We start from the raw sequence: 134,089 nt of genomic DNA, 5'->3' as shown, positions 1-134,089 counted from the left end.
CTGCCTGCTTAATTTCTTAACAGATCACATTCATGTGAAAATGAAGAAGCATCTCTTGTTAAGTCACTGAAAAAAATAAAAGCTGATCTACACTGGTCCCCTTTGCCTCCAAACATACTGAGATAAAGGCTGAAAATCCACTATGGCTCATGCCCAGATGTCTGGGGTGAAATGAATTCTGATTTACTGCCTCAGAGTGGCACAAATCACTCCCCTCTAATCTGTAGGATTGCACCATGGTGAAGCCTGAGCAATGAATCACAGTCTTGGTTTGTATTGCAAAGCAGTGTAGATGAGAACTATGGGAGCTCTACAGAATAACTGGAATAATGAGGCTCTGTGTGAGGTCTCGGAGTGCCTATCTGCTAAGAGAGGATACATTGCATTCTCATCCACCCACTATCCAAATCTGACACCCTTCTTTCCTGATGCTCTCCATTCTGAAGAATCATGCTGAGCGTTCAACAGTTTTCACATTCAAAGCTCTTGACTAATGTTAATTAATTATTTAATCATCACCTCTCCTCATTGCTCTGTGAGGGAAACCAAACTCCCTCCGACACATTTTGGCTGCGAGCTCCAAGCTGTCAATTGCCTTAACTCTGTCCTGGAGATGATTCAATGCTGATATGAGTTCATCTGTGCTATGCGGAAGATGCAGCATCACCAGTACACTGTGTAGTGAGAAATGGGGTACAAGGGCTATCAGGCCTCGATCTCCTCCTTGGACTTCAGTTTTGGCCAGGAGAACAGCAGTGAATCGGTGAGACAGATTGCTCAGGTCTGAGCACTGCACAAATATGGAGGGGATTCCCAGCTTCTCATCTGAGCAGAGGGCAGCCAAGCAAAGCAGCAGTGCTCGGATGCTTATAGTTGAGTGTGTGTGTGTGTTAAGGTCTTCTAAGTCTTGCTGTTGGAGACCTACTCCTTCCTTACAGCATAACACGTGTCCATAGACATCAAGTTGGAAGTTTGGTGACTGGCTGCTTTGTCCTGGCACAAAAACAGCATCATGCTGTGTGTGTGCGCACGCGTGAGGCCAGGCAGCTCAGTGGCATGAGGAAGTGGCCACTGGGGCTACCAGTAACCAATTGGGCCATTTGTTCTCTCCATCTGAGGCATCTTCAGGATTGCACAGCGGGACTGTGGTCAGTGGGGCTGGGATCAAACTGTGGGGTTGGATGTAGAGAACAGCCTCTCATTTTATGGCAGCTTTCCCATTTGCTGCTAGAATAGTCAATGTTTGCATTGGCTGCTGTTCCAAGTCTCTCCCTGACCCTCAGATGAAGTCTTGGTTCCTGACTTCGCTCCTGATGGTTTGTTGCTCTTTTTTCTCTACCTAAATCTTTAGTTTTTTCCCTCTTCCCAAACCATACCCACCCACCAGGCTGAACTGCTTTCATCCTGTCATCTTGCGTGGCATCCCGCTTCAGCAGAAATCCTTTGTAAAGTCATGAAATGTGAGCTTTGTAGCAGAAGAATCGCTCAAATCGAGCCTCATTTCCTGGAAGAACAAACACAGAAGTGACCAAAGCTTGGACCTTGCAAACCTCTGCATCTGAGCTGCTCAGGGTGAAGGCAGAGCTTCAGGCAGGGATTCCATCACTTGGCTGTTGACTGTCTCCCACTTGCACATACCTGGATCAGATGAAAAGACAATACTAGCAGATCTGGAACAGCCTGCTGGAAACCCTTCAACAGCAAACTCCTGCAGTTATTGTTGTCAATTATCCGAGGAATTAGCAGCTCAGGCTTCAGACCATCTGAATTCCTGATTAAAAAGACAAATTCTCTGCGACGAGGAAGTGTCATTAACTTTCTTCTGGAATGAAAGCCTGAGGCAGGTGGCTGAAATTTCCCACTTATGTACCACTTGAAGCTGCAGCCTTCAAAGCTAACTGCAGAAGCTGCAGGTGCTGAAGTCAAAGCCACTTAACTAAGGAGGCTTATTTGTATCTTCTGTCCATCAGGTCCTGTAATGCACACTTATCAGCAGGTCACCAGGTTGGGTTTATCAGGAAATCTAGAGGCTGTCACTTCTTCCATCTCCATCTGTGTGGAACAGGCTGGTGCCTGTGGTCAGGCTCACGTACATTCTGTTACTGTGTGGGCTTCTCTCATCTCCCCTGCCCCCATCCTCTCACCCAAGGTCTGGTTTCTGAGCAGGGCTCAGTACACACACACACACACACCCCTCAGCCTCGTGTTCTGAGTGGTTGAAGGACCAGGGCTGTAGCACATGCAACGCATCACTCTCCAGGTGATTTCCAAACCACTTGTTCTCCAAATCCAGGCCAAGATCAGCGCTTAGGAAAGCAGAGCTACAAAGGCTGCTATGTTCCTCCTTGCAGGGTCAGCCCCTGGCACCGCTGTACACTGTTGGCACATGGAGATGTGGTGGGTGCACAGCTCTTCGTTGGGATAGATACTGGGAGAGGTGGATCCCCACTCCCTCCTTTCCAGCATGAGGTCAGGTCCTTTTAGAGATTGACTTAAAGATAATAGTACTGAAAAAAAATAAAATAAAATCCCAAGCTGTAGTAGCTTGGCATTGAGTGCCGGTATTGTAGACTGCAGTGAAGCAATCCTAGGAGATTACCATCTGTTTACAGAGCACCAGGGCTTTGCAGAAACCTGCCTTTGCTGGATGAGTTGTTTTCCTTTGAGAAAAATCTTCTGCCTTCTCATGGCTCTTTTAAGAGATGAAAGCGACACTTTCTTGGCTGAGCGTGCAACCCCTCGTAGTGCAAACCGCAGAGGAGGGAAGTGGGTGGGGGGTATCCCTTGCCCACCACGGAGCTACAAAGATGAATTTCCAGCTGTCTCTCTGCAGCCAGGGAGGAATTTGAGCAGCCACTGTAGTCAGCATTACTGCCCATGGCCATAAGTCCATTGCATGACCAAGGCCTGCTCCATCCATGTCCCTGCTGCCCAGGCAGGAAGGTCCCTGTCGCTGCTGTGCTGACCAGCACAGCACAGGAGAGGAATGAGCTGCTGACCACAGCCGTGGCCCAACTTCACCTAGAGGTGATGGTAGCCCTTGTGCTAAGAGATAGCACTGAAGAAATATCTAATTGGCTAATTAGTCTCACATTCGGAGCCTGGCAGTGGTTCACTGGAGGCCTTCGTGAGCCTCATGGCAGTGTCTGCATCTACTTCCCCACCACCAGCATCCCCATCCCCACAGCAGCTCCCCTTACCTTCTCAATCAGGGTCACAAACTGGTTGTTGAGCAGCTTGATGTCCTCCTTCTCCTGCTCCCGCACAGCATGAAAGTCGGTGTCGATGTCAAGATGCACGGGAGGCAGGAGCCTGCCATCAATGGAGAGGTAAGAGGAACTCTGGTACCCACCATCTCCATGAAGGGCCCCACAGCTGGGGCTGCTCACACTGCTGGGACTGCAGCGGCCCAGGCTCTCCGGGGACGTGCTGCCTGCTCTGCCTTGGCTCATTCCCCCTGATGCCTCCCAGGAGCAGAGGGAGCCACTGCTGAAGGCTTTGCAGGGGTTAGTCATGCTCAGCTCCTGGCTCTGCAGCTGAAGGGGAGGAGAAAGGAGGTAGAGAAAGAAAAAAAAAAAAAAGAAAAAAAAAAAAAGAGGTGAAGTTTTCTTGCTGTTACTGCCTCAAAGGGAAGGAGAGCAGTGGCACGCTGAGCAGCTTGGGCAGCTAATTCCTGTCTCCTCAGCTCGTGGGTTGGCTAATAAATTACAAGCACCTGTTCTCCTATGTTCATTAAACGGAGGAGGGTGTAACCGTTGATGTAATCCAGATCAACCTGTTGGCTTCTTTTTTTTTTTTTTTTTTCTTCTTCCCTCTCTCTCTGTACCCTCCTTTCTTCAGGAGCTTGTTTGTGTGGTGAAGGCATAGGCATTCACAGCAAAAACAAATCACTCCCAGGTAATTCGCTGGGCCCTGAGCAGCTGCTTTCCTCGTCCTTAAATGGTGAAGAAAGCAAGCAAAGGAGCTGGGCTGTAGCAGGCAGGGAGTGCAGTGCTGAGTAGGGCTGCAAGCATGCACCTGGGTCATGGAGCCTGGGCTCAGCCCTCTTGGGTTTCCAGCCAAAGGAATTGTGGCTTTTTTTTTTTTTTTTTTGCTAATAGAATGAAAGAGCTGAGGAAATCATAAAGGAAGGCTCTGAGTTTGCTAAGGTGGGTGTTTGGAGAATGCTTTTTGAGCTCGTTGGGTTAGAGGTGTTGGTGGTTGACCGCAGAGAAACTCCTGATGCTCTGAGTGTTTGCATACGGTGGGTCTGCTTTTGGGACCCCTTAGTGAGTTGTGAGTTGAGGTTATTTAGTCCAACAGAAATGTAGGCGTTCAAAATAGATGCCAAATTGGATCCCAGAAGTGTCCATTCCTCTCTGACACCTGCGTGTCCCAAAAGCCCTTTAAAAGCAAACTCTGGAGACACCAAAAACCACTCTCTTTTAATAAATTCTAGCCTGCCAAGGTGGCACGCCCTGAACTACTTGTTTGGACCTAGGAATAAACCAGCATTGGACACTGCTCTCTTGAAAGTGTTGGAAGTGTTTTTCAGCTTTAACGCAGTTTCTCGTGTGAAAAACGAGGACAGAACACCTACTTCTGCTTCCTTTGCTTTATTAACATTGCGATGCTTTCAGAAAAGGGGATGGTCTTCTCTGGCCGAAAGGTGGAATTTCCATTCTGTGGGAAAGCTGCTGCTTTACAGGCTGGTTGGAAGGTGAGCTGGGAATTTCCCCACCGAGTGAAGTGGGAGAAAGCTTGGGTCTGTCGCAGACTTGCTCCAACAAGAACTGTGTCTGATGGGGGTGTAGTTTCGGTCTTGTAGAAGACTTCATAAAGAAGCTGACCCATTCCAGTAGGATTTAACCTTTCTTCAAGCACAGTTTTGGTGTTTGGCCAAGGACAGCGTCCTCTGCCCAGCGGCGCGTCCGTCTGACGCTTCCTTGGGTGATCCATTTGAATATCGAGTCCCTCACTTGGTGGATCCTTGTCAAAACTTCCCAGCTTAATCTTGAGGATTTTAAGGATTAGAAGGATGTTTATGGCTGGGAGGTGACAAAGCTCGTGGCTCTTGCAAGGTGAGGTGAGATATCTGCCTCATCACAGACTGCTTGTGGCTTTGCGGTTGCAGGCACATCGATGTTCCTGATTAGCATCAGGCCACAGGGTCACCTGGCAGGTTCTTTGCTTCATCTGCTACTGAGCACCATTGTGATGGCTCCTAGGAATGATCACTCCAAGGGAAGGAGATAGTTCCATTGCTGGTTCCATCTAATAGCGGCTAGGAGCTGGGCTGGATGCTAGCATGCTTCTGTTTTGCAATATCCCGGGAAGGACTGCTGCAGGGAAAGCACTGCTGCTCATTGCATCAGCAGCCACATCTCCCTGAGCATCAGTTCCTACTGCTTTCTGCTCCATGTATCAATTCTTTCTTTCCCCCATTATCTTTTCCTTGAAATGACATTTGTAAATCCGGATCCAGCCTAAGAGTGTATCTACTTTGGCTGAAATGGCTTCACCCAGTGCAGAATGGAAGGGTTAGAAATACAAACAAAACACTGTGACCAGATTTAACTGTAATACATTGTTTAGTGCCCTCTGAGTCCTGCTTTCTGCATAGGGTTACGTACTGTATCCCTTATCCCCTCTGTCAGGTGTTGCTCAAGTGCTGAAGGATGCTGAAGGAAGATGGTTTAGGATTAAAGCTGACTTTACTGCTTGGAAAAGGTGAGGTGGAAAGCTATCTTCCAGTGGCAGCAATGGGGCCTCTCCATTCTGAAATGAGCATTAAAGCTCTGCCTCCTTCCAGAAGGATGGGTAGAGTTTGCCATAACCTTCTACAGCAAATGTTTGCTTTCTGACCTCTCTTTTCTAGGTGCCAAGCTCCTGTTGTCCCACCCATTAGGCAGTGGAGTGAGATGGAGACCCAAGCTTGCACCTTTATGGGGAGGCAGTGCTGGGTCCCAGGGAGCCTTAATTTCAGTCTAATGAAGGCAATGCTCAGCAGCCTGTCCCGATTCTCAGATGCTGCTGCTTGCTTTTTGGTATTTTGGGTGCTCTTAATGCAGAAACCTGCTACCCTCTGTTGTCCTTCCAAGGATGGAGAATGGAGATATGCTTTGCATGGTGGCAGCCGAAGCCTTGCTGCATGTTTCTCCCCCTTGCTGTCCTCCCTGCCCTATGGGAGAGGCAGTGCTGAGTCAGGCTGTTTCTCCCCTTCCTGCTGATGTTCTTGATGCTCCTCCTTGGCCAGGTATTTGGTTCAGTTTGGAGCGGGCTTGCTCTCCAAAATCTAGCTTTGAGATTAGGCGCCAGCCTTCTTGTCTGCATGGCAAAACAAGCTGAAAAAGGGTGGGAGAAGAGAGGAGAGTGGAGAAAGCTCTGGAGGATGTGATGAAAGTTTCGGCCACCTCCAGGCAAACTGCTGTGTCCTCCTGCTCCCATGGTAGTATTCCTGGTCCCGCTCATCTCCTGATCCATTGGCACTCAGGAGTCACCATTCAAAGATGCTGAGCAGTCTGAGGATCTCCCGTTGTGGGGACATCTAGAGCAAGGCAATGAATTCCTGGAGTTTGCAATGTGGTTGTTTGGTAGGTTGAGGTTTGGGAGTGGAATGGGGTGACTTAAACCACAGAAGAGTCACTTGGGGATGCTTAAACCTCTGTGCAGACAAACCTGGAGTTCCCTTGGTGCATGGAGATTTATCCCAGCTGCTTGGAAAAGCACCTTGTAGGGTTACTGGCTCAATAAGTATATGCACAGAAGAATAATTCATTTATCAAAGCTCCCTAAGTAATTGCTGTTCATTAAGCATGGCTAATGTATGAAGATTAAGCAGCGAATCAGCGCTTGCCTTGAGGAATCAGAGTGATTAGGGTTAAGCAAGGCAGGGACAGGGCTTTGGGGCTGAGGAGGTAATGAGTGGGTCAGCAGGACGCGTTTGGGCCACGCCAGGCACGCGAGGAGCGTCTGCAGTGGGAGCTGTGTGTGTTCAGCCCAGTGACACATTGCAGGGGAATGGCTGATACTGCGGCCATGGGGCAGAGGAGCTGCAGTTCCTGGTTGCAGAGCTGGGGTTGGTCCACCAAGATAGAGAAAAAAAAAAAAAAAAAAAAAAAAGCAAATGAAGAAAAAGAAGAGAGACCCTAATTGCCTGTGTTACATTTGGCTGCTGGGTCCCATCTGAGCTGCTTGGAGGCTGCAATAGACTCTCGAGGTAGATGTGGGGCTGCAGCAGGCTCTTAGGTTAAATGTGGGGCTGCAGCAGGCTCTGGAGGTAGATGTTGGGCTGCAGGAGGCACTGGGGGTACATGTGGGACTGCAGGAGGCTCTGGATGTGGGACTGCAGGCCAACAGTGAAGCTGGTTCGGTGGTGGGGGTTTTTGATCTCCCTGGGAGATGAAACTGAGGAGAAGTGCTGCGTCTGTGTCACACACATTGGGATGAGGCGCTGAGGCTGGGGAGAGAATTACACCCCATAATGGGGCTTGGTAGTGGCTGGAGCTACTCTTCAGCCTTACCCAGCTCCTTTCCTTCCCCCTCTATCCACCTGTCCAGTGTTACATTTCCATTCTCACCATCTCTTTTCACTCCTTTCTGTGCCTGCCCAGAGCTGTCCACATCCCCTTCTTCCTTCCAGCCCGCTGCCCCTTTCATCTCCTCTCTGATTTCTGACTTCATTGCAGGAGCAGAAGCTCTTGATGCCATCTAAATCGCTTCCCCCAGAAGAGACGTCACCTGCAAAGAATTTACAGAAGGGTTTGGAAGGCAGGATGGGACGTGCCCCAGTTTGCTTTGCGCTCAGGAAGGTTTCCAGCCCATCTGCTGCTCACGTAGCTTCCAGGAAATTTCAGGTATTGAGAGAGAAAAAAAAAAAAAAAAAAAAAAAAAAAAAAAAAAACGGACTAATTAAGAGGTGGTGACATCATTCATTTCTGCTCCAGTGCTGCAGCCTCTTCCCTTCCCACAGCGGTTGGGTGATAGTGTCTGTGCCCGGGGCTTTCCCCCAAGCAGCTGCATCCTATCATTTCCAGCATAAAGGGGTTTGGTTTAATCTTAGAAACCGCTGCTTTTGCTATCAGGTGAAGTCTGTGAACCTGCTTGTCTCCTTGGCTGTGCACCCAGCCTTGTCCCAGTGTCTTTCAGCCCACTCATAAGCTGCGCTGGGAGCCAGAAGGTTGCCTGGCTCTATGTTACCCCGTCCTGTTATTTGCCAAATGGTTTCTCTTTTCTTTGTCCCTGCTTGTAAAAAGAATGTGAATGAGACACACAGTGCAAGGATTTACTGCTTAGTGTTTCTCAATCCACACTTGGGCAAGTGAGTTTGTTCCTTTTAAGCAGCACCCAGCATCCACCATTCTGATTACGATCTGGCTCTGTGCTCTTGTGTCACTTTTAATTAGGCATTTTGTTTTTGCATTGTGTGTCATTCTCACATGGTTCGCAGCATGAATGATGATGTATTGTGTTTCGGTTGGTACTGCGAGCCTTCAGCAGGTAATGAGGTTGTGAGGATATTTACGAGGCCCTGTACCTGTTTTGCAGCATTTAGGTTCTGAGGCTAAAATACACAGAGGTCTTTATTGGGAGACAGAAAGCACCTAAGGCATCAGGGTAATAGCTGGTAGGTGGGCATCTGCACTGGGAATTGCAGAAATCTGCTGTTTTGCCCAAAAATGGGGATCAGTGGCTGTGATCAGAACAATCTCAGCCTGCTGCAGCTTCTCCCTTAAAATCAGCATTGCAGAAGTGAGCTGAGAAATTCAAAGCAAGCCAAAATAACCCGATGGCACTGAGGCAGGATGGCTTTGGGGATGCCTTGTCTCTATGCAAGGGCTGTGGCTCTTGCTCCTTGTGTTCTCAGGTGGGAGCCTCAAGCTGGGATCAGAGCATGGCAGAAGAAGAGGACGGTGTCATGGCTGTTAGCACAGTGAGGGGCCACTCAGCTGTCAGGTCCCCAAAAGATCACAGTGGGAGCTGCTTATATTCCCTCCCCACTGCCTCTTTGCCCCCTCACTTGCAGCTACTTTGTGCTTTGGCAGAGGCCCCGTGCCCAATCCCTCAGGAAAAAGGCCCCTTTTTGCTTTTTACCAGCCAAACTCAGTCTCTCACTTCCCACCTCATGCCACCAACACCTTTCTGGAAGCAATGCACAGCAGGTGTTCAGCCTCACTGCAACTTTCCTCGAGGCGCTTTGTCCTGCTGCACACTCCTTGCATGATGCAACCCTGCGCTGCACGAGAGCTGCACAGCACAGCATGCTCAGCTGCAGCTCAGTGCTGCATTGCTGCAAGGGGCAGTTGCTGCAGGCATGGCTTTGGTGCTGGGTTACCTCTTGGGCTTTCCTCTTAGCCCTTCATCATGCTGTCAGGGGCTGCCCGCTATCCTCATGCGTGCTGCACAGACCCAAGTGAGCACGGCCTCATCTTCAGGAGGACACATTCTTTAGGATGCACGTGCAGCAGCCCCGTGTGTCTGCACGTGTTTGCATTTGTCAGGACTGGGCTGGTGCTAAGCCCAGCAGGAAGCCTGTAATCCTGGCAAAATCTGGTACCCGATCTGATTCACCCCGAGTTTAATTCCTGAGGTTAAATTCTACCCGGCTGATTCATGCCTGGTGAACGCAGGAAGCTGGGAGCCTGGCTCTGCCTTGCACGACCCCTAAGGTGTCTTTATAATGGCTGAAATTCTGCTCAACCCCTTTGCTGCAGCTGAGGGGCCATGCAGCCCATGCGTCTGCAGGAGCAACGCATCTTCAGCATCACGGGGAGCAATCTCACTCCTAGCACACGCAGAATAGTTCTTCCTTTTGCCCCATTTCTGCTCAGCTGCTCTCCTCTCTCGTGGCAATCATGTGCTGATGGTTGAGGCTGGTTTGGGGTTTGCCAGGGGGTGTAGGGAGGAGGCCAAGTGGGTTTGGGTCTGGAGGAGCTCATTCTGAGCAGCAGCTCTGGATCTGTACAGCGCTGCTGGTCCTGATCTTCCCTCCCCTCCTACAGACCTCGTGTGAGACAGCGTGGGCATGGGGAGTTAATTCTGATCCTAATTACTATTGTCACCGCCGAATGCATCGATCATGGCGCTGCGCAACGCCCTGCCCCACCCTCTGCTGCCATCAGCACCAGGGCTGGGCTCTGTTGGGTCCAAGGCTGCTAGTCCTGCACTTTGCTCTCACTGGAAAACATGAGACCCGGCCACCAGCTGCAAAAGAACCAGAGGAAGGGAGGGAGAAGGGGTGCACCTTCCTTTTGGAGTTCACTGGGAAGCTGCCACTTGGGAGTTGTGGGTTAAAAGTGGAGGCTGGAGTATCATTATGCAGGGGTTTTGCTGTCTGGGGGATAAACAGCAGGATAAATATATAAAATGCCTCCCCAGCATGGCAGGTGGAAAGCACTGAGCCTAAATCCTAGGAATTTCTGTGTGTGCAATACTAGGAAAAAGCACTTACATCTCTCTGAGAGCTGAACTGGCCCCTCTGTAGGCAAAGGTTATCGTCTCATCTCTGCGATTACAGCCGTAATAAAACACTCATAACCAATTAATCATTTGAATGTTATTTACCTTTGTCTTTCAGCTGTGACTCATCCGTGGGGAGATCCTACCCCTCCCTTTCACCCAACCCCCTCCCCACCTTTGCCGACTGCTTCTCTGCCTGCCTTTCACAAAACTGCTCTCATGTTCCAAAAATTGGGCTGAAAGCTCCTGCTATGCGCAGTGCTGCAGCTCGATGTGGGAGATGTCCCCAGAGCTCCTCCAGGAGCAGCTCCCTCCGGAAACCCAACTGCTGCAAACTGCCCACTGCAGCAGCACAGTTGGCTCCAGATCTGATGGGGTTTTTGCAGTCCTATGTCCCAAAGATTTAAGCAAGTGCTGATGTGATACGCGATGTGCTTAGGGAACAGAGGGAGGTGGTGCAGTTCTGCCTCTCCCACGGACTTCCTGCCTGCAGGACGGCTTATCTGGAAAATACTGCACGCAGATTTGTGTTGCTCTTCATTATTTTTCTTCCTTAGGAGAGTTCGTTAGGCAACAGGTCTGTTTGGACAGCTTTGATTTTGCAAAAGGTTTCGGAATTCGTAACTGGGGCCAGAGGCTGCCGAGCCGCTTTGTTCCGTGCAGCCACAGGGGTGCAGATGGTTGTTTGTCTTGCGGCAGCTATTAAGACACCCAGTCGTTGTTCTTAATTACGTTGTGCCAACGGCTGTACAAACAAGGGTGCATGGGGATGGCTGTCATGTTGGGCGCTCGGTGCTTTGGGAGTCCTTAATCTCTCCTGAACCCGGAGGTGGAAGCTGGTGTCAGCTGGCGTTGTGCCACTGGCTCTGCCCAAGCTGTGTCTGAAGCACAATTTTGATAAGGGCATTTCTTCTTGATGACTGTGCACAATCATTCCTCTCCATCCCCGCTCCATTCACTTGGCTTCAGTTACGATGGCATTATCCTTTAACCTAGACATGAATCAGGCCCACAGTTCCCGTAGTAATGCAGAGTGCCATTGCACTGCGTTGCCTGCTGTGAATGGCGTGCTTTGCTTTGCAATTGAGTCAATTAAAAGAGGAAGACAGGGAGATCTCACACTGCGAGCAATCTCATTGCCACAGGCTGTGGAGCAGGAATGGGTTGACCCAAGGAATGGACCAGCAGTGGGGAGAGAGGTCATAAGCAGCAGATCAATGTGCTGGGCAAGATGCAATTCGGGAAGGGCTAAGCGCTGATGGCTATAGGAGTATGGCTGGGAGGATGGCTGTAATTGTCCTGGGTTTGTGTGCTGCCCAGCGTGTGTTACTGGCTGAGATAGATGACTCTGATCTGCCCCAGCCCCCCTCTGTGCTGTGGGTTTATGCACAGAGCTCAGCTCAGCTCTACCACCGGGAAATGGAACAGACCCAGAGATGCAATGGGCCGGGCTCGTAGCTCACATGTGATTTTCTTGGGTCAAAATGTGGGTTTTCCATTCTCTCCTGAGGTGTGCCATCTCCAGAAAAGCTGAGCCTGGCACTGCCAGGATGGAGAGCTGCAGTGGTTTTGTTTGTTTGTTTTCCTTCAGGCTTCAGCTGCGGGAGCAGCTCTCAACTTTCATGTAAAAAAATTATCCGTGTAATTATGATTATACATAATTATAGCTATATTTATACTTATTCCTTCATGATTTCTTGTAATCATAAGATCTCGTAATTTGGGGGAGAGGGGAAAAAAACAGCTTTAAGTGCATGTTAAGGAGGCTGGAGAGAGAAGAAAGTCCATAGCTCAAATGCTTGCATCGTGCGTCAGGCGTGGGGAGCCGGAGCTGCAGTGCACTGTGTCCCCAGGACGGATCCCATGGGCTGGGTTTGCTTGTTTGTCCTGGAGCTCATGGCAACGCAGCTCCCTTAGCAGCAGCTGCAATGCTCCAGGTGCAATTGCGGCAGGAGGTACACAGGGCTGCACCGTGTGGAGCTGTGTCACTGTGCTGAGTGGATGGGAAATATCTGGGGGGAAGGACTGCAGGGGCAGCAGCTGTTTATGGTGGTCTGAGGTGATCCTGGAGATGGCAGTGGGTGGGTTTGTGCTGTTATCACACTGAGACTCCAGCATGGGAAAGATGGAGCTGTTGGAGTGGAGCCAGGGGAGGACATGAGGGATGCTTAGAGGCTACAGTGCCTCTGCTGTGGGGACAGGCTGAGAGCTGGGGGTGACCCAGCCCTTGGGCTGCTTAAGGCCATGGGAGAGACCCTGGGTAGCTGATGGAGGGGTGGGACCAGCCCAGGGCATGAGGTGGAGCTGGAGGATCTTTGACATCCCTCTTGCCCCAACCATGCTGTGATTCTGTGCTTCTTTGATCTTGGAGGACCCTTCCAACCCAACCATCCTATGTTTCTCTGATCTTGAAGGACCCTTCCAACCCAACCATCCTCTGGCTCTCTGTTCTTGAAGGACTCTTCCATCCCAACTATCCTGTGGTTCTCTGATCTTTATGGACTCTTCCAACACAAGCATCTCATCATTCTGTGATCTAAAAGCTTCTGGCTTTGAGCCACTGTGTTTCAGATAAAAGGAGGAATGGGGAAGTGCAGCTCCTGCACTGAAGGCAACAGCTTTTGGAAGCTGTGCTGTTAATGTGATGTCAGCTCTGCTCTGTGGCAGCTGGCTGTCACGCTGGGCAAGCAGGTGATCTTTCTGTTCCTGCTGGTATTAAGATGACCCTGTCAACACTAAGTCTGCTCAGCTTTGTTTCAAGAAGGAGAGGTGTAGCTGGGAGATGCAGTGTAGCAAAGGTGAGCCTCATTGTAGCAGCTTCCAGTGCTGTGGAGACATAAAGCTGTTAGAGCCACTGGCTGTAAGAGTGGTGAGCAAAATTTCCATGTGTAAAACTGCAGGAGTTCGTAGTGCAAATTGCATGAGCATGTGGCCTCTGCACCTCACCATGAGAATTGGAACAGAGAGGCCACAGCAGGAATTCGAGGTTTCCAAAAAAGCCTCTGGATTCTGAGAGGTGTGAGGGTTCCGTTTATCAACATAAGAGCAAATGAGTGTGAGTTAACGTTAACAGGAAGATCGTACGAGGCTCAAGGGAACCGCTTCAATTCTTCAGAAATGGGCAGTGGCAGAATATTAAAGACATGAATTAAACAGCCTCCAGGTAGGCGTGGGGCCCTGATTTACAGCAGGAGAGTGCTGAGCTGTACCGAGGTACCAACCTCTGGAACACTGAATCCTTTGAACCAGCAGCCTTCTGGAAAAGCTGCTTTCCTGTCATTGAGATTCTGTGCTGCTGATCTGTCATTGCTTTGAGCTTTATTGCCCCAGTGACACAGGAAGTACAACTGAATCATCCTTCATGTGAATTAACCACTTTGTCTTGACGTGGCTTATGTCTGTGTGTTCAGACATCACTCTGTAGATGTTCTCTTACTGCCCCCAAACCACAGGTGCTGCACAGGTTTCCTTTGGAGGTCTCTCAGTATTCATAGCAATAGCTGAGGAGCTGCAAATGTTTATTGCAGGAGCTCCTCTAGGAGCCGGATTTTGGGAGGAGAATGAGCAGTGTTCGCAGCATGGAGGTATCACCACCAGCAAGGCAGCTCTATGGCTGCAAGCACCAGCATTGGCATTGGTATAACGAATAACAGCCTGACAGTGTCGTTCTCTGATGGTCCCATGAGTGCTGTGTTGTGCTCTTGCATGATTACCCCCACTTATCAGACCACCAAAACACTGCTTGTCGTCAGGATGCAAGCTCACTTATAAATGACTCACTGCTGAAGCACTTTGGAGCAGTAATCGCAAACTGGGACTGTGCTGTGCAAACACAAAACCTAAGGGCACTCCCAGCTCCAGAAAGCTTTCAAAGCAAACACTGCAGTCTAAACACACAGCAAGAGATAGCCCACGGATACCAACTGAGCGCGAGGAAACAATGGACCCACGTTCTTAAAGTGGTTTTGCTCATCTGCAAAGATTTCTTCCTCTTCCGTCAGGATGTGGCCATATTTGATGGGGTTCTCCTGTGCTTTCAGGGCTGGAATTGAAAACTTGGTGTATTTGATGTAGGATTTATGGAGGGGTTTATCACCTGTGGCTCTTGTTGGTTCTGTGAGCATCGGTGCATAAGAGTGAGTTGGTTGGAGTGGGAAGGGTTGGCAAGTTGTGACCCTGAGCAGAATGGTCACAGTGTCCAAGCACTCAGTTCCCTAAAGGGTGCTTAACCACTCCATACGGTGTCTTCTGTATCACCAGACCCCAATCCCATGGGGGTTGTTGCATGGGTTGGAAATGATACAGAACAGTGTGTGGAAACTTGGGAAGGCCACCTCAACAGACTCATCTTCACCTACAATCAGTCGTGTTGCATGGTGGTAATTAATTACAATTAGAAAAATGGCTTTTTGTGGGTCTGGCCCTCAATAGTACAAAGCAGGGTGAAGTTCAGCTCTCTGGTTGCCTACCAGTTGTTTCCTCGGAGGTTGCTGGGAACAAGTTTGCCTTTATGACAGTTTATCTGGCAGAGGAGTTGTATTTTACTTGTTGTCTGGATTGCTTTCTGGTTTGTGTGCTGCCTTGTGCAAGAATCCCATCTGCTGATGCAGGGCAACTGAGGCTGGAAAGCAACCTGATAAAATGCACAATCAGAGCTTGCTTTGTTGCAGGTTATTCCTGCCAAAGCAGGGCTCTTAAGCGGCACTTTGAGCTCCAATTCCCTTCCTTTTAAAACAACCCAGAGGAGTTGCAGGAAAGTGGCCTCTCCGTGTGCTTGCAAGGACCTGAAGCCACATAACACAGCTGGAGACTTCTGCCTTGCAGGTGGCTGCATACAGATGCAACAAACGCTATCCTGTCTGCGTCAGCCATCAGGTCAAGGCAGAGCTGGTGTGTGGAACATAGAAGTTTGCTTTGCACTCAGTGAATCTTATTTTTTGCTGCTGAAAGCTGAAGCAGCTCTCGTGGCGCAGGGAGTGATCTCACCTCATCTGTCTCTGTCAGGCTCCATTTCTCATTTTGAAAAGAGTATTTCCTTTTGGTAGCTGGGATATGCAGCCAGCTTGCATTCTCCCCATGAAGAAGGAAGCGCATACTTGGAGAAGGCTGTGGCCAGAAATGGAGCCAGCACTATCTCAGCACCCGGATGAGGGGAAGATCTGAGGGTGACACATTCTGGCCCGACTGGAGGATTTATGACCTGGCAGTAAAGATGTGTATCCCTTTAAGGCGATTAAAAAATGCAGAAAGCCTGTAAAACCATTTCTTGTGTCTCTACCACTTCTGTGTGGGAGCCCTGGAGTTTAAGCAGGAATCTGTCCTGTTTCCTCCAGTCAGGCCGGACCAGGCTCTGAGCAGCCTGATGCTTCTCTGTTCATTGCAGGGAAGTTGGAATAGATGGCCTTTAAGGATCCCTTTCAAACAATTCTATGATTCCTTTTCAGTCTGCACTGACATGTTGAGTATTTAAACCTGCAAGGATCAACCCAGTAAAAAACACCTTTGTTTCAGAGTTAACAGGGGAAGGATGGCAAAAATGCTGTGTCCAGGGGCAGCTCTGGCATCTCATGTTCTTCTGCACAGATCAGGCTGGCTGGGCAGTGTATGGTGTGAGCTGGCTTTGCTTCTTATCAAACTTGGCTGTGCCTGAAACTGAGTCGAGGCCCCTTATCTCCTCTCTGCTGCTGCACAGGGGGCTGCCTGCAATGCAGTGTGTTCGAAATCAATGCATATCCCCCCTCTTCTCAATTCAGCATCCCCTCATACAAGCAGGGAGGAACAGAAGCTTCGAGGAAATGGGACCAGCCCTGTCCTGCTGCACCTCTGCTCTGCTCGGAGGAACCCAGTGCTTCACATCCCTCAGCTGTGCTGGTGGCAGGGACATGGGGAGCTGCGGAACAAAAGCTTTGAGCGCAGCACCGGGCGCCAGGTGTGTCTTGTCCCCCTTCCCCGGCCCTTCCCTTCGGGTTCAGCAGGTTGATGGAGGGTGGGAGGGCTGCCAGGCACACCCAGATCTGCAGGCAGTAAAACGATCCCTCTTTTGCCCTCGAGCCAAGCCCAGCTCTCCTAACGGATAAAAGGGGGAAGCGAGGCAGGAGAGCTCACTTGCTCCCTGCCCTGGTCTCCCAGCACAGCTACCCTCAGGTTTAAGGACAGGGGATTCCGCCGGACCCGCAGCAGCCATGTCCCGCTCCATCAGCTTCAGCTCTCGCTCTGTGGCCGTCCCAGGGGTCAGCCAGGTACGGGTCAGCTCCGTCTCCTCTGTCCGTGGAGGCAGTGGCCTTGGCAAGGCAGGGGGCTTTGGCAGCTCCAGCCTCTACAATCTGGGCTCTGCCAACAAGCGGATCTCCCTCGGAGGCAGCAGCTCCTACAGCGTTCGCTCTGGATATGGCTATGGAGGCTATGGAGGCATGGGGTTCGGTGGGGCCATCGTCCCCGGGGCCGGCATCCAGGAGGTCACTGTCAACCAGAGCCTCCTGACCCCCCTCAACCTGGAGATCGACCCCAACATCCAGCGGGTGCGCAAGGAGGAGAAGGAGCAGATCAAGACCCTCAACAACCGCTTTGCTTCCTTCATTGACAAGGTGAGGCCGGCTGCGCTGGGCTTGAATGCAGCCCTGACCCAAAACTCACTTAATGGGGTGGGGGTTCATGAATGGGGTTGGGGTTTCACCAACCTGATGTGATTTTCCTGCAGTCTAATAACTGTTATTAAATCTCTGCTGTCAGCAGAAGTTTTTGCTCTGTTTAGGCCAGCTTTGCACCCCCTTTACTTAGCTAGCATTGCAAAGCCCCACATGCACCAGCAAATCAGAGGGAGGAGGGTCTTTGGAAAGGGGCTGACCTGGTAGAACAGACCTTTGATGTAAGTCAGGGCTTGCTGTGTTTGTTTGCGCTGCCCTGTACCTCTGCAGCTCTGTTATCTCCCACCAATGGACTGGGGACCCTGTATTGTAAACCAGCTCTGGCATCCTCAAAATGTTAGGAATCCAGCTGTGGAGTTGAGTTTAATTGGCTGACACTGTGATCTCTGAATGGTTTCTCTTATGCGTCAGGCAAGCAGAATCTCCTTATCTTTTAATTCAAACAAAGCCTCAAAACTGCAAGGCAAACCCCAGAGCAGCCATGCTCCCTCTGGACATTATCACCCTTTAGAATGTAGGTGCTTTTCATAGACACAGTGAATCCTTCAGATACTATCCACAGCACACGCATCCCCCAGCATCCCAGCTCTGCAGTGTCAGATCCCCCCCTTCCCCATCCTTTCACAAATGACCTTGGTTTCTCGGCAGGTCCGGTTCCTGGAGCAACAAAACAAAATGCTGGAGACCAAATGGAGTCTGCTCCAGGACCAGAAGACCACCCGGAGTAACATCGTCCCCATGTTTGAGGCGTACATCACCAACCTGAGGAGGCAGCTGGATGGGTTGTTAAATGACAAAGGGCGTTTGGAGGGTGAACTGAGGAACATGCAGGATCTTGTTGAGGATTTCAAGGCCAAGTAATGTATAATCCAACCATCTAACGGTATAGCTGAACAGTTAGATTGGTAGAGATGTCCCCAGCTTTTCTGCTAAGGAGGGTGATTTGTTTTTTCGCTAGGTGTCTGTCCAAGGAAGACGCCTGGGTTATGTGGTGCTCCTGGCACCTTGCTCCCACGTGCTCCATCCCCGTGGCTTTGCTTTGTGGCCTCCTCAGGGATTGATTCCTATTTTGGGCTGGACTGTCTGGGTCTGTAGGAGCCCCATAGGAGCTGTGCAGGTTGCAGGCAGTGGGTAAACTGCTGCTTGTTCCATGGGGAGGCAATGGAGCAGATGACTTGCATTATTTTTTAGCAGTTTTTCTATCCAAATCACGTTGCGTGTGAGGACTGCTATCGAGAAAGTAGCCTTTGTGCCCAGTGCAGCCCTACAGGGAAATGCCTGAAAGGAAAGAAAAGAGGGAGCTGGCAAACTGGATCAAGCAGGAACTGAAAGCAAACATCTGATAATCCCCGGGGTGTGTGTAGGGAAAGTCAATAGCCAGCACTTCCCAAGGAGGAGCATGGGAATGGTGTTCTCCCAGCCCTGCTCAGTTACTCCGTGCTCATCCACAGTTGCACCGTGTTTCTCTGCACGGCAGCAGCAGGGAACTGGTTTGCACCCAGAGGAGCTGTAGCCCTAATTTCAGCTGCGTATCATGTGAACGCAAGGGGCACAGGTGCTTATTTATTCCTCCCACCCAGGGGTCCGTGCTGGGGAGCAAAACCTTGTATGGGGAGGGAAGCAGGAATTAGGAGCCTGAGGTGCTGGATTTGGTAACTGGAATTCAGAACCTGTTTCTCCTCATTTGTATGAAGAAAATCTCATCTCCTGAGTCAAATACCTAAAACATGAGTAGCCCCTTATGTGCCTGTTGCCTCATTTTCATACACAGCTGTTCCCCACCGATATCTCAGGTAGGGGAGGAGGTTGATAGGGATGCAATTCGGTCCCTTATTTGGTCACTGCCTTGACTCAGGGTGTGGTTCAAAGTAAGCAAGGGTAGGAATGCTCTGGGTAGTGCTGCCCACGTGGCTCTGTGTGGGCTGTGCTGGGCTTTTCGTGGGAGTTATGGAGAGCACTGAATGATTTGTTGCAAATAGAGCTCAACAAACCGTTCTGTAAAAAATGCAATTGGTGCTGGGTTTTATTTTATTTTATTTGTACACCTCTGTGATTACCTCTGCTAGAGGCCAAGCTCTGATTCCTTTCTACTATGCATGTGCAGTGTCCGTGTTGTGCAGTGCTCTGCAATAGCAACGGATGCAGTTCACTGACCTCCAAAAGGACAACACCTGCTTATACCAGCATGGATGGGCAAGCGTCCAGTGCAAAGCACTAGGAGTATTACGGGAAGGCTTAAAACTGAACTAGCTCAAACTTTGGAAGGCAAATTGCAGTGCTAGCCATAGACTGTGTCAATAGAACAGAGTCTAACTTTGTCAGCAGCCATTCCAAAGCAGCTGGTTAAAATGCTTCCTGCTCTATTTTTTAGATGACTTGCAGGATCTGCACAGCAGGTTCTTGCTGTTTAGGGTCAGCAGGTTGGCTGTACACAGCTCTGAAAAGCAGGCTCTGCGAGCCAGGCTTGCAGGTGGTAGAAAATCTGTGAGGCCAGTCCATAAAGCCAATGCAGCATGATTTATGTCTGCTGAGAACTGAAGTCATTGCACCTCAAGTCAGACACTTAGAGAAGGGATGTGGCCAATATTACAAGTCTGTGGGGCTTTAGAGCAGAGCCACTCTGTGCAGAATAATTGCACTCAACTCTTAGGTGCGACTGGCACCTGCACAGTGTGCTCAGATGCCTGGAGTAAGGAAGTACAGAGTAAGCAGAGCTTTTAACAGCCCCTTGATCAGTGCAGATGAATGTGCTGAATGTTTGCATCTCTTCTGCATTTTTATTTTTTTGTTCTCTCAGTGGCTGAGGGAAGGAGCTGAGAACCTCAGGACACAGAGCACAGCAGGCCAGCACTGGGCTGTGCATGAGTGGGGATAAGGAGCAGAGAACTCCCTATGTGCAATGGGAAAAAAAGGGAAGTACTTCCCAGCTCAGTGGTGGTGGCAGTGTGGACCAGAGCAGCTTTCAGGCATCAGTTTGTCCAAACAATAGCTTTCAAACGTGGCACCTTCAGTGCAAACAATGCACATTCCTCAGTGATGCAGCAAACCTCTGCCTGTGACTGGCTTGTTTGGGTAATCACAGGCTGGCAAAGTGCTTTAGAAAGGGAGAAATGGGGAGAGAAAGGGTGGAATTGGGTAACTTTTCACTGAGACATTGCCTCCTTTTACCCAGGCTCTAACTGCTCCCTTCTCTCCTGGCAGATATGAAGATGAGATCAACAAGCGCACGACAGCAGAGAATGAGTTTGTGGTGCTCAAGAAGGTGCGAGTCTTGAATATGGGTCTGATCAAACCTGGGTGCAGACCTTCTCCCCCCTTCTGCTTCTCCAATCCCTTTGCTGCTGTTTTGCCTGGATACCCAACTTCTGCTCTCATTTCTGCTTCTATCTGGGCACCAGGATCACTGTAGGAACAAGGAAGGAGGAGCAGCCCCTGTGCATCTCACACATTATGGCTGTATATTTCTCTAGGTTATCTTTTTCTGCCTTGACTCTTAAAACCTAAAAAGTCAGAGAGACCATAAGGCCCAGTTTGTATGGTTTGTGTGGTCCAAACTGTCACTGTGCAAACATAGGTGCAGGCACAGTCCTGGGATCACTGAGTTGAAATGGATGATCCTTATGGATCCTTCCAACTCGAGGTATTCTATGAACCCTGCAGAACGTACAGGGACCAGCAGTTCAGTGCACCAGTGGATAACTTTTAGGGGGTTGAGGGATGGCGAGCAGGTGATGTGGGGAACTTGCTGGGTGCACAGCTGCTTTTGAAGCCAAAGTCTGGGTGGGCTTGGTCACCAAAACTCCATCAACCTCACTGGATTGTTACTCTTTTAGGATGTGGATGCTGCCTACATGAACAAAGTGGAGTTGGAGGCCAAGGTGGATGCGCTGACGGATGAGATTAACTTCCTGAGATCTCTCTACGAAGCGGTAAGGCCCTTCTGCTTCCTGTGTGTGCTGCAATGCAGTACCACTGTTGAGTGATGCCTGAGAGCATCACTATGCTGTTGTCAGAGATAAGAAAGGCAGTGGAGAGATCAAGTAAGCAAAACGGAGCTGCACGTGAAGTCCAGGTTCTGTGAGCTCTCACAGTAGTTTTTCCTTGTCTGGGATGTGAGTAGGTTTTGTTGCAAACACACCTAGGGCATGGTTTAGTTATTTATACAGTTAGTGTGAAAGCAAGAAAAGCAATGCATTATACTCAGTGCTGAAGCACTGATGTGTGTGTTTCTGTGCTGTCTGAGAAACAGAGAAAGGAAAGCTCCTTGCCCCAGACTCATTTATCTTTGGCAGCGTTTACAAGATAAGAGACTGATGCAAGCAGGCACATTGTACCCTTGTGCAAGATGGTGGAATTTGGACCTCTGCTGAGGAGCTGATGCTCAGGCTTCTTAGGCCTGCACTTCATGCTGAGGTCTTATCTCAGGAGAGGAGTCAGCTAACCTTGCTCTTAACCTGGGAGTGATAACAAGTGGCTCCCTTTCTGCTGCTGCACTCTGCACGGTTAATGTGACTCAGTTGGTTTCCTTTTAATTAGTGATGGTTTCAATGAACTTTTATCTGCTTCCATTTTCTTCTCGGATTCTCTCTGTAACTGGCTTCTAATAGAGAGGCCCTTATCAATGATTAATAGTATTGTTTTTATTGTGACTGGCAGGAGCTTCGTGAGCTGCAGGCCCAAATCTCTGACACCTCTGTGGTGCTGTCCATGGATAACAGCAGAAACCTGGACCTGGACAGCATCATTGCAGAGGTCAAAGCACAGTATGAGGATATTGCCAACAGGAGCCGGGCAGAGGCTGAGTCCTGGTACCAGAGCAAGGTGAGTTATGGGAGAGAGAAGGGCAGCAACAGCTTCTATTATTCCATCTCTCCTACATATAATGAGCGTGGAGAGGTTTCAGCCTGCGGTGGGCTGCTGGTCTGACTCCATCCTTCCTTGTGTCGCAGTTCGAAGCTCTGCAGGTCACTGCTGGGAAGCACGGGGATGATCTGCGCAACACCAAGAATGAAATCACAGAGATAAACCGCGTGATCCAGAGGCTGCAGGGCGAGATTGAAAATGCAAAGGCCCAGGTGAGGAGCTGCCCTTGTTCTCTTGCTGCAGAGCAGTGGGTTTAGCAGCAGCAGGTGGACTGGGGGACAAAGCTTAAGGCAGCATCTGTTAGAAGCAGTTTGGGGTAGCTGCAGCCATCATCCTGGAAGACATCAGTTCTGCAGGAGGAGAAAAAAACCACAGATACGATGGAGCTGAGCTACAGAGTCCTGGGAGTGCAGAAGAGGGGAGATGCAGAGCCCTTTCCAAAGGGCAGCGCTGAATGCAGCAACCTGCTCAGCTGTGCTCAGCTGCACACCTTCCTTGTGCCCTTTTGCTGCTGGGATCTTTGTCCACTCCCTTTTGTGCAGAAGGGAACAGCATGTTTGAGCACACAAAAGGATTTTGTAGCTGTATGGGAGTTTTGTTTGCTTTCTCCAGAGGCGGTTATCGCTTTATCAGTAGAGCTGGTGAGAGCCAGAACAGTGCATGGCTCAGACCATTTCTGGGGCTGAAGGCTGGCTGCGAACAACCAGCAGTTCACAGGCTGGAGATAAGCCATTGTGATTCACCCGTTCATGTTTATTTGGTTTCAGGGCAGGGATGTTTCCACATACATCCACATACATTTATGAGCAAAAAGCTGACCCAGTGCAGCTCCCTGAATAATGAATGAGAGTATAAAACATATGTTCACTGTGAGCCCTTCCTGCCAAACACGCTCTCTGGGTGTGCAAAGGACACTGGTGGGTGTGCATTAGGCTGCCAGCTTGATGTACCCCCATAGAGATGCTTTTGGGGTATGTGCATTGTCGGTTAATTGCAGGTCTGCTGCAGCCCATGCTTGCCTCAGATCAAAGCTTGCTGGAGATCAACTGGCTGTGAACGAGCTCTGGGGCATAGAGAAACCCAGAGCTTGCATCAACCCTAAGTGTGGGGTTGTTGTGTGCAGTGTGGGTGGACTGAGAAACTGAGGGTCAACTGAAAGTCCTCTGAAAGTGTAATTGGTGCAGAGAAATAGGATCTGATGAATTGCTTTTCAGATTAACATGTCCTGGAATGAGGTGAGCTTCCTTCACAGGCTGATCTCCCTCTGGTGACCCAAAAAATGTGGAGGCATGAGTTTGTATGGCTTTGGAAGGAGTTTTTTTGAGCTCTGCAGAACCACAGATGTACTGGCCTGTAGATGCCAGAAGTCCATGGGTGGTGAGATGCCCTCTAACATGCTCTGCTTTGTCACTGCAGCGTGCCAAGCTGGAAGCTGCCATTGCTGAAGCTGAGGAACGTGGTGAGTTGGCTATCAAAGATGCCAGGACAAAGCTGGAGGAGCTGGAGGCTGCTCTGCAGAAGGCAAAGCAGGACATGGCCCGGCAGCTGCGTGAGTACCAGGAGCTGATGAACGTCAAGCTGGCCCTGGACATTGAGATTGCAACCTACAGGAAGCTGCTGGAGGGCGAGGAGAGCAGGTGGGTGAAATCAAGCTGTGCAGTTGCAAGATCTGCATCTTCCCCCAGCAGTATTTTACAGATGTTCTGTTGGCTGTTGGGTGCTGCCTGGGGAGTTTACATGATGAAGGATCCAACCCTTTGTATCGTGGTGACATCATGAGGGCCCAGTTCCAGTTTCTGGAAGGAAACATGGAAGAGAAAACTTTGCGTTTTAAACTGATTTTTTGGTTCTGAATATGCTTTGGCCATAGAGCCAAACTGTCAAGCTCTGGGGAAGAGTGGATAGTTTAATGAAAACATACAAGGAAATAAGTGCTGCTTTCCGTTGTACATTTGAGGATGTGGAAGAAGATTTCCAAGTGGCCTAAATCCCCATAGAATTAAGCCACAGTTCCTTGTGCTCTTTCAGCACCTCCCCTCCAGGTGATAACAGAGCTTGTAAATGTAGGGCCAGAACAAAGCGCTGGATGGCACACTTATCTTGTCTGAATTATTTACAGCAGCAGTAATAACTCACTGCCATTGTCTTCATCCCCAGCACTGAGGCCCTGGGGGAACACTGAGTAATGCAGAGTCTAACCCGTTCTCTTCCCTTTTGCCTTTGTGTTTTTCTGCTCCAACAGGTTGGCTGGCGATGGGGTTGGCAGCGTCAACATCTGTGAGTTGATTTTATTATTTATAACATTTACTCTTATCGTTTCTATGGGAAATGCAGATGGGATCAGCTTGGTCCTGCATGCAGGAGCCTTGTAGTGCCCTGCCTTAATTAACCCCTTCTTAAATGGAAGCCCCCCGGGACAAAAGTTGATAGTGCTGTTGGCACCATGGCAGATTTCAGTTCTAACTCATCTGTACAAATGGGGGAATGAATGAATGAATCTGTGTGAGTGTTAAAATGGGGGAATGCTGACTCACCCGTGCCCTGTCCCCTTCCTCCCATTTTTGTATGGAGAAAAGTGCACTAAAAAGAAAAGTTGAGAGAAAAATAAGAACCTGCATTAGAAGGCAGCTCAAAGGTGATGTTAGAGGGTGTCTTTCCACCTTGGGAAGCACTGGTCACTTGCCTTACCTGGGTGTTGGACACAAGCAGGTGTTTTGGAGACACTGCTCTTAACCAGACTCTACTTTTCATCCATTCGTCTACTTATCATTGCTGCTGATGGCTGTGGACATGTCTGGTGCACCACGAGATGAGCAGAATGTATTTCTGATACTGTGTTTGTGGGACTGGGTTCCCCATTCTGCAGGAGGCCATTGAGGGAGGGATGGGGACTGTGTGCAACTCCCCCAGCACACACAGCTGGTACATGCTCTGCGCCAAACTGGAGCAAGATATTTGTGTGCTGGGCATTGCGTTTAGCAGGTGGTCTTAGGAAGCTCTCATCTGCTTGCTGAGATTGAGGCCGCACCTTGAGTGCTGTGTTCAGTTTTGGGCCCCTCACTACAAGAAAGACATTGAGGCCCTGGAACGTGTCCAGAGAAGAGCAACGAAACTGGTGAGGGGTCTGGAGCACAAGGCTGATGAGGAGCGGCTGAGGGAGCTGGGATTGTTCAGTGTGGAGAAGAGGAGCTCAGGGGAGACCTCATTGCACTGTACAACTTCCTGAAGGGAGGCTGTGGTGCAAAAGGGTCTGGCCTCTTCTCCCAGGCAAATAGTAGGACCCAAAGAAATGGCCAGAAGTTGTACCAGAGGAGGTTTAGGTTGGATATTAGGAGAAACTTTTTCTCTCAAAGGGTGGTCAGGCACTGGAATGGCTGCCCAGGGAGGTGGTGGAGTTGCCATCCCTGGTGGTGTTCAAGAGGTGCCTGGATGAGGAGCTACGAGAGATGGTTTAGTGCTTGTGGTACTGATAGGAATGGGAGGGTGGTTGGACTGGATGATCTTGCAGGTCGTTTCCAACCTTGTGATTCTGTGATTCTGTGATTCTGTGATTTAAAAACGTCCTTTCTGAGAAGGTTGCCAGGCTGGGTTTTGCTGTTCCCCAATGCTTACGGTTGCTTTGCTTCCCTCTGCGCCGCAGCCATGGTCACCTCCAGCGGTGGTGGATCCAGTGGATTCCTGGGAGGAGGGGTCCGTGGAGGCCTTGCCCTGGGAGCAGGGATGGGCAGCGGAGCCCTCGGCTTCTCCTCGGGGGGCTCCAGCAAATCCTACACCGTCACCACGACCTCCTCCACCAGAAGCTTCAGGAAGTAAAGGCAGGAACGGAACCCAGCGGTACCCACGAAACAGGAGGAGGGAGAACACAGAAAGAGAAGTTTGGTTGCCTTTCGTAGGACAAATTGGCTGCAAAATTTCTGCAGTGATGAATGAATTGGAATAAGATATACCAGAGTACCTGACCCTGCTGCGTCACACCTAAGGCTTGATCCTGTACTGTTGAACTCAGTGGGAGCCATCCCACTGAGAGCAGGTTCAAGCCTGTAGGGTGAAATTCCTCCAGGGAAGCAGGTTAATGCTTTTGTTGCTTGTATGCTTGGTACCCCAGTTCAGGGCTGGCTTTCACCCTTTGAAGGGCAAAACAATCATTGTGGCAAGCTTTTCCACATTTCTGCTGTGGCTTTACAAAAGAGACCAGAAGATTATCTCCCTCTGAATACGATTTGGAAGACTTCATTCCCTTGGGCTGCTCAGAAAGTGCCAGCCCTGACTGAGATTTCAGTCTGGGGTTGTTTTCTTAAAATATACCAGGAAGAAAATGGTGGAACTGCTTTGGGTTTCTCCTTATGTTCTTTAGAAATTGGCTCAGAAATGGAATTGGACAATTCTGGTCTAATGGAAGCTAATTTCTTACTGAAGGCAATGCAGACAGATCTCCTTTATAGGTTCTGTATAACAAAATAACTCACAAACTCACCCTTTCTGTCTTCTTAACAGAAGTCTGAAGCCTAAAGGGTATGGAAATTGCTTAAAATTACAAGCAGCACACTGAAATGGGAGATAGCACTCCCCATCCTTGGGTGCCTCTGTTTACTACCCTATATTGCAGAGCATTACTAGTGATATCCGGGGTCTCTCCTACCAGTGGGAAAAAAGCGTGTTTTGTTGATGCTTCATTACCATAACTCCTTGTTCCTGCCAAAATGAGTCTTCAACCTAAACACGCCGGGGAAATAGTTTGTTACTGCGGTGGGAAGAATTTTTAAATAAACAAGTCAAAGAAACTGCATGGGATTTGTTGCACTGCGTGCTCTGCCGTGTCCTAGCAGCGTATCTCTGGTCGATGTTTTATACCTTTGTGGTCTGGGAGTTTGCCATGAGGCCGTTAATAAAGTTGCCCTGCTGTATGCTTCTTCAGTCCCAGCTGATTTCCTGGTGTGTTGCTGCTCAAGAGCCTGGAGAACCATCCCCGTCCTTGCCTCCCTGCAGGCTGTGTCCCTTGGAGCAGTGCCACTCTGTGGTCAGGATGAGGATTTGGGGTTTGCTGCCTGCAGTCTCACCCATGGGTGAATTTATTCCCCTGCTTTGCACTGGGTTTGGGTGATGGGACTGGTTTTGTTCCCTCAACTTGGCTCAGCCCAGCCCTCAGCACAACTGGAACCAGTTGGCACCAACCCCTCTCTGAGCACCGTATGCTGAGCAGAGAGGAGCCAAACTTTGGGAGAAACACTTTGCTTGCAAGCAGCCAAAGCTCAGCAAAATGAATCTGCACAAGGACTCACACAGCTCCTTGCTGCTCCTTTTGGGGCAGCACAGGTGAGCAGTGTGTGCAGATGTGGGGTGAGTCCCCAGTGCTGAAGGTGTCGTTCCATGGGATGGAAATGGGGCCAGGCTGAAATTCCTGTAGTCAGTGAGAAAAGCTGTTTCCTGCAGCTCCACGGTAGCTATGAGACCATTAAAGCCTGGGAGATGCTGTGCCTGTGGCAAACCCTACCCTGTCATCTCAGCCCCCTGCATGAGTGCAGTGCTCAGGCTGGGTGTGTGGTTCTACAGCACACGTGGCATTAATGCAGGGAGGGGAGCTCCCCGTGTGCCCAGCAGAGCCTTGCTATCAGCCTGGCACACCCAGCTCACCTCTTTCATGGCACAACCGAGGGAGTGAAATGCAAAAAGGAATCCCCTGGAGTGAATGGAAACAAAAGGCGCAAAGAAAGGCCTTGCCCAGATGGTTTTTGGGCAGCGGAGGCTGCTGCTTGCTGTCATTTGCATGGCTCTGTGATGCCCAATTGGGAATGGAAGCTCTGTCTCTGCTGTAGAATTGTGTGCAGCAATGATCTGGGAATGGGGATGTGGGAGGTGTGGCTGCTGCTCTCCCACATCGCAGAACAATGCTCACTGCTGGGGAGATGGGGATCTGCACCCTTCAGGTGCTTCGTGTCTCTGCGAGGCCACAGGGATGGATGCACCTCATGTTTTTGGCTCATTCCTTGGGTCTGGTCTGGGTCTGGTCGGAATGTAACCTCTATTTATTAAATTAGTGCAAAGCCAGGTGTGTCCTGAGCCTCCTGTTGCATTCAGGAGCTGTAATTCAGGAACAGTTTTGCAGTGGGTGAGGTGTTTGCATTTCCAGAAGGAGACAGGTGTGACCCAGCGCCCACCGCAGCACCGAGAAGGATTTTGTTTTGGCCTCTTGTTTTGCAGCAGTGGTTAAGATGGATAATGAGCGCCTGAAATGGGCATCAGTCCTGAGCTAAGGGTGTTCCTGGGAGCTGAGAGCTGGGAACATGCCTGGTGCAAGTGCTGGAGTGGCCCCAGCAGCTGCTATAGGTCCTGGAGGAGCTGTGAACTGGGACTCAGAGGATGTGGAGCACTGTCGGCTGTTGAGTTCTGCAAAGAGAGGAGTCAAGGGGAAGATGGAGCCCAACAGAGAGCAGAAGAATTGCAGAGGGAATCCCTCTTTGGATGTGTGAGTCCTCTGATCCAAAGAGAGGCACCTCTGTTCACCCCCTGGGGAAGGGTGATGCCAAGTTTCCCCTCCCAGCCTGTTGTCCCTGCCATTGTGATCAGGGCAGGGATACAACACAGGATCACATCCATCTCTCTGCACACAGCTGTGTGATTAATTACAGCCTCCCACAGTACAGCTCAAAGCCCTTTGCTGCTCTTAAAATCAGACATCAATGCCTCTGCCCCCATGCCAGCACATTAATGGCTGGACAGGATGCTCCATGCAAATGCCTTACACATCTTAAAGACTTCCAGCTGATTTCATGGTCAGTAGGGTTTGCTTTTTTCCCTACCAACTGGAATACAATAAAATCTGGCTGCTTTCTGAACATAAAGCAGCGAAATGTTTTTTTTCCTTCTTCCAGCTTTGCTGGTGTCTGTGCAATGTACATCCAGGCTATCTGCTGCAGCTCAGGGTGCTTCAACCTCTTCCTCCTGCTTTCTGTGGGATAAAATGCATAACATTTATGTGCATTTATAATATTTAAGTATATTTTATAATGCAATTTATCTGATTCTCTAAGCCAGTGCTCCTTTGAGTGTTTCTGCTGCTCTGCTTGCTCTCAGCCCTTCTGTTTCTCCCCTCCTCTGATGCTCTCTCTCCAGCAGCAACCAGGATGTGGCTGTGGATGTGTGTTGCTGTAACAATGGGACTGAGAGCTTTGGAGATGCATGCTGTCCCCAGGCAGCAGAGGGTTTTACAAAGGAGGTAAGTTCTGTTATTCTCTATGGGGAAACTGAGGCAGAAGAGCAGTGAGGACTTGGGGGCAACAATGACTGGGAGGAAAGCTTTGGGTGCTGGGGCTTTCTGCAGCTCCCCTGCATTCAAATTGCATTTGTTTCGTGTTTTCCATCAGTTTTTCACCAGCTACAAAGGCCAAAATCCTGCTCTGGGCTTGACTGAGGTTGTCAGCTTGTGTTTGTTATGGGTTGGGCTGGGTCTGAGCTCTACCAGGCACAGAAGAGCGAGGTGGAAGCACATCTCTTGGGAAGATGGGATGCACCAGGGGAGCCTAATTGGCTTGATGAGGTTCTAAAGCCAACCTTCCATCTGGTGAAAAGAGGTTCCCCAGGCTCTACTGGGGGAAGAGGATGCTCTGTGCTCTGGTGCTGGAGTGTTTGCAGTATAGTGTGGACTGAGAGCTGGTACCAGAGCAAAGAGAGGACAAATTGGCCCCAAACCACCCAGCAGCTCCTGCCATCAGGATGCAAAGAGATCCTGGGCAAGTTGGGGCAGTCAGTGCTGTTCTCAGGGGATTTAGGCATTGATGGTGGTAATGAGAAGTTTCAGTTAGCTTTATGCAAACTGCGAGAGCATCTTTGCTTAGTCAGTGCCCTCTAAATGGTGTTTTGTTTTGGTTTCTTTTTTTTCCTGGGAGGAAAATTATTTGGAGCTCCACCCTGCCTTAATAAAGATGTGTAACCCCATGAGTTGGCTCCTGCCCCGTGCATGCAAGAAGAGAGCTGTGCCTTGGAGAGAGGTTTGGTGCTTTGGAGGGAGGTTTGTAAGCTCCTTGCACACAGAATGTCGGTAGATTGAGGGATATGGGAGACCACTAACGGGAGGGCTTTGTCAGGGGATGTGGGGCTTGGACCCGCCTCTCAGACCCCTGTAAGTGTTGGCATTTGAGATCCTGGAGCAAAGACAAAACCAACCCTCCTTCTCCCCAAAAAGAAGTCACTGGGTAACTGAATTGCTCTGAAGATTTATTGGAGATGCAAGACTAACTGGGATGAAAGCTATTGACAAGCATTGCGGACAAAATGTGAAGTCATTAGAAATAAATCATCGCATCCTCTCCCCTTCCCAGACCTCAGATAGTATAAATGCATTTACACCAGCAGCTCTGCTTAATAGGTACTGGCGAATTGAAAAGGTGATTGATGCTGATGCCAGGTGTTTAAGGCTGGGTCTGGATCCCTTGAGCACAACAGCAGAGGACTTTTGTGACCTGTGGCCAGGATTATTAATGGATCAGCCCCTGTCACTTTTGACAGTGGGCTTAGGCCCCAAGATCCTTAATTTAAGATGGTATTTATGGCATCAGATGAGCTGGACCATTACAAACCCTGAAGAAAAAGGGGAAGTCGAGGATTGGTTTCCAAACAGGTAATGCAAACAAAAAGCAAACTGCCTCCAAACAGCAACAGCCATTGAAATCCACTCCTTGGGATGTGAAATTGTTATGTGTAGGGAAACTAGGCAATTTTGGGTGAGTTCTGCTGGTGGCAGAGGTGTATCTGTAAATCAGGATGGCTGATATAACTAGGTTATAGCAATAGGTTATGTATGGGAGCTGCTAACACAAGAGGGCTGAATGAAGGCCTAATTAGAAGCTCATGGGTGGCAGCTGTTCTGCCCTACACCTCATCCTGATCCTTCAGTCTGTAGGAACGTAAAGAGAAGGAATTACACCAAGGGCCTCTTATGTGAATTGCATGTAAGAAGTGGATTGTGAAGAAGTTTTGGGGTTTGCTCTTAGAATTCCCTAGCAGAAACAGCAAATCTCTTCGACAGAAATACCCCTCTTTGCCTGTTGTATCCCTTTGCATGGAAAATAGGTGTGCAGTGTAGGGGAGCTGGGTGTGTGTGCTCCTGTAGCAGCCAGGCTCTTGCTGTGTGTAGGCAGAAGGGTGTGCGTTGTGCTTCGTTTCCAGCCTTGCCATCTGCAGATCTTTACACAGTTGACTTGCCCACGGACACAACCTTCATGTGGGTGCTCCCACTCCTAATGCGTGAGCTTCCGTTGGCTGACCCAGCAAAGCTGGGTTCTGGGCTGTAGGCGAGACCTCCTTGGGAATGGCAGACAGCTGAGGAAGGCAAAGCTGAGTTTCAGCTTAGGGAATTGCTGGGAGAAAAGGCAGGAGATGCCCAAGCTTGGAAGAAGTTTTATGCTACAACTTACAGATGTTGACAGGGATGCCTCCTTCTGCACAGAGCCTGTAGAGGGAAGGTTGCACTTGGTTATGTGTGTTCACATGCAGAGCCCTGTGAGCCTCAAACGTTTGCAGGCAGCAGGACAAGCCTCTGTTTGCACCAGTGGAGGTGTGGTGGGACTGATGGGAAGAGCTGATCTGTGAGGTGGATTTACCACAGGGCAGCTCTGAAAAGCACTGCCCAGTTGGTTTTCCCATGCTGGCACATGGATCTGAAGGGTCTTGTGTTGGTATGTGCCACCCACCTGCTCTCCTCACCCTCCAGCAGCTTTCTGTAGGTTGTGATCTCGATGTCCAGGGCCAGCTTGATGTTCATCAACTCCTGGAACTCCCACAGCTGCCGGGCCAGGTCCTGCTTCGCCTTCTGCAGAGCCGCCTGCAGCTTGGTGAGTTTGCTCTTTGCATCCTTGATGGAGGTTTCCTTGTGCTGCTCAGCATCAGCCACGGCCATTTCCAGTTTGCAGCACTACAAAGATGTGGTCAGCCTTAAATGTCTTCTGGTATTTGTAAATGTGACATGTTTGGAACAACAACTCAGCATTACTCTGCCCTGATGGTTCCAGCAGACCTGCTGGTACTCACCTGCTCCTTGGCACTCCTGACTTCTCCACTCAGTTTCTTGACCACCCGTGTCAGCTCGGCCGCCTCTCTTTTCTTCTCTTGCAGACTATCAGCATTTCTGCCTGCAGTAACTCGCAGCTCCTCAAACTGCAAAAGCCCCAAAGATGTGGGTTGTGCATTCCCAAAAGCATGTGCTTTGAGTTAAATCAGAGCAACTCTGGGTTTTCAGAGGAAAGATGCACCCACACCCTCCTCCTGGCTGCTTTTCTCACCTTGCCTTTACACCAGGCTTCAGTTTCTGCCCTGCTCCTGCAGGCAGTGTCCTCATAGTGAGCCTTGACGTTGGCAACAACACCATCCAGGTCAGGATCCCGGCTGTTGTCCATCTGCACAACCACTGCCGTGTCTGAGATGTGGGCCTGCAGCTGGTGGCTCTCCTGGAGGTGACAATGAGATGCTGGCACTGCTGTGGTCCCATCCAACCCCATTCGTATTCTTGCTCCCTGCTTTTCAGTGACCACACGGCTGGATTCTTGCTCCCCGTTCACCATAAGGGCTGACCATTGCCCCACATTACCCATTCTTCCCCTGTCCTTCAGGATAGACCTCCCAGATCTGCCTGAGAATCGCAGAGCTGAAGCAACGGGGAGCTGCTTACCTCCTCATAGAGCAACCTGAGGAAGTCAAACTCTCCTTCCATCCTTCCCACCTTGGCCCCCAGCTCTGCTTTGCTTAAGAAAAAGCAGTCCACGTCCTGAAGTGGCAGTGGGGAGAGAAGAAGGAAGCTGATTAGTGAAAGCTGATTAGTGAGAGCCGACTCAGGGCTGCCCTTGGGGTGGGGGACTGGGTGCAGGTAGCGTGGCTGCACGCCAGCTCCCACTTGCACAACTACTGCTGGTCTGAGTTCAAGCACACCTGAGCACCAGCTCCTGCTGGTACTTGTTCTGTGCAATGCTTTGGGGGAAAGAAATCACTGCCTGCATGCACCCCAAAGACCTGGACACAACAAGAGGGTTCAAACAGCCTTTGCTCACCTTCTTCAGGGCAATGAACTCCTTCTCAGTGCAGCTCCGTTGGCTGCATTCATCCTCATACCTGCGTGGGAAAATGGGAGACTTCAAGCTCAGCACAATTACATCTTTCTTTGGGATTCTGCAGGCTTACTTCAAGAAATGGAACCCCTCCTATTTTTTTCCCCCCCTTTTCCCCAGATGATATTTGGGGATGTTTTGTTCTGTTTCATAGCCCATGGGAAAGCACGCTTGCTTTCACAGAGGTTTTGGTGTTCTTACACATTTGCAGCAGAACTGTTCTGATTTGGCTTCTGCTCCAGAGAACAGAGGAACACTTGAAATTGCTGCAAGTGTTAATTCCTCGAGTTAGGAAAGAATGAGAGAATCTAGAAGAGATGCTATTTGGTCCACTGTAAACTGTGACATGGTTTTGTGATCCTGTTCTCTGGGGACAATTTATTATATCCAAATGTTCTCACTTACATTTTCTTGTTGGTTTCCACAGCCTCTTGGGCCGCTTTCAGGCACGTTTCTAACTGGGCTCTGTTGCACCCCAGCGCTTCCAGCTGCTTCTTCAAGTTCCCGATGCAAGCCTCCAACATGGGCACGATGGTGTTCCTGCAATGTTTCTGACCCTGCAGAAAGTTCCACTTGGTCTCCAGCACCTCGTTCTGCTGCTCCAGTAATCGCACCTGAATCCCAGAGAGCAAAATAGGAAATAAGATGAGGGTTAAGTGGTTGTGTGAGGTGATGTCCACGCAACAGCCATAAAATGCAGCTCTTGGTACACCTGAATGCAGTGTTTCCTACTCTACTGTTCTTTTGTGCATATGGTTTTTGTGGGTAAGCCTTGTGGAAATCAAACTCATAACACTTCTAGAAAAGAACACCTTGGTGCTCAACTGACATTCTAAAGTTATCCTCAGTGTCTAAAACAGAGCTGTATAACCCAGATTCCTCGCCCTTTCTGTGCTAGACCTCCCTGGGCCTGGAGCTGGGGAGGGTTTCTTTGCTCACCTTTTCAATGAAAGAAGCAAATTTGTTGTTGAGGGTCTTGATCTGCTCCTTTTCTTGGTACTTCACGGTCTGCACATTGGGGTCGAGCTCCAGTTGGAGTGGTTGTAGCAGTTTCTCATTGACAGTGATGGGTACAATGGTGCACAGCCCGGAGGATCCACCAACCCTGTAACCAAAGCCAGCACCTCTGCAGCCAAATCCAGCTCCAGCAGCACCAAAACCATATCCACATCTTGTAGGAGGACACCTTCCTACAGCTATTCTGGGCCTGGAAGATGCTACACCGCTGAGGCTCCTGGTGCTGAAGGAACCCAACCCACGTTGGCGACACAAGAGTCTACCAAAGCTTTGCCCATTCCTGGGAAGAGCAAGAGAGGATGAGCTGAAATTGCCAATGCGAGCAACGTTGGTGCCATAGGAGCAGGACATGGCTGCTGGTGAGGAGGGCTGGGTGCAGGTGGTGTGCTGGGCCCCAGTGCAGTTCCCTCTGCCTCCAATGCAGCACCTTCTTCCTTTTATTTGTGGAAAACGGGGCGAGGCTGCATGAAACTTCCACAAGATGTTTACGATGCAGAGTAGGAGCTGCTTAGCATATGTGGTGCTCACCAATGGAGAAAGCAGATTTGCCCCATAACGCAATGGAGGACTGCTGTTAAGTCAGTGGGGTCATATTGAAGTCTTGTGTAATCACAGTGAAAATCATGGCTTGTGCTGGTGCTCCTTGTTTTCAGGAATGTAAAAGATTTTGCCTTGTTATGGGTTGGATAAAGATGTCAAGTTCTCACTCATCAAAGTGCTTCCCTTGCTTTACATTTTGCTGCTACATCAGCTTGTGAGTAAGCGCTCTGAGGGAGAATGTGGCTGGATATTAGGAATTATTTCTTCTCTGGAAGAGCGGTGATGCATTGGCGCAGGCTGCCCAGGGTGGTGGGGGGGTCAGCATCCCTGGAGGGGTTCAAGAACCATGGAGATGTGGCACTTGGGGACATGGTCAGTGGGCATGGTGGTGTGGGTTGGGGTTGAGCTGGGAGGTCTTGGAGGTCTTTTCCAACCTGAATGAGTCCACGACACAACCAGATGTTCAATAAATAGCATCAGTACTAAAAGTGAATTCATTGAGAGCTAGCAAATGAAGCCTTGTGTGCAGGTTAGCGATAGATGACAGCTTCGTGTTGGCTTTGCCTATGGAAAGGCAACATCTTTGAAGGCAAATGTCATTGGGACCAGGTCTATTTGTCAAGGGTTTTTGTCTGTATATTACTGGTGAGAGTGTTTTCCATCGTAACATTTTGTGGGGTATCAGTTGAAACACAGATGTGCATTTGGAACATGGTGGCTCTTGTGGGTGTTCCAAATTGGCCAAATTCTCAGAAAAAAAAACGCTGTCTCCTTGTCCCTCAGCTCTAAGGCTCCTTCATTGCCTGGGGCTCACTCCTTTGCCTCCCACGTTGGGTGAGTGCCCTCACTGAGGCATCGGGGCTCCATTCCTCCCACCTTTGATATTCACATGTGTGTGTCCACGGCTTGGAGAAATGGGAACGGCATTGGAGCCCGCGTCGCTGTGTGGGAGGGCAGCATGCTTTCTAGGGGCAGGGTGGAAGTTCCAAGCTAATGGCTGGGTTTTGTTTACTGCATTTTTCCCCTTCCTTGTTCAGTGGTTGATTGCAAGCCCAAATTAGTAGCCTCACTGGACTCCTCGGCTCCAGGGCCCTCAAAGACTTTCCAGGGATGGTGCATGAGAGGATGGAGCAAATTTGGTGATTCCACAGTGTCCTTCATCCTCCTGTGCCAGGTCACCTTGTTCCAGTTTGGGCTCTGGCTGCATTTCATGGCTCAGTGAGTGCATCTCTTCCTCCCACATCCTCTAAATGCCATTTTTTCCTTCATTTTGCGAAACACTTTCTCATGTTATTGAGGCAAGTAACACTGAGTGCGACTGTACAGCACTTTTGGACAGAAATTTGAGGGGAAGGGTTGTAAGGGGTGGGTGGCCATGCAGTGTTCCTATCCCAAAAGGAGAGGGGTCCCTGAATGAATCTTCTGATCCTCTGGTTCAATGGGGCAAAGCAGCAGAGCATGATGGTGGACTCCAAGAAAACCCACTGAGATGTTTTGAGCTAGCTCAGTTAAACCAAATAGTGCCAATTGTCTTGAGCAGGATTGGAGTAGTATGCTTGGGTGAGTGGTGAAAATGGAAGAAGTGTGTGTGGGGGGTGAGACATGCAGTGACCCCCCCCCTTTTTTTTTTTTTTTTTTTTAGTATTTTGATCTGCAGGAGGCTGTAGAGGATGCACCTTGGATATTGGAGCTCTTTCCTACTCACAGCACCGTGCAGTGGTACAAGCAGCATCTGGAGTGATGGTGCTCTTGTCCCCGGTGCCTCCTGTGGTTACACTTACAGAGGTGGTGGCTGTAAAAGGAGCTGATGGGCTTGGGTGCATTGCTGATTCCCCCATGTAAACCTCCTGCAGGCTGGACCAGCATCCACGGAGCGTTTTGCTCTCTACTTTGGATTATCGGCAAGTGCAAGTGCAGCTGATGTGTGTTTCATCAGCCCGTGGATGTCCCTGTTCATTGCAGGGGAGTTGGGCTGGATGGCCTTTAAAGGTCCCTTCCAGCTCAAATGGTTCTGTGATTCTATGATCAAAACGACCTTAATTGCTCCCTTTCTCTCGTGGAGGAGTTGGAAATCCACAGCCTGGGAATTACCACTGGCACATTACTGAACTTGAGTCATCCTTCCCTGGGCTTTGGTGTTTTCATGTTCTCCAGTTGCCTCTGAATCACCCAATTCACCTCCGTAATTTTGGGTTTTTGTGTTACGCAAGCTATGTTTGCCAGCAGCTTCTCTCAGTTCCTCATACTCTGGAGAGAGAAAACGCAAGGAAAATAAATACCAGATGTCAGTGATGAGAACTGCTGTGGGTGCTGGGGTTGCAGCCCCCAGTCTCAAGCTATAAGGCTGAGATCTTTAACACTGGTGTCACAGCTGACTCATTTACACCATAGCAGCTATGTGTTAGCAGAGAATGTCCCAAACAACACATGGCTGGGACAACAGACCTTTAAAGAGCATCTTCAGCCCAACTTGGGAAATCGGAAGAAGCAAAAGTAGGGCATAAATCCTTCTGTGAATGTCCCTTGTTGTTGTAAGACTCTGTCAGCCCAGCTTCTTTTAGCAGTGTCCAGAAGCTTTGGACATCCAAAAGCTTTGGATGACAGCAGTGCTGCCACCCATCTCCAGGCTTTGTCTTCATACATTATTTGAAAATTCCTACAGATTTGCCCACAGTGGGTGCCTGGATCCGAGTGATTCCCTGGGAGCAGCAGCAAGGTGAGCAATTGTCCATTTCTATTGCAGAAACAGATTCCTTAGGATCTTGCCCATGCAATGCAACAGTAGTGCCTTTGAAATGTGGAGGACTGGTCTGATGTATGCACGGAACACAAAAAATCTTCCTGACCTTAAGTGATGGGCTGTAAGAGCTGAACTCTGTGGGCCTCCCCAAGAGGCATGAGTTGGAGGAAGAGTAAAGTCGTTATTCTGCTTATGGGCTCCTCTGGAGGCTGACTATGGGTGAGGGACTCCACCTCAGCTTCCAGCTCAGCTTTGCTCATGGAGACACTATCCGTGTCCCCAAGCACATCAGAAGGGTTTATGCAATGAAGGAGCATTCTGCTTAATGCCACATACAATGGGATTACAGCTCCCAGCGCTGCTCCTTTCAAGGACATGAGTTTTACTGTGTTATTAAATGGATTTCCTCTCTCATCCTCTTAGGCACGAGAGGAACACTGCTGGGCAGAGCAGAGAAGGGTTTGACCAGCTGAGGTACACAAATGTCCCAAAGGGCCACATTGAGCTGCAAACAACTGACCGAAGGTGGGATTCAACTCTTTTAATTAAATCTTCCCTAAAGTTGGCCTGCAGGTCCCTCTAGAGTCTCTGGAGAGCGAGATGCATTCTCACTGCTGTCTCTCCAGCAATTTTCACTGCTGTTCCTATCAAACAGCAAAGAAACGTTTGAGTAGGTCTGAAATGCCCTCAGTTCTTGGAGCAGAACACACTCCTTTCCTGCACACCTTTCCTCTCCTTGCCTGTGAGGAGAAGAGAAAACATAATTCTGCTCCTCTTTATTCAACCTAGGCAAGAATTTGATCTCTTCCTCTTGCCTCATCTCCAAATGCCCAACCCCAGCATGGACACAGCTGCCAACACAAATCATACAGATGGACATCACTGGTGGCGTTGCATCTTGTGCAACTCTGCCGCCTTAAAATGAACCAGATCCATTCCAGCTCTAGCTTTGGAGCTTTTGTTTTCAAACGAAATTCCTTTTTCTTGTATTTATCAGTCTTTCACGATACCTTGCATATTGCTCAGTTCTGTTGCCAGCTTGGCTCTTTCCTTTCCCAGAACATCCTGCCTCTTCCAGTTGGCAATAGAAGTTCCCAACGTTAGCTCAGCGTTGCTGTTGTAACACTTCTGCTCCCACAGAAATCCCCATGTGGTCTCCAGCCCCTTGTTGCGCTGCTCCAACAGTGGGACCTGAAATTCAAAGTGTAAAGCTTTGTTACCAGTGATACAGAAGGGGACAGTTACAGTCCCAGAAGTGGCAAACTGAGAGATGAAATCAGTATTGTTCAGGATAGTAGTGGGTGAATGCAGAAAGCAGACAGCCGAAATCTGTCAAGTGACATCTCCTCGTGAGAAGGCTGTTCTGAAAAATGTCTCTGCTGTTATATGAAAAGCCCTAAGTCACTCATAACTGAGATGGGATAAAGCAGGGGTAATTCTGCTTCAGGTTAGGATTCAAAGGATGTAAAAAAATGAGGCTTAAAGAACCAACTTGTCTGCAGGTAGCAAAACTGGTTCCATCTCCATCCTGAGCTTCTTGGGGCTTGATGGGGAGCTTGAGCTTGATGGGGATCTGGGCAATGGATGTGCAGACCCCCTGGGGTCCATTGACCCCATAACCAAAGCCAGTGCTTCCATAGCTGAACCCCGTGCCAGAGGAGCCATGGCCATATCTCTGCATTGCCACCCAGGCTCATGCTGCTGACACACCTCAGTCCTGGGCACCCTCTGCCACCAGCTCCATGGCACAAGAATCAGGGGAGGATCTCCTCCTGCTCCTGAGGATCCCAGCAGAGCAGGAGCTGAAACTCCTCCTGCTTTAGGTGGGGTTGGCAAAGCCATCATGGCTGCCTTGAAGGGGAGCGAAGGTGGAGGGAGGAGTAGGCAATGCACGAAAGATGGCCTTGCTGGAAACTCCGGAATGAGGAGCAGAGCTTTCACCCTCTTTTCTCCCCCCAAAATGGGCTTTTGCTGCACAACCATCCCCAAATGGTCATTTTAAACCACATTCATGAGCTTGGGGTATCTGGTAATATCCCACTCTTCTCCTTTGCTGAAGAGCAATTTGAGCTGCCTTTAAGCACATATCTGTCACTGGGTTCTGGGCTGTTTCTAATTTGAATGGAGGGAATCCTTGGCCCCATAACAATTGCATTTGCAAACCTCCCTTTTTTATAGTGACCATGAAAGAGAGAAGCAGAACCAATCATTTGATGTTTGCAGGGCACCGGGCTGTAGAAAGAAGCATTGTTTAATGTGTACAAATAGAAGAATCCAAACTGAACTCTTTTTTGCCTCTCTCCCTCTTCCATACAAAGGCTGGGGGGAGCTAAGGACAATGGCACTGAACCAGGGTTGATTTCCTTGTGTTTTTAACCCTGCTGATGTTACTGCCTCCAATTTGACTGGTGGGGTTGGGCTTACAGCCAGGATTCACCCCCATTCATCTTCCTGCAAACGGAGGATTTGGGGCTTCCTGCTGAAGCTAATGGAGAAAGAGATGTATCCTGTCCTAAAATGTCTTCACCTGTCCTGCTGCTGAAGGTGACAGAGGTGTCAGACCATGATCTCCCTCCCCAGAAGGGCAGAGCAGAGGGTGCTGAGTTGCTCCTTACTCTCCTCTCTTGTTTTTCTGGTTCCACACCAACTATTTAAGCTCCTTACTTACTAAAATCCATTACGCAGTACATCCCCCGGGGGTATGGTAGCAGACTCTGAGGCTTGACAGAAGTTTTTCCAAAGTGCATGGAGTGGATGAGAAGAGCAGCTCCTCCTAAAGAGTTAATGAGCTGAGCTGAAACCTTCAGAGACTTTCCATGGGGTGGAAATTACCTCCTGGCTTCCAGCAGTGCTGGAACCCAACCATCAGGAGCAAGGGGTGCTATTATTTTAGAGAGAGAAAGGAGCACTGAAGTTCGCTCTTAAAATTAATCCTTGTTTTTTTGGCAAATTTTCTCTCCTGGAAAGGAACCCACATCAGTAAGAAGTGGTCAGTGTGCTCCTAGTTTAAAAAAAAAAAAAGCAGTAGAAATAATAATAATAATAATAAAAAGGCAGATGTCATACAGAGTGCTGCTATTTTTACAGCAGCTGAAGAATGCAGGGCCAGGTTAGTCCTTGCTGAGGTCTCACAGTTCTGGGTTGCCTTGCATATTAAACTCTTCTAGAAAGAAGACAGAATGGAGAAAATAGTGGATGGGGTTCTTTCCTTCTGTTGTGTGTTGTTGTTTACATGATCTTGACGTGTTTGCCTTGTGCATGGTCTGCACTATCCCGTGTGGCCTTCAGCATCAGTGATGGCTCATTGGTAGAGAAGTTTGGATAGGAGGAGCAGTGTTCAGTTGCAAAGAAATCTGGAGAAATAGTGTGTTCCTTATCCAGCCCTACTTACTAATGTCCTGACCTCTTTATCAGGGATTCAGAAGTGAGTGTCTGACATGGAGAGCAGTCCTGATCCCACTCTACAGATAATGACAACTATGCCAGGATGGATGAATGAAATGAGCCTCCCCTTGCTAATGAAGGAGGCAAATCTGCTGGTGAGGACTTTGATCTGATCCTTCTTCTCCCAGCACACTCACTGCACTGGGGCTGATCTGCAAGTTAATACTGACCAGGAGGTTTGGGTTGACCACAATCCCTTGAATACCTGCGGGGCCACATCTTCCAAACCCAAATCCTCCATCACTCACACTATGGTTGCACCCTGACCTGGCAGCACAGTGCCCTCTGCTCCTGGAAATCCTCTTGCTTGCTTCCCCTTGGGCTGGGCAGGCTCCTGCTGCCAAATCCACTGCAGATCCATCCCACACTTCCCCCATTGCTGTGGGACACGGAGATGGAGCTGAAGATGCTTTGAGCAATGGGCACAGTGCGGAAATGACACCAAACCCCTCAGTGGTCCTGACCTTGGCTGGCTGACTTCAGTGTGGCTGCAGAGGGATGAGATGGCAGAGGGACAATGATCTCCAGGTTTGGCTCTGAAGTGATCCCTGCCTTAAATCCTTCTGTGTTCTGGGCTTGTGCAAAGGACTGGGTGGTGAAATCATGGAACCATTAAGGCTGGAAAAGGCCAATAAGATCATCAAGCCATAAGATCATCAAGTCATAAGATCAAAAGCCATCGGCACTATGCCCACTGACCCATGTAGCTCAGCGCCGCACCTGGCCACATTTCCAGCCCATTAATCACCCAACTCTCTGGTGTACCATGTTGGCAACCTCCAGGCTCATAAAACTACCCAAACTTTCCAGCCTGTATTTTTCAGGGTGCTGATGTCTGCTGGGAAAATATGTATCTGTACCTCTGATTGTTCCCTTTAGGCTTGCTTTTAGCTTGGTGTCACTGCCTGTTTAGTTCAAAGCAGATGGAACTGAAGCTGCCACTAGGGGATTGGTAAAGATGTTGAAAACACCAATTTGATGGCTTTGCTAAGAGAAACCCGGCTTTGCTCCCAGGAGTAACATGTGGTCAAGGCAAGGGGCAGCTGGAGGTGATGGTTTGATCCTCTACTTTGCAAGCATGACTTCTTGTGATGAAGGGGATAGTGTGGGAGGCACTTCTGCCCTTCTGCTTGCTACAGGAGAAGCCTGGGTGCTTTGCTTGGCCATAATGCTGGATGCTGAGGTATCTACATTTAAAAAGCATGCTGGCTGTAGAAATGCAGCTATCAGGTGCCTTTTTGCTGCTGGATAGCGTTTGCATGGCCTCCAGCAAGCCGAATTCTGTTCTGTGAGTGTCAGTGAAATCATGTCCAGAGATGCCAAAGATGGAATGGCAGGCGTTAGAGAATGGGCCATTTCCTTGTGGTAGAGCACTGTTGTGCTCACATCTGGAGGATTAATGAGAAACTGGGTTTTCTATCACTTTCTCTTGGCCAGGAGTTGATCAGTGAGTCATGTTTGCCTCCAGCACTTTGCTTACCCAGCATAGCTGGGTCACGCTGGACATGGCTCTTCCCTAAAAGGTTGTTTGGGGCTTTTGAGTTTTTGCAGTTTCTAATTATGGTGGTACCAATGACAGCATTTTATTGCAGGATAAAATCCCTGCAGCTATTGCATGTACAGAACACAAGGGCTGAACTTCTTGGGAAAACTGAATTATGTCCCTGCATGAGTCATCACATAAAAACCCGAAAAATTACAGGGTTTTGGGGGTGATCAAGCTGGCATGACACTGGTGAGATGCCACAACAGAAATTAGGATAGAGGGATGACATAAATTAGGATAGAGGAATGTTTTCTCTGGTGTATGGAGGCAAGAGCTAGAAATTTCCCTTTCCCTTGGAGGCTGATGCCAAAAAATCTTGCTGCACAAATGGGAATGGGGCATCCCCAGTCCTTGTTCCCTGCTGAATGTAAGTGACTGCCATGGAAGGAGAGATCACAACTGTTATGTGTGTGACTTGTGTTCACCGTCTGCTAAAGAGATGATAGTGCCACCATGGCTGTGTAAAGTCATTGAAATTAAAAGGAGAATGCAACAGAATGAATTTCATATGCCTTTTATTAGACAAACACTGGGAGGTGAGGCTTTCGGAGCATGTAAGAACAAACAGGAGCAAGGCATTTGCATAAATAAGGGCAGACAACTTGGAATTCCAAACCTTTTGCAAGTAATGGGGTGAGGACTGCACACAACATGAGGGACAGAGTGGCACGCGGCTGCTGGACTTCAGTAGCATCTCTTGGTCGAAGAGCTGCTGATGTACTGCATGCTGGAGCTGCTTCCACCAACCACACATGACCCAGCTGTGCCTTGTCCACTCCCAGAGCTGAAGCCCATTCCTCCAGCACAGAGCCCAGCTCCAGCCCCACTGCTGCCTCTGAAGCTCTGGCAGCTCCCACTTCCGTATCCCGACCCTACAGCAGTTCTGGTCACAGCTGCAAGAAAAGAACACACTCGTCAGAGGCACCCACAAACAGTTGGACAGAGCAGCTGGCAGAGAGATGGAAAAGTCACAAAACTGTCTTTGGAAAGTACTTACAGATATTCACTGCACCAGCACCTTCTCCAGAGAGCCTGGAATTGAGCAAAAGAAGACATTTAAAGCATTTAAGGGGAGACCATGAACAAGATGTGCTTGAAAAGCCAACAGAACATATGTAAAATATTGCTGGGGGAAGATGCAGATCTTGCAACTGCACAGCTTGATTTCACCCACCTGCACTCCTCGCCCTCCAGCAGCTTCCTGTAGGTTGCAATCTCAATGTCCAGGGCCAGCTTGACGTTCATCAGCTCCTGGTACTCGCGCAGCTGCCGGGCCAGGTCTGCCTTTGCTTGCTGCAGGGCTGCCTCCAGCTCAGCCAGTTTGTCCCTGGCATCCTTCAGGGCCAGCTCCCCACGCTGCTCAGCATCTGCGATGGCTGTCTGCAAGCTGGCACACTGGGAAGGAAAAACAGTGGCTTAATTCCCCATCTGGAGCATAGAGCAGTTTGTTTCACGCTACAGTCAGGATGCGTGGCCATAGGTGCAGAAAGCTTTGAATTAATTAATTCTCAATCCAGCACAACACTGAGGTGCATTTATAGTTATTTGCTGGACTTGATTGAGTCTTTGCATTAGAACTGTACCTGTTTCTTCACGCTGTCAATCTCAGCCCGCAGCCGCTGGACGTGGCGGTTGAGCTCAGAGATCTCCTGCTTGGTGCTGCGGAGGTCGTCCCCGTGCCTGCCTGCGGTAGCCTGCAGCTCTTCATACTGCCAGGGAGAGGAGCAGAGGTCAGGGCAGAATCCAGCATTGTAGAGGTTAAAGCAGCATGTGAGTATCATATCATAGAATCATGGGATGTTTGGGTTGGAAGGGTCCTTCAAGGTCATGGAACCATGGGATGTTTGGGTTGGAAGGGACCTTCAAGATCATGGAACCATAGGATGATTGGATTGGACAGGATGGTCCTAAAAGATCATAGAACCATAAGACATTTGGGTTGGAAGAGTCCATCAAGGTCATCAAACCATAGGATGGTTGAGTTGGAGGGGTCCTAAAAGATCACAGAACCATTGAATGGTTGGGTTGGAAGACTCCTTGAAGATCATATAGAGCCATGTAATCATAGCATGGCTTGGGTTGGACCCCATGGCTCTAAGGACCCACCCAAACCCCACACCTGCCCTGGGCTGCTCCCTCCCCTCCATCAGACCAGGGCCCCATCCATGGACTTGAGCACCTCCAGTCATGGGGCACCCACACATCTCAGGGCAGCAGTGCTAGGGTCTCACCATCTTTTGAGTAAAGAATTTCCTTCCCACTTTCCCCCTTTTATCTTAAACCTCACTTTCCCCCTTTTATCTTAAACCCAATTTCCCTTGTCCTGTCACTATCAGATAAAGTAGTATTTCAGCTCGGAGGTGTGTGTCTCTTTTCAATCCCAAACCAGCACTTAGAGCTTTATGGGTTTGTTAAATCTAAAGGCATCCTCTGCTGTAGAAGTCCCAGTAGAACCTACTGTTGGAGAGCTGGGGGAGGCAGCATGGTTTACCCTTTGCAGAACCCATCCTGGGCACTCACCCTGGACTGGTACCAGGACTCAGCCTCCTCCCGGCTGCGCTTGGCAATGTCCTCATACTGCGCCTTCACCTCAGCAATGATGCTGTCCATGTCCAGCCTGCGGTTGTTGTCCATGGTCAGGATGACGGACGTGTCAGAGATCTGGCTCTGCAGCTGAGACAGCTCCTGCCAAAGCAGTGGGGGTTGTGTGAGTCACTACAGGGCACATCTCTTGTTCCAGGCCCCAATGGAGGACAGAGCTGTGTTTACAAAGTGATTTTTCTTCCATGAATCTTCTAGGAAGGGCTACTACAGCAGGCGAGATGGAATAAGTGTGGAGGTACGTAGTACAACAGAGTGGAAAATAATCCATCCTGAGCTACAGAGGTGGGAAAAGGAAGCAAAGGTGTTAGAAAATGGGCAGGACATGAAGGTCCTGGGAAGGTGCTTACAGCTTCATAGAGGGCTCTGAGGAAGTCTATCTCCTCCAGGAGGGCATCTCGCCTAGCTTGCAGCTCTGTCTTGGTCATATAGGTAGAATCCACCTCCTAGGGGAAGAAGCACAGCACAGGAATGGAGCTGTTTCCAGAGGAGAAGCTGCAGTGTTTCTTGCAGCAGCTCAGCAGCAGCGGGAGGTGCAGCATGCATGCACCCACCTTCTTCAGAATCACAAACTCATTCTCGGCAGCTGTGCGCTTGTTGATCTCCTCTTCATATCTGTGGGATGGACATGGAGGGTTGTTATGGGCTTATGCAGAAATTTTGTGTTTGTAGGACCTGGCTCAACATTCTTTAGAGGAACAGCTTGGTACTTTGGTCTCCTAGCCCTATAGCTTTCTGCCTCTGAGTTTCTGCCATGGGGCTGTATGCGTCACGTATGCAAACTTAACCCTGGGCATTTATATCAGAAAAATAAGAATAATTTTAAAAGGCCTTTCTTCCTTGTTGGACTGCACAGGTGCAATGGAGCCCTGCCCAGCCTACTCACCAAGCAGACCCCAAACAAAGACTTACTTGCTCTTGAAGTCCTCAGCCAGACTCTGCACCTTGCTCAGCTCCCCACCCAGGTTCTCCTTGTCAGCCAGCAAGTTGCTCAGCTGCCTCCTGAGGTTGTTGATGTAAGCCTCAAAGAGGGGCTCAACGTTGTTTCTGACTGTTTTGTGCCCCTGTTCTTGCAGAAGGGCCCACTTGGTCTCCAGGACTTTGTTTTCTTGCTCAAGGAACCGGACCTGGAATGAGAAAGCAGCTACTTCAGAAGTAGCTTGACTTTAGGATGGTTTTCCCTATCTCTGCTTCCCTACATCCCAAAGCACCAGAGGGGAAACCCTCTACTGCTCTCATTATGTGGGATGAAAGAATGGTCTCAAACCAAACAATCCTCGGGTTTTATTCCCTGGCTGCTGCTGATAGAAATGGCTTTGCATCAAAAGCAGCACGGCTAATACAACTTGCCCTTCTTTGTGCTTCTCCACTAAAGAATCAGCATGGCACAGCCCAGAAATCTCATGACTCACCTTGTCGATGAAGGAGGCAAATTTGTTGTTGAGGGTTTGGATCTGTTCCTTCTCTTCCTTACGGATGCTCTGGATGCTGGGGTCGATCGCCAGGTTGAGGGGTTTCAGAAGGCTCTGATTGATGGAGACCTCCTGGATGCCTCCAGTGGGGACAGCGGGGAATCCAGGGCCACCCATGCCCCCACCAAACCCAAAAGCACCACCAAACCCACAGGAGATCCCAGTGCCAGCACCAAACCCTGCAGGTCCATAGAATCCACTGCCCCTTCCAGCCATAGAGATCCTCTTGCATCCACCAACGCTGTAGAGGCTTCTGCTCCCAAAACCTCCTCCAAATCCTCCATACCCCACAGCAGTGCCGCAGCTTCCACCTTGAGCCGTGGAGCGCGAGACAAACCCGGTGCTACAGGCACTTGGGATGAAGGCAGACGCAGCACTGAAGCCAGTCCGGCCCTGGTTCCTCACAGTGCACTGACGAGACATCGCAGCCAACAGGAGAGATTGGAGGAGCAAAGCAGTGAGGATGAGGAGGAGTGCAGCGAGATGAGGTTGTGCTCCCTGGCCTGGGGTTGGCCCTTTTATCCCCTTACGAGCTGGGGGTGGGTTTGGTGTGCTGCTCACCAGACTGATTAACCAGGCTCGGCACGCCTCGCCGCGATGCCAATCACCCGCAAAGTTGCAGCTGTTGCATTTTTTGGGACAGTCATGGTCTGGCTGTTGAAATATCTGTAAAAACACCAAAGGCTGCTCACAGCCACCCCTTCCCCACTCCTGCCCGCGTTGGGCAAGCGCTCGCTCATCTCTATTTCATGGGTGAATCAGTCCCTCCCTTGCGTCAAAGCGCATTTTTTCATTTTGCAGCTCTCTGCGAAGGGTGGGAAATCTCTGATTGTGGATCTGTGTTTTCCTGCTGCTGAGATTCTGAGTAAAGCCATCAGCATCAGCACCTCGGGTCTCAACTTGTTGGGTATTCTGGGCTTTTCTTCTCATGCCTGAATGTGGCATTTAACTTGAGATGATAGGAGAAAGGAAGAAAGAGGTGGTGAACAAAGCCAACGTGTCAGTGGGCACTGATGGAAATCTTGGACCATCAGCTTTGGAAAACCATGTGGAGAATGGCAGGACATGCAAGTTGCTTAGTGAACAATACTTTCAGACCTTTTCTTTCTGTGAAATGAATTTGCAAATCATGCTGATTCAGACTGACAACAAATGATGAAATATTACAGCGTGAGCTGGGAGGGAGCTCCTGCCGGCAGTGATGGCACAGCCTGAGCTGGTGATTCTGTACAGCTTCACCTCACAGATGCTGAGCCTAACTGATGAGTGACCGTGCCCTTACCCAGCCTGTTCCCAGGCTCTCCTCCCCACATCTCTTCTCTTCCCCTTTCGATAACTCTTAGTCACCAGGAAATTCAGTGCCGGGGATCTGCTTTTGTGGCATTGTTCTCAGCCAACTCCCTCACTCCAATTTGTCAGAGTTCCCAGGAAATGCCAATCATGCACTTTTTAAACGATCCACGCTGTCCTCTGTGCCCTGCACTGTAGCACTGTGTGCGTGGAAACCTGTTCTGGAGATGCTGCAAGGCCACTCGTGGTGTCTGCTCTTTGTGCCCAGCAATTTCCAGGGCCGGAAATAAGTCAAGTGCTTTTGGCCAGAATGTCCCCGGGGATGATTTGCAGATGCTCATCATCTCTGTTTTTCAGCCATACTCTTCCCTTCTTTTCTTCTCCCATTTCCCCTTTTTCTCCCGTTTCTTCTTATTTTTTTCCCCTTTTCCTCTTATTTTTCCCCATTCTCTCTTTCTTTTTCTATCACTTCCCCTTCTTTTTTCTGCCTTTTCCCTTTCTTCTTCCCTCTTCTCTCCTTCTTTCTCCCTTCCTTTCCCCTTCTTTTTTCCTCTTTTTCCTCTCCTTTCTCTCCTTTTCCTCTTCTTTTTCCTCCTTTTCATCTCCTCTCTCTTCTCCTTCTTCCCCCCCCCCCCCTTCCCCTCCTTTCCCCTGCTTTTTCCCTTCTCTTTTCCCCCTTCCTCTCCTCCCCTTTGACCCCTTCTATTCTCTCCTTGCTTTCCTACTATTTCCATCACACACCCTGCAAGGAAGATAAAGTAACTGTCCTGGCAGTGTTTTGTCACCTGTGAGCTACAGTGTGCAGCAGATTTCAAGGCAGCTCATCCCTCAAAGAAGAGCTTCAGTACCCAATCCTAAGGCACTGGTCTCGACTCTCTGCAGAACTCCACCACAGGCAGCACTCAGTGATGGGTGTTTGGAGTCACAGTTTCCTCCACACATTGCAAATTCGAGTCTCTGGGCTGTGCCAGTGTTAATTGAGGGCTGTCCTGCTCTACATCTGTATTTGTGCATGGAGAGCAGACCGTGCTCTGCAGCAGGACAGCTGCATGTTGTGTGATGAGAAACTTTGCTTAATTCTTGCTATCTTGATAAAAAGCAATGCCTGGGGAGAAGGAATTCTGACCTCAGCCTTTCCCATGCTCGTTGAAGAGCTTTGTAATCTCAGTGCTATGACCCAGGTGTGATGCAACCGCTGCTGTGCCCGTGGCTACGTGCACTGCTGTGTCCTGGTGGCTGGGAGTTGCAACCCACAGCACTGGCTGGGATGCTGGATGGGGGATCCCAGGAGCCCTCAGCAGGGAGAGATGGAGGAGGAGGAGAACAGAGATGCAGCAGAGCTGCAACCCTGTTGGCAACTCACTGCAGGGGAGGTTCCCTGTGGGATGTGGAGAGGAGCAGAAAGAGTTCAGAGCATCCCAGAAAAGCATGGGAAACTGCTGATTTTGAAGAAAAACCTAAATATATTCAGGGCCACTCAGGGGCCTTTTCTCCTCTATGAACCCAACTCTTTGAGTATTTTCCCAAGAGTGTGGCTATACCCATTTCCTGACCTTATGTACAAAGGCAACAGGGACGTTTTTGAAAATCCTGTATCTTTCCCACTTGTCTTCCAGCAACTGTCACTACTTCGGAGCTTTCAGCTTGATAATGCTCTGCTTTCACTTCTCAATTAATTTCTCCTGATTAGTCACAGAACCACATCTAAAACTGCTGCACCTCCCCTGATTCTCCTCCACCTCCTCAAAATCAGATCTTGTCTCCAATGCATTCTAGGAACGAGAAGAAACAGTGGATGTTGGAGACTTGCTATTTCTGACAGGTTGTTGGATAACTTTTTATAGCTGTTGGATGGGAGACAGCTCCCTTCAACACAGCACGTGGATGTGTGTGGATGGGCCTCTCCACCTCTTACAGTCTTCTAGAAAGGGAATACCCCAAGTACAGCTCTGTACAGAAGTACAGCTCTGAGCAGAAGGGGAGTTCTTCCAGGTGTCTGCTCTTACACTTACAGAATCCTAGAGTCAGTAAGGTTGGGAAAGATCTCTAGGTTCATCAAGTCCAACCATCAGTCCTTCTCCACCATGCATACTCACAGAATCAATGAGGTAGGACATGACCTCTGAGACCATCCGGTCCAACCCCAACCCATCCCACCATGCCCACTAATATTCCCTCAGTGCCACATCTCCATGGTTTTTGAACACCTCCATGGACGGTGACTCCAACAGACTCTTCTAGAAGAGAAATTTCTTCTGATACCTAAGAACTGAGGTGAGACAGCTCGCAGTAAATAGAGTTTCGAGATGGGCTTACATCCTTGGACAGGTCGGGTGGTTGTGCTGACTCCCCTGCCAATTAGTTCCCTATTGTTCTAAGTTCATGCAGGTACATCACACGCCTGGCACAGCCCTTTGTGCCCCCCAGGAGCTGTTGTGCTGGCTGCAGGCTGCACGCTAAATGAATCCCAGACCTTTTCCCCTGTGCCTTACTCTTGCCTTGGCGTGCCCTGCGTTTTGCTTCCGGGGGTTTTCCTTGCTCAGTGAGGAGAAGCAATGCATTGCAACCCATGGCACCCTCCCCTTGCTGCTGCACCATGCCTTTATTTGGCTGCTCGTGGGGAGATTGAGGAGACATGAACAGGGAGCAAAAAACTGCACCTTGAACTGGGCAGGGCCCCATGAAAAGTGCTCGTTATCTGTATTTGCATTTGTTGTTCCATGCCTTTAATTAAAAGCTCCACGCAATAGAATAAATTACATATGCATTTTTATTAGACAAACACCAGAAAGTAAAGAGAGAAAGTCATGGGACACATTTTATATACAAAATCTGGCTGGAAAAAAAATAACAAAACAACAAAAAACCAAAAAGCTGAGCGGTAACAAGCGAGTTGCAGATTTAAAACAGAGGGATTTCCGTTCCACGGCAGAGCCCTGCATGTGTGCAAGAGAGGAGGTTTCCAGTGAGGCTCCTGCGCCACAGGACATCGGGTTCAGGTGGCTCCTGTTCTGCTTCCCCTGATTATGCTGTGGTGAAGGACCCGTGTCGTGGTGTTCTCTGGCGAGGGAGGGAGAGCTTTAGCTCCTGTAACTTCTCCGGGAGGAGGAGGAGGAGAAGAACTTCATGCTGGAGCTGCTGCCCCCACCCAGGGCACTGGTCCCCCCAGGCCCACTGCAGCTGTAGTTGTTCCCCATGCTGCACATGCCACCCCCCATGCTGAGGTTGCTTCCTCCTCCATATCCCGATCCCACAGTGGTTCTGGTCACGGCTGCAAAAGAGATAGAAAAGTAATAAGGCATTGGCTTCTCAGTGCAGGGGCATAAAAATGCTCAGGCGAGGTAATTTTATAGATTTTAGACTTACAGATATTCACTGGGACACCATCTCCAGCCAGCCTGTATGGGGAGAGAACAGCAACGTGAGAGGACAAGGATACAGACGACAGCAGGGAAAAATACATGGGCCATTTTATAGGACTTCTGTAAATATTTGGTATTGTCCATGGATGCTCCTCACAATATCAGTCCATCACCCGACCTCCCCCTGCTCCTGGGTACCCCAATCGATGCATGTACCTCATGAGGGAGCATCCCACCCATGTTTTAAAATACCCCCCCACTTCCTCCCTCATTTTATACTGCTTCGTGCTCCAGCTCTTTGAACCCAATGGAATGTGTCCATCTCCAGGGAGGATCACACAGGGAAAAGTGAAATTTGCTGATATTTCTGCAGGGATTCTTTACCCACCTGCACTCCTCGCCCTCCAGCAGCTTCCTGTAGGTTGCAATCTCGATGTCCAGGGCCAGCTTGACATTCATCAGCTCCTGGTACTCACGCAGCTGCCGGGCCAGGTCTGCCTTTGCCTGCTGCAGGGCATCCTCCAGCTCAGCCAGTTTTGCTTTGGCATCCTTCAGGGCAATCTCCCCGCGCTCCTCAGCATCTGCGATGGCTGCTTTCAGATTTGCACACTAGGGGAGAGAAAATCTCGGTCACATTCCCCTATCTGGCTTGTTCCTTTTCTACCCTATAATCACAAGGTCTTATTCCAGCATCACCAATTTAACTAATTTTAATGACTTTTTTTTTTTGGACAGAAGTGTCAGCTAAGCAGAACTTGCCTACATTGCTTCTGATATTTTCTTTCCTTTCTTCCAATCTGGGGAGTAAATTGGTTAAAAGCATGGATTTTCCTGCTCTGTACCTGTTTCTTCACATTGTCAATCTCAGCCCGCAGCCGCTGGACGTGGCGGTTGAGCTCAGAGATCTCCTGCTTGGTGCTGCGGAGGTCGTCCCCGTGCCTGCCTGCGGTAGCCTGCAGCTCTTCATACTGCCAGGGAGAGGAGCAGAGGTCAGGGCAGAATCCAGCATTGTAGAGTGAAGAAGCATGTAAGTATCATGGAACCATGGGATGTTTGGGTCGGGAGGGTCCTTCAAGGTCATAGAACCATGGGATGTTTGGGTTGGAAAGGTCCTTACAGCTCCCCCAGCCCCACTCCCTGCCCTGGGCTGGTCCCACTCCTCCATCAACTGCCCAGGGCCTCATCGAGCCTGGACCTGTGCACCTCCAGAGATGGGGCACCCACAGGTCTCCCTCCTGTTTCTAAGCTCGCTTTATGGATGCAAAGACTGCAGTGAGGTCTCTCTGAAGCCTTCCCATCTCCAGCTGAATTTCCCCAGCTCCCTCATCCCTTCTCCATAGGAGAAGATTTTCCTGGAAGAGTCAGCCCTTCTCTATTCAAGACAAGACATGAAGACAGAAGCACGGAAAGCCCCATCTCCTTCACCTTGGTTTGGTACCAGGACTCGGCTTCAGCCCGGCTGCGGTTGGCGATGTCCTCGTACTGCGCCTTCACCTCTGCAATGATGCTGTCCAGGTCCAGGTTGCGATTGTTGTCCATGGTCAGCACCACGGAGGTGTCGGAGATCTGGGTCTGCATCTGGGACAGCTCCTGCAATGGGAACAGGGTGAGCTTGCACTCGGTGGTGCTTCCTCATCCCTAAGGATGAGCGCGCCAAACTGGGAGAGGCTGCAGATCATTATCTGCACGGTTCTAAAGAGTGAAGAGTTCAGCATCTCCTGGGGGGAGGAATTAAGGGCTGTTGGAGGGAGGTGGGTGATAGTACTTACAGCTTCGTAGAGGGCTCTCAGGAAATTTATTTCTTCGGTCAACGCATCTGCCTTGGCTTGTAGCTCAACCTTGTTCATGTAGGAAGCATCCACGTCCTGGAAGGTGAGAGAAGTGGACAGTGAGTTTTAAAGTCTTGTTCATGTGTGTATCTCTACAGTAACAGAGCAGAGAAGAAGTCATGAAGAAGACAGGGAAGAGGTCAAGAGGGCATCAAGAAGTACAGATGGGTTTGTGGATGGAGAGTGGATGGAAAGAGTCATGAGCCGATGAGCCGCAATGCGCTCTCACCTTCTTAAGTGTCACAAACTCATTCTCTGCAATGGTGCGCCTGTTGATTTCATCTTCGTACCTAATGGAGGAAGCAGAGGGAGTATTGTTTAGGCAGGTAGCAGACGGAGGTGATTTTATTTTGCTGGAATGAACTTCCTTAACAGCAGTTTGCATACAATGTTCTTTTCTCCTACGTTGCATCTGAATAAGAGACCATGAGCGATTTCCTAGGCTGAACTAGTTAAAACAAGTACATTAAGAAAAAAAAAAAGTGAAAGCATCTCTGCTATTCCTTTTCTCCTCTTTCTGGCCGTTACTCATTCCCCTTCAGCCTCTCTTAAGCAAATTAAGCATGCTGCCTCAAAACTTTCAGACCTACCGTGTAATTTTTTCTCAGTGCTAGGTAATTTAGTTAATAAGCCTTTGATCATATTCTAAATTATTCCCTGAATATTTGTGCATTTGGATCTGTTGCTCCGTTACCATTTATTTTGAGAAAGTGGCACAGCCTTCACTGTCGGGAATTCCTTCACTGTTGGGATTCCCATGTCCCAGTGCTGGAGGGCTCACCTGGACCCTCAGATGGCGGTAGGATGGGGGAAGCTGCACCCATCAGGTGGGCAGAGCACCTCCCATGGACTTACTTCTTCTTGAAGTCCTCAACCAGGTACTGTGTGTTGACGAGCTCTCCCTCCAGCCTCCCCTTGTCGCTCAGCAGGCTGTTCAGCTGCATCCTCAGGTTGTTGATGTACGTCTCAAAAAGTGGCTCCAGGTTGTTCCGGACCGTTTTCATCCCCTGCTCTTGCAGCAGGCTCCACTTGGTTTCCAGCACTTTGTTTTGTTGCTCGAGGAATCGGACCTGCGAGAAGAAATATGCTGAAGATGTTTGGAAAGGGCAGAGATTGGGGTGAACTTCCTTTGCACTTGTGGGGTCCCAGTACCAGAGAGGGGTTGCAGTACCCTTTCCAACTGGTTTTCACAGATAAATTTATCTCTGGTAGAAGCAGGAATTTGCAATTTGATTGCCGTTTCCCTGCTCAGTGTTGCAAACAAGCGCTGGAACTAATTTCCTTTCCCCTTCTGCCCTTTGAATAAGTGTGCAAGATGCAAACAGCATGTTGAAAATCAGATGAGGAGTAAACAGGATTGGAACTCCTATTAAGAAAAGTGCCAGTTCCCCCCCCCCCCCCCCTCAGCATTGCTCCTCCACTTTGAAAAACCTCTGAAATAATGCAGAATAATGGAGCATTTTGCTTGGAAGCAAGAGGAGCTGCTCAACCAGGAGAGAAATCAAGCAGGTGCTCTTGTGCATCTAATATGCTTAATGAGGAAATGAAGTGGACAGAAAGTGTTGGATCAGATTTTGCTATTTTGAGCAGTCCCAACTTGCTGGTACTGTTTCATTATGAGCTTTAAATGCCTTTGAGGAAAATTCAAGCACTGAGAGGCTTATATCTTCCTTTGTGCTCTTCCTTTTCTAGTCATTTCAGGATTGCTTGCATCTCACTTTAACTACCCAACACCTGTTATCCTGAAGTGCTCAATGGAGAGACCCCAACACCTGCAGAGGGGTGGAATTGCCTTTGAGAGTTTTCTCTCTCCATTTGCCTCGCAGCAAATGAGAACCTCAGATGCTGGGTGATGCACTCATAGCAACCACTGCACAGCAGGTACCACTGCCTGGAGTTCCAGGGACAGAGGCATCTTCCAGTCCCATTCCTGATCACTGTTCCTTCTTGCTCAGCTCATGTGCTCATCATGCAATAAGAATCCCCATCAAAACATGAGGGCAGGGAAGCTCATGGCTCACCTTATCGATGAAGGATGCAAATTTGTTGTTGAGGGTTTTGATCTGCTCCTTCTCCTCCTTTCGGATCCTCTGGATGCTGGGGTCGATCTCCAGGTTGAGGGGCTTCAGAAGGCTCTGATTGATGGATACCTCCTGGATGCCACCAGCAGGGAACCCAGGGCCTCCAAATGCCCCGTATCCGTAGCCCAGCACGCTCCCAGCACCTCCACCAAACCCTGCGGGGCCATAGAAGCCCCCGCCCCTTCCAGCTGCAGAGATCCTCTTGCATCCACCGAAATTGTAGAGGCTTCTGCTCCCAAAGCCACCTCCAACCCTTGCAAAGCCACTGCCAGCATTGCAGCCCCCAGCACGGGTGACGGAGCGTGAGCTGAAGCTGGTGCGGCACGTGCCGGGCACGATGGCCGACGCAGCGCTGAAGCCACTTCTCCCCCTCTGGATCCTGACGGTGGACTGGCGAGACATGGCTGGTTTGGGATGGGGTGGATGCTACGGCACGAGGGAAGCAGTGGAGGTGCTGGCCTGGAGCAAAGAGTGGGAGGGAAAGTAGAAAGATGAACCTGTGCTCCTCACGGGCTCGGGAGAGCCCTTTTATGCATTTATGAGACTGGGATGGGTTTGATGAGGTGGATCGTCTTTCTGATTAATTAGGCTTGGCATGTCCAACAGCATTCTGGAGAGAGAACTCACTCCGCACACACGCCCTTCTGAAATAATACAGCCAAGTTCTGAGCAACAGTGGTATTGTTTGGGAATAACTGTCGCCTTCTGCTGTCTTTGTAGACGGGCAGACTCTGCACCATATCAAAGAGCTTGGGAGCTGCAATGAATCAGCCTGGTCACGGGAGGGAAACACCGTTTAGAGTGGCTGTCACTCAGCTCTTGGGATCTTCAGACCATGGGACTGCTCTCCTCAGCCCATCTCTGTGAATGGGGCTTTAAGAAGTTGCAGTCCCTGGTGTTTTAGGGAAAGGAATGTGTTGGCAGGGCAGCGTTGTGCAGTCCTGTAGAACATTGCACGTTGCTTTATCCTAGGATTTTGTCATGGAATCGCAGAATCCTTGGGTGGCTTGGATGGAAGGGTCCTTCAAGATCACAGCATCACGGAATCACAGTGTGGCTTGAGCAAGAAGGGAACTTCAAAGCCCCCCCATCCCCACTCCTTGCCTTCGGGCTGATCCCATTCCTCCATCAGCTTCCCAGGGTCCGTTTATGGCCTTGAGCAGCCCAAGGTACACCTATGCTTCTCTGGGCAGCAGTGTTAGGGCCTCACTATTTTCTGGGTGAAGTATTTCCCCCTCACATCTGACCCAAATCTCCCCTCTTTTAGTTTGAAATAAGCCACATAGTCCCCTTCTACAGTACATCTACACAGCTACCTCTACTTTATCTCTATATAGGCTGAGTTTCTTGAGCTGGTGTCTTCTGAAAATCCTGCTCCAGTGGACATACCTTTCTGTGACTCTTAAAAATAATATGTATATATAGAGAGAGAGATAGGAAGGAATGAAAAAGGAACATTTTTGTCACAGTCTCTTGTTCACACCTGGACTTTGACAACCCTATTCACTGCTGCCATTGAGTTCTGTCACCGCTGTGCTGCTCCCCCAGCTTCCAGGCTTTCAAATTTGACATTTAGGAGGATGGAAACGAAAACAATGAGAAAAAAAAAACAAAACTAAGGAGGAGGAAAGACTGTGGGAATGGAGCTGCTCTGAATCCACTGGCTGTATGGAAATAGAGTGCTCCAGGGCTGCTCCCAGCTCCCCGTCTATAAACATGATGTCATTCCCCAAAGATTTAATCAGCTCTCTGCTCATCTGAAAGAGGGATCCCATCAACCTGAATCCATGAGAAAAGTGCTCCACAGGATCTCTTGCCCAAATCCTTAGCAATCTGGGCACAGAGATACCTGGCCCTGTCCTTTCCCATCCGTGTGTGCCAGTGAAAACGTTTGCTTTGCATGAGCATCACAAGCAGTTCAAGTAATGAGTCAAATCGTGAAATCGTGATAAAGCCTCAATTTTGAGGGGGGGAGAAGAGCATCTGGCCCTTTCTGTTTCTGGCAGGTCTGGAAAAGATGACTCATATGTAATTACACAAGAGGGTGACTTTGCAAAAGCATCCCCCCGAACAGCTTCATCTCGTGTTTCTGGAGCAGCAATCCTTTGTTTATTTTGGTAGCTGTTCCTTCAGCTCCTTCCATGAAGGGCTGAGCCTTCATTGTGATGCTGCACCTTCCACACTGCAACAGTCCCAGTGGGCCTATTCACCAGGTGTGCACATTTGCACATCCAAAGCCCTGTCATGCTTTGGGCATTGCTCCCTGGGGTGCCCTCCATCCCTTGTGGCTCCACCTGAAAGCTTTGCCCCGTTGCTGTGCAGCTCAGGAGGGCATCAGCACCAAAGGGATTCCCCGTCCTTTGCACAGCTGCAGCACCACAGGGCTGACTCAGGGTGTGCAGAGCCTGAATCCCACCCTTGGTTACCAATGAGTGTGATGAGTCAGTGCTTTCCTTTCCCCCCTCAGGCTCCATTTTACATATGAAACTCGTCTTTTTTAGCCAAAGAATACGCCAACCGCGTTGGAGTCCATTGTTAATAATAGTAATAATACAGCTCCTCCAACCAAATAAAAAGAAATTAATTTCTTTCCATTTCACATTTGCACTAGGGTGGAGGTGATGCGGTTGTCACTCATCTGGAAGGAATTTGAGAGGTAATTACAAAAGGCAGAACTGGGAGCACCAGGAGCTGCAGCTACAGGTCTGGGGTATGGGTGATGGCAGAGGGTCCCCACCCTGCCCTGTTGATGAAACATTGGGTTTCCAGGTAGCTCCCGGGGGAGTGTCTCCCCTGTGCCCTGCAGCTCCAGGCATGTGGATGAAATTGCTGCTCTAATGCAGATAGCTCACCCTGATACGGACTTCTCCTCTGGCAGAGTGTAAAAAGCAGAGTGGTGCTCTGCTTTTTCCTCCTGATCAGATCACAGAGCTGTGCTGGGGCTGAGAGCCCCGTAATGCAGTTCTGGAGCCTTTTCCACCCCTCTCCCTCCTTTCCTCCTCCAGGGATAGGTGGGAGATCCCTGGGATGCAGCCTGGTATCATGCTAACATTGAGGTAATACACTCCTTTGAGGGTAGAAAAGTGAATTCTGGCTGCATCAGGGCAGTAACTACAACTCAGGTCCTTGTAGTGGGAAATTTGAGCTGTTTCCCAGCCAGAGAGAAAGAAGGCAGCTTCAACAACTTGCCACCAACACCTGCCGAGCATCCACCGTGAGACGATTCCACGGATGCATCTGCCATGGGAGCCTTCGTTTCACGATGGATGTCTGTTCTCAGACAAGGTTGGAACCTTTTAGCAGTGGCTTCATGTGATTTCTTTGCAAAAATAGACATTTATAAAATAAGAGCATGTCCTACTGACTCGTGTTGGTTCACTACCTAATCTCAGTTTAATTATCAGTAAAGTCAAGGCTATAATTTACGTTAATTGCTTAAATTAAAGCCTTTGGGTTAAACTTGGGCTGCTAACCTAAATTCAAACCCTGCTCGTTTTGGCTGTAATTTACCGTATCATCCCAACCCAACGCAGTCCCAATCATCACCCTGAGCTTTCTCCACGCTGCACCCCATGGTCGCTGCATGGCATGGCAGAGACCTCCAGGAGCAGAGAGGGAGCTGGGATTCACCTCCCTGAATCTCATTTCCCCAAGGAATGAATTGGGATGAGCTGCTCCGGAGCGTTCCCATAGGTGTTGCCCCGTGCTGGGCGTTGCAGTCCTTTGAGCCTGTTCCCAGCAGTATCTGGAGGCCAGTCAGCTGGAAGTAGTGCAGGACTTTGAAGTGTAGGTGTGACCAGCTTTCTCCAGATAATTGGTTTTTGTGTTAGTGCAGAGACACCAGTGCAGCTCAGGGTTTTGGAGTAACTTTGCTTTTATTTTTGCTGTTGTTGCAGATTGAGGAGGTCTCCTTTCAGCCCGTGGCTTGTTGCATCCCAAAAGAGCCTCTGACCTTGGTGGGTATATATCCTTATCCTGCTCTGCATTCAACACAGCTGCTTGCATGGAGGTACCCAAATAATATGGAATAAATAATACCCAAATAAATAATCCTAAATACCCCCAAGTTATTCTGTTGCTCCTTCCGAGCACCTTTAATGCCCTGGATAAGGCACTGTGACCCTTCTAACCCAAGCCATGACCTTCTAACCCATTCCACAGTTCTATGATCATAAAGAGCCCTTCCAACCCAACCATTCTATGGTTCTACGACCCTTCCAAGTCAAACATCCTATGGTCCTACGGTCTGTAAGGACCCTTCCACCCCAGCCATCCTATGGTCCTATGGTCTGTAAGGACCCTTCCAACCCAACCATCCTATGGTTCTATGGTCTGTAAATACCCTTCCAACCCAACCATCCTATGGTTCTATGGTCTGTAAATACCCTTCCAACCCAACTATCCTATGATTATGATTCTGTAATCTCCTTTCTCATGGCCCTAGGGTGAATCTTCTCTCATTCTAAAGCTGCAGTGAAAGTGAAGTTGCTGGATACCTCATGATTTCAGATTAGCATCCTGCACCAGCACCGCTTCCAGCTCAGGGTTTCTTGCAGACAGACCTAGTGCTTGTGCAAAATTTAATTTCTCCCAATTAAAACAAACAATACCATTCTCTGAGCAGGTAAAATCAACAAGTATTATTCACATATTCTAGGAGGTGTCTCCAAGCGGGGTTTTGCTCTCCAAACAATTGACTGATCCTTGTGAATTGTAGCAGGGGTGTTGTTCCTCTGCTGGATTTACTGAGTCCTCCGTCACCTTCCCTGAAGCCATTTTGTGTTTTGCTTCATTTCCAGGCTGCATGCATTTGCAAATTTTTTTAAAAATAATAATTTTGTTAGGAGAAAACCTTGTCTGGAGGGGACCCTGCATGGTAGGACCAACACTTCCAGCCTGTCAGCCAGCTCTGTGCCTTTCCCTTGCTCTGGGTCCCCACCTACTGGAGACAGCAGGCTGGGTTGTCGGGTGCATGCACACCTCTGGCTTTTTGGCAGTGGGGCTGCTACTTCTCCTCCCCCTCCTTTGGGGTACCCATGGTTGGAGCTGGTAGGGCATGTGGGATGGTGGGTGGATACTGGGAAGGAGTGAGATGCTCACCTTAGGACATCCCTCCAAAGGGCTGCTCCTCTCCTTCATGCTGCAGCTCTCAGAGCTTTGTGCCGGGTTTCCAGTTCGTGCCCATCGCTGCTGTTGTCTGGATTGCCACCCGTTGAGTGGTGGGATCCCATCCCAAATCTGCTCCCAGGGCTCACTGAAACCTTCTGGGGAAGTGGGTGGGAATGGAGCTGCCAGGTCCTGCAGGTTCTCTCAGAATGAAGCTGAGGTCCCAGAACAGCCCTTCCAGAGCAGCATTCAAGTGAGATATTACAGTGCAAGGGAAAACTCCACATTCAAGCATGCAATGAGATATGTGAGATATCGGACACTTTGCCCTGCTCCTGCCCCAATTTGCTCTTTGCTGGTACTGTCCTCCTCCCTTAGGGGGTGACATTTCCCTTCCTAGGGGCTCAGTGTAGAGCACCCCCCCTCCTCAGTGCAGTTCTTGATGTCCTGGCTGTGGTCCTCATGCTCGCACTGGGCTCCTTTTCTGTAAGGTTTGCTCCATGCTATGCCTACACTAACTCAAGGATCTTGGCCAAGCCTTTGACAATCACCTTCCTTTCCCCATCTCCTGTGTTTTCTCACTCCTGCAGGGATGAGAAAAAAAGACAGCCCCATGGTGGGGTTCCTCCAGCTTTTGTCTTGCCCAGAAGCAGCTTGTCCTCTCTCTGTCTCAGTTCTCTGTCCAGCCCACTCTCCCCAGAGCCACACTGGAGTATGAGTCCTAGCCCCGAGCTGAAGGTAGTACTCTTAGAATCACAGAATCACACAATGGTTGGGTTGGAATAGACTTCAAAGATCACAGAATCATAGAATGGATGAGTTGAAAGGAACCCCAAAGTTCTCCCTCGATGGGCTGCTCCCACCCCCCCATCAGCTGTCCGTCCCTATCCACGGCCATGAGTACCTCTAGGGATGGGGCACCCACATGTCTCCAGGCAGCTGTGCCACGGCTTCACCAGCTCTGAGTAAAGAATATTCTCACCCAAATCTCCTATCTTTTAATTTAAAGCCATTCCCCCTTGTCCTATCACTGCCTGCCATTGTATGAGAACAGCTTTCTGTTCTCCTGTTTACAAGCTCCATGTAAGTACTGGAAGGCTGCAACGATATCTGCCTCCACAGAGCCTTCTTGTCTCCAAACCAATTCCCATCAGAGAATGAAGCCAAGAAGCAGCAGTTTTTAAAAATGACAGATGCTCTTTATTGGACAACACATTATGGTAGGAAATGAAGAGGCTATAGCCATGGGGGCAAGAAGTTGGAGATCAGTGGCAATTCTTGTATGCAGAAAGCAGTAACATTTCCCCTGGGTTCCTGAGAGAATAGAATGGGCTGGAAAAATCTTTTAATTGCAGCTGAAAGGTTTGGAGGTTGTAACATGTGATGTGATTAGGGGCTTGCAGAGCCTCTTGGGGCTCCTGTCCTTGCCGAGGACCTGGGGCTGAGGTTTCACAGGGCTGTCCCCTTGCTGTGAGGCGAATGAAACAAATGCATGTGGCTTCCCCCCATTCAGCAAAGTGCTTTAAATGCTTTGCATTAAATACATGATCTCGTGAGGAGGAACGGAGGAGGGCTGGCATCGGGTACCGTGCCAGTTCCCAAAGCCCCATTGGTGACCCGCTACAACCTGTGCTTTGGCCAAAGGTGCTCCAGATTCTCACAGTGGGGTCCTGGTCTCCCCCCAGTACCCCGAGAGAGGCTGGCGAAGGACGGAGGAAGGAGAGGGCGCAGCACAGCTATGTACAGCACTGATTGGTAAGGCAGCACGTTGCTTTTGGAAGGCAGGAAACACACCGTTGGCCGGAACCATCCTTATCTGATGGTCTTTTTGCTAGTAGTGGTCTTGGAAACGATCCGCACGCTGCCTCCCGTGCTGGAGCTGACCCCTCGGCTGCTGCTGGAGCTGAAGTTGCTGCCTCCGCCATAGCTGTAGCTTCCACTCCCGCCCCCGAATCCTCCACCGCCGCCACTGCTGCTCATGGTGTAGCTGCCGCCGCCTCCCATGCTGAGACCACTGCTCATGCCAAGACCACTGCTCATGCCAAGACCACTGCCCATGCCGAGACCACTGCCCATGCCAAGACCTCCTCCCATGCCGCTGCCGTAGCCCATCCCGCTGGAGCTGCTCACTACAGCTGCGAGAGAACAGGGATGGGTGAGACCACCTCAGCATCCTGCAGATCCCCAGGGTGGGGGGACAAACCCCAGCAAACAAGGGTGGGAGAGGGGGAGATACTTACAGACACTCACGGCTCCAACACCCTCTCCGGCGAGCCTGGTGGAAAAGAGGAAAGGAGGAGGTAACGCAGGCAAGATGCAGTGGTACCTGGGAGGGTCTCACTGCAGGAGCACCCAGTTGGGGAACTATCCAATGGGGGGACCATCTAAATGGGAGACTATCCAACGGAAGGGCCATCCAATTGCAGGGCCTTCAAACTGGGAGACCATCTAATTAGGAGAACATGCAATTGGGGAATCATTCATCTAAGGGACCACTCAGTTGGAGGACCATCTAAATGGGGAGTCGTCTAGTTTGGGGACTTTCTGTCTGGAGGCCCGTCCAATTAGACTTTCCTGTCCTTCAATAGGGTCCTTCCACTGCTGGGCTATGTCTGCAGCACATGTGGAAGTGGCAATTCTCATTTTTCTTAGTGCAACAGATGCCAACAACTGAAGGAACCCAGCTTTTTCTAGAAACCTCACATTTCAAAACACCCATCTCCTCCCTCTTTTTTTATGTTCCTTTATGCTCCAGATCCTTGGGGTGAGCTGAGGCTTTGGGCCCAAAGAGAGGTGCAGCATGCAGGGAAAAGTGATATTTGCTGATATGTCTGCAGGGATTCTCTACCCACCTGCTCTCCTCGCCCTCCAGCAGCTTCCTGTAGGTTGCAATCTCGATGTCCAGGGCCAGCTTGACATTCATCAGCTCCTGGTACTCACGCAGCTGCCGGGCCAGGTCTGCCTTGGCTTTCTGCAGGGCATCCTCCAGCTCGGCCAGTTTGGATTTGGCATCTTTCAGGGCCATCTCCCCGCGCTCCTCAGCCTCAGCGATGGCTGCTTGGAGACTGGCACACTAAAACAGAGGGAAGCAGATAGCTGTTTAAGTTGGGCTACCCAAATCTGCAGTCCTGTGGTACTGTTGGTGCTGCCAGGGGGCTCCAGCATAGCACTGGGATTTGTGGAGCTATCAGAGAGGTGTCAGAGGGTGGGTGACTGAAGAGCCACAGTCCTGTTCCACGTGAAAATGAGCAGAATCTGCATCTCTTTGTTTTGCTGGCATGATGCAATAGCTCACAGCTTGCTTCCCCAGCAAGAAAACAGCAATCACAGCACATCCTCACATCAGGGGACATTCTCCAGTAGGGAAAAGAGATGGCCATGCCTGCCAATGCAGGACACGGGCTTCCATCCCTGCCCAAAGCTAGGAGCATCCCCCCTACCTGTTTCTTCACACTCTCAATCTCGTTGCGCAGCCGCTGCACCATCCGGTTGATCTCTGAGATCTCCATCTTGGTGTTCCTGAGGTCATCGCCGTGGCGCCCAGCTGAGACCTGCAGCTCTTCATACTGGTGGGCAGAAAGGAGGAAAGCAGTGGTGAGGGACCATGGGGCTGGGAATGGTGTGTACCAAGTCTGGGTGCAGGTTGAGGGCGACCTCTGAGCACATTGCTTAGCCCAGAGTTGGCAATCTATGCCTTGCATAGAGCGCCTGTGTGTTGTCACCTGCTTTAGGAACCTGGAAGGGAAAGAGCAGTGCCCTGTGTTTAAGGCCAGGTCTACCAGCAGCTCTGTGAGCCCAGAATCAAGGTGGGTTGGGTTCACAGCAGGGAAAGTCTGCTGCCTTGTGCAGCGGTCCACCAGCAAGCGATGGCAATCTGTATGCAAGAGCCCATTGCAACGTGCACAGAACGTTAGTCAATTTCTTGTGCAGCGCTGAGGTCCTTCCTTGGTGAGTCCCGCTTCCCTTCAGCTAATATGATGTAGCATCTGTGGTCCCTGTCACTCACCTTGTTCTGGTACCAAGCCTCTGCCTCAGCTCGGCTGCGGTTGGCGATGTCCTCATACTGTGCCTTCACCTCTGCGATGATGCTGTTGAGGTCCAGGCTGCGGTTGTTGTCCATGGACAGCACCACGGAGGTGTCGGACACTTGCTGCTGCATCTGGGACAATTCCTGCAGAAGATAGAAAAAAATGAGTTAATTGTCTGCTTTCTGCAGTGGAAACCATAAGATGGCTTCAGAGCTCTGTCTTCCAAGAGATGCAATTTCTTGCATTTCTATCTCTCTTGGCACAGGTCATCATCCTGGAGTTGTTCAAGAAACATGGAGATGTGGCACTTGGGGACAAGGTTAGGGGGCACGGTGAGATGGATTGCGGTTGGACTGGATGATCTTAGAGGTCTTTCCCGACCATAATGATCCTATGAGTCTACAATTCTTCTCTGATTCTACTTATCCACAGTTTTCTATCTTATGGCTGCACTGCGATTTCTAACAGGCAGCGATGCTTCCTCCTTCACTGCCGTGCAGTACTGAGTGTGGAGCCAAAGGACGTCGTGCAGAGAACTGACTGCTCACCGCTTCGTACAGAGCCCTCAGGAAGTTGATCTCATCTGCCAGCCCATCTGCTTTGGCCTGCAGTTCCACCTTGTTCATGTAAGCACCATCCACATCCTAAAGAAAAGCAAAGCAAAGCTTCAGGTGCAAACCCACAGCAAAGCTCAGATTCATGGGGATCTGACTGGAGTCAGAATTGCTCCCTTACTGTGGGTTTCCGTAGTAGTACTCAGCCCATTACCCACTCCTGGTTGTGCTTACGCTGTATTTCACTGCCTGACCCTGCTGTGATGCCGCAGGACCCCATCTCCCAGCAGCTCTGCTTGGGCTCAGCCCTTTTATTCCATTCCCCCTTCCCTCACTCCCTCTTTACTCACCTTCTTGAGCACCACGAACTCATTCTCTGCACCCGTGCGCCGGTTGATCTCATCCTCATACCTGCAGAGATAAGAGAGGTTTTGGGCAGCAGCAAAGAAACCCACAGAGTGCAGAGATGGGTCCCACGTCACTCAATGTGGCTCACGGATTCATCCTGCACTCCCACTTCTTTACAGAGCAGATACAGAGCAAATGGACACTGGGGCTGAACCTTCAAGGACTCCATGTGTGAGAAGTCCTGGCTGAAATCTAAAGAATCCAATTGCTGCCTTTAGATCCAAGCTCATGCAGGGTTGCGTGGCATGGCGCTCGGAGAGACGTTTGCCCAAAGCAAAGATGTACAAAAGCTTTCAGTGAAGCTGGACTGCAATACCTAGCAATGTGACCGTTTGATATTTGATGTTATAATAATGCTAATGGCTCTGAATAACCCACCACAGCATTTAATTTACTAAAAAAGAAAAAAAGAAGGAGAAGCCTGTGATTCTTTAACCACGGTTGTGCAAGGGCAGATCGTTAAGTAAGCCTCAGATTATGTCTATGAGGAACTTTTTATGTCTCTGAGCAACATCCTCTCATCAGATAATCAGGGCAGGGCTTAGCTAGAAAGCCGACAAAGCATGTGGGCTGCTGTGGCAAAGAACTGGCTTTGAAAGGCAGGTTTGTGCCAGTCCTCCAGCTAATGCTGGTGAGCATCTCCCTGCAGTTGGAGCTTGGGTGGACAGCAGGCAAGGTCAAAATGAGCCTGAGGATGAGGAACCAGATCCAGACTTGAAATAAAACATGTTCTCTTGCCCAGGCAGTACTCCAAGATCCAGACAATGCCCTTTGTGGTATTAGCTGATGCTTGCAAAAGGCTCTAACTCATACCGAGACCTGAAATGCACCCAAGGACAACATACCAGGAGCTGGTTTGTGTCAGCCCATCCTGTCAGATCTAACTAGCTCCCACCCCCAAAATCACACGCTATTCACATGCTTAGCTCTCTAATATTACCATGTCCCTGTACTTCAGGGTGTTTTACTCAAATTTACAGTTGACCAGATCTCGTTGCATGAGAGAGAAACTGTTCTCACCGCTGGAAAACAAATTGCCGCGCCTAAAAAAAGCACCTAAATGTCCTCAGAGCCAGTGGGCACCCACCAACACGTCCCAAAAATGATTCATCCCCCTCTGCAGGGTGACGGGGCTGACAGCCTTCCCCAGAGGTTTACTTTAAGGGGAGCTGAGGCAATGGGCAAAGAAAAGAGCTGAGCATCTTCCACGTGATTGGAACTAAGCGAGGCTGAGCATGTGCGGCTGCCTGGGCCCCTTTGGAAAGGTAGAGATTTCCTTTGCTACAACAGAAAATTAGGGATTTTGGGAGCTGGCTACGTTTTATTCGTTTTCATGTCTAGTGCGGTCATGAGCTATACTTTTTGCTATTTACAGGTGATATTTTAGGAAGCCCAAGGGTTCAGAACATGGCTCCATGACAGTGCATGAGCGTGTCCTGTGCTAAATGCCAAACCTGTGTGCAAGAAACCCAACGTGAATAGAGGTAACCAAGATCAAATTTTGCTGCTCTGTGTTCATTTTGCAAACTGCAAGAGGAGCCCAGTGCAAGCACAAGGCATGCACCGCAGAGCCCAGCCCCTCTGAAATCAATTTTCTTGTCTGTTGACCTACAGAGCGCAGTCTCTTACTTGTTCTTGAAGTCCTCCACCATGTCCTGCATGCTCCGCAGCTCCGAGTCCAGCCGTCCCCTCTCCCCCATCAGGCTGTCCAGCTGCCGCCTCAGGTTGTTGATGTAGGACTCGAAGAGGGGCTCCAGGGACTTCCTGGTGACCGTGTGGCCCTGCTCTTGCAGGAGGCTCCATTTGGTCTCCAGCACTTTGTTCTGCTGCTCCAGGAAACGCACCTGGGGAAACAAAAAATGACTGTAACCCACCAGAAAGAGAAGAGGGAGAGCATGGAATGAGGATCTTCCCACAGGAATTCAGGGCACTGAATTCTCCGAAGAAGCATAAACAGCTTAGGGAGAATTTTCAAGAGTTATCAAGCTGCCAAGCATCTGCGTTTGCAATTCTACGTGTTTCTCCCTGCACTGGATGCTCAGCCCTCCTTAATGGTTTAAACTGGTGGTATCTGGTGGAGGAACTTTGCCCCTTCACAATCCATGGAGGATCCATCAGTGCCTGGGCAGTTTTTTAGGCAAAGGGGGATTTGCTATGTCAGCAAAACAAGGCTCTGGAAATCTTGTCCTTGTAAAGAGCATAGGACAATTCTTAATGTTCAGCCAAGCATGGATTAGTTCAGGCAAGCCCTGAATCCAAAGAAAGCTCTTCCTGCTGTTCTTTCCTGAGGCAAAAGATAATGTGCCCGGGCTGAGACCCAGCTCTCACCTTGTCGATGAAGGAGGCGAATTTGTTGTTGAGGGTCTTGATCTGCTCCCGCTCATGTGTCCGCACCTTCTGGATCTCAGGGTCAATGTCCAGCTTGAGGGGTGCCAGCAGGCTCTGGTTGACAGTCACTTCGTGGATGCCACCGGGTGGGCAAACGGGGAACCCGGGGCCGCCACGACCACCAAATCCAGTACCTCCCATCCCAAATCCTCCCAGCCCATAGCCACCACCGCCACCAGCTCCTCCTAAGCCCAAAGCAGCGCCTGCTCCTCCACCATAGCCCAGACCAAAGCCAGATCCTCCACCAAAGCCGTATCCAGCTCCACTCCGCAGCCCTCCGCCAAGGGAGATTCTCTTGCTTCCACCCAGGTTATAGAGACTTCTGCTGCCAAAGCCGCCACCGGCTCCGAAGCCTCCTCCGCCTCCAGCTCTTCCTCCTCCAACTCTGGAGACAGAGACGGAGCTGAAGCTGCTCCGCGTGCCACTGCCACCTCCCACGATAGCAGAACCTGAGCTAAAGCCCCTCATGCCCCCTCCGGTGGAAGATCTGTATGAGATCCGGCTCATGGCTCGTGCAGTTGGAAACACAAAGAGCAGGAACGAGGGAAAGAGCTGGTGATAGAAGCTGAGCAGCAGCAGAGCAGCAGAGGGCAACGGAGACAGAAACCCCTGTGATGGGAGAGCCTGGGAGCCTCCTCTTTTATCTGCTTGGAAAACTTGGCACAGGGATTCAGAACTTGACGTGCCTTGCAGCAACTTGCCTTGTCAAACACACCTAGGCTACGGCGAGGCGCTGAAAAATGCATTGTTTGCAGGCAAGAAAGTAACGGAGCAAGGGAGCTCCCCCCACCCCCAGAGCCCTGAGTCACCGAAGGAGAACTGGACGGGATCGGTACGAGCAGGACGCGGCACGAAGCTCCCAGAGCCCCAGGAGATCCTGTTCTCTATGCCAAGCTCACCCGTTGGAGCAAGCTTCCCTGCTCTGAAGTGAGGGGAAATTTGGGATTGAGCACACTGAATGCAAAAAAATAAAAATAATAGAGGCTGATGTCCCCAGGACCACCTGGTATGGGGTTGTGTTGTGTTACATGGTGACCAAATGGGGGCTGATATCCCCAGTACTGCCTGATTTGGGGTTTTGTGCCCTAGGGAGAGCTGGCAGCGGGGGAGGAGGATCTCCTTCCCAGCTCTGTACTTTTGGTTCCTCTTGGAAAAGAGCTCTGAAGGATCAGGGGCAGAGTGGGAGGTGTCTGCTGGTTGTTTTAGCAAAAATCTGTCTCTCCATTGCAGGAGGAACAGAGAAATCAACTGTTGTTGCTTTCAAAGACAGCAAGGGACTCACCTTTTCAAAATAACATGAAACTGCATTAAATTGTGTGCTGACCCCTCTAAAGAGGATATTACAGAGCTACTGGGGAGTTGTTCTTGTTCCGAGCCTTCCAGCCAACTGAGGGCTCAGAAGTTCCCTAGGAAGCTGTTTTGTATTGCTCCCCCCATTTTGGCCCTCAAACCCGCCGTTTCCACGTCACTGCGCTCAGCAGAGGGGAACTTACCACCTTCTCCCCCATCTCCCTCCCACCCCTCCCTCGCTCTGCTGAGATCATCTCGGATGGTTTTCTCCTTGATCCTGAGCTCAGGTTGAACCCGCCCTGCAGTGGGGCTTTGGGATGGTGCAGGAGCAATGGATGGCATCTCTTCTTGTGACCCCAAAGGGATGAGTTGCACATCCCCCACCCACCCAAACCCACCTGCAACGCAGACCCAGCCCAGCTGCCATCCGTGTGCCAGATAAACCAACAGCACACGGCAGAGAGATAAAGCTGAATCAAAGAGATTTTAAAAAATTGGCTACGTGAGCAATAAGTACGGAACATAATCCAGGATGAGTCGCTCCAGGGTATCTGCGGCATCTCATGGCTTGTTTCTGTTGATGTGTTTCCAGCTGCCGTTTGTTCTGTCTGGGAACTTGAAAGAACCTGAGCAGAAGGGATTTTTGATTTATTTATTTTATTTTGTTTTGTTTTATTTATTTCCTTGCTGCAATCATAAAAGTGCTCCCAACCCTCATCCATGCCATCCACTGTGTGATGCCAAAGATGTGAGTCATGGGCATGGAGCGCACTGGGGTGAGCAAAAGGAGTGGGGCCAGGCTGTAGCGAGGGGGTGCTCTCAGCTCAGGAATGGAGGCACTGAAAACACCAAATCTTTGCAGGAAAACCTAGCCCACACCCACCTATCCTGAAGCTGAAGGAGCTCTGATTTCACAGCGATGCACAGCGACTGTAGAACCCAATCCTAACGCCAATTCCAGGAATGCTGCCGGGGCTATTGACATGAAATAAATCGTGCTGGGAGAACAGCACGTGTGCAGAGGTTGGGTTCCTGGTGGATGGGTCCATCGCTGCAGATGGAGCCATGGACAGGGGCCAAGCAGCAGTGCGGGGAGCATGCCTTTGGCTCCTAGAGCTATGCAAAGTCACACCTGGGAACCAAGCACAGTGTTGTAATTAACACAAAGAGAAAAAGGCTTCATGGCAAGGCAAGGCACTCATTACCTCCCAGCTCTTCTAGGAAAGCCTGTTGCTGCAGACAGTGGTAATTAAGTGGAATATTACAAAGGGCTCAGTGAGCTGGTTAGATACAGAACTCGAGGAGAATTCTTGCAGTGTCTCACTCCTTGCTCTCTCTGTAGCTGCCCAAGGCTTCTTCATTTGCCCCCTTTGGGCATCCCCACCTCCTTTCCTCCCTTTTGGGCCCTTTCTGTTTTTTCTTCCTTTTTTTCTTCCTTTTTTTTTTTTTTTTTTGCTTTTTTTATTCTCCTAGGCATAAAAGACGCTCGCAGTGTAAGGTGAGCTGAGGTTAGGTCATCCTTAGCTGCATTAACTCCTACCACGCTCTGCAGAATCTCTGCACATTCTATCCTCAGCACAGGGCGCACAACCCGAGATGACTCACCATTTATTTTTAACCTTTGTTCATTTTCGGTCTCTTTGCCCCAAACACCATCCTCTGTGAGGGCCGAGAAGAGGGGATTTTCCTCCAGATTTTGGTCTCTTTCACTGCAGCTCCTTTGATTTTTGGGTGGTGCTTCTGCACTCGGTGCTGCCGGATCCTGGCGAGGTTTTGGGTGCACGCGCCTGCCCTGGGGATGGAGGGGGCAGAGCGAAGCGTCTGGCCCTTTGAAATGCAATAAGCCGTGAGGGTTTGTCTGAGGGTTCTTTTTTTCTTTTCTCTTCTTATTTTTTTCTCCTTCCCCTTTTACAGTCACCAAACCTGCAGGCCTCATAGGCTGCTCTGCTCCATCACCAAAACCACCCTCAGTGCAGATTGTCCTGATGACATCCTCCCCCAGAGCCCTGCACTCTGTGTCCCTTGAGAAAGCCAAAATTAAACACTGTGTGACCTTTATTTCTCCTGTTTTCACTTTTGCCTGAGCTTTTAGAGCTGTCCCAAACCCTCTTTTCTGGAAGAAAGGCTTTTGAGTTAATCCTAATGATCCAAGAAGAAAACAATGCCTGATTATTTTTTTTGTCCCCCTTCCTCCCCTTTTCCCATACGCCTCGATTCAGTTTCAGACAGCACGCACCTGATTTCAAGCATTTAATTGCATTTTCCTTTTCAGTTTTGAAACTTTTTCCCTAAAGTGAAACCAAATCCTCGCCCCATTCAGTTTTCTGCAGGCTCATTCTGCTGGTTCTGCTTTGGAAGAAAAGCACTCAGGAACAAATACATTACAGTTGTTTTATTGGACACGTTCCCAAAAGAGAGAGGAAGGAAAACACAGCATTGTTTTGCGACTATTGAAGTATAAAAAGCTGCAAATTTCTTTGGTATTTTCATCAAAATAAAGGCAGAGTGGAGCACTACAGGGGCAGATCCCATCAGAAAGGGGCACCTTTGGCACCTGCTCCCGATTGCCACATTTTCCATGTGTTGGGCTGAGATATGAATGCATTTTTTGTCCAAATGCATCTCTTTTGGCCCAGAAACGCATACCCCATGGAGCGGATGAGGTCCCCCTGGAGCAGCATGGATGTGGCCCTCTGTGTGGATTTTTTCAGGGATCTTTTGTCTCAGCAGGCTTTTTCCTTGATTGCTGCTGCTGACACCATGGGGGAAGTCAGTGAGGTTTGGGCGTTGGGGAGATCTCAGCACTTTTTAAGCCATTTCCACAAAACCTAGCATGAAGCAAGACAACAACCCACTGTAACTGCAAAGGCTGATCTGCTGAAAACCTCTGTGTTCTGGTTATTTTTTAAAACAATCCCAAAAATCTGATAATTTAGGGAACAAGGTCTTTCTCACCTGCTTGGGATCCATCAGAGGAGACCAAATGCACCTGCAAGGTTACATGCAAGGTGCTGCTATGGGGCAAACATTTATTTGGGAAGAGAAAGGACAGAAGTAAGAGTGGTTCAGGGTTCTGTGGACATCTCAGGGATCTTTCCAGATGCTGTGTGGTTGCTCAGCACATCTGGAAGCAATGCACTTTTCAAAGCTCGGCCACAGGTGGGGAAAAGAGGGATATTTTCCATCGAACTCAGTGACTTAGAAGTGTCTCCTTATGTGTTGCCATTGGAAGAGGTGTCTTAAGAGGAGCACTGAGCTTGCAAACCACTGCCTGGGACCTTTCAGGAGCCTCCCAGAGTGTTTCTACATAGCAGAAAAACCCCTCACAGATGTATGGAGATGTGTGAAGATGAGTTACTTGACTTGAAGGGATGAGTTTGATTTGTTCCAGCAGCCTGGGAGAAGCCATGGGAGAAGGGAGAAGCAGCCTGGATGGAAGCCATGTTCCCAGCCCGTCCCTGGGCTTCTGCAGGCCAGAACAATGAATGTAAAACCCAGTCATTGCATCTGAGCTGCTATTTGATCTGTGCTGCTGAGGGCCATCAGCTAGCCGCAATTACAGGCTGCTCACCCTCATTAAAAAAAAAATTAAAAAAAAATTCCCCATTCCAAAAATCTTGTAGACCTGTGTTTTCCTTTGAAACCTGTTTTGGTGCTTCAAGTTAGCTCGTGCTCGCTGCTTTCCTGAGGTGGAACCCAAATGCTTAAGAACTACAGCAGAGAGGTGATGGGTGCGGGAGCGGTACGGGAGTGATGCAGCAGCAATGGCTTTGGGGGAAGGGGTCTGGCAGCATCCCTTTACTCGGGTTGTGAGGCATTCTTCAGGCTTTGGCTCTTTATGCTCTTTTTGCTGGAGGAAGTTTTGGAGACGATTTTCACACCCGGATTGGTGCCTTTTGCACTCCCAGAGCTGAAATTCCCTCCTGCAGAACTCAGCCCAATTCCGCTGCTGCCTCCTCCAAGCCCGAGCCCGCTGCCACCTCCATACCCACCTCCGAGACCACCCCCACCTCCAAGTCCAAGTCCTCCTCCGCTTCCAAAGCTGTAGCCTCCACCACCTCCTCCAAGACTGTATCCGCTTCCACCACCTCCTCCAAGACCGTATCCGCCTCCACCACCTCCTCCAAGACTGTATCCGCTTCCACCACCTCCTCCAAGACCGTATCCACTTCCACCACCTCCTCCAAGACCAAATCCACTTCCACCGCCACCTCCACTTAGGCTCAGTCCACCAAATCCTCCTCCTCCACCAGCTGTGCCAGAGCTGGAGCTGATCACCGCTGCAAGGGAAAAACAGACAGAATGTTGGACATCTAATCTGGTGGTCAGCCAGTTCCAGAAAGCACCACCATCAATGCTTGGACCCATAGGGCCTGAACCCAACTTCTGTCCCCAAGTCACTAAGGGTTCTGGTAGGTTCTGAATGTCTTATATGGAGCAGTTGGGTAAAACCTCTCTTTTCCTTTACTCTCAATGGGCCCAAGGAAGACATGCGCTGTGGTACTTACAGTAGCCGATGGGGTTGAGTCCTTCTCCACTCAGCCTGTTGGAGAGCAAATAATGGGGACATTAGAGCAAAATGCAGATGCAGGCAGGGGGACCAACACGCTCAGAGTGGAAAAGTGACATTTGCTATTTGTTTCTGCAGGGATTCTGCTCCCACCTGCTCTCCTCGCCTTCCAGCAGCTTTCTGTAGGTCGCGATCTCAATGTCCAGGGCCAGCTTGACATTCATCAGCTCCTGGTACTCACGCAGCTGCCGGGCCATATCGGCTTTGGCTTTCTGCAGGGCATCCTCCAGCTCCATCATCTTTGCCTTGGCATCCTTGAGAGCCAGCTCCCCACGCTCCTCAGAGTCTCCAATGGCTGTTTGCAGGGTGGCACACTGCAAGAGGACAACAGAGAATCCTGACTTCTGCTTTTCTGTTTGGGTAAGAGTAAGACAACACAATTCCTGGAGAAGCTGTGGGTGTTCCTTCCCTGGAGGTGCTTAAAACCATGGATGAGTCCCTGGGCCGCTGATGGAGGGAGGAGTGGCACCAGTCCATGGCTGGGGGTGGGACAGGGGATTTTGCGGTCCCTTCCAACCCAACCATTCTGTGATTCTATGAGCTTTAAGGTCCCTTCCAACCCAACCATTCTATGGTTCTGTGATCTTTAAGGTCCCTTCCAACCTAAGACATTCTGTGATTCTATGATTTAGTGAAGGAAGAAAACCATTCTGGCTGGGGTCTTCATGAACAATGGTTATGGCTGAGGTCAGTCAGCCATATGTGACAGTCCTGCAGTTGCAAAGCCAGCCTGGCTTGATGACACAGCCTGGCTTGATTGACACAGCAATACCCTTCCAGGTACATCATGCTCTGTGGCTGCTGATGTCTCTGTTCAGCACTTGGTGGCAGAGAGCAGAGCTGTAATGCTTAGGGACCCCAGAATGGGGCTCTTTTTCCATTCCTACCTGGTTCCTTGTGTTCTCTATCTCTGCTCGGATCCTCTGGATGAGCCGGTTGAGCTCAGAAATCTCCCCCTTTGTGTTGCGCAAGTCATCCCCATGCTTCCCAGCCGTGGCCTGCAGCTCTTCATACTGGGGTTCAGAAGGAAGAGGAAACATTCAGAGATGTCCAGGTGGCTCAGACAACCTCACGCAGGGACAGCAATAATTCTTCCCACAAGTACAACTAGAAGCATGCTCACCTTGGTTTGGTACCAAGCCTCCGCCTCAGCCCGGCTGCGGTTGGCAATGTCCTCATACTGTGCTTTGACTTCAGCTATGATGCTGCTGAGGTCCAGGTCCCGGTTGTTGTCCATGGACAGGATGACAGCAGTGTCAGATGTTTGTGTGCTGAGCTGAGCCAGCTCCTGTGGGGAAGCACATGGGAACCCAGCTACACTTACCTTGAAAATGCCATCTGTAGTGGCTGTCACTGCCTGGGAGTGGTGACAGAACAGTCAGGGGAGGAGGGTGTCTGTACCGCCTCGTAGAGGGCTCGGAGGAAGTTGAGTTCATCAGTCAGAGCATCCACCTTGGCCTCCAGCTCCACCTTATTCATGTAAGCAGCATCCACATCCTGGAAAAGAACAGCCGTGGGGACATCTGCAGCGCCTGTTATCTCTTCTTTGGCTCTACCAAGATTTTGTCAGTCTCAGGGACAGGCTGCTGCAGTGGTAACGCATGACTGGAGAAGCTGTGGTTGGCACATGCTCCTGGAAGGCCACCATGAGAACATCTCTTGGCCAAGAGAAGTGCTGGGTGTTACCTTGCTAGAGGATAAGGACAGCATGCAGTCCATCTGGCCTTGGGACATGCATTTCCCAGCATTGCTCAGCATCTTTATATCTAATGATCTATTCTGCTCAAGCAAGCATGAATGCATAGTTTGGTGTCAAGAGTTGACTTTCATCCTCCTTCAGCTCCTTTCCTTCCTTTCTCCTAAAACCATAACACCACTTTAAAGGATGAGGATGCATCTCTACGAGATCTCCTATCTGTTAGTGCACTTTTTGGGATAGCTCGGCATCCATACAATTCATCTCACCCACCTTCTTCAGCACCACAAATTCATTCTCTGCTGCTGTGCGTCGATTGATTTCCTCTTCATACCTACAGGGATAAAGTAAAGGAACAGCTGTGCTAGGTCACACCTTGGCAAGCACAGCAGCAGTACAGGTGGGACTGCAAGATGATTTGGGTTGAGTGTGACATTTTACATAAATGCAGCTTGAGATGATTTTCGTTTGCAAGTTTCATCACAAGTTGCCACGTCCTGGCTGAACCTGCATTTTCTGCTTGGAGAAATGTTGCTGGAGCACTCTTCTGCCATGCCAGGCAGCAAGGGCTTTGAAGGGAGAGGCACGGCATGAGAGCCATGCTTTACAGGGAGGTTCATCCGGTCTCATGTTATGGACTAAAGCACTTTTTTCCCCTTTCTCATAGAAAGTTTTATGAATATCTCAGGCTAGATGTTTGTCCTTGAGAAAACTAGTTCTAAGTGAGACTAACCCTACTGCCTAATGCTAAGCTGAACCATTTGCATCACATTTCACCCCAGGCTGCGGGGATGTGCCACCAAACAGGCACTCACTTGTTCTTGAAATCCTCAACAAGGTCTTGCATGTTCTTCAGCTCCCCGTCCATGCGTCCTCTCTCGCTCAGCAGGTTGGCCAGCTGCCGCTTCAGGTTATTGATGTAAGCCTCAAAGAGTGGGTCCAGGTTGTTCTTGCCTGTGCTGTTTTTCTGACTCTGGTCCTGCAGGAGGGTCCATTTTGTCTCGAGCACCTTGTTCTGCTGCTCCAGGAAGCGAACCTGGGCATTGGGAAGTAAAAGGGGTTAGCAGAAGATAAATGCCGATGGCCAAGAGTCAGTAACTGAGACTGATGCACAGCACAGACACAGTAAATCCCAAACCAGGAGCATTAAGTCCAGTTATCAATATCACCTGGACTATCTAGGGCTATGTTAGCCTATCCAGTAGCTAAGCAAACTTTCCATTGATGGACAGTTCTAATGAGAGACAGTGTAATTCAGCAAGCTGGTGAGCAATCATCACAAAATGTGGGTTCAGCTCCTTCACCACTTGCTTGCTTTAAAATCTTTTTTTCCTTCTTTGTAGGTGATATTTATCTTCCTTCATTAAAGCTAAGATCTGAGCACTACAAGACAAGTCAAAGGCAGTTAAGTTGCCTTGCCTCTTGCTCATTTACACTATATATAAGGTACTTATCCAAGGAAAAGCCAAGAAAGGACTTGAGCTTATGCAAAAAGGGCTTTAGCTTGCAGGCAATAAAACTGGACATAAGGACCCACACTTCTGCTATAATACCCCACAGAGACAGCTTGCTTAAGCAACTGGCTTTACTAATATTTGAACTAGCATGTCTTATTTTCAAGGAAAAAAACCTGAATCTAAGCCTCTAGTTTTCAGTATCTCGTTTTCTGCCTTATAGCTGTCGAGAAGTATATCACTTTTTGACATATATTTAGGAAACATGCAAGAGACTGAAGATTCCTGAAGCCGTATTTTTGTAGATACAGCTCTGTCTTTCTCCCTCTCACAGTTCCACAGCACTTGATGACACCTCACCTTGTCAATGAAGGAAGCAAACTTGTTGTTGAGGGTCTTGATCTGCTCCTTCTCCTCCTTGCGCACCTGCTGGATGTTGGGGTCGATCTCCAGGTTGAGGGGTGCCAGCAGGCTCTGGTTGACTGTCACTTCTTGGATGGTGCCCATGCCAGGAGGGCCACCAAACCCCAAGGGAGCCCTGTTACCACCCAGCCCTCCAAGTCCCCCCATGCCTCCTGCTCCACCAAAGCCAAGCCCGCCAGGACCTCCGCCAAAGCCATAGCCACCACCACCACCTCCACCTCCACCTCCACCAAGACCAAGTCCAAGGCCACCGCCACCTCCGCCACCACCAAGACCAAGACCAAGGCCACCACCCCCTCCACCACCACCAAGACCAAAGCCACCACCGCTGCCACCTCCCAGGCCAGATCCACCACCTCCAAAAGCACTCCGGAAGCTGCTTCCAACACCGAAGGAAATCCTCTTGGAACCACCGAGGCTGTAGAGGCTCCTGCTGCCAAAACCTCCACCACCGCTGCCAGCTCCTCCTCCTCCAAGGAGCCTTCCAAAGCTACCACCACCACCTCCTCCAGATCGTGACACTGACACCGAGCTAAAGCCAGCCCTGCTGCCCCCAGGAACGATGGCTGAAGCAGCGCTGTACGACCGCCCTCCACCCCCAGCTCTGGTGCTGTACGTCTGCCGGCTCATGGCAGCAGCTGGTCACAATAAAGAACAGCAGTCTGTGAGTGGGCAGCTCTGTGAGAGGAGCAAGCAGGGGGAGGCCCTTTTTATCCCCCTGAGGATCTGGGCTTGGTTGCATGGAAGTCCAGAGATCAACTCAGAGCCTTCATGGTTTTGACGTGCCAGGCAGCCAGCTGTCTGATTGAAACTTGTTAAACTGATTGCACCCAAACACACCTCTTGGAGACAGCATGAAGCTGCTCAGCTAGAAGCATTACCTAACTGATTTCTGGCAAGAATCACTCAACCTTAGTGCAAAGCATGCTTGCACAGATGCCTTGTTTTATTTCATCCCTACGAAGCAAAAGAAAGGAAACAAAAAAAAGATGAAGAAGAGAAATATCTACCCAGATACCCCTGCCTTATTTAAGATGCAGTAGATCACCAAAGAGCTTAGTGGAGATTCCTCCAAAGTAGCTCAAGTGAAAGGCACTGAAATTAAAATGAGTAAAGCTGAAGATAAATATTGCATGGGACTTTGCTGCATGAAGGCACAGTGAGGGAGTGATGTTCATGAGGACTGACACCTCCTCAGGGCTCTGACTTCTCCTGTCGTCTTTGTTCACACTCGTCAGGCAGAGTCCCAATCTGAGCTGATCCAGACCCAAGCACAGAGAGATCCAATCCATCATTTACCTTTGAGTTGCTGCATTTCAGTGTCATCTCACATTTTGGTCATTTAATGCCAGGTATTTCATCTGTGGCAAGTTTTCTGCGATGCATTTCTGGCGATACTAGCAAATCCATCAGACAGCTCCATCCACCCAGCGGTGTCCATTGCACTGCTCCCAGCCTACAGGTGATGTTGTTGTGATGCATTTGCACCTCAACCTAAAAACGTGCCAATGAAAGAGGCAAATTTTCTGAAAAAATATTTTGCCCAAATTTGTGGAACTGCGTGATTTGCATGCTTAGCACTAGGAGCAATCAGTCTTGAGTTTCTAGCTCTCTTACAGGCTGCAATTGCTTTGAAAGATCTTTGAACCTTTCAAAATGCTGCCAAAAGCAAAGATTTAACCGGCATGAAAAGAATCCTCCCACAAATTCTGGTTATTTTACTTTCTGAAGTCCTTGGGAAAAAAGAGCAAAGCCGGCGGGGTGTGGTGGCACTTTCTGGCCTCTCAGTTTTTAGGGAACTGCGGTGTTTACAATATTTTATTCTTCAAATTTAAGTTTTCAGCTTGTTGTTCTGGTGGATATCCCATGCTGTGTGCATGACTGGTGCTTAAACATCTGCTTCTGCATTTGCAGGACAGGATTCCACATGCTCTGTGCAATATGCTCATGTGCCCCAGCACTGCAGAGCTGTTAAGCATGAGCAGAGGTCCCACTGGAAGAGAAATTAAGCAGGTGCTTGGTGTTCTGCTGCAAACATGAGACCACATCTGCAATTATCCCTGGAGAAATGCTGCCAGTTGGGCTCTGACCAAGGGAGTTGGTTGCTCACACTGAATTTCCCACTGAAATTCTTGGGCTGGAGTGCATTGGGGCTGCTCACTGGGCTGAAGCAACCTGAGATACTACTGAAATCCACAAACACCCATTGCCTTCATTATTTGCATAAAATTCAAAGCCTCTGTGTGATGGGAAAATTAGATTGTCTTCATACTGGCTTGACCCCAGTGAAGGCTGATTGTCCTGAAGCTGACAAACGGGTTCGGGTCAGATATTATAGCTGAATGAATATAATGGCATTAAGGGTGCGGCCGCCAGAAGAAAGAGGGAATTGTCAGCTGGGGCTCCCACACTCTCCTCCCTTCAGCCCACTGTCTGCAAGGCATGCGAGCGATGCAAGGGCTGGAAGAAAGGCCCCATTTCTTGTTGGTCGTGGGCTCCACACCCAGATGTGGCTTTTCACATCTGTCCTTTCAGATCAGCTCCCACAAAGGTTCACATCCTTTGCAGGAGTGACATCCTGCAAGATTTAGCCCCAAAATAGCCCCCAAAATCCTACACCTGGACTCCTGAACTTTTCTTCTCCTTCAGGAAAGCAGCAAGAGCCATGGGTTTTGCAATAGATAGAGTTGAGAAGAGCAGAGTTGATGAAAGGTTTTTACCCAGAAATGTGAGAGATGCCAGGCTGCTTTGGTACCATGGGGAGCAACTGGTTGGTGGTGCAGTTTTTCTTTGCAGGGAAGTGATCGACATAAACTATGAGCTGCTGGGGCACCAGCAGCTTGTTTGGATGTTTTACATACGAACAAGATGGAGTCCAAGTTGTGAACACTGAATCAGAACAGCCATAGATAACCATTTGGGAAGATACTGTCTTTAGCTGGGTGGGTTTTGCCTTTTCTGCAAGGGATAATTATTTTGGATTCCACCACTCCACAGCCCAGATTTCTGCTAAGCCATGCAGTTCACTAAAAATTAGTCAGCCATCAGCTCCAAGGTGAATACATCCCATAGAACCTCCTTGCTTCCCAGCAGAAAATCCCTGCAAGACACAGCAAGCCCAAATGCAACATGAGGGCAGCAGAGGTGGTTACCCCTGGTGGAAACTATGGGCAGACCAAGCCTGGATGGTTTTCTTCCCCAACTGTGGAGCGAGATGCAGGAAGGATGGGGCAGACAAACCGTGAGTCAGCAGTGAAGCCAAGGAAGTGGATCGGGAAATAAATTGCAACACTCACTCCTCTTCAGCTTGCATTGTAAAGGTAAATTAACCTGCCTGCACCCTGATCTGCTTCCAAATGGGTTTCTCCAAAGGGAAACTCAAAGCAGAGATGTCCTGGGGGGGTTTGGTGGTACCCAGGAGAGTGGGGGGAAGGAGGGGGCCATGGTGATGGCTGATTTGTCCACATCCAGGTATGCATCCAGCTGTGCCAAGCACCCACACAGCAAACTATACCAGCTGTTCTGTGAGATTTTCCAGGAGGCACCATGCATTTGGGAATGGGGAGATGGGAAGAAGCGACGTTCCCTCCACACCTCTGGGAGATGGGAAGGAACAAAGCCCCTCTCTGCACCCACGGGAGATAGGAAGAAGCAATGCTCCTCTATTAACTGATGGGAAGATGGGAAGGAACAATGCAATCCCTCTGCACCCATGGGGATGGTGGCTTTCCCGGCATCCAGCTGTGCATCCAGCTGTGCTGTGGGGACCTTCCAGGGGTACGGTGCCTTGGGAACAGGAGCCCAGCACAGAGCAAAGGGATGGGGAGCCTGAAATCACCCAATCTCAACTGCCTAAAAGGGCACTGAGGGCTCATGCTTCCCTGTGCATCCTGCAGACCCTGGTGCAGGCTGTGTGCTTTAAAGGCGTGGTGCTTGAGGACACCACTGGTGCTATGCTTTGCAAAGACAGACATCTGTTTCATTTAGAAATTAACCTGCTCTTGTGAGAGGGTTTCAGGGGTGGGGTGTGGGATTTTTTTTTTTTTTTTTGCGCTGATTGTTTTAAACAAGGTCCTGCCTGCCTTGTGTTCTGCCTGCAGCGTGTGAGATCCCAATGTCCCGAGTGAAGCTGTGCATTTGCTCACCTCTGATGGAACAGGGCTATGCAAAAATGCATGGGGAAGGAGAGCAGGCAGCATCTAAGGACTTAGTTAAAACTTTGCAAACTACAAACTCCACCCATTTGGAGGTTCATGTCTGAGAAGACATCGCTGCTTTGGTAATGTTGGGAGGGAAATGAAACCTGTGGAGCGCGGCTTGAATAATGCATGTAGTTTATTGAAGGTACAGCTGAAAGTCTGGAGTAAGCGAAGGGTAATCAACTGTTCACTTACACATTAAAAGCGTTAAATCCGTCTATCTGGTACACACACAGGAAAAACAATGCATGCATTTAACTACAGAAATATAAGGTGCTCGTCGGCGTGTAATTAAAATCTGCTCTACCAAACCTGGTGTAGCAACTTGGGCCCATTTACATAACCATTACCAACCCTCTCGTAAACAGGAAAAATTGGATTTTCAGGTGTCATTAAAGGAGCTAAATAATAGATGCGGCTTCATCTGGGGCAGTGTAAGATGTGGCTGCTCTTTCTGATGAGCAAATTTTTAGTTCTTTTGCAATTGCTGTGTGAGGGGACAGGAAATTCCTTGGAAAAGGGGCTGAGCAGAAAGAGCCATGAAGGCAGCAGACTGAAATGCAAATCTCGCCTGCCTGAGACCTGGGGGTCCACTGACCCCCAGAGCACCACGTGAGAGAAGGTGGGTGGTGACCATTCAGAAAAACCACCATGTTTCTGGCAGAGCTACCGACCTTACTGTGTGTGCAATGCATGCTTGTGTGATTCAGCTGTTAGAAGGAAGGGGAATACTGTTTTACTGCAGAAATGCTGATTCTTTCTCAATACAATGCGGTTCTGCCCACCTACCGGCTCGTTCTGACCACGCGCACGGCCGTGCTGTACCGGCTGCTCCCTCCACACACCCCCGCCCCTGGGATGATGACAGCCCCAGGGCTGCACTGCTCCACTCCAGCACACACCAGGTTGCCCACACCGGCTGCACACTGCAGCCCATCGGCACCGGACAGCACCTCGCGCCCCACACAGCTGGCTGCACTCCGGGCCCCAAAGCCACCCCCCACTCTGGGGACGCAGTCCACGCTGCGAGCACTGAACCCAGCACCGCTGACCCCAAAGGATGAGACCACCCCACCCAGCCCCGAGCTGGCTCCGGTCTTCACAGAGCATTTGCCACCTATTCCGGATAGGGATCGGCACTCACCGACCGTGCCGCCGCCGCTGACCACGGCTGCAGGAAAAGAAGGGTCTGGTCACTGCTGAGCAGCACACAGGTAGGTTGTGTGAAGTGCAAAAGGGAATGAAAGGGGTTACGGGCTTACAAAGGGAGGCGCTTGGTCGGCTTACCTACGCTCACAGGGTTGCCAGTGCATATCCTGTAAAAAACAAAGCAACGTCTCAGAGATGTGCTTAAGGGGATGCTCCCCAGACATGCATGCACATGGAGATGCTGCCCAGTCTTAGAAATCCTGGGGGTACTTCAGCTTGTCTATGTTCCCAGGGGTTGTCTGTATTGGCACTGAACTGCTGCGGATTGGACCCGAAAACCCGCAGGTGGCGGAATGTCACATTCCTGTCTGTCTGTCCTCCAGCAGTGCGATGCAGCTGCATTGAGTGGGAGAGAGGGGGATGGGAGCAATGCTCCTCTCTACACCATGGGGAGATGGGAAGGAGCAATGCTCCTCTTTTTACCCACAAGGAGATGGGAAGGAGCTCTTCTTTGCACTCGCGGGGAACTGCAGCCACCCAGCATTCCCCACTCCCTCTCCTCTTGGGTTTTGCTGCAAGCTGCAGCTGGGCATGCTCCCACCTGCTCTCTTCTCCTTCCAGCAGAGTCCTGTAGGTCGCAATCTCGATGTCCAGGGCCAGCTTGACGTTCAGCAGCTCCTGGTAGTCCCTCAGCAGACACGCCATCTTGTCCTTGGCCTGCTGCAGAGCTGTCTGCAGGTCCACCAGCTTCTGCCGTGCATCTTTGAGGGCGCAGTCACCGCGCTGCTCAGCGTCACAGATGGCTGTCTGCAGAGCTGCGATCTGTGAATGGCAACAAGTGGCTGAGATAGCAACACAGACTTTGGCAGGGCTGCAAGTTTCCCCCCTTGTTTCCCAGCTAGAAACTTGTGGAGAAACCTAGATTTTGATTGGGCACCTGCAGTGGCCATGCACTGGAGGATGAAGGGAATGGATGTGTTGACTGCGCTGTAGCAAATATGCAGACACCATTATTTCTGGTAGAGACAAACCAACTGGATTCTGCTAGGTGGCCACCTAGAGAAGCATGATGACACATCCAGGCTGGAGCTGGGGCTTGGGGTTCCTTTGCACCCTACCTCCTGTGCAGTGCTCAGCTCTTCACCCACCTGTTTCTTCACATTATCTGATTCACACTGCAGCTTCTGGATCATGCGGTTCAGTTCAGCTATCTCACTCTGGTTGTTCCGTAGGTCATCACAGAACTTGCCCCGGCTGCTGTGGAGCTCTTCCAGCTGTGCATGGGAAGGGGACAACATTACACTGGGAATCACTCCTTGCAGGGAAGGGCACGACTCTCTGGAGCTGCAGCAATGCTCCAAGGTAGCACTGAGATGGGACCTTATGTGGGCACTTTGGGAAGGGGACGGTGCTCCTGATGGGTGTGCAAGAGGAGATCATGATGTTCTGTTTTTGTGGGTAATTCTTCAGATGCAATAGTTATGGTGTTGTGTTGATTGGGTTTCTTTTTGGCACATTTTTCTTTATCAAACTACAGTGCCTGAACACCAAGGGATGGGTTTGAGCTGTGTCGCGCAGGACAGAAGTGCCCCTCAGTGTTTTGTTGGTGGAGGGTTTCATAGCCACTTGTGCAGTACTCACTCTGGTCTGGTAGAAAGCCTCCACTTCAGCCTTGCTCTTCTGGGCAATCTCCTCATAGCAGCACTCCACGCTTTTGATGATGCCCTCCATGTCCAGGTCCCGGCTGTTGTCCATTTGCACGATGACCGAAGTGTCACACAGCTGGCAGTCCATCTGTGCTCTCTCCTGCAAGATCCACCACAGGTCATTCCCTTTCCCATGCCAGTCCCAGGGCTGCACCTCAGCTAAAGGGTCTGAAGGGAAGAAGGAGCCTTGGGGACAACTAGGGACAGTTGTCCTATGGATGCCCAACTGGGACACAAGATCCTTCAGGCAGCTGACTGGTTCCCAACAGCTGGGACTTGCTGTGGTAGCACGACATGGGATTGCCTGAAGGAGCAAAGCAATCCAGCTGGAGTGACTCGCTGGGTTGCAGCTCAGCGTTATGACTGTGCCAGCAGATGTTTGGGCTGGGCATCCCCTGGGGTAAGTGCTTTGGGCCCAATGCCTGCAGGCTGCTGGGAAGTGTTGGTTAGAAAAGGTGGAGAGCAAGCACCAAGCATCCCCTGTGTTTTGGTAGGTGAAAGCATTACTTCCACTAAAAGATGTTGACATATCCAGCTAAAGAAGTGAAATGCTAAAAATAATCTGGGTTTTCAAGATCAAGGCTTTTCAGTGGCTCCTAGTCATGGATTGGATGCAAATTTGAGGGGCTTTTTTTCATGCAAAAGGTCTCTCCCTTTGCAGCCAGCAGTGTGGCAGACAACCAAAGCATCTAAGTGTCATTACCAGGCCCATATATAGCGATAGGGACTTTGGGGGGGGCTGTGGTTCTAGGATTTTAGGAGAAGACACCTTTCCTCGTGTTGGTTTTGCTTTCAGAGCCTGGGGCAGTGGGCGAGCAGCTCTTACCTCAGCATAGATGCACTTGAGGAACTCCAGCTGCTGCCGCAGGAGACCAACCCGCACCTCCAACTCTTCCTTGGTCAGGTAGAGGCAGTCCACATCCTGAAGAGAAACCATGTGTTGGGTCAAAAGAGGGAAAAGAACCAAGGGCTGTGCCCAAGCTCATTTTCAGTTAGCTTTGTAGGACTCTCGCTGTGGCCAACCCCTGACTCTACCTGGATTTGCATTATCCGTGCTTAAAACCTGATGAGGTTCTGCACATTCCTTGGGTCACCTCTATGTTGGGCTTCCCCTGCTCAGGCAGTGCTGTGGCTTTGCATTTCTCCCCCAGGTTTTGCTCACCTTCTTCAGCACCACGAACTCATTCTCCGCTGCCGTGCGCTTGTTGATCTCATCTTCATACCTGTGTTGGAAAGCAGAGGGAGGGGGCTGCTGAGTGCTGGGGATCCCATCTCCACAGCCCAGCATGGTTAAAGCCAGGACCTCTCCCTGTTTACTTTGCATCTCAAATTTGTTTTTTGCTTTGTTGTTATTTTTCCTCCCTGCTTGGCTATGTTCAGCACTTCTAAATAGCCCACGCCAGCAGTATCGGTGGCTGGTGTGAGGTGGCAGCAAGACAGGCGAAACCACAAGAGGTGCAAAACTGTGCACCGAGCTGAAGGCTGGGTGTGCTCCTTCTAACCCTGTGAGGTTTTTTGGAAGCATCCAGGACTCTGCTCTGAGAGTTTATGGGCAGAATGTGGCCAAAATGCTCCAGGGGGGGTCAGGAGCTTGAGCAAGCCATGCAATTCCCATTTGCAATGAGAGCAGAGACAGTGCGTAATGGCCGAGTAATTGGGTCTGAGAAGAACTTTCACAGGGTGAGTCTGACCTCATTGAGTGAGAGAAAACTTCTGAGAGCTTGGCTGTAAGCTCTTTGGAGAAGACTCTTTCATCCTGGCTACGCATAACCAGCCACCAAGCGTCCTGGTTATGGCTGAGCATAGCACACAGGGAGCAATTAAGGAACATCTGCATCATAGATCAAAAAGCTGCTCCCACATTTCCTCTGAGAAGAATGAATGAACCCAGTGGGGATGATGTGGATGAAGGCTTCTGTGGGCAGGGGCAGCACCAGAGGCACAGAGTTTGGTGAAGTGGGAAGACTGATATGGCAAACTGCTGTGTACAGGAGTGTCAGGGTGAGGAAAGGAGCTCCCTGTCCCCTCCTATGGGTACATTGCAAGTCTTGGGTGTGAAGCAATGGGACTCCAGCACAGAGACCTGCTCTATGCCCAAGCTTTTAGACTCATGGACCGATGCATTAGCTTCATGCTCTGAAAAGCAACCAGCACCCTCCGCCTCCCCTTTGCACTCTGCTTACTTGCACTTGTATTCCTGCACCAGGTCCCGCAGGCAACGCTCCTCATTCTCCAGCCTCTCTCGCTCCCCCAGCACGCACTCCAGCTGCTTCCTCAGGTTGCAGATGAAATTCTCGAAGACGGGCTCCAGGTTGCGCCGGGATGCCGGCAGGACGTACTGCTGCAGCAGCTCCCACTTGGTGGTCAGCACCTTGTTCTGCTGCTCCAGCAGCCGGACCTGCAGAAGGGAGAGATGTGAAAGTCACCTGGCCTCTCTTATCTTGGGCAAAGGCACTTTGGTTCCTCTGCTTGCAGAACATAAGAAAAAAACTAAAAGGCAAGTGTTTAAGGGCAGCCTGAGTGCTAAGGGCATCATCTCCCAGCCCAGGGCTGAACAACGCCCTCATGCTTGCTCCATGTGGAACCCAATGATCTGTTTGAGCAAAGCACTACTGAGGAAGGATCCCTTCCTGCTCTGACAAGCTGATTCCAGGAACGAGCTCTCCCAGTGCTGAAAGCTCCATCCAAGAGCTCATTTGAATGCATCTGATTGAAGCTCTAACCACGGGTACTTATCATACCTTTCACTTCTAGATTAAAGAGCTCTCTAAGTACTTGGGAACCTTTATGGATCATGAATAAGTCATTTTTCAGCGGGAGGAAGTAGGGTGGCTCCTTTACGTGGGTTTGTTTTTCTCAGCTGTGGAACAGCTCACAGGGAAATCTGAGCCTGGATGGGGCAAAGAATCCTCTGTCATCTGAAAAATCATTTTCCATAACACACCCCTAAGCAGCAATGAAAGTCCCTTAGGCTCAGCTAAGATAGTAATGATAAATGATGTTTGTTTAGGAAATCACCAAATCCTTTCATTGACACAGTGGACAGAGAAATTAAAGTTGACCTCATTTTAGCTAGACCTCCATCTTTCTCCCTCTGCAGGGTGAAGTGAACAGCTTTAAGAATACGGATGTCATAGAACTATAGAATAGTTTGGATTGGATGGGACCTTAATGATCCAACCATATCACAGAATCATAGAATCATAGATCCAGAGGATTGTTGTGTTGGAAGGGACTTTAAAGATCATAGAACCATAGAATGGTTGGGTTGGAAGGGTCCTCAAAAACCCCCCATCCCCACCCCTTGCCTTGGGCTGGTCCCACCTCTCCATCTGTCGCCCAGGCCCCATCCATGGTCTTGAGCACCTCCAAGGTGTTTCTTTGGTGTTTGTAGAGGTAGGAGAGCAACTGCCAATCGCACATGGCATAGGTTGGAGAAGACCTCCAAGGTCATCTCAGCATCTCCCTCCTTTGTCCCACAAGCTTTGGCTTGCTGCTGACCCCAACTGAGCCATTTTGCAGGCTGGTGGCCATCAAGAGGCACAGCAGAAGGGCTGGGATCCAAGCAGTGCCTGCACCGGGAGCCATTGGTGTCACGTTATCCGCGGGCTCACCTTGTCGATGAAGCAGGCGAACTGGTTGTTGAGGTTCTTGATCTGCTCCTTCTCGTGGGTCCGCACCTGGCACTCCTCAGGGTCCACCCCCACGCACAGGGGCTTGAGGAGCTCCGGGTGGATGCTGACACCGCGGATCCCTTCCGATCGACCTCCTCCAAGCCCGATGCTGATGCCTCCGCCATAGCCGCCCATCGCCACGCCATCCCCAAGGCCTCTGTAGCCGCCCAGGCCCCCATAGCCTCCGCAGTTACCGAACCCCACCACCGTGCCCACGCCAAAGCGACCTCCGCCATAGGCAGTGCCGCATCGTCCCACGCTGCCTGCTCCATACGCTGCGCTACGGCAGCTTCCTCCGAAGGAAATCCTCTGCCCACGGCCCAGGTCGCAGACACTCCGGCTGCTGAAGCCACCCAACCCGCAGCGCCGTGCCGCCGGTTGGCACACCGAGGCTGAGCTGCTGCCTGCCCTGCCCAGACCGCAGACAGCGGAGGCTGAAGAGAAGCCACGTCGGCCCAGCAGCGAGCTGGAGGTGTAGCACTGCCGGCTCATGCTGCGGCACACGGGGACGGGAGCAACGGTGATGGAAGAAAGTGGAGGAGCGAGAGAGGAGCGCGAGGAGATCTCCTGTGGCTGCTCCCAGGTGCAGCCCGGCTCCTTATATATGTTCCAGGAGGTGCCTGAGATGCAAAAATTTAATTTATCCACTGGGTTTGGTCTGCCTGGCAGCAAGGAATGGCTTCCAACATTTCCAACCCACAGCAAACACTTCCATCTCATATGAAATAATGTGGAAATTAAAATAAACTGCTTTGCTTGCAAGCTTCAGTTTCAGGACTTATATTTTACTTAATTAATCTGCTTCCTTATTGTGTAATTATAGTTTAGCAAAATAATTCAAGGGGTTTTTATTCATGGCTTGTTTACTGTTCGGTTTCACCACGGCGTTTAATTACATTCCAGGACCTCCTGCAGAACACCCCGCCAGGGTCTCTGGGCAGCTCTTGAGCAATGGACAATGGAGCAGGAGGCGGTTCCATCAGTACACGCGTTTCTGCACCTCAGTGCACATCCATGGCTCTCCAAGGTGGATGCTTGCAGCTGTGTCGGGTCAAACCTGGATGGGATAAGAGCAGAGCAAGGGGTTGGTGGTGGAGCCAATGGAGCATTCTGTGTTTGTGTTGAGTTTGGTCGTGGGGGGGATGCTCTGGAGATGGGGTTCATGGGCAAGAAGTCAAGGTGCCCATCGGAAGAGCATTTTGTGCTGAATGATGTGCTTAGGGAAGGGGCGGCTGTGCTCGGTGTCTGGGTGCGATGGGACCAGTGAATACCTGGAGGTGCAACAAAGCAATGAAGAGAGACATTTCAGACAGGTTGAGCCATGTTGGCCAGAGTGAACATTTTTCCTCTTATTCCTGCAACACGCCTGTTGGACGTTAAATTATTCAAGCGATATCTGTTAATGAGAAAGCACCTTGTCTTCTTAATTAAAATTCTTAAAAAGAGTTTTGAATTTGCTTGGAAACAAATAAAGTGCTTTTTCTTTTTTTTTTTTCCTTTTTTTTTTCTTTTTTTTTTTTCTTTTTTTTGCCTTAACAAAGGAGTCTAATCACAGAAGCACAAGTGATTGCATAGCATGCCCGAAGAAGGTTTTGCATTTTTGCTAAGGCAAAATTTCCTGGTTCTGGGAGGATTCCTAGACAATGGGATTGTGCACTTAAAATGGATTGTCTCGAATGAGAAAATAATGCAAAGGAATTATGGTAATTTAGAATATTTGTGGTGTCTCCCCAGTTGAAGGTCTTTCTATTCTTTTTTACAGATCTCAGAGTGGGTTGAAATGAGGCATGAAATGCAATTTTAATCACGTTGTAGCTCTGTTGTAGCCACATTGGTCTGAGAAACAAAGGTGCAAGTTTAGTGATGAGATGTAATTCCATGTATGAGGTCGTGATAGCTGGAGGAAGGAGATGGGCTTTTGGGCTCTGCTGTCTCCACGTCATCCTGCCCACAGTCACCCAGGCAGCTGAACCTCTTGCTGGTAAGCAAAAAGGGGAATTATTTCAGAAATGTATATTGTGCCCAAGTTTTGGTGCAGGACAACAGGTGTGTTGTCTAAAGTCCAACCTGGAGTGCTGTCTGTACACAGAGCCCTCATGGCCCCGTTGCACCACATGTGCAATGCTTGCACAATTTTAGGGTTGTAAAGCAAGGAAAATGGGACCATCACCCGTGTTCCTCCCATAGCTACCATCCCTGCAACCCCTCCCTGTTGTTTCCCCATGCACTCACAGCACCAAGCCCATACTCCAGCCCTGAGAGGTGGCTGCTTGCAGGTGCCCAGCCCCGCACATCAGAGGGTTCAGGGCAGTGCTTGTGGTTTGCAGTTGCTGAGCTGTCACAAAGCCAGTTCTGGTTACATAAACTTCAAAGCAAAGAACGCGCCGATGCCATTTCACCTTCTGCAGGGAAGGATTGCAGTCACACATCTTCCCTTCTCTCCAAGCTTTGTCCTGTCTGATGCAGGTCTGATGGTGGCTGGGGAGCTGCAGAGAGGCACTGATCTGCTGCTTTAAAGGAAAAAGTTGAAACTAGTTTTCAGGCTGATGGGACTCAGCAAAGCTTTAAAGCGGCAGATGATACTTGAATTTGCCAGAAAACCCCAGAGGTCCTTGGCCTTAAAGATGCCTCGGGCCCTGGTTGCTACCCTGGGACCCGAGGCCTTGAGATTTACATCCACCCTGCATTAGGGCAAATTAGTCCTATTTAAGCACCCTGCTACATTTGGTCTGTTGGGTCATCTGTGAAAACAGAGAGAGCCCCAGGGGTGTTCCAGCCTCCTGCTGTGATGACCAGCCACCCAAGATTGCTTTATCCCAATGAGAAAACCACTTTTTAAAGATCCTTTCCTGATGAAATGGGGCCAGCAGGGCTTGGCTGTGCTCCCAACACTGTCAGTGCCTTCCCTCTCTTCGCTGGGCAGTTTTTGTGGCTCCTTGCAAAGGGACCCTGCAGTCACCATTAAAAGCATTAATGAGGCCCCTGGGACATCACCCTCTGATTGCAGAGGTCCATGAGGGCTCTTCCTGCTCTTAACTGCAGCTGGATGTTCCCACATGAAAGCAGGTGGTGGATTTGTTGGCACAATAATCCGAGCTCCTTCCATCGCTATGGTCACCATGCCACCCATCTGCCCACCCCCAACCTTGCTTTCCACTAGACATCACATGGCTTTCATGCTGCTTTTGGACAAAAGAAAAAATGAGCAGGATAGTTCCAACCTTCCAGGTCGGATATCAGGAAAAAAAATCTCTGAAAGAGTGGTGATGCATTGGAACAGGCTGCCCAGGGAGGTGGTAGAGTCACCGTCTCTGGGTATGTTCAAGAACCATGGAGATGTGGCACTGAGGGTCATGGTTAGTGGGCATGGAGGGATGGATTTGGGTTGGACTGGATGGCCTTGGAGGTCTTTTCCAGACTTAGTGATTCTTTGCTTCCATGAGTAGGCACGCTGGTGTTGGGTCTATGGTTGGACTCGGTGATCTTAGTGGTCTTTTCCAACCTTAATGACTATGATTCCTCGATTCTGTGATTCCAAACCAGCATTGGCAACTGCCCACATGCACCATCTTTATTTGCCATCCTGCTATGTAGGACTTTTCCAAATTCTTTTCCTTCATTTGCAGCTTTTCTACTGGAAAGAGGATCTGCACAATGATGAACAGAGGCTCACCAACATCAGTCACTGCACCAGCACCAATGCTGGGCGTTGTGACGGTAAGGAAAACAGAAGTGAGCGTTACTCCCAAGGGCAATGCATCATGCCACGGAGAGTTTCCTACTGTCCTATTTCCTCTGTCAAGCATTTGGCCAACCCCGGTGCCCTGAAAGCAAATCCAGGTGTTTCATTTGAGGTACCTTGGCCATATTCTGTGCTTCCTTTTTACTACTTTCATGGTGGGGAAGCCGGGCGGTGCTGCTTTGGGCACTGCTGGGTGATTGCTGGAAATGTTGATTGGTTCCAACAGCAGCACACAGCATCTTGTTTGGGTATTGAAAATCTCCTCGTTGATGATGCTGACAGTGACCTAAGCAGAGAAACTCTCCTTTATAGTCCTTGCTTATTGCCTTATTTTGCAAGAGACAAATAGGTTTCGTACCAAACACTGCGGGTGTCCACCCTCTTCCTTTGTAACGTTCCTCTTTTGCATAGGAATTTGTAAGGCCCTTTTGCATCACCTGGCCAGCCGTGTGGCCTGATGGGTTATTAGGGCTCTGAGTAATGGGGTAGAATGGGCAAGGCAGGGTCACGATGAAAGCGCATGGTGCAGCGCTGGGAACGGTCACTGCAAAGGGAATGCAACCACGCGCTGGGAGCAGGGTGTGAGGTTTGCACCTGAAGTGTTTTTCTGGGGAAAGGTGGCAAACAGCAGCCAGGTGCTGAGGCTGGAAGTATTGCTGTGCTGTGTCATGGGACAGCTGCCTCTGCCTCTCCTCTGGTGAGATATGAACAATTCCAACCAAAGCGTGTTCCTTCATGCACAGGGACTCCAGAGATGCCCTGCAGCAGTGGAGGTGTACGAAGAGAGAAATGCAGCCCAGAATTTCAACCTGCTCCCAATGGGGGGTCTGGAAATCTGTTTGGGCACCGTAATGGCCACAGAAAGGAGCTGTGCAGCAGCGTGTGTGATTGATGTATCATGTCATTCATTTTTCAGACTTACATTTAGGTTTCCCTAGAATAAAAATGAAGTACCAGTGGTGCACATGCACAGAGCAGAAAACTCAGGGCTTTTATCAGCAATGCAACCTCTGCATGCTTGTGGAGCCAAGACACCACTCTGTGGAGGGGGACATGGGGAAATGTTAGAGAGCAAATCTCATTAAAGTCCTGGTCTAAACGGCTTGGCAGATAGGATAAGAAGAGAATAAACACACTTCTTGCACTGGTTTCCTCCACCACCAAGCGGAAGCTGGAGGCCCCACACATAGTCGAGGGCAGTGACAGAGGCAGATTCAGGAGCAGAGGTGGGGCTCTTGGTCAAAGCCAAACAAAAAAGGACAAATGGGAACCGGGAGAAGCAACAATGCTGTGCTGGTAAGCACCCAGCAATTCATAATGCCTTCCAGATGGACACTCAGATTAAGGAGATTACAGAAGGTATAGCTTGTAGAATATGTACCTATTATCTTAATGAATGGTTAGAGTCGTGTTTTGTGGCTCATTTTGCCACCTGCATGCAAAAAAAATGACTGTGTGTCATGGCAGAGGCGGTGGCTGGGTGCGTAAGCTCTGTGTAATGGTTGACCTCACTGGGCTGAGCGTGATAAAGAGAAGCATTTGTCCTGGAGGAAGATGCAGCCATCTTCCATTCCTTGCAGCCCAATGCTCAGCACCCAGAGGTGCTCAGATCTGCCCTGGAGGGCACTGCAGCCTCTATCTCTCCTCTGAGCAGCTCACGGGCTTATAGCTTCCAACCCCAGACATGGGCTCTCTGAATTGCCAGCAAACCACATAGTCGGGGAGATAAAGCCAAGCAAAAGTGCCAATTATAGCTGATTCCTCCAGGAGCTGAGCACTCCTCTGCAGTAGCCACATCCTGTGGGGAGCAAGATCAGAGGCAAAATCATGCTTCTATTTATTGGAATGTCTTTCTGCAGTGGATTCCTGAGCTTTCTGACCTCCATCTCATGCTTTAGGAAGTTGTTTCTTCCACATGTCCATAGTGGGCTTGAAATTCAGCTGGGGACCTTTCAAATGTGTGCAAAAACTTCTTTACAGTGAGGGTGACGGAGCACTGGAACAGGCTGCCCAGGGAGGTGGTGGAGTCTCCTTCTCTGGAGATGTTCAAGACCTGCCTGGATGCCTACCTGTGCGACCTGCTTTAGGGAACCTGCTTTGGCAGGGGGTTGGACTCGATGAGCTCTGGAGGTCCCTTCCAACCCCTACAATTCTGTGATTCTGTGATTCTGTGGCCTTTCCTTGACTACTGCCCTGGATTGGGAACTGCGCTGCAAGGAAATACAGCTCAGAAGATGGGGAAAAAAAAAACAACAAGCTGGGATTGGCAGAGAAACACGGAATGGAGAAAGTCTGGCTGTGAACCACAGGTTGCACAGGACTCCCTGGCCATCCTCTGTTGAAGGACACAGGGAAGCATGTTATTAGGGAAACCTGCTGCTTTCAGAAGGATGAACAGGGTCTCAGAAACCCAGGCTTTGGTTTAGCAGCCGGACTGCCTGCACGCTGGCAAAGGTTTGTTTGGGGAATTCCAGCGTCGTTTCTTGCTCCATGCATCAGTGTTGCCTCATTATTCTCTTTGTTCTTGTTATTATGTGGTTGCATATTCTCACTGAAATCCCTATGGGGTAACCACCTGCATGTGACACTGGGCAGTGCTCAACACCTGGCTCTCTTGTTCTCCATCCAGGAATGGCTTGCATGGGGAAATGACAATGACCAGAAGCCACTGAGTGCCCTGGACATCCCAATAATTGCACACCTGCCCTCCCAGCTCCTCAGCTTCCTGAAGAAAGCAGCTACTGTTTTTCCCCAGGGCAATTTTGCAAAGGCAGTCACCACGCTGCTCAGCATCGCAAATCCCCGTCTGTCCAAGATGCAACTTTCCCTTTAATTACCAAGAGTGACAGCTGTGGCTTCCCTGTCCTCGTTTCCATTAAGGATTGACAAACACCAGAGTCTCACTGTCCCTGAAGCGTCCCACCCCTCTCCAATGACTTTCTTTCAAGTTATTCCAAGAGCATGCGATAGAGAGAAGCAGTTGATTATGAGATCGCTCCTGGGCTCAGTGTGATTGCTGCTTTGGCACCCACACCCCTCATCACCAACACTGCAGCTGGGTGCTCAGCCCGTGTTCCTTAGGAACACCCAATTCCCTCTCCTTGACCCCAGAACTGAAGAAATATCTTCCAATGGGAAATGCTTCTATGCTCCGCCTTTCTGTCTCTCTGCTTTCTGCAAGGTGCTGCTGCCCAGGAATGATAACAGCATCAACTTCTGTTGTACAAAATTGCTTGTTTCAAGAAATCTGGCATTAGCCCTTTTTTAAGGATCCATCCTAGGTCAGCGTGTGGGTGTTGCAGCTGTGCAGTTGGGTTAAGGAGTTGCTGTGTTGTGCATCTGCTCAGAGCTGTGCCAACAGTGCCCATCGCCCATCATTTGTCCATTTCCACCCTGATGGAGGTGATCCGAATTTTGTGCCTAAAGGTTGAGAAAAGCTGCAGTTCGGAGCAATTCCGCCTCATTTGCATCACTTTTGGGGAAATGCAGAACTAATTGCATAATGTGAATCCTCATCCTGCAGCAGGGATCAGGCCAGGGTGACTCATCCTCGAGGAATAGTCCCTTTAATCCAGGAAAGGATGAAGCCAACCTGCTGAGCTGGTCCATGGCCAATGGGCCCTGGGTGGGGGTGGAGGGTTCTGCACTGTGGACTTGATGGCTATGCCAACCCACCCATCCCATGGAGAACATCTGTGTGACTCGGGCTCCATATGCAAAGAGTTTGAGTCAGCAGAAATTCCAGTTCCAGAACCCAGTTCTGTCTGCACTAAAGCTGCAGCTGAAGATGAGGTGTTTCTGAAAAAAAAGAATCATAGAATCTTAGACCCATTTAGTTAGGAAAAGACTTCTGAGATCACCAGATACAACCCCAACCCACCCCACCATGCCCATTGACTGTGTCCTTAAGTGCCACATCTCCATGGTTCTTGAACACCTCCAAGGACGGTAACCCCACCACCTCTCTGGGCAACAGTTCCAAGGCCTGTCCACTCTTTCAGAGGATAAATTTTTTTCTAATATCCAACGTGAGCATCCTGTGAAGGGAGGAATCACTGCCTCCTGGAGCCCGGCTCAGCCCTGAAATCCAGGTAGCAAAAAATGCACGGGTGCACTCAGGTCAGAATGTACCCAGATGTTTGGCCCAGCCACCAGGTCCAAAATTCACTTTGCTCCAGTGTTGCTGAAATAAAGTGAAAGAAAAGGATTAATTTTCCATTAAAATAATCCTATAAGGAAATGCAGTTAATTAAGCAGAAGCAAGGAAATCCAGCACGACCCTGTGAGGCTCATACCCAGGGGCTGGGGATTCCTCCAGCCTTAGGCTAAGCCTGGACCACAAACCCAGAGCATCTCCTTTTCCAGGTGAGATCTCTGCCTAAAGCCTCCCACTCCTCCTCCCTCCTGGTGCCATTGACCACATCACAAGAAACAACTTGCTTCTGGATATAATGCAGATTGTGGAGCCGTCTGGCTGCAAGGAATAAGCATTCACAGGAGGAACTAATTACTGGCTAATTTCTTACCTGCATTTATCCATCATCTGCTTTGTGGCAGGCTCCTTGGGTATCATTTGCTCCCACCTGCTGTTCAAAGCACCTATCTGCTTCTTGGGGCTGGAAGCACTGTCTCCAATTTCCCATGTGTGTTCCCCATTTGACTGCCAGCAATAATAATAACGTGGTGATAATTATAGGCAGTGGTGTGTTCATTAAAAAATAGAAAGCAGCACATCAGGAGGACACCGAGGCCAATCCAACCAGTGCAAGGGTCAGGAAGGGGAAATTAAACCTCTAGTGCTTCCTGGGAACTGTGTGGCTTGGAAATTGGGTATCTGAAGCAAAGGAAATGCAAATGATCCCTGATAATGATTCCCTGAGTAATGGTAAAAAGCGCAATAAATCTGCATCCATTTTTTCAGACCACAAAAATGCAGCTTTGGTCCCCCAGGAAATCCTGAGGTATTTAAATTTATTTCTTTTTTTTTCACCTCAGGTGAAATTACATGAACTTTTTTTTTTTTTTTAATCTTTATATACTTACTTTTATTATTATTATTATTATTTTTAAGTGGGATATTCCAAACCATTTCCTTCTGATGCAGGTGGGGACTTCCTGCTTCAGCTGCGTAAGGAATTCACCATGGAATAAAGCAAAATTCCCACTCCTAACTTATCGGTGAAGTGGGCAGGTTTGCTGCTGAGTTTTTGTATGTGTTTCATGCTCTTCTCCTTCAGCCCCAAAGGTGCATTGGTGTTTCCTCAGTTTGCAGAATGAGTGGGACCTCCAGGATCAGCATCACCAGGACTCTCCCTATGTCCCCTCCATAAGACCCAAACCTTCTGTGCTATCTGTGGCCCCCACAGCCTCTGGAATCTTCAGTCCAGCCCTGTGACACTCCACATCTCATGCCACCTCACCAGTGTTTTCCATCACCAAGATCGCCGCAGTACTGCAGAGACCAAAGGTGAGTTTCCGTTTCAGCAAAGCTGCTCCATTTCTTTGCTGTTGATCATGAATTTGAAACCTCTTTATCACAGTCAGAGAATCTATTGGAAAAGGTCACTAGTATCATCTAGCCCCACCATCAACCCATCAACTTACAACAATCAACCCATTATCTAGTCCAACCATTAACCCAGTTATCCCCTAGCCAGCAAAAAAAGGAGAAAAAAAGACCCATTTTCCAGTACTGGGCCTCAGGGACTGCATCTTCATCTTGATGCAGGTAAAAAGAGATGGAAAGGGCTTTGCCCATAGGCAAAGTGCAGAGCAGGAAGAGAAGGAGCCCATCTAGCGGCACGCTTTGAAAACAGCCCTCATGTTGGGCATGGTTGGACGAAATTAATGGTTTTGAACCTGTGCCATTTGCTTTGGCTCATGGCAACCAATGGTTGAATTTGAGATGAGCAAAACATTCTGGCTGCTATCACACAGAAGCATGGAAAATAGTAAACAAGTTAAAAAGCTTAATTGACAAATATGGCCTGAAGAATTTTTCCTTCCTTAATGTCGCACTCAAGGTACTTGCTCAAATACTTGCTGCAAAGTGTGCTCTTCAGGCTGATGCTGTGGTTGTGCCATCTCTTCTATATAATGCTGCAGGGACATGGGGCACCCTAGGGACAACGTTGCCTCTGTTTCTATTACTGCCTGCCCCTCTTCCTCCTCTCCCAAAATTCTTATCTGGCTGTATTTAGCACAGAGAACTGCCATGGGTGATGACAAGTCATCCTTCCTTCCCTATAAAGTCAGTTCTTCATCTCCTTGGCTGTGATAGGTTTTAGAGTGCTTGTATTGGTCTAGCAAAACACCACACCCCGAACATTTCCTATGATAAAATCTCTGGAATGGTATTTCCATACTCATATCATGAATAGTTTTGCTGAAAGGACTGGAGAGAATCTTTTCTCAGTTATCAAAATGCTTTCTCTGGGTATTTGAAGAGACAGAATCATCCAGGTGGATGCGTTGGCCTGAAACAGCAGTTTGTTTAAGAAAATCAAAATAAGAAGAGAAAAAAAAAAAGAATTCTTTTTAAAAATCAAAACTGTCCTTTGAAATGTTTGCACTGAAACTCCATAGCTGGTAGGAGTTCACAAATACGATAATGTGTGTTTTGCTATTTTGCCATCATTCAGGATGTGGGCATTGTTTCAATACCTAAAACAAACAGCTACAGAACAAGACTAGGAAGAAAAAACAGTAATCACTTATTTGGAACTGTTCCCAGCCTCTCAAAGCTTGTAATACACGTATTAATGAATAGCTTGAAAACCATCTGAGATGAACCTTTCCCCTTTGTTGCAGTGACAGAATCTTTACAGCTGTAGCCACAGAGAAAAAGTAAATGCTGTCTTCATTTTCCTCATTGGTTTGCGAAAATTACAGCTGAGAACGTTTGGGTGTTGGCTCAAACACAAGGAGGAAAGGTGCTGCCCGTGTTTTGGAAGAAGTGGTATCATCTTCCTTTCTTCTCCCTATTATTCAAGCCACTACACGGTAATTATTCTTCCATTGCAATTAGGCAGTCGTCTGCTCCTTCCTGGGATGGGAGAAGTCACCTTGCTGGCAGATTCCTGTCTGTAGGAGGAGGGTGAATTGTTGGGTTGAGTTACCCTTCACACCTCAACATTCCAGGGGATGTCTTGGATGTCTTCTTTGGTGGTGCTGTTGGGGGATGCAGGCCTTACGGTCTCTAAGGGTCGGAGGTGAAAGACCTGGAAAGGCCATGACTGGGCTCAGCCCTTGGAGGTTGGGAGTGTCATGCAAAGCAAGTTCCTGCTCTACCAGGCTGCATATAAGGGCCAGACCGACTGGCCAACAAATCAACCTGCATCAGGTTGGGCAATAACCCAGGTCCAAATCTTTCTCAACTGTCTTCTTTAGCAACACTGAGCCCCAACCAAAGCAGACTCCACTCAGAAGGAAAGTCAAGCAGAGTTGCTCTAGCTAGGAATTGCAAGAGGATGGCCATGCCTCTCCATACCCAAAGGAGAACCCAAGCTTGGAGCCACAACAGTTCCATGCTGTGGACCAGAGCATGGTGACGATGACATGCAGGTGGTCAGTGGAGCTGCCAGTGTCCCAGCAGTGCTCCAGGCTCTGCACTGCTCTTCTTCCCAACTCATGTCTGTTAGTACGTAATGGGGAATGCACTAAACTCAGATGCAAAATCAGCTGCTTAAGTGGACTCCATCCCACCCAATTTTAACTGCTCAGATGAGCCACCAAACTGGATTTCCTCGATCAAGTGGAGCTCAGCCAGAGGACTACCCATCTCCCTTAACCTGGGTCTGACATTCTGATGACCAAATTCAGATGGGACAATTTCTTCTTTTAGCACTGAAGTGACACCTCCTGCCCATCCCCAAGGTGCTTATCTTCTTTGCATCAGCCTTTAATATTCACTTTTTTTTTTTTTTTAACGTTGCCATTAGAATTTTGCCCCATGAGAGCACAGAGATTAATAGCTCCGTGCGACCTGTAATTCTCTGTGTGCTGGAGACAGGAAGAAATTCATGGTGATAATAGTGTCTGCAAACCCTGTGGATGACAGGCAGGCTGTATTTGTCTGAGTGTATGCAGGCGTCTTGCATGGTGATGTCTCCATTTGCACTAATGCCCCTGCCCTGGGCTGCTTGTAGAGCCAAGATGGATCTAATTGATGCATCCAGTAGAGTCTTGCACTTGATGCACTTCATGCTAAACTAGGCTTCTGTGTTTGGTCAGGTGAATCATCTCATGGAAATGTTGGTTTCTTTCCATGAAATGAGCCCCCAGCTACCAGCTCTCACTTTGAGATCTGCGTGGGAAATTTCAAAACTAGACAAATTTCACTTCCACCCCATTATGGCCAAGACATCTTCCAACTCATCCCTTTTAAGACATATGGGGCAATGTCACCCTTTCTCAGCCCTGATGCCACTTGAAGCAAAGGTGTTAGTGTCTGGAGTACATACAAATATGGCAGAGACCATCAAGCCCACAGAGGTCAGCATTGGCACTGTCCTCATCCAATTGCTGGTATGTGGAAAGACCATATGAGTGTGTTGTTCAGATAGCACAGTGGTGAGTGATACAGGTGGGACGCTAGTTGTGGAGGTGTTACAACACTCTGAAACATTTTGGGGATTCCTAGCAAGCTTTGATATCAGCTGTTACTTTAGCAAATGGCACCTTGGCCTATATGATACCTAAATGCTCATGTCACATGAGGAAGCAAATAGAATAAACATCTTAGGACTCTCCTTGTGTCTGAGCCTCAACATGTCCCAAATTGTCTACAGAGACAACGGGTCCTTTCTCTACCTGGGGACATACAGAGAGCAAAAGAGCACTTCTCCCCTGTCCTGTAATTACATTAGCCAGCATCTATGGAAAAATCCAGGAACAAAGCAAATACTTTCAATGCAGTTTATTGAAGGCACAGTGGAAAGCTGGGAAGTTTGAGCAGTCAGTGGAAGAAGCTCTGTTTGTGTGAGCACAAGACATCAGAGTCAGAAGCCTTAACACTTCCTCAGCGTTTCGGGGTGGGGATGGGGGTGAGCGCTTCTAAGATTCAGCACGCTTTGAACCAGCCACCCCTAACATGCACAAGCAAACGAAAGCACTACGTATTCATTTGTAAGCAAATTCCACAAGAAGCCTATGGTTGCAGTGCAAACAGCAGGTGCTTTGAACGCTGAAGTTGCCTTGCTTAAAATTTAAGCTCAAATTCTCAGCTTGGGGTTTCTCTTTGGGTGAGAAGAGGAACGTGCTCCGTGCAGCGCCTCCTGGGGAAGTTAAATCATCATGCTCTTTTCTGAAATGCTTTGGGAGGTGCTGTAAAAAAAAGAGGTGTCTTGTAAGGAAGAACACCCCTAATGCACCTGCTTGTTATGGGAAAGCTGGGGGGAATGCGATGGAACAAACAAAACCTAAAAGCTGCAGTCAACTAAGCAGTATAAACTCAAAGAAGTAAGATGACGTGGAGCACCTGCTGGAGAAGCTTGCTAGATGTGACTGTAAGGTTGGAGACTCTGAAAACATTATTCAGAGCATGTGTGTGATGTTAATGACTTTGGGAATGGACTGGGTGACAAATGTTGCTATTTGAGGGCAGAAAAACCCTTCTGCCTCATCTCAGTGGTAGGAACTGCGCGTCTACACGCCGCTGCTCCGCTGCTCCTAGCTATGCCACCTCTGTGGCTGCTGTCCCTATGGGACCACACAAGGGTCTCTGACCACCCCAAAATTCCCCACCACGCCGTTGTTGCATGCCACAACCTCAGGGCTGTTGGCTACCACCACCGGCGGGCCCGCCAGCTGCCGGATGACACAGCCTTGGTTCCCAAAGCTGACCACACCGCCAGGTTGGCAAGCTCCCATCCTAGCATTCAAGCCCCCGCTGGCTGTGCTGATGACGGTGCGGGCTGGGTACCCTCCACTACGGGAGCTGAACCCCCCGGTTTTACAATTGACTCCTCCGGCTTGGCAGAACACCTCTGGGACACATGGCTTAGCCACCGAGCTGATGACCCTCTTGGGGTGGATCCCGGCGCTGCGAGAGCTGAATCCTCCATTCTGGGAGCTGTGACGTCCGGACCGTCTCCCCAAGGAGCCGTAGCCACACGCCGCTGCGTTGGCAGCCAACATCCCGCAGTCATCAGGGAGGTTGTAGCCACTGCTGACCACTGCTGCAAGACAGCCCATGGGATGCATTACGTGGAGCTGGGGGAGTCTTGCATGCATGTCATTCCACAAATGGCAGAACCAACCAAGCCTGATTCCCCCTGTGTTGGTCCAACACTACTCCTCCCATCTCCTCCTCATGCCCCAGTGCATCCCCTCCATATCCTCCCACTTCCCATGCTGCTCTTCAGACTGGTGCAACGCTCTCTCCCATGCATAATGCATGTTCTGGTGGCCAGGACAGAATGTTGCCCCCAAATGTAGAAAAGGGGTGTGAATTTGACTTTCCCTCCTACATCAAATTAATGGTTTTCTTGAAATTCAGGGCCATTTGGGATTTCTGGGACAAACATTTCTCATTCTGGGCCTAGGCTGAAATGAGGCAGGGAGCCAAAGGCAGAGGGGGCTGGGACAGGCAATTCTGCCCCATAAACTGCCCTTCCTACAAGGAGAATCCCTCCAGGTTGTAAAACTTCAGGTTACTTACACACGCTCACCGGGTTCCCCACACATATCCTGTTAGGGGAAAGAAGAGAAGTGTGTATTATTCCAGTAACTAGTGGCATGTGTATCTAGAAATTTGATGTCACTCATCACTTGCAGCCACATCCAGCCCACTTGTCTCTTAATCCCGTGTTGCAACACATCTAACTATTCCTAGGACAGTAACTGCTGTTGCTGGCAGAAAGTGAATGGGATGGCCTTCAGCCATCTGTCCACCCCGCTTCTGTGAGCCTGGGAGGATCCCAGACCTGCAGAGTTCACTTAAGAGCTGGACTCATTCCGGCCTTAGCTCTGATATTCAGGAAGAAAGAGACAAACCCTCTGCCACCCACCTGCTCTCTTCACCCTCCAACAAAGTCTTATAGGTGGCGATCTCAATGTCCAGGGCCAGCTTGACATTCAGCAGCTCCTGGTAATCCCGCAGCATGCAAGCCAGCTCATCCTTGGCCTTCTGGAGGGCATTCTGCAGCTCAACATGCTTCTCCCGTGCGTCCTTCAGGGCACAGTCCCCGCGCTGCTCAACATCACAGATGGAGGTTTGCAGGCAGGAGACCTGTCAGGGGAGAGGACAACAGTGCAGGTGTCTTTGCTTTCTTAGTGCTTGGCTGTTCTGCATGCAGCCCTTCTGATTGCAAACAGGGAGAGATACCAGCTTCCCTGGAGTGCTTTCTTATCTCTATTCACTTTTGTACCACTTTGTACAATACATGACTAAAGCAACAACTTTTAAAATAAAAGGAATATTTGGCTCTCAGCTTTCTCATCTGTTTGAATTCACTGCTGGTCACCACGGTAGGCTGGATTTGGGTCATACATCTACTGAAGGCCAGTGCATCACCTTCCCCCATGCCTGAGCTGTCCTCCAGACACACGTGGCCTCTGGGTCCCACCTACCTGCTTCTTCACATTCTCCAGTTCACACTGCAATTTCTGTATCATCCGGGTCAGCTCTGAAATCTCACACTTGTTGCTCTGCAGATCATCACAGTACTTGCCCCTTTTATCCTGAAGCTCCTGAAACTGGAAGACAGAAACAAGACAGTTGCCACATCTGACCTGCAGCCCATGAGCTGGAATAGGTTGCTTCGTACTCACCCTGGTTTGGTAGAAGGCATCCACTTCTTCTTTGCTCTTCTGAGCAATTTCTTGGTACCAGCACTCAACGTTCTTGATGATGCTCTCCATGTCCAGGTCCCGGTTGTTGTCCATTTTCACGATGACCGAAGTGTCGCACAGCTGGCGATCAACTTGAGCCCGTTCCTAAACATTGGGGAATGCCTTGGTCAGCTGCAAGGAATTCTCAGGCTTTGTAGCAAAGGGAGGGCTGGAACAAAGAGCCACTCTACTCGGCTGATGGGTGCAAGTCGAGAGCTCTCCCTCAGGTTGGCTCAGCAGAAAATCCTCCCTGCTGGATGAGTTGCCGCGTGCCAGCTGCTGACCTGCAGCAATTCTGTCCACATCAAGGGCAAGGTATGCAAGTGACTTAACCCTTGGTATCCTGTCATCTTCAGCTGCTTTGCTGATGTTAATGACAGGATTAAGCTGGGAGCTCTAATCAGACAACTGCAATCTGGAGTAACGAGACAGGTTCACCTCTGTTCTCAGGGGTAGAGTTAGGACACAGCCAATTCATACCCAGAGATGCATTAAGAGAGGGGGAACCACCCAATTCCCAACATAATCATGCTAATATCAACCAACAACATCAGCCTTGTAGTTCCATGCTTTCAAGTGTTCAGGGATTGGGATGAGACAGATCCAAGAGGGACTGGGTACTGGAGCACCCAAGAATGAGGCAGCACCCAGTGCTGGGACAGAGCCGAGGAACTCACCTCTTCAAACACACACTTGAGCAGCTCCAGCTGCCTTCTAAGCAGGTCCACCTTCACCTCCAGCTCTTCCTTGTTCAAAAATATGCAGTCTGCATCCTGAAAGAGAGGAGATGTGCTGTGAACACTTTGGAGAAACATAGGGAAGGCAGAGGTGGCCCCAGAGGAGCAGAGACATGTTCCAACAGAGTTCCAGGAGCAGAAAGGTGTAAAGGGATGAGTCAGGTGCCCCACTGTCTCCTCAAGGAAAACAAAGCCACTCCAACGTGACTGACAGGGATTAGTTTATTTATTTGGACTTAGCTACAAACTCAGAATGGACTAATGAGGACTTTAAAATGATTTTTTAATATTGTTCAAATGATTTCTCCTTTTCTGATGTGCAAATATAAAGGATATGAAGAGACTGTCAGGAAATAACCTGTCTCATACACCATTCTGTGGCCTCGCACTCTGTCCCCATTCCATGAATGCACCACGAAACACGCAATCTAAGGGTGTGTTTGGTCCAACAAAGCTATTGCTGCAGCACTGATCATGTGGGCTGTGAGTATTTTCACTTTCTCCTCCCATTTGCCTCTTTTTCTGGCTGTGCTTCTTCACAGGCCTCCCTCTTTCTGCTCACTGTAATACTTCTGCCAAGTGTTTGCTCACCATGCTCGATTGCAGCCATGTTTCATACCAGATAAACCCATGAAAGGTCTAACAACCCATTTACTTTGAGCTTCTCACCTTTTTGAGTGCCACAAACTCATTCTCTACAGTCGTACGCCTGTTGATTTCCTCCTCATATCTGTTGGGAAAGGAGAAGAAAAGGGCTGAGCTGAGCAACACTACCAAACACACAACCACCACGACGAAGAGCAGCCTCTCCTTGCTCAGACTGCCATCAGACACTGCGGGCACTGTGTGCAAGCCAACATTAGACCATACAAAGATCACAAGCTTCTTCACCAATACCAGCATTAACAATGCAAAGAGTCTGCGAGTGAGACAGAAGAATGGGACATCCCCAAAGGGGACACACCGTGTGTCTGAGACAAACTAAAGAGAAGTCTCAAAAGAGACCCAAAGGTCCTTACTTGCACTTGAACTCCTCCACCAGCTGGCTTGTGGCACACTCCTCATTGCCCAGCTTCTGCTTCTCACACAGCAAGCAGTCCAGGCGCTTCCGCAGGTCGCAGATGTAGTTCTCAAAGTAGAGCTCCAGGTTCTTCCCTTTCTTTGGCAGGACATACTGCTGCAGGAGGCCCCACTTGGTCTCCAGCACCTTGTTCTGCTGCTCCAGGAACCGGACCTGCAGGCCAAAAAGGAGTGATTCTTCAAAGAAAGGTGGATGCAATAATTCTGCACCTGATTTAACTGTCTGCTCTCACTTTGAAAGCAGCAAGAGTCCTACAGGCATAAGAACGGGATTTTAGGAAAGTGAGGGGTGATATGCCACGAGGAATGTGAAATTATCTGCTGGCATTTAGAAATATTAAATGCACACAGGCCTGTACTAACTCCACTCATCCCCAGTGGTTGCAAATGAGCTCTTCCAGAAGCTCTGATGGACTCCAATGGAGCGCCCAACTGGAGGGACCTGCTTGTCTCTTTTCTCTACAAAGGGATCCTAATGTAACAGCTCAGAATTAGACACCTAACATTTAAATGCTTGAATCAGGAACAACTTTCTCTGTCTTCAGGAATGTTTTTGGAACAGTCACTACATTTAATGGCAAAGGGAAAAAGGACTCTAACACAGGACAGAAAGATGAGCCCATCTGAAGTGGAGCTGTTGGACCTGGGTGACCAATAATGACCATTCCAACTTTAGCTGTTCTCTGATTCCCTGATTTTGTATTGCTATGATTCTATGATTCCATGATTCCATGACTCTATGATCCCATGATTCAATAATCCCATGATTGCATAACTCTGTGATTTTGTGATTCCAAAATTCCATGATTCCACGATTCTGTGATTCCATGATTCCATGATTCTATGGATCCATGATTCTGTGATTCTATAATTCTATAATTCCATGATTCTGTGATTCTATAATTCTATGGTTCTTTTGATTTTGTGATTCTGGCTGTGCTAGAAAAAGGCTGAAACAAGAATTCAGCTTTGATCTGGGGCCACCCAGACAGGAGACAACAGCAAGAAGGTCCAATGCTGCCACGGCCAGAACAGTCCCCATCAAATCCTATGTGCCCACACTGAGACAATCTCCTACACTGAAGACCTCATTTTGAAGAATGTGGGCCCTTGCACGTACCCAGCTCAGCAACGGATGGCCTGAGCAGCACTGGACATCTGGGGAGGGTTTATTTTTACTTTTTCCACCACCAGCTGCAAGCAAGGAGCAGTTTGCACTCACCTTGTCAATGAAGCAGGCAAACTGTGTGTTGAGTGTCTTGATCTGTTCCTTCTCCTGACAGCGTATTTCATGTTCCAGAGGGTCAACCCCAACACAGAGGGGCTTCAGGAGCCTCTCATCGATGCAGATGCCCTGGATTCCTTCCCCCTTGCGATCGGGGTAACCCCTCACGATGCTGAATCCCCTGGGACCGCAAAGGCCGACCCTTCCTCCGGCGTTACCGTAACCAACAACCCCTCCGAAGCCGAAATCTCCAAAACACCCATTGCCACAGACCCCATTCACATAGGAAATTCTTCTGCTCCCACCCAGGTTGCAGACGCTGCGGCTGCTGTAGGCTCCGGCCGCGCACCGGGCAGGCTGGCATGCAGCAGCATAGCTCCGACCACAGATCTCCGACGCTGAGCTGAAGCCTCGCCGTCCCAGCATGGACCTCACCGTCGGTGCCTGTCTGCTCATCGTGGGTGAGGGCGGATCACGGGAGTCGAGGGGAAGCTCTTCTGCAGGAGAGGAACAGAGATCCCGCTGGGGTGACACCGCGATGCCACTCCTTATATACGTTTGGGAAGCTGGTCCTTGATAGGATCAGGACGTTAATTTAAAGCGCTTAAGGGTTTGGTTTGCCTGGCAGCAATAAATGCTCCTCAAAATGCAAAGCAGCCCAGCAAATACCAACTACTGAGGAAATAAAAAGGAATCTAAAAGTGCTCTGTTTGCAAGTTGGCTTAGAATATATTACGGTTTGAAGTGCTCCCCTAACTTAGGCTAATTATAGTTTAGTGAACGTTTTTTCTGAAGAAACTCTTTGTGATTTGTTTGCTGTGTGTCGTTTGGGGTTTTGTGTCTCATGGGTTTCTGTGAATGATGGCATATTTTGCAGGCTTGCACTTTGTGTGGTTAATTTCACAATCTCTCCTTTTTTTCCTCACCAGGTTTGTTTTGGACACGGAAAAGTTACCAAAATCAACCATGGAAAAACACTGGCAGTCATGTTGTGATGTATGCGTTGTTTCCCTGCCTGTACCACAGGTAGATCTACTGAGTTATGGGTCTGCATTCATATGTAAGGATTCAAAGTGCCCTGCAAAAGCATTCTCTTACAGCATTTCACTGATCTTCTCCTACCACCATGAAACCCCACCAAAACAGGGCAGGTTCCCCCAGGAATTGAGGCATCTTCCAGTCTGCCCACTGGATTTACATTCTGTGGCATTTCAGTGATGAACTCACCCGAACGATGTTGCAAATTCTTAACCTGGGGTCCATGTGACATTGTTAAATCTTCATCTATTGCTGTTTTGGAGCTTCTTCCCGTCTGAACGCGAGACCTTTTGTTTCATTGTCTGGTGGTCTCTACAACTAACAAAAAGGGAAGAGCTGCACCTTCCAGCCTGGGGAGTATTCCAGAAGTGAGTGCTGAAAGTTGGGTGACATTGCCAGGCACGTCCTTGACCCAATGGAAATGCATTAGGGAGAGACAACAGCCCCTGGCTCAGTGTCCAGGGAGCTGAGGTGATTCACACCCACAGGCATTGGTCTTCTTCATCAACAGAGGAAGTCTTAATGAGTAGATTAAACTGAACACCTGGGATGGCTTTGACTCACGTTGGCAAGACAAATCTCTTGCTCCTAATCACCAGCCCAAGGAGGTGAGGCTGAGCCAACCCTCCCTGGGCCTTTCTAAATGACAATTGCAAAGTCAAAACAATAGGGCTTTTTCAGCTCTTTGAGAGTAAAGATTTCGGGATAGAAAGACACATTACCACACACTCAACCAATTGCCTTCAGCCCTTCCAAAAGGGAAATATGCTTGGAGAAATCTTCATGCTCTCTCTGTATCAATGATGGTATCTGGAGACAGCCAGTAGTACGTTCCTGCATCCTCTTTAGTCCCGCTGAAGACATTTCCATTGCAAGTCACAAAACGAAGGCTAAACCTCCTTATAACATAAAACCTTCTTATATCAAGCTCTCTGAAAGGGACGCACACCTTGAACCTTAGCGAACCATAGGACGTGACTGCAGCACCGAGATTCACCAGGCTATTAATTGAAGGTGTAATTGCAACTTGCATGAGTCTGAGGGGCTGGTGGTATAAATTAGTTGCGTAAACTGATACTCTTGCCCTATACAGGTGGAATAATTCAACATATTTATAGCATGACTTTTTTGTTTATAATATCTTAGGCTCACAGTTCATGTTGTGTTGCCTGCGCAACTGGCAGTATCAGTTAAAACATTCTGCTGGCAAATATTAGAGGCTTAAAGCTAAAGCTTGCAACTTCTCAGATCTTTTAAGTTCTGAACAAAGGTTTATCAAAAGCAAAATGCATATTTGAATCCAAAGAGCAGTACAAAAGGCAATTGTTCCAGCTCTTTCACTCAGCTGGAACTAATGCGCGCTCTACATAGGAAGACTGAATCCCAAATCAGAAGTCGGACTGAGAGCTGTGTCCTCCTTCCTGCACCCCATTATACTTGCAGGCTGTGTGGGAGACGCCTGGAACGCATCATAGACTGCAATTAAACGTCTGCCAACTAACTGCACTGAATTAGCTCCACTTTCAAAATGTCTCACCAGAGCTCCATGAGAGGTGCGAGATTTTGGGCATGGGTTGTCCAGTGTTGGGTGACACTTCTCTTGGCCAACCTCCTGCTCATGATCTCAGTTATCAGGCAGCTCTGTGGAAGGTTCACTCAATGTCATTCATGTCTTTCCAAAGGACACAGAGTGTTTCTTCTGTTGCGACACCAGGCCTCAGGAGTCACCAATTTGTTGTGAGTACAAACATGGGAGATGGGAGAGCAATTTGAAGCAAAAAAAAAGACATTTTTTGACTAAAAAAAAAAAAAAGAGGGATCCATCCTACTTTCATCTCATAGAAAAGAAGGACAAAGAAAGGAAAGAAGGAAAATATTTTGATGGGTTGAATGAATCATTTTAACGACTTGCAATCTCTCCCTTTGTCAGCGTTCTGTATGTGCTGCTGAGAATGGAATTCATTATGAGAACATATGAAGTTCACTAATTTGTTTGTTGCCTCTGGAGGTGAATCTGAACTAGCTCTTAAAATGCATTTTATGCGATAGTCTCAAAGAGCTGTGCTCCATCTCTGTAATTACAGATAGCCATGAAGAACTCATTGCATTCAGACAAGACAATGGCAATAACCTACCTGTGCTAACAGCATTTGATAGACATAAGATTGGGTCGCAGAATGCATTTTTACACACACACACAACTCCAAGGATTATGTAATCTCTTGTCTGTGACATTCATGAGATGTTCAAGACTTGATTTGATTGGTGCATCCCTGTTCTCATGTATCCTAAAGCCAAAAGAATTCTGTGTGGTAATGTGCTTCTTCCTTTCATACCCTACATCTGCGCTATGTTTAGAAGTCAAGGCTGGGATTTTCAAAGCACGCTCCTCAAAAAACGCATCAAACACTGGGCCTGGATTCACCTCCCTCCCAGCTTGAGCCATCAAACTCGCCATGTATTCTAATTTCCTCTTTGAGACTCCCTCTACGGCTGATGGAAGGAGATAGGCATCTCCAGACGGTGACTCATCACTACCTAAAATAGGCAGCGAAGACAGGTGGGAGGAATCAGCCTCTGGAGGCACTTGCCTCGCTCCTTACTGACGACCAGAGGCAGTCTAGACAACCAGACAAGAGCCCCGGCGCCCAGCTGCTGGATGGGCACAGCTGGGCGAGATGAGTCCCACCCTTTGGGTGCCACATTTCTTCATCACCTTTGAAGTCTTAATGAGAGCACACAACATCACACGCTCTTCTGGATTTGCTCCGTTCCCCGTGGATGCATATGTCCTATCTCCGTGCTGTGATTAGCGCCTGTAAAGCCAAGGCCTGCGACAAAGCAAAGGGTTGTTTTGATCTTTTTCACGCTGATGCCTTCCCCCTGCACAGCAGAAATAAAGGTGTGGTGTATGGGAATCCAGGCCTTTGAATGGGACAGCATCCAACTGCCTGTAGGATGAGAAAAGGAAAAGAAAACATTGCAACTGTCACTGGGCAACAGCAACATCTCTATAAATGCAGAGTGCTTCCCTCAAAGCTGTTTTCTTGGGGAGATGAGGTTCCATGAGCACTACAGGAGGAAGGAATTGCCTGTGGAAGATGGGGCAGGTCCTCCTGGGAAGCGTAACAAGGGGACAGGTTCTTCCCTTTGTAATGTGAAGGCTCCAGTGCCCCAGCCCTTGTCTGGTTGGGTCTGCAGAGCTTTGTGATCCATTTCTGCTGAATTTCTGAAGAGTGCTGGTTCATGAAGCATGGCTGGGGGAGGGAGTTTGGAGAATATTAATTCTACCTCATCTCCCTGACTTCTCTTGTGACAGAATCATCTGTTTTCAGTGAGAACACTATAGCCTTTATGAGACACTTAACCCCCTTTTAAAGCATGCTTATGGTGCTCAATTGTTCCTTTCTTGTCAAATCTTTCCCATGGTTTTATTCACTAACGACTGTGACTGTTCTGTGGTCCTGATTTTCTGCTCCTATTTGATTGGGAAAGAGGAATGGTAGAGGGAGAGAAAGTCCCAAGTCCCAACAATTGCTTCAGATAGAAAAGGACCTCCCTCTGGATTTTGTAAAACACCTCTCTGTCCGACTTGTGCCTGTATGGTTCGTTTCTTTGCTCTGCCAGCTCGCTTTAATTGCTTTAATCACAAAACAATTCAGTCCTCAGTAGTTGGTTTAACACATTAATTTGTTGGCTTCTTTTCAGTCTGTTCAGGCAAACACAGCAAAATTTCATCCTCTGATCTGTTTTAAAACCCTTTTAAAACTGGCCATCACTGAATTTCCAAAATGAAGCTGAAAACATCAACCAAACACATTCCTGGTGTTTTTCCAATAATGTCCCCATTGCAGAAGATTTGATTTGTTTTTTCATCACTCCTTGGTATTACATGTGCTATAAAAATGCAAAGCAGCTGAGATGACTTCTCCATGAATCTTAAAACTCTCATTGAGTGGAATTGGGTAGGATCCAAATTTGGTGCAAAATTGGCATAAAAAAGCTGGCCTTAAATGGCTTCAATAGTTTACAGTTAGCAAAATGTGGATCTGCCACACTGACATGACAGTCTCTGTGCAGCCCATTTAGCTGTTGAGGCTTCTCAACAGCAGATCTGCCTCTTCCGATGAAGGAATTTCTGTATCTTTGTTAAACACAACAAATGAAGTGGCAACACATTCATTCTCCATGCACTTTATTGGAACAAGAGCAAAAATTGCAGAGCTCAAGTCATCAAGACACAAGCTGGGGTGCAGAAATGTATGCACATGTCAAAGTGCAGACTGCCTGTCAGGACATAAAGAAGGAAGCTAACAGAACTACAAGAAATATAATTAGTTTTTGCTGGCTACAGAAGGTGAAATGCCTTTTTTTTTTTTTTTTTTTTTAATTGAGTTTTCTTTTATGACTTTCCTGCCTGCATGAGGATGACAAAGATGCTCCAAGACAGTGCACAAAGAGCACACAGGAGTCTGGCCCCTCCTCTCTTGCTGAAGCACTCTAGGGAAAGGCTTTTGCTTTAAATGTCATAACTCATTTCATAGAAAGCAAAGCTTTAATTGGGAAAAAAGAAAAGGCTGGTGGGAAGCTGAGATTGAGTGATAATATAAGTGCTTTTAGAGAAGCAGCATGTTCTAAGCATTCCTTTTTTGATGTGATCCTGGTGGGGCTGCTCTGATGTGATTTCCTGATGTCTGTTCCCCTCACGCAAGGCGGAACTGAGGTGGAACAGAGCTTTCATTCTCTACTTTGGATCTTGCATCCTCTCAGATCTGGAGCTCAGACACGGGTGGTGCCCCTGGAGCACGGCGTCCCAGCTGAGATCCTCGCTCCTATCCAGCACGGTGCTGATGGCTGAGCTGAGCTCTCTGAGCTCCCTGCAGTCCCACAGCAGAGCTCAGCAGTGCTCACATGGGCTGAGCTCTGGCCAGCGTGGGCCCCACCTCCACAGCTCCGTTGGTGGCCCCTTGGGAAGCAGCCGCATCTGGGAGCACTGGGGAGACATTTCTTGCCTGCAGCGCTGGTGGACCCTTTGTGATAGACACCATCATCCCCAGGTTGGGATGCTCTGCTGGCACCAGGGGAGGACCCACGTCTTCTGCTGGCTGCACGAGGTCCATGTCCCAGGCCGGTGCTGCAGCCAGAGGAGGTGTTGCAAGGTGTTGTGATCACTGCCATGGGGAAACACAAAGTGAACCACTGAGTGGGACTTATTTCCATGTGAATAATGCAAATCCTGCTTTATGTCCCTGCAAATCACCCCCTGGCTTTTGCAGTGTTGTAAGGAAAATGGAAAACCTGGAGCTTACTTACACATTCTCACAGGGCACCCAGTGCGCAACCTGAAGGGCAAGAAAATCATAGAACCATTAAAGGTTGGAAAAGACCTCTAAGACCATCCAGTCCACCCCCAACCCATCCCACCATGCCCACTGACCACTTCCCTCAGTGCCACATCTCCATGGTTCTTGAACCACTCCAGTACAGTGACCACACCACCGCCCTGAGCAGCCTGTGCTGGTGCATAACCACTCTTTCAGAGGAGAAATTATTCCTAACAGCCAACCTGACTCTCCCCTGGTACAGTTTGAGGCCTATCTCTCATCCTACCACTGCTACCTGAGAGAAGGGAGCAACCCCCACCCCACCACAACCTCCTTTCAGGGAGCTGAAGGGAGCAATAAAGTCTCCTCTGATCCTCCTCTTTTCCAGACTGAACAATGCCAGTTTCCTTAGCCTACCACCAAACATTATCAGAAGATTATCCATCACATAACTTGCATCTCTAGTGTTTTCCAACCTTCTTGTCTATGCTTAGAGCCCTGGGGGCTGAAGACTGCTCACACATTATAAAGGAACCCACCTGCTCTCTTCACCCTCCAACAAAGTCTTATAGGTGGCAATCTCAATGTCCAGGGCCAGCTTGACATTCAGCAGCTCTTGGTAATTCTGCAGCATGCAAGCCAGCTCATCCTTGGCCTTCTGGAGGGCATTCTGCAGCTCATTGTGCTTCTCCTGCGCATCCTTCAGAGCACGGTCCCCACGCTGCTCAGTGTCACTAACAGATGTCTGCAGAGTTGACACCTGTGTGGGCAATAAATGAATCCTTATTTTCCATAATCATCTGCAAAACCTAAATTCTCTCCTCTTTCAGGAGTCCGAAATTATTTGTAATCTGGGAATTATTGGTGTCGTTTTTCCGAAAGCCAAACGCTTCCAAAATCAAGTATCAATTCTGAAATACTAAAGAAAGGCTGAGCCATGTCTCCTTACTGTGCTAAGCTTTGCTTCGAGGATACTAACACTTTGTTCTAATTGGAACTAATAATTAAGGTTTTCCATTACTTCCCGTTATAAAATATTTAATGAATCAGATGGTCTGAAAATTGCACAGGTTACTATGTTTGCTGAATTACTGGTGACTCATAATTCTACCCAACCTATTGGATGCTTTGAACCTGTGTCAGAAGCATTGTCTCCCGCTGGAATTCTCACTGAAGCAATTGTTTGAGTGCTGTAGCAATTCCAAACATCTAATATGGCTCCATGATTTTTTGCAATCAATCCAACAGAGAATAGGCCAGCAGATAACCCTTCTTCCCTGCTTGGCAGTGCTAAGTTCCGTATGGCAATGGGACCATGCTCTTGCATGAAAACAGAAGAAACGTAAGAGATGCAGAAAACAAGACTTGGGATCCCACACTTAGGATAAAAGAAGGTACATTTTCAAGGGTAAATGCAGCCCATTGTACCTGGTCCTTCACATTTTCAAGGTCCCTCTGCCATCTCTGCATCACAAAACTCAGCTCCTCAATCTCTTGCTGGTGGGACTTCAGTTCACTGCATTGCTTCCTCTTTGCCTCCTCGAGCTCTTGGTACTGGCAGAAAAGACAGAGCTGGCAGAAAGCACTGGTGGTGTTTACAACATAGGAGCCTTTCCTCTGTTTCCAAACTTGAGGAAAGTTCTCGTGCATAGAGCTCCTGAGGCTGTCAGCAGCAAACAGAGCACTCCTCCTGCAGCCCTCAGAGCTCAGCTCACCCACCACCTCCCCATTCCCTGCACGGCTCAGTGCTGTCCTATTGCACTGTGTGCATTTTGGGGATGATCTCCTGACTTGGAGATTCCGTCAGGTTTAGAAGAATGGAAAGCTAAGTCTGGAAGTCACATACTCAAGACACAATGAATGAAGTCATTGCCTCTGAGCTACTACATTTGGCACCTACAGAGCTAACAATGTGTTCCTGGTTGTTACAACTTACCCTAGCTCTGTACAGTGCTTCCAATTCCGCCTTGCTTTTCTGTGCTGCATCTTCATACCACAGCTCAATGCCCCTGAGGATGCCCTCTGTGCCCAGGCTTTGGCTGTTGTCCATTTTCACCACAACAGAGGTGTCACAGAGACTTTTCTCCAGCTCAGCAGTTCCCTAGGAGCCATAAGAAGAAGCTGTCAGCATTTCTTATCTCACATTCCAGTGAAAGAGTCACCATCGCTGAGAGTTTGTCTGGAGCCAGAGCCCATGAGCTGTGACTTGATTTGGTCATGCATGCAGCTAGAAGGAGTTCTTTTAAGGTCTCAAAGGCTTCCTTGTTCCCATTGCCTCTCAGAGGGAGTCTGCTGGGTTGGTTTAATCAGGCCTACATCAGGGTAGACAAGGAGAGGTTTATAGGAACATCTGCAAGAATGGGAGAGGAGCATCCATACCTGAGCAGACACACACTTCAGGAGCTCTGTCTGCTGCTTGAGGGTTTCCAGCTTCGCTTCCAGCTCTGCTTTGGTGAGGTAGACACAGTCCACATCCTAAAAGAGTTCCAGCATTGAGGGTAACTTCATTAACTTTTTAGCCTAAGAGATTTTGTTTAGGTGATGTAATGGGGAATTTTTTCTGAATCCACACTTCTCCAATGACTTTCAGCATTCTCAAAACCTGACCCATGTCTTGCAAGCACCAGGTCTGAGGAAACTCCTTGGATACCTCAACCCATCCTTTCTGCCCACCCGAATTCCTTACCTTCTTCAGCAGCACAAGCTCAGTCTCAGCAGCTGTGCATCTGTTCACCTCCTGCTCATATCTGTTGGGGAAGAGATGGGACCAGTTGCTGGGTCACCCTGAGGCTGCAGCCTTGTCTGCGTACTGGGGGAGTTTGGGGTGCTTTGGGATCTCAGCCTTTATCAGACAGAAGTTTGTTGGTACTGACAAAAGGAAGTCCAGCTGGAGAAGCTGTTTCAGCTCTCTGTCCTGGGAACTCACTTGCATTTGGCCTCTTCAATGAGCTTCTCAGTGTTGTTCAGCTCCAGCTCCATCTGCTCCTGCTCGTGCAGCAGTGAGTCCAGCCTCCTCTGAAGGCTGCAGATGAAAGTGTTGAAGACGTGCTTAAAATTCTTCTGGGATGGCAGGAGGTGCTTTTGGAGGAGGGCCCATTTGGTGGCCAGCAGCCTGTTCTGCTGCTCCAGATGCTGCACCTGAGTTCAGAATGCAAAGCAAGTGTGAAGACATATCATATGGGGACCAGATAAATGTGAGGGAACACACATTCTCTCCTGAGTTCATGCTCCAGGGACAAATTATGGTTTGAAGGCAACAAAAGGACAAAAGGGGAGCATTGGAGGCTTTGCCACCCAAGAATGCTAAAGCAAGCTGGGCGTGCTGCTCTGCCATTCTCCAAGAAAGCCCCACAGCCTCTGTGGCTGCTAAGGAACCGTGGGCTCTTTAAGCAGATCAGCAGGCTGATAAAGGAAACCATCATTTGTGGGTAGGAGGCAATGCAGCTTACAAGGTCTACCTGCACAGAGAGAGGGCAGCAGTGCAGGAGTTCAGGCACATCCCTTAGAGGAACAGCTCCCTTCTGCCATTAATGGCAGCTTGTCAAAGCATAATAGTAATCAGATTAAAATTACATTATCAGCTAGATCTGCACTTACAGCTCATGGCAATGGAGCCATATGTATTAAAACAGCTTGTGATACAAAGAATGGGACAGGAGAAGGAAAGGAATGAAAGACCCAAGCACGAATAGCTTTCCTCTATACTTAAACCTCATCACTCTTTTAATCTTTCCCCATCTCTCACCTTGTCAATCAAACAGGCAAACTGGTTATTGAGGCTCCTCATTTGCTCTCTCTCCTGCCTTCGGATGCGCTGGATTTCGGGGTCGATCTTCACATCAAGCGGCCGCAGCAGGTTCTCATTGACACGCACTGCACGAATGCCTTCCCTTCCACAGCCATGGAAGCCCAGCATTCTCCCATGCTTCCCGCCCTCACCACTGGCACGAGCACCAGAAGAAATCCATTTACACCCATCCACGTTTTGCAGGCTTTGGCTGCTCCAGGTTCCATAACCTCTTCCAAACGGAGCAGTGGAGGGGAAGGCACTGCTCCGGCAGCAGCTCATGCCACCACCAGCAGAAGATGCTGAGAACTTCCTTCCATGAAGAGCCCTTCCAGCTGCAAGCTGCTGGCTCATGCTGGTTGATGTGACCCAAGAGAGGATGAAGGACACAGGGCTGCAGGAAGAGAGTGGAGCAGGCAGCTCCAAAAGGGCCCCTCTGCTCTGCCACCCCTGAGCACCACCTTTATACACATCTCAGGAGCAGGGCTTGGTTAAGGCAGATAAATAATTTGGGGTTTTTGCGAGGTTTGCCTCACCTGGCAGCAATTCATAGGTTTAAACATGCAAAACAATGCCTAATACTGAACATTTGTGAAATCCTATGGAATTTTGCTGTTTGTAAATTGCTTTGCTTGCCTTCCCAGCCTTGAGGACACCGTGGGCTGAGTTTTGCAAGGATTCTTCTTTTTCTCAGCTTGTCTTCCTTCCTTCCATTAATCACCCTTGAGAGAATCTCCCACCCTGTGAAGGAAAGTTTGTAGGGCAATTTTCTGTTGGACAGCAAATTAAAACTGAGTTTTGCATTATCTGCTCCTTTTGTAGCCACTCCCTTAGGATTCTCTGAGTCTTGGGCAGGTTATTAGGGAAATTTATTCTCAGAAAGAGTGGTCAGGCATTGGCACAGACTGCCCAGGAAGGTCACCATTGGGGGTGTCACCATTGCTGGAGGTGTTCAAGAACCATAGAGACTCTTGGTGGCACTGAGGGACCTGGCTCAGCAGGCATGGTGGGTTGAGTCAACCACTGGACTGGATGATCTTGCAGGTCTTTTCCAACTTGAATGATCCTGTGAGTGGGCATGGTGGGGATGGGCTGGTGCTTAGACTTGCTGATCTTAGAGGTCTTCTCCAGCCCCAATAATTCTAAGATCCTATAATTCCAAGTCTTTCACAGAGTAGCAAAGACAGGACGTGTCCACCAGGCACAACACCTTGAAGCTGGGACATGGGGTGGACTGGGACACAGATTTCCTCACACAGGAGTGTGTATAATTCTTTTTACATAGCCCTGTATGCACCATCCCTTGTTAAAGAACATCACTGGTTGAGCATGAGTCACCTCCTCTAACTTTCGATGCTAAGCTGCGCTGAGATAGCCCTCCAGAGAGCCTTTCTCTTCTTCACTGACTGCAATGAAAGCCTAAAATGACGAGGTCAGGCTTAGATGCCCAACTTTTAGAAGTACAGATAAGTGCAGCTGTATCTTCTCACTAAGTTTTTAACCCTGATTGTATAGAATACATCAACACACACACAAAAAAAAAATTTCTTGAAGATAATAAATACTCTAGAAAGCAGGAGGCTTAGCCACAAAGCTGTTAGCTGGATGCTTGCTAACCATTTAATTGGGAGCAGTGGTAGGCTTGGCCTTGGTGGGAAGGCAGCAAATGGAGCAGCAACCATTCAAAACCACGCACCTTATTAATACAGCTGCTCTATGGCTATTCCCTGTCACTATCCTTTATATTTGAGCTTGTAATTAAAACTCAGGATACCTCAAGGCAAATAAAAATGATTTATTAGGGTTGCTTGGCAGATGGGGAAGAAAAGGCTGATAATTTTAATACCTTTGCTGAGATCCTCACAATGCCTCAGGGTGGAGCCAAGATTACATCTCTGTCCTGGTGGCATCTTTCTAAAGCCTCTTTCAAAACAGAAAGGCAAAGGGTTTCATTTCAGAGGGTTTGGAAAAAGAGGTTTTCCACTTCTATTATGCCATCTTAAGGTGTAACTTCTCAATAGGCTCAAAACTTGATCAATATTTTTGGCAATGAAGCAGCCAAATGTTTCAATTTCTGTAAAAAAAAGAAGGAAGGAAGGAAGGGAGGAAGGGAGGAAGGGAGGAAGGGAGGAAGGGAGGAAGGGAGGAAGGGAGGAAGGGAGGAAGGGAGGAAGGGAGGAAGGGAGGAAGGGAGGAAGGGAGGAAGGGAGGAAGGGAGGAAGGGAGGAAGGGAGGAAGGGAGGAAGGGAGGAAGGGAGGAAGGGAGGAAGGGAGGAAGGAAGGAAGGATTTCATTTGTTTATTTCTTTCCTGGCTTTAGCAAGGAGATTTTTTGTTGTTGTTGTTCATTTCCTGGTTTCATTGGAAGGCTTTCTTGCCACCTTTCACAAGAAGACTGACGAAAAGCAAAACTGGTTACCAGAAACCTTGCTGGTATTCTGTCTGAGGAGCGGCTGATGTCAAAGGTTTTCTTGTACCTCATTATTTGCAAATGTTCTTCACTGGAACAGTTTGCCCTTAGCCCAGCAAGAGAGATAATTGATGGTATGCAGTAGCTGGAAAGGCAACCAGCTTAATTGCAGGTTCTTGACAGCACTATCAATTACACCTACGCACAGAAGAGCAGGAATGATTGAAGCCCTGGGTGTCTCACTTGCCTGCTTAAATACTGGCAGAGTCCATGGCAGTCCCAGCTGGAAGAGCAGGATCAGAGCCCAGGAGGAGGACTTGGCCTGGAGCTGCTCCAACTCCATGCTCATCTTGTGCTTCCAGGCTGTCTCTCCTTGGTCTCCCACAGAACTCCTTGCTGCATCCTGTGGCCTGGAGACGGGCTGTTGTGATGCTTGGTGACTCTGCTGCACCTTAGGAGCAGAGATCTCATGGTGCTCCACCTGGCAATGAGTGTTTGCACCTCTCAGGGTTAGCTCCAAGCTTTTATTCCCTTGTTGGTGCAGAGCCCACGGGGTTATAGCTCCTGCTTTCAATAGTTTTCTCTCCCTAGACACACTTTGATGAGTAAAACTCCTGAACTCTGGTTTTTGCTCCCCTAGACACAGCAAAAGGTTCATCTGTCTGGAGCAGCCTCACCTCTGACTCCAAGTCCTGATGTCCCCCCATGACTGTGAGTCCCCAGAAGGCAGCAGTGCCACATGAGCCTTTTGGTTGTTTCCTGCTGCTCAGCAGTGCTTTAATGGGACGTACAGTCAGCTCTGCCCTCCTCTCCCAGCTTCACCTCGTCCCACCCAACTTGCTGCAGGAGCTAGAATTTGTGTGTGTCATTGGCTCAGGGAGATGACCTAGGTTTAGCATTCAACAACTCTTCTCTTGCGTCCTGCTGATGGGACTCCATGTCATTGTCACAGCAATCCCAGCTACTGCAGCTCTCTTGCAGGTGATAGGAGTTGTACGTGTTTGCGAGCACCTAGCAGAAAGGGGAATGGCTATTAAGGTGATCACAGCTCGCTAATTTTCTTCTAATCACCAGGAATTTTGGAAAGAGGCCCAGCAGTAAATATAGAAGCCCCACAATTCTGATGTTGCTGTGACTAATTTCACGGCTTTCTGACAAAGTAAATCAGGAGGGAACTTTTTGTTCTGGCAAACTGGGCACAAGCTTCAAACTCTATCAGTCAGGTTGGGAGAGAGCTCCATAACCAGCTCTGTAGCACAACTTCTTTCTCCCACTAGGTGGTGGCATCTATTGCATCTTCAGCAGCCCTGCCCAGAAAGGTTCCTGGTTAAGTTCTTGGTGGTGACATGATCCTGTTCACAACTCCTCCAACACTCTGCAAGGATACAGCTAGCAAGGGCTGGCTCCCTCCTGCAGAGGGCAACGTCTGGGAGGAAGGATGGCGTGAGGACAAGGTCCCCAGTCTTGCAAGAAGGTGAAATTCCTTACAGATTTGTACCCTGATGTTGGCTGTGAGCCTGGGATGTTTTCTAAATGCAGAGTTACCACCACTGACCTACTGTCATCTTCACCGTCTCGGTGTCCTCCCCTCCTACCTGAAGCTTTGCTCCTACTGTCAGAGTTTCTGGATGCTCACACCGTGCTGAGGCCCAGGCTGTTCATGTGTCCTTCCTGCAGTGTTACATGCCAGCCATGTTCACAGCTGACTGCTTCTACCCACCTCAAGTCTTTAACATGTTGATCTGAAGGTCTCAATTTCTGCCCTTGTTCTCATGATTTTGACTCAGCCTTCAAAATTCAAAATGTCTCTGGGTGCAACCTTAGCCATCTGATGGCATCTGAGAGCAGAAATGGCCCTATAACCCCTCATGGCCCTACAGCCCCTCATGCTCCTACAGCTCTTCATGGCCTGCAGATTCTCATAGTCCTACAGATCCTCAGGCTCTACAACCCCTCATGGCCCAACAATCCCTCATGACCCTACAGCTTCTCATGACCCTACAGCCCCCTCTGAAGGAGGGCAGAGGTAGGCACTGGTCTCTACTCTCTGCAATTTTTTTTTTTTTTTAATATTATATTATTAGATATGTTAAATTCTAGGTCAGATTTTTTACTCCTTTACACACAGGTAATTTGGTGTAGAAAGAGTTGCCAAAACACTCATCTCCAGAAACTGGAGATATCATTATAGCTCAGCTGACAAGCAGAACAGGTTTTGATGTACCTTTCCAAACCATTCCTTCACAAAATTAGCCCAGCACTCAAGGCTATGTACTACCAGTGTGTAAACAGTACTTAAAGCAACGTGGTGGAAATGCTGATCCAGCCCTCGTATAAGGTCAGGTTAGCAATCTCTCTTCCACATTGGTCTCCCAGGCTCCTGCAAAGTCAACTGAAGCAGATGGTTTGTCTGATCTCCAGCAGTGATTCATCCTGCACTAAGGTGGATGCACAAATTAGACCTTTTGAACTGCCTCCAGAAATGCTTGTTTCTCTCCATCGACTCTACCTTCTTCCTTTTCTCCCTTTCACTCTACAAAATGCATCAGAAAAGAAAAGAAACCCACAGACCTGACCACAGTGTTCGTATTAATTCTTTATTTCTTCTGATGGCACGGATTAGAGATGAAAAGCTCCAGGCATCCTGTCTACATAATTTAAGTGTGAAACAAAAGCCCAGCAACACTTTGTAAGGTGCACTTAAAATAGAAGGGGCCTTCAGTTTTTGCTGTGGGAGAGGAGCATTGTCTTATCTCCTCTGTTAGGTAAAAATGATGCAACTTGCCCCTTGGGTCCTGAAGAATTGAGCTGTTTCAGTGCCTGGCATTGCAGCAGCCATTAACAAGGCGAGCAAAGTGTCCCAGCTATCTGAGCACAGCTCTGTAGGGCATTGTGCAAGCTGAGGTGCACTCACACCACCCACACACTGAACCTGTGGGGTGTGAGCCAGTGTGGATGAAAACTTGAGTTTATCTTATCAGGGTTTGATAATACAACCTCCAGCACAGCCCCACAACAGCTGGCAGTTTCCACACGTGTGGGGCTTTCTGCGTTGGGTGAGAGCAGTGATAACTCAGTTTTGCCTGAAATTTTCCTAGCCCTCCCTGTTTGAAGGGCATTTCAAGCTGCTTCCAGACCACACCATTAAGGTTCGATTTAGCCTTTTGTGTCTGTGAATCTTCTCTACTAGCTTTCATGATTTGATGGACATTTGTAGATGGATCTCCACAGTGGATTTCCTGCCTAGGGAACACCTCACACCCCAGAAAAGAGCTGCCACTGGCTGCCCTTCCCACTGCTATTCACAATCTGATTTCCTGGGAAAACAGTTTAGAGGTTCCTACTTTCTCTCTGAATGGGAATAGACAAGAGATATTCCTGGTGTGGGTTATGATACTCCAGTTATCTAAGTGTTGCTAAATTAAGATGACACCGTTGCATTGAGCTTTTTGAACAAACCTTCCTGGTAACCTCAGCTGCTCTGTCCATCATCAGAAGATGCAAATAGGACAGAGCCAGGTCTCCTTGCAGTGGTGCCCATTGCCAGGAGAAGAGGAAATGAGCATAAACTGCAAGACAAGAGCTTCCAGCTAAATAGTAGGAAATATTTAATTGTAAGTACGAAGACTGGAAAAGGTTGCTCAAAAATAACCAAAAACCATGGATATTGTCTTGGGCCCATGGTCCGTGACCTGAGTGGCCCTGTTTGAGAAGAGGGGTTGGACTAGATGGGCCCAGAGATGCCTTCCAAACCCAACCTCATAGAGAGCTTCCATGAACTGAGATGGATCCACGTGTCCTGGTTGTGGATTTGGCCAATGGAACATGTGCCCTGAAACCCTTCTTCACAGCAGATGATCAGCTTACACACCACCAACCAAAAGTCATCCTGTTTCTAATAAATTTGCCCTGACTTTGGATCAGGTCTCCATAAAATGTTTTTTGTATTTCATTCAGTTGGTTCGAAAGTCTCATAGATGTCAGAACTGCACTCACAAATAGACACACAGACACAGGACAGGGTGTCAAGCTTTTAGTTGGCAAAGAAAAAACACCAGACAGAATGAGCTGAAGTGCTCAGGCCATTACAGAAAAAGACTAAGGAAACAAGACAAATCATCAAAACACAGTCACAAGAGAGAGGTGCAGCAGATTGGAGAATTCAGCACGTGGCTGTATATGGAGAAAAATGGTCAGTGTCACAGGTGACCCAGTGATGGACAGAAAAGCCATACTTGCATTGAAAGCAAGGGGAAAGCCTTTCTCCCATTCCAGCAGAAAAAATTACTTGTGGTAAGGATCACCAGAAAACTCAGAAGTCTCTGAGCCAAAAACCGAGCCAGACGAGTACGCACATCTAGGACAAGATGGCTCAACCTCAGAGCTGCATTCTTGAGTTTCAACCCTAGGACCATAATATTCAAATCCGCCACACTCACCACCACCCTGGTAAGATACATCCCCTCCAGAAAAATGCCCGCTTTCAACGCCACATCCCTCAGTGCCAGAACTACAGATATCCCCAGAGCAGGAACCACCATAGCCATAACCTTCACCAATAGAACTTGAACCCAAACAACCAGAGCTGTGACCAACAGGAGAAATACATGATCCTCCACTGAAAGATCCAGCATCATGGGATACCGACCCACCACTTCCAAAGCCACCCCCAGATCCTGACCCAGAGCCAGAGCTTCCTCCTCTACAGATAGAGCCTCCACTTCCACTGCCATAGCTGGAACCGCCATGACCTGAGCTTCCACCTCCTCCAGAAATAGACCCCCTCCTGCCAGAGCCGCTGCCAGAGCTCGACCCAAAGCCTCCGGAGCTGTGGCCACCTCCAGACGAGGACCCACCACTGCCAAAGCTTCCTCCAGAACCTGACCCAGAGCCAGAGCCTCCTCCTCCACAGATGGAGCCTCCACTTCCACTGCCATAGCTCGATCCCCCATGACCTGAGCTCCCTCCTTCTCCTGAAATGGACCCTCTCCTGCCAGAGCCACTGCTCCCTCCAGAGCTCAGCCCTCCACCGTGAGGACTGCTGCGGCCACTGCCGGAGCTCGACCCAAAGCCTCCAGAGCTGTGGCCACCTCCAGGTGACGAACCACCACTGCCAAAGCCACCCCCAGATCCTGACCCAGAGCCAGAGCTTCCTCCTCTACAGATAGAGCCTCCACTTCCACTGCCATAGCTGGAACCGCCATGACCTGAGCTTCCACCTCCTCCAGAAATAGACCCCCTCCTGCCAGAGCCGCTGCCAGAGCTCGACCCAAAGCCTCCGGAGCTGTGGCCACCTCCAGACGAGGACCCACCACTGCCAAAGCTTCCTCCAGAACCTGACCCAGAGCCAGAGCCTCCTCCTCCACAGATGGAGCCTCCACTTCCACTGCCATAGCTCGATCCCCCATGACCTGAGCTCCCTCCTTCTCCTGAAATGGACCCTCTCCTGCCGGAGCCACTGCTCCCTCCAGAGCTCAGCCCTCCACCGTGAGGACTGCTGCGGCCACTGCCGGAGCTCGACCCAAAGCCTCCAGAGCTGTGGCCACCTCCAGGTGACGAACCACCACTGCCAAAGCCACCCCCAGATCCTGACCCAGAGCCAGAGCTTCCTCCTCTACAGATAGAGCCTCCACTTCCACTGCCATAGCTGGAACCGCCATGACCTGAGCTTCCACCTCCTCCAGAAATAGACCCCCTCCTGCCAGAGCCACTGCCAGAGCTCGACCCAAAGCCTCCGGAGCTGTGGCCACCTCCAGACGAGGACCCACCACTGCCAAAGCTTCCTCCAGAACCTGACCCAGAGCCAGAGCCTCCTCCTCCACAGATGGAGCCTCCACTTCCACTGCCATAGCTCGATCCCCCATGACCTGAGCTCCCTCCTTCTCCTGAAATGGACCCTCTCCTGCCAGAGCCACTGCTCCCTCCAGAGCTCAGCCCTCCACCGTGAGGACTGCTGCGGCCACTGCCGGAGCTCGACCCAAAGCCTCCAGAGCTGTGGCCACCTCCAGGTGACGAACCACCACTGCCAAAGCCACCCCCAGATCCTGACCCAGAGCCAGAGCTTCCTCCTCTACAGATAGAGCCTCCACTTCCACTGCCATAGCTGGAACCGCCATGACCTGAGCTTCCACCTCCTCCAGAAATAGACCCCCTCCTGCCAGAGCCACTGCCAGAGCTCGACCCAAAGCCTCCGGAGCTGTGGCCACCTCCAGACGAGGACCCACCACTGCCAAAGCTTCCTCCAGAACCTGACCCAGAGCCAGAGCCTCCTCCTCCACAGATGGAGCCTCCACTTCCACTGCCATAGCTCGATCCCCCATGACCTGAGCTCCCTCCTTCTCCTGAAATGGACCCTCTCCTGCCGGAGCCACTGCTCCCTCCAGAGCTCAGCCCTCCACCGTGAGGACTGCTGCGGCCACTGCCGGAGCTCGACCCAAAGCCTCCAGAGCTGTGGCCACCTCCAGGTGACGAACCACCACTGCCAAAGCCACCCCCAGATCCTGACCCAGAGCCAGAGCTTCCTCCTCTACAGATAGAGCCTCCACTTCCACTGCCATAGCTGGAACCGCCATGACCTGAGCTTCCACCTCCTCCAGAAATAGACCCCCTCCTGCCAGAGCCGCTGCCAGAGCTCGACCCAAAGCCTCCGGAGCTGTGGCCACCTCCAGACGAGGACCCACCACTGCCAAAGCTTCCTCCAGAACCTGACCCAGAGCCAGAGCCTCCTCCTCCACAGATGGAGCCTCCACTTCCACTGCCATAGCTCGATCCCCCATGACCTGAGCTCCCACCTTCTCCTGAAATGGACCCTCTCCTGCCAGAGCCACTGCTCCCTCCAGAGCTCAGCCCTCCACCGTGAGGACTGCTGCGGCCACTGCCGGAGCTCGACCCAAAGCCTCCAGAGCTGTGGCCACCTCCAGGTGACGAACCACCACTGCCAAAGCCACCCCCAGATCCTGACCCAGAGCCAGAGCTTCCTCCTCTACAGATAGAGCCTCCACTTCCACTGCCATAGCTGGAACCGCCATGACCTGAGCTTCCACCTCCTCCAGAAATAGACCCCCTCCTGCCAGAGCCGCTGCCAGAGCTCGACCCAAAGCCTCCGGAGCTGTGGCCACCTCCAGACGAGGACCCACCACTGCCAAAGCTTCCTCCAGAACCTGACCCAGAGCCAGAGCCTCCTCCTCCACAGATGGAGCCTCCACTTCCACTGCCATAGCTCGATCCCCCATGACCTGAGCTCCCTCCTTCTCCTGAAATGGACCCTCTCCTGCCAGAGCCACTGCTCCCTCCGGAGCTCAGCCCTCCACCGTGAGGACTGCTGCGGCCACTGCCGGAGCTCGACCCAAAGCCTCCAGAGCTGTGGCCACCTCCAGGTGACGAACCACCACTGCCAAAGCCACCCCCAGATCCTGACCCAGAGCCAGAGCTTCCTCCTCTACAGATAGAGCCTCCACTTCCACTGCCATAGCTGGAACCACCATGACCTGAGCTTCCACCTCCTCCAGAAATAGACCCCCTCCTGCCAGAGCCACTGCCAGAGCTCGACCCAAAGCCTCCGGAGCTGTGGCCACCTCCAGACGAGGACCCACCACTGCCAAAGCTTCCTCCAGAACCTGACCCAGAGCCAGAGCCTCCTCCTCCACAGATGGAGCCTCCACTTCCACTGCCATAGCTCGATCCCCCATGACCTGAGCTCCCTCCTTCTCCTGAAATGGACCCTCTCCTGCCGGAGCCACTGCTCCCTCCAGAGCTCAGCCCTCCACCGTGAGGACTGCTGCGGCCACTGCCGGAGCTCGACCCAAAGCCTCCAGAGCTGTGGCCACCTCCAGGTGACGAACCACCACTGCCAAAGCCACCCCCAGATCCTGACCCAGAGCCAGAGCTTCCTCCTCTACAGATAGAGCCTCCACTTCCACTGCCATAGCTCGATCCCCCATGACCTGAGCTCCCTCCTTCTCCTGAAATGGACCCTCTCCTGCCGGAGCCACTGCTCCCTCCAGAGCTCAGCCCTCCACCGTGAGGACTGCTGCGGCCACTGCCGGAGCTCGACCCAAAGCCTCCAGAGCTGTGGCCACCTCCAGGTGACGAACCACCACTGCCAAAGCCACCCCCAGATCCTGACCCAGAGCCAGAGCTTCCTCCTCTACAGATAGAGCCTCCACTTCCACTGCCATAGCTGGAACCACCATGACCTGAGCTTCCACCTCCTCCAGAAATAGACCCCCTCCTGCCAGAGCCGCTGCCAGAGCTCGACCCAAAGCCTCCGGAGCTGTGGCCACCTCCAGACGAGGACCCACCACTGCCAAAGCTTCCTCCAGAACCTGACCCAGAGCCAGAGCCTCCTCCTCCACAGATGGAGCCTCCACTTCCACTGCCATAGCTCGATCCCCCATGACCTGAGCTCCCTCCTTCTCCTGAAATGGACCCTCTCCTGCCAGAGCCACTGCTCCCTCCGGAGCTCAGCCCTCCACCGTGAGGACTGCTGCGGCCACTGCCGGAGCTCGACCCAAAGCCTCCAGAGCTGTGGCCACCTCCAGGTGACGAACCACCACTGCCAAAGCCACCCCCAGATCCTGACCCAGAGCCAGAGCTTCCTCCTCTACAGATAGAGCCTCCACTTCCACTGCCATAGCTGGAACCGCCATGACCTGAGCTTCCACCTCCTCCAGAAATAGACCCCCTCCTGCCAGAGCCGCTGCCAGAGCTCGACCCAAAGCCTCCGGAGCTGTGGCCACCTCCAGACGAGGACCCACCACTGCCAAAGCTTCCTCCAGAACCTGACCCAGAGCCAGAGCCTCCTCCTCCACAGATGGAGCCTCCACTTCCACTGCCATAGCTCGATCCCCCACGACCTGAGCTCCCTCCTTCTCCTGAAATGGACCCTCTCCTGCCAGAGCCACTGCTCCCTCCAGAGCTCAGCCCTCCACCGTGAGGACTGCTGCGGCCACTGCCGGAGCTCGACCCAAAGCCTCCAGAGCTGTGGCCGCCTCCAGGTGACGAACCACCCCTGCCAAAGCCACCCCCAGATCCTGACCCAGAGCCAGAGCTTCCTCCTCTACAGATAGAGCCTCCACTTCCACTGCCATAGCTGGAACCGCCATGACCTGAGCTTCCACCTCCTCCAGAAATAGACCCCCTCCTGCCAGAGCCGCTGCCAGAGCTCGACCCAAAGCCTCCGGAGCTGTGGCCACCTCCAGACGAGGACCCACCACTGCCAAAGCTTCCTCCAGAACCTGACCCAGAGCCAGAGCCTCCTCCTCCACAGATGGAGCCTCCACTTCCACTGCCATAGCTCGATCCCCCATGACCTGAGCTCCCTCCTTCTCCTGAAATGGACCCTCTCCTGCCAGAGCCACTGCTCCCTCCAGAGCTCAGCCCTCCACCGTGAGGACTGCTGCGGCCACTGCCGGAGCTCGACCCAAAGCCTCCAGAGCTGTGGCCACCTCCAGGTGACGAACCACCACTGCCAAAGCCACCCCCAGATCCTGACCCAGAGCCAGAGCTTCCTCCTCTACAGATAGAGCCTCCACTTCCACTGCCATAGCTGGAACCGCCATGACCTGAGCTTCCACCTCCTCCAGAAATAGACCCCCTCCTGCCAGAGCCACTGCCAGAGCTCGACCCAAAGCCTCCGGAGCTGTGGCCACCTCCAGACGAGGACCCACCACTGCCAAAGCTTCCTCCAGAACCTGACCCAGAGCCAGAGCCTCCTCCTCCACAGATGGAGCCTCCACTTCCACTGCCATAGCTCGATCCCCCATGACCTGAGCTCCCTCCTTCTCCTGAAATGGACCCTCTCCTGCCAGAGCCACTGCTCCCTCCAGAGCTCAGCCCTCCACCGTGAGGACTGCTGCGGCCACTGCCGGAGCTCGACCCAAAGCCTCCAGAGCTGTGGCCACCTCCAGGTGACGAACCACCACTGCCAAAGCCACCCCCAGATCCTGACCCAGAGCCAGAGCTTCCTCCTCTACAGATAGAGCCTCCACTTCCACTGCCATAGCTGGAACCGCCATGACCTGAGCTTCCACCTCCTCCAGAAATAGACCCCCTCCTGCCAGAGCCGCTGCCAGAGCTCGACCCAAAGCCTCCGGAGCTGTGGCCACCTCCAGACGAGGACCCACCACTGCCAAAGCTTCCTCCAGAACCTGACCCAGAGCCAGAGCCTCCTCCTCCACAGATGGAGCCTCCACTTCCACTGCCATAGCTCGATCCCCCACGACCTGAGCTCCCTCCTTCTCCTGAAATGGACCCTCTCCTGCCAGAGCCACTGCTCCCTCCAGAGCTCAGCCCTCCACCGTGAGGACTGCTGCGGCCACTGCCGGAGCTCGACCCAAAGCCTCCAGAGCTGTGGCCACCTCCAGGTGACGAACCACCACTGCCAAAGCCACCCCCAGATCCTGACCCAGAGCCAGAGCTTCCTCCTCTACAGATAGAGCCTCCACTTCCACTGCCATAGCTGGAACCGCCATGACCTGAGCTTCCACCTCCTCCAGAAATAGACCCCCTCCTGCCAGAGCCGCTGCCAGAGCTCGACCCAAAGCCTCCGGAGCTGTGGCCACCTCCAGACGAGGACCCACCACTGCCAAAGCTTCCTCCAGAACCTGACCCAGAGCCAGAGCCTCCTCCTCCACAGATGGAGCCTCCACTTCCACTGCCATAGCTCGATCCCCCATGACCTGAGCTCCCACCTTCTCCTGAAATGGACCCTCTCCTGCCAGAGCCACTGCTCCCTCCAGAGCTCAGCCCTCCACCGTGAGGACTGCTGCGGCCACTGCCGGAGCTCGACCCAAAGCCTCCAGAGCTGTGGCCACCTCCAGGTGACGAACCACCACTGCCAAAGCCACCCCCAGATCCTGACCCAGAGCCAGAGCTTCCTCCTCTACAGATAGAGCCTCCACTTCCACTGCCATAGCTGGAACCGCCATGACCTGAGCTTCCACCTCCTCCAGAAATAGACCCCCTCCTGCCAGAGCCGCTGCCAGAGCTCGACCCAAAGCCTCCGGAGCTGTGGCCACCTCCAGACGAGGACCCACCACTGCCAAAGCTTCCTCCAGAACCTGACCCAGAGCCAGAGCCTCCTCCTCCACAGATGGAGCCTCCACTTCCACTGCCATAGCTCGATCCCCCACGACCTGAGCTCCCTCCTTCTCCTGAAATGGACCCTCTCCTGCCAGAGCCACTGCTCCCTCCAGAGCTCAGCCCTCCACCGTGAGGACTGCTGCGGCCACTGCCGGAGCTCGACCCAAAGCCTCCAGAGCTGTGGCCACCTCCAGGTGACGAACCACCACTGCCAAAGCCACCCCCAGATCCTGACCCAGAGCCAGAGCTTCCTCCTCTACAGATAGAGCCTCCACTTCCACTGCCATAGCTGGAACCACCATGACCTGAGCTTCCACCTCCTCCAGAAATAGACCCCCTCCTGCCAGAGCCGCTGCCAGAGCTCGACCCAAAGCCTCCGGAGCTGTGGCCACCTCCAGACGAGGACCCACCACTGCCAAAGCTTCCTCCAGAACCTGACCCAGAGCCAGAGCCTCCTCCTCCACAGATGGAGCCTCCACTTCCACTGCCATAGCTCGATCCCCCATGACCTGAGCTCCCTCCTTCTCCTGAAATGGACCCTCTCCTGCCAGAGCCACTGCTCCCTCCGGAGCTCAGCCCTCCACCGTGAGGACTGCTGCGGCCACTGCCGGAGCTCGACCCAAAGCCTCCAGAGCTGTGGCCACCTCCAGGTGACGAACCACCACTGCCAAAGCCACCCCCAGATCCTGACCCAGAGCCAGAGCTTCCTCCTCTACAGATAGAGCCTCCACTTCCACTGCCATAGCTGGAACCACCATGACCTGAGCTTCCACCTCCTCCAGAAATAGACCCCCTCCTGCCAGAGCCACTGCCAGAGCTCGACCCAAAGCCTCCGGAGCTGTGGCCACCTCCAGACGAGGACCCACCACTGCCAAAGCTTCCTCCAGAACCTGACCCAGAGCCAGAGCCTCCTCCTCCACAGATGGAGCCTCCACTTCCACTGCCATAGCTCGATCCCCCATGACCTGAGCTCCCTCCTTCTCCTGAAATGGACCCTCTCCTGCCGGAGCCACTGCTCCCTCCAGAGCTCAGCCCTCCACCGTGAGGACTGCTGCGGCCACTGCCGGAGCTCGACCCAAAGCCTCCAGAGCTGTGGCCACCTCCAGGTGACGAACCACCACTGCCAAAGCCACCCCCAGATCCTGACCCAGAGCCAGAGCTTCCTCCTCTACAGATAGAGCCTCCACTTCCACTGCCATAGCTCGATCCCCCATGACCTGAGCTCCCTCCTTCTCCTGAAATGGACCCTCTCCTGCCGGAGCCACTGCTCCCTCCAGAGCTCAGCCCTCCACCGTGAGGACTGCTGCGGCCACTGCCGGAGCTCGACCCAAAGCCTCCAGAGCTGTGGCCACCTCCAGGTGACGAACCACCACTGCCAAAGCCACCCCCAGATCCTGACCCAGAGCCAGAGCTTCCTCCTCTACAGATAGAGCCTCCACTTCCACTGCCATAGCTGGAACCACCATGACCTGAGCTTCCACCTCCTCCAGAAATAGACCCCCTCCTGCCAGAGCCGCTGCCAGAGCTCGACCCAAAGCCTCCGGAGCTGTGGCCACCTCCAGACGAGGACCCACCACTGCCAAAGCTTCCTCCAGAACCTGACCCAGAGCCAGAGCCTCCTCCTCCACAGATGGAGCCTCCACTTCCACTGCCATAGCTCGATCCCCCATGACCTGAGCTCCCTCCTTCTCCTGAAATGGACCCTCTCCTGCCAGAGCCACTGCTCCCTCCGGAGCTCAGCCCTCCACCGTGAGGACTGCTGCGGCCACTGCCGGAGCTCGACCCAAAGCCTCCAGAGCTGTGGCCACCTCCAGGTGACGAACCACCACTGCCAAAGCCACCCCCAGATCCTGACCCAGAGCCAGAGCTTCCTCCTCTACAGATAGAGCCTCCACTTCCACTGCCATAGCTGGAACCGCCATGACCTGAGCTTCCACCTCCTCCAGAAATAGACCCCCTCCTGCCAGAGCCACTGCCAGAGCTCGACCCAAAGCCTCCGGAGCTGTGGCCACCTCCAGACGAGGACCCACCACTGCCAAAGCTTCCTCCAGAACCTGACCCAGAGCCAGAGCCTCCTCCTCCACAGATGGAGCCTCCACTTCCACTGCCATAGCTCGATCCCCCATGACCTGAGCTCCCTCCTTCTCCTGAAATGGACCCTCTCCTGCCGGAGCCACTGCTCCCTCCAGAGCTCAGCCCTCCACCGTGAGGACTGCTGCGGCCACTGCCGGAGCTCGACCCAAAGCCTCCAGAGCTGTGGCCACCTCCAGGTGACGAACCACCACTGCCAAAGCCACCCCCAGATCCTGACCCAGAGCCAGAGCTTCCTCCTCTACAGATAGAGCCTCCACTTCCACTGCCATAGCTGGAACCGCCATGACCTGAGCTTCCACCTCCTCCAGAAATAGACCCCCTCCTGCCAGAGCCGCTGCCAGAGCTCGACCCAAAGCCTCCGGAGCTGTGGCCACCTCCAGACGAGGACCCACCACTGCCAAAGCTTCCTCCAGAACCTGACCCAGAGCCAGAGCCTCCTCCTCCACAGATGGAGCCTCCACTTCCACTGCCATAGCTCGATCCCCCACGACCTGAGCTCCCTCCTTCTCCTGAAATGGACCCTCTCCTGCCAGAGCCACTGCTCCCTCCAGAGCTCAGCCCTCCACCGTGAGGACTGCTGCGGCCACTGCCGGAGCTCGACCCAAAGCCTCCAGAGCTGTGGCCACCTCCAGGTGACGAACCACCCCTGCCAAAGCCACCCCCAGATCCTGACCCAGAGCCAGAGCTTCCTCCTCTACAGATAGAGCCTCCACTTCCACTGCCATAGCTGGAACCGCCATGACCTGAGCTTCCACCTCCTCCAGAAATAGACCCCCTCCTGCCAGAGCCACTGCCAGAGCTCGACCCAAAGCCTCCGGAGCTGTGGCCACCTCCAGACGAGGACCCACCACTGCCAAAGCTTCCTCCAGAACCTGACCCAGAGCCAGAGCCTCCTCCTCCACAGATGGAGCCTCCACTTCCACTGCCATAGCTCGATCCCCCATGACCTGAGCTCCCTCCTTCTCCTGAAATGGACCCTCTCCTGCCAGAGCCACTGCTCCCTCCAGAGCTCAGCCCTCCACCGTGAGGACTGCTGCGGCCACTGCCGGAGCTCGACCCAAAGCCTCCAGAGCTGTGGCCACCTCCAGGTGACGAACCACCACTGCCAAAGCCACCCCCAGATCCTGACCCAGAGCCAGAGCTTCCTCCTCTACAGATAGAGCCTCCACTTCCACTGCCATAGCTGGAACCGCCATGACCTGAGCTTCCACCTCCTCCAGAAATAGACCCCCTCCTGCCAGAGCCGCTGCCAGAGCTCGACCCAAAGCCTCCGGAGCTGTGGCCACCTCCAGACGAGGACCCACCACTGCCAAAGCTTCCTCCAGAACCTGACCCAGAGCCAGAGCCTCCTCCTCCACAGATGGAGCCTCCACTTCCACTGCCATAGCTCGATCCCCCACGACCTGAGCTCCCTCCTTCTCCTGAAATGGACCCTCTCCTGCCAGAGCCACTGCTCCCTCCAGAGCTCAGCCCTCCACCGTGAGGACTGCTGCGGCCACTGCCGGAGCTCGACCCAAAGCCTCCAGAGCTGTGGCCACCTCCAGGTGACGAACCACCACTGCCAAAGCCACCCCCAGATCCTGACCCAGAGCCAGAGCTTCCTCCTCTACAGATAGAGCCTCCACTTCCACTGCCATAGCTGGAACCGCCATGACCTGAGCTTCCACCTCCTCCAGAAATAGACCCCCTCCTGCCAGAGCCACTGCCAGAGCTCGACCCAAAGCCTCCGGAGCTGTGGCCACCTCCAGACGAGGACCCACCACTGCCAAAGCTTCCTCCAGAACCTGACCCAGAGCCAGAGCCTCCTCCTCCACAGATGGAGCCTCCACTTCCACTGCCATAGCTCGATCCCCCATGACCTGAGCTCCCTCCTTCTCCTGAAATGGACCCTCTCCTGCCAGAGCCACTGCTCCCTCCAGAGCTCAGCCCTCCACCGTGAGGACTGCTGCGGCCACTGCCGGAGCTCGACCCAAAGCCTCCAGAGCTGTGGCCACCTCCAGGTGACGAACCACCACTGCCAAAGCCACCCCCAGATCCTGACCCAGAGCCAGAGCTTCCTCCTCTACAGATAGAGCCTCCACTTCCACTGCCATAGCTGGAACCGCCATGACCTGAGCTTCCACCTCCTCCAGAAA

General features: G+C 50.2%; 10 protein-coding genes across 10 annotated transcripts in view; 1 reads left to right on the top strand and 9 right to left on the bottom strand.

Annotated features, from left to right (window-relative positions):
• LOC306956544 (keratin, type II cytoskeletal 80-like) overlaps positions 1–3,515 on the bottom strand; it is a gene marked incomplete at both ends in the record, with an annotated part of 9,431 nt that extends 5,916 nt beyond the window's left edge. Inside the window, 2 exons of the mRNA XM_079547825.1 lie at positions 926–993; positions 3,201–3,515. Coding sequence (XP_079403951.1) covers positions 926–993; positions 3,201–3,515 — 383 coding nt within the window. The remainder of the gene's footprint in view (positions 1–925; positions 994–3,200) is intronic.
• A 13,104-nt stretch (positions 3,516–16,619) lies between these two features.
• LOC306956459 (keratin, type II cytoskeletal cochleal) lies at positions 16,620–25,757 on the top strand (the record flags this gene model as incomplete). Its single annotated transcript, XM_079547730.1, has 9 exons — positions 16,620–17,021; positions 17,730–17,938; positions 20,283–20,343; positions 20,915–21,010; positions 21,738–21,902; positions 22,031–22,156; positions 23,361–23,581; positions 24,187–24,221; positions 25,585–25,757. The coding sequence occupies 9 exons, from the start codon at positions 16,620–16,622 to the stop codon at positions 25,755–25,757; spliced, it is 1,488 nt and encodes a 495-aa protein (XP_079403856.1).
• A 5,368-nt stretch (positions 25,758–31,125) lies between these two features.
• On the bottom strand, positions 31,126–34,608 carry LOC306956543 (keratin, type II cytoskeletal cochleal-like; the record flags this gene model as incomplete). The annotated part of the gene is made up of 10 exons (XM_079547824.1): positions 31,126–31,274; positions 31,355–31,389; positions 31,631–31,851; positions 31,968–32,093; positions 32,219–32,383; positions 32,605–32,700; positions 32,981–33,041; positions 33,443–33,651; positions 33,977–34,142; positions 34,583–34,608. 10 exons carry the CDS (start codon positions 34,606–34,608, stop codon positions 31,126–31,128), a joined length of 1,254 nt encoding a protein of 417 aa, XP_079403950.1.
• An 8,400-nt stretch (positions 34,609–43,008) lies between these two features.
• Positions 43,009–46,820, bottom strand: LOC306956476 (keratin, type II cytoskeletal 75-like; the record flags this gene model as incomplete). The annotated part of the gene is made up of 9 exons (XM_079547749.1): positions 43,009–43,217; positions 43,322–43,356; positions 43,499–43,719; positions 43,908–44,033; positions 44,845–45,009; positions 45,276–45,371; positions 45,480–45,540; positions 45,838–46,052; positions 46,338–46,820. The coding sequence occupies 9 exons, from the start codon at positions 46,818–46,820 to the stop codon at positions 43,009–43,011; spliced, it is 1,611 nt and encodes a 536-aa protein (XP_079403875.1).
• A 3,947-nt stretch (positions 46,821–50,767) lies between these two features.
• On the bottom strand, positions 50,768–55,361 carry LOC306956477 (keratin, type II cytoskeletal 75-like; the record flags this gene model as incomplete). Its single annotated transcript, XM_079547750.1, has 9 exons — positions 50,768–50,958; positions 51,054–51,085; positions 51,438–51,658; positions 51,892–52,017; positions 52,475–52,639; positions 52,819–52,914; positions 53,108–53,168; positions 53,734–53,948; positions 54,900–55,361. The coding sequence occupies 9 exons, from the start codon at positions 55,359–55,361 to the stop codon at positions 50,768–50,770; spliced, it is 1,569 nt and encodes a 522-aa protein (XP_079403876.1).
• A 6,516-nt stretch (positions 55,362–61,877) lies between these two features.
• Positions 61,878–67,950, bottom strand: LOC306956474 (keratin, type II cytoskeletal 75-like; the record flags this gene model as incomplete). Its single annotated transcript, XM_079547747.1, has 9 exons — positions 61,878–62,200; positions 62,306–62,340; positions 62,918–63,138; positions 63,506–63,631; positions 64,072–64,236; positions 64,642–64,737; positions 64,998–65,058; positions 66,685–66,899; positions 67,384–67,950. The coding sequence occupies 9 exons, from the start codon at positions 67,948–67,950 to the stop codon at positions 61,878–61,880; spliced, it is 1,809 nt and encodes a 602-aa protein (XP_079403873.1).
• A 4,581-nt stretch (positions 67,951–72,531) lies between these two features.
• Positions 72,532–77,506, bottom strand: LOC306956469 (keratin, type II cytoskeletal cochleal-like; the record flags this gene model as incomplete). Its single annotated transcript, XM_079547742.1, has 9 exons — positions 72,532–73,013; positions 73,242–73,276; positions 73,397–73,617; positions 74,191–74,316; positions 74,427–74,591; positions 74,705–74,800; positions 75,273–75,333; positions 75,815–76,035; positions 76,814–77,506. The coding sequence occupies 9 exons, from the start codon at positions 77,504–77,506 to the stop codon at positions 72,532–72,534; spliced, it is 2,100 nt and encodes a 699-aa protein (XP_079403868.1).
• Positions 77,507–81,860: 4,354 nt separating this feature from the next.
• LOC306956473 (keratin, type II cytoskeletal 4-like) lies at positions 81,861–88,096 on the bottom strand (the record flags this gene model as incomplete). The annotated part of the gene is made up of 9 exons (XM_079547746.1): positions 81,861–82,246; positions 82,363–82,391; positions 82,826–83,046; positions 83,373–83,498; positions 83,866–84,030; positions 84,757–84,852; positions 85,093–85,153; positions 86,114–86,328; positions 87,545–88,096. 9 exons carry the CDS (start codon positions 88,094–88,096, stop codon positions 81,861–81,863), a joined length of 1,851 nt encoding a protein of 616 aa, XP_079403872.1.
• Positions 88,097–101,045: 12,949 nt separating this feature from the next.
• LOC306956472 (keratin, type II cytoskeletal 4-like) lies at positions 101,046–106,676 on the bottom strand (the record flags this gene model as incomplete). The annotated part of the gene is made up of 9 exons (XM_079547745.1): positions 101,046–101,524; positions 102,007–102,035; positions 102,356–102,576; positions 102,918–103,043; positions 103,119–103,283; positions 103,856–103,951; positions 104,585–104,645; positions 104,935–105,149; positions 106,218–106,676. The coding sequence occupies 9 exons, from the start codon at positions 106,674–106,676 to the stop codon at positions 101,046–101,048; spliced, it is 1,851 nt and encodes a 616-aa protein (XP_079403871.1).
• A 5,361-nt stretch (positions 106,677–112,037) lies between these two features.
• On the bottom strand, positions 112,038–123,715 carry LOC306956542 (keratin, type II cytoskeletal 8-like; the record flags this gene model as incomplete). The annotated part of the gene is made up of 10 exons (XM_079547823.1): positions 112,038–112,429; positions 112,572–112,600; positions 113,122–113,342; positions 114,011–114,136; positions 114,519–114,683; positions 114,962–115,057; positions 115,269–115,329; positions 115,509–115,720; positions 116,328–116,842; positions 123,460–123,715. 10 exons carry the CDS (start codon positions 123,713–123,715, stop codon positions 112,038–112,040), a joined length of 2,073 nt encoding a protein of 690 aa, XP_079403949.1.
• Positions 123,716–134,089: the final 10,374 nt, after the last annotated feature.

Source organism: Tetrao urogallus (assembly GCF_951394365.1).
Source record: "Tetrao urogallus genome assembly, chromosome: 31".
In the NCBI taxonomy this organism is placed as follows: domain Eukaryota; kingdom Metazoa; phylum Chordata; class Aves; order Galliformes; family Phasianidae; genus Tetrao; species Tetrao urogallus.
Note: the sequence above shows the minus strand (reverse complement) of the source record. Positions and strands in the feature narration are given on the sequence as shown.